The 121,002-nt window shown below is 34.0% G+C and overlaps 7 protein-coding genes and 1 pseudogene across 15 annotated transcripts; 4 read left to right on the plus strand and 4 right to left on the minus strand.

Moving 5' to 3' along the window:
* Window positions 1-53,638: 53,638 nt before the first annotated feature.
* Window positions 53,639-56,475, plus strand: PEX13 (peroxin 13). Its single transcript, XM_018114320.2, has 5 exons — window positions 53,639-53,813; window positions 54,357-54,593; window positions 54,672-54,973; window positions 55,658-55,750; window positions 55,913-56,475. The coding sequence occupies exons 1-5, from the start codon at window positions 53,789-53,791 to the stop codon at window positions 56,126-56,128; spliced, it is 873 nt and encodes a 290-aa protein (XP_017969809.2). The 5' UTR covers window positions 53,639-53,788; the 3' UTR covers window positions 56,129-56,475.
* A 691-nt stretch (window positions 56,476-57,166) lies between these two features.
* LOC18612576 (RNI-like superfamily protein) lies at window positions 57,167-58,638 on the minus strand. Its single transcript, XM_018117271.2, has one exon. The coding sequence runs from the start codon at window positions 58,636-58,638 to the stop codon at window positions 57,457-57,459; it is 1,182 nt and encodes a 393-aa protein (XP_017972760.2). The 3' UTR covers window positions 57,167-57,456.
* Window positions 58,639-58,648: 10 nt separating this feature from the next.
* On the minus strand, window positions 58,649-59,681 carry LOC108661347 (uncharacterized protein At4g08330, chloroplastic pseudogene; annotated as a pseudogene).
* A 21,458-nt stretch (window positions 59,682-81,139) lies between these two features.
* On the plus strand, window positions 81,140-85,028 carry LOC18612577 (large ribosomal subunit protein uL18-like). 2 transcript variants are annotated; one of them, XM_018114299.2, is made up of 9 exons: window positions 81,140-81,269; window positions 81,882-81,951; window positions 82,035-82,126; window positions 82,388-82,514; window positions 82,599-82,678; window positions 83,329-83,445; window positions 84,039-84,173; window positions 84,386-84,555; window positions 84,704-85,028. In XM_018114299.2, the coding sequence occupies exons 1-9, from the start codon at window positions 81,267-81,269 to the stop codon at window positions 84,810-84,812; spliced, it is 903 nt and encodes a 300-aa protein (XP_017969788.2). In that variant the 5' UTR covers window positions 81,140-81,266; the 3' UTR covers window positions 84,813-85,028. The 2 variants fall into 2 exon arrangements, with proteins under 2 accessions (XP_017969788.2, XP_088665138.1); XM_088809012.1 differs by lacking the exon at window positions 81,140-81,269 and having other exon boundaries at window positions 81,841-81,951.
* A 990-nt stretch (window positions 85,029-86,018) lies between these two features.
* Window positions 86,019-90,757, minus strand: LOC18612578 (P-loop containing nucleoside triphosphate hydrolases superfamily protein). 3 transcript variants are annotated; one of them, XM_018125552.2, is made up of 10 exons: window positions 90,617-90,757; window positions 89,218-89,293; window positions 88,927-89,035; window positions 88,764-88,845; window positions 88,343-88,428; window positions 88,034-88,137; window positions 87,791-87,921; window positions 87,608-87,701; window positions 86,925-86,980; window positions 86,019-86,378 (listed from the first exon to the last, which is right to left on the minus strand). In XM_018125552.2, exons 2-10 carry the CDS (start codon window positions 89,260-89,262, stop codon window positions 86,282-86,284), a joined length of 804 nt encoding a protein of 267 aa, XP_017981041.2. In that variant the 5' UTR covers window positions 89,263-89,293; window positions 90,617-90,757; the 3' UTR covers window positions 86,019-86,281. The 3 variants fall into 3 exon arrangements, with proteins under 3 accessions (XP_017981041.2, XP_007049516.3, XP_007049515.3); XM_007049454.3 differs by having other exon boundaries at window positions 89,218-89,285; window positions 90,617-90,756; XM_007049453.3 differs by having other exon boundaries at window positions 89,218-89,455; window positions 90,617-90,752.
* Window positions 90,758-90,788: 31 nt separating this feature from the next.
* LOC18612579 (uncharacterized) lies at window positions 90,789-95,208 on the plus strand. Of its 2 annotated transcripts, XR_016027895.1 has the most exons (8): window positions 90,789-91,025; window positions 91,285-91,661; window positions 92,184-93,310; window positions 93,982-94,070; window positions 94,268-94,355; window positions 94,468-94,533; window positions 94,690-94,803; window positions 94,895-95,208. XR_016027895.1 is itself a non-coding variant. In XM_088809008.1 (4 exons), the coding sequence occupies exons 2-4, from the start codon at window positions 91,316-91,318 to the stop codon at window positions 94,072-94,074; spliced, it is 1,566 nt and encodes a 521-aa protein (XP_088665134.1). In that variant the 5' UTR covers window positions 90,789-91,025; window positions 91,285-91,315. The 2 variants fall into 2 exon arrangements, 1 of the variants encoding a protein (XP_088665134.1); XM_088809008.1 differs by lacking the exons at window positions 94,268-94,355; window positions 94,468-94,533; window positions 94,690-94,803; window positions 94,895-95,208 and having other exon boundaries at window positions 93,982-94,074.
* Window positions 95,209-95,306: 98 nt separating this feature from the next.
* Window positions 95,307-101,693, minus strand: LOC18612580 (ribonuclease 2-like). Its single transcript, XM_018125541.2, has 9 exons — window positions 101,315-101,693; window positions 101,213-101,241; window positions 100,593-100,666; window positions 99,906-100,007; window positions 99,782-99,785; window positions 98,725-98,816; window positions 97,398-97,559; window positions 96,892-96,961; window positions 95,307-95,657 (listed from the first exon to the last, which is right to left on the minus strand). The coding sequence occupies exons 1-9, from the start codon at window positions 101,602-101,604 to the stop codon at window positions 95,602-95,604; spliced, it is 879 nt and encodes a 292-aa protein (XP_017981030.1). The 5' UTR covers window positions 101,605-101,693; the 3' UTR covers window positions 95,307-95,601.
* An 804-nt stretch (window positions 101,694-102,497) lies between these two features.
* Window positions 102,498-114,690, plus strand: MED19A (mediator of RNA polymerase II transcription subunit 19a-like protein). 5 transcript variants are annotated; one of them, XR_016023129.1, is made up of 8 exons: window positions 102,498-102,735; window positions 102,824-102,952; window positions 104,617-104,682; window positions 111,993-112,282; window positions 112,444-112,677; window positions 113,057-113,111; window positions 113,275-113,428; window positions 114,309-114,690. XR_016023129.1 is itself a non-coding variant. In XM_018113934.2 (5 exons), the coding sequence occupies exons 1-5, from the start codon at window positions 104,652-104,654 to the stop codon at window positions 113,339-113,341; spliced, it is 666 nt and encodes a 221-aa protein (XP_017969423.1). In that variant the 5' UTR covers window positions 104,637-104,651; the 3' UTR covers window positions 113,342-113,423. The 5 variants fall into 5 exon arrangements, 1 of the variants encoding a protein (XP_017969423.1); XR_016023130.1 differs by having other exon boundaries at window positions 114,314-114,690; XR_016023136.1 differs by having other exon boundaries at window positions 113,291-113,428; window positions 114,314-114,690.
* The last annotated feature ends 6,312 nt before the right edge of the window (window positions 114,691-121,002 follow it).

A 121,002-nucleotide genomic window follows, 5' to 3' on the forward strand; every position in this document is an offset into this window, starting at 1 on the left:
AATTTTAAAAATGGGCCAATGGGAAAGTGACATGTGGCATTTTTTAATGATATAATATTATTTTAATGAGAAGTCAGCCCATTTAAACCCAAATTTTAAGTGCTGGCCGGCCATAAGGAAGAACAAGAGAGGAAATAGAGAGGAAATGAAGAAAAAAAAAAACCAAAGAGAAACAAGAAAATTCAAAGGGAAATTCACGGTTTTCGACCGTTTACGCGTCTAACGGTAAGATTTTTCGATTTTAACTTGATTTCTACCTTTCCTATGCCTTTATTTCCATTTAGCATGCTTGAGGAGAGAGATCAAAAAGTGATATCAAGGGCTGGACGAAATTCTAGGGGAGAGAAATTGAAATTTTTAGGTTTTGATTTTTAGATAAATTGGTAGTTTTAGTTAGTTAAATGTGTTTAGAAATTAAATTGGGCAAGAAATCATTAAATTTTCACAATACCCACTCTTGGCTGGATGCTCAATGCTGTACAATGATGATGAATTGATTTTATTCTAAGGGAAATGAAGAGAAAATGATGAAAAACGATTAAACGTGATAGAAAAACAAAGTAGAAAATTAACCGAGTTAATGTCCTATTTTTGGCCGAATTTTTCAAGGAAGGGAGTGAGCTGATTTTGTTGTTTTTAGAAGGTTATTGGCTGATATTTAATGGTTAGAAATGTTGGAGAGAGAATGGGATGATTTAGAGCTAAAATGGAGCGCGTTAGCAATTTATCGGGCAAAGTGTCAAAAATAGGTTAATATCGCGTTTAAGCCGTTTTAGGCTATTGCATTTCATACCATGCATTAGTATAGGATTTAAGTTAATTATATAGTGATTTAGCATCAATGTGATGAATTGTGTAAATTTTTGTAATGTGTCTAGGAGGAGAGCCTTCCGAAAAAGGCAAAGAAGTCGTACCCGACGAGTAGTGATCGGGGCACTTAGAAAGCTTTTAGTTTGTACAAACGGTGAGTAAACTTATTATTATTGTAAATTATCTAGAGTTTATTTTTAATTCCCTTTTATGTATTTTATGAAATGAAAACGAGATTAAAACGGGATTTTTTGATGTTTTAGGAATAAATGTGATAAATAAAAATATATTGTATTGATTATGAAATTGAGTAATTGGAGGCTGCAAATTGACTTGAAAAATATATATTTTCCTAGGAATGGCTTATGAGAAATGAGTATATGTGGCTATATTTTGTGAGTGCATTTGGGAAATTTATGTAAGTTGATTTTACTATGCAGGCTGGATAAATAAATAAAAGCCACGTTATACTGTCGAAATTTTATTAAAATTGGTGGGTTAGTCACTACAGTGACGGGTTTCCGTGGACTGTCTATTAGAGGGGCACGGTAAACCCAGTTATATAGTTACTCCGGTTGTAGAGGCGAGGAGGGTAACTCCCGGGGTAGTATTAGAGCTCACTTCACGTCGAACCCCCACGTGAATGTGTAACTCGGCCAACGCCAAGGAACGGCTGGTTTTAAAAATAAAAATGTGTTTCACGTGTGAATATTTTAACACCCTTGGCGGACTCGGTTAGATGCCTCGGCCAAGGTATCCCTGAGGATTAGTTTTGGCTTGAGCCTTGTTTTAATAAAAGACATAAGCCTTAACAACTGTTTTGGTAAATTGCAAATATTTTATGGTTTAAGAAACAAATTGAAAACATTATGAAATGGGTTGAAATTTGTTGTTTAAACTTGCCTCCATTTTACTCGCCTTTAGATAGTTATGATAATGTCTGTTTACTCATTGGGATTTTATAATCTCACCACCCTCATTTCCACCCATTTCAGGTTCAGTATAGACTGTAGATAACTGATCTCATCGAGGACTACCATTGGATCTGCATTTTCCAAACCGTAGGTTCACAGTCCTCTTTACTTTTGTTTATTCGGGGGCCCTCTTGTTATTGTAAATTAAATTAAATATTTTAGCTTACTGTATTTCAGTATGTATAAATTTATTTAACTTTTACGCTATAAAAATTATTCACGTATAACTTTATAAATATTGTTTTATAAGAAAATAGAATATTTCCCTTAATATTTCTTTTATTTTCTTATTATATTCAAATAATCGTAATTTCATTTTAAATGAAGATTTTAGACTTTTAAACTCATTTTGAATATGAATTATGTGTTTTGTACTTATATATTACGTTTTAGCCAGTTTCAAAATTTTTGAAAAAAAAAATGACCAAAATACCCCTGTGTGGCTAAAATTTTATTTTGATTGTTTTTGATCTAAAATAGTATATATTCTCTAAAAACTCGATATTTAACAATGATTGCTCACAGGAAAGGAAAGAAACTGATATGTAAGCCTTGCGGGGTTTCGGTTGGCATTCCGGATAATGAGTGTCAATCGGGACGTCGCGGCGATTGTCATGGGCCTGAGTGAGGTTCCGGGTCGTGACACTAAATGTCAATAAATAAATATAAATATTTAATATTTATAATTTATTAACATTTAATTTATTTCTAAATGAAATTTACTATGGATGAATCATTATTAATAAATATATAAAAAATTTATATATGTATGCATACATGTTGTAGTGTAGTCTGTCACGACCCGGAACTCCCCATCGAGCCCGTGACAATCGCCGCGAAGCCTCGACAAACATTCTTCACCCCGAATGTCGATCGAAACCTCGCAAGGCTCTCGTATCAGCTTTCGCACTTCCCCGGTGAGCAATAGTTATCAAATAATCAAAATACGAAGGATTACAAATCATTTCCAAATCATAACATAACATTTTTTTTTTGCTCACAGGGGCATTTTTGTCATTTTTGTCGAAAACCTCGAAACTTGCTAAAAATGTAGTAGGTAAGCCGAAAATATATATTTAATGATTAAAAAAAAATTTAGTATCTAAAACGTTCATTTGAAAGCAAATTGTTGACAACTAGTACTATTCAAAAATAATAAATAAAATATTCTATTTTCTAATAAAATAAATTTTTATAGAAATATTCGTAAATAATTTTTCGCACATGAAAGTAAAGTAAAAATTGTATGAATAGAAATACAGATAACCAAAATATAAGTTTTGATCTGCAATGACACGTGGGCTCCAATTGACCAAGAGGATGTAAGACTGTGAACTCTTACTTTCTATAATGCAGTTCCGAGCTTAGTTCTCGTCTTACTCGACTATCTACAACTGTCCTGAGCCTGAAAAATGTATAGGAAGAAGGGGTGAGATTTTATAATCCCAGTGAGTAAACAGATACCATCTAAAGTATCTAAAACAGAGTAAACGGAGACAATTAAATAAGTCATCATACTGTAATTTCATTACCTTTCAGTTCATTTCAACCAAATAAAATCAATCCATATAAATCGAGTAATCAACTTGGCTTATGAATTTCTTAAAACTTTGGCTCGTGCCAAAACTCATACTCAATGATACCTTGCGCAGGGCATCCAACCGAGTCCGCCAAGGCTGTTAAAATTTCGTATACACTTAAAATATATTTTTAGTTTGAGAAAATACAGCCGTTCCTTGGCGTTGGCTGAGTTCCCCTTCACGTGGTGGTTTGGCGTGAAGTGAACCCTAAGCTTTACCCCAGGAGATACCCTACGCGCCTCTCTGTTCGAGGTAATAATATAATGGAGTTTACCGTGCCCCTCTAATAGGCTGGTCCACGAAACCCCCTCTGCAGTAAATAATTAATATATAATCCACCAATCAATAAAATTCATTCTGGCATGACATGGCAATTTATTGCAACCTAGCCTCTCAAGGCTGAATACACAGTATAAATAATTCTAACACCAAAATCAGTTTAGCCATTCATGCTCATTTAATATCATAAACCATTCAATTTAAACCATAATTTACAACACAAGCAGGCAGTCTCCAATTACTCTATTTTCAAAACCAGTATTCGATTTTTCAAAAAATTTATAAAATCATTTTATAAAATCACAATTTTTCCTAAAACATAGCAATTTACCATTTAAACCCATTTTCCATAAAATCACACAATTGTATAAACCTACTCTAGATAATTAAGACGATAATAAATTTACTCACCGTATTAGGAGTAGAAATACTCCTATCTTCCGCCTTTGGGTGCAGTCCCTTACCCGAAACAATTGACTCACCACCTATCCATAATCCATGACACAAAATTCAATAAATTGTGTCAATTTATCATAAATTATTTCAGGCTCTTATCCATGCGTATGCACTAGATAGGATTTGAAATGTCTAGACAATCGCTTAATTGCGGTGTCCGACCTAACTCTCCTATACACGGTGTAAATTCCTAAAATCCCCAATTCGACTCCAATTCCATCCATTTCAATTTCAATTATCCAATTATATCCACAATACCTCAATGACTGTGAATTTGGTCCAATTTATCAGTCTGGACTATAAATTACGCTTTTACCCCTAGTGGGTAAAAATTTCAATTTATTGCACTGAAAATTCTCATTTAATTTCCAACCTCATAATTCATCATTTTTCCACCCAATTCTCTTAAAATAAAGTCAACCTCATCCTCACATACCATTGGCTAGATTTGGCTTAGAGAAATTCATGGAGAATATAAATATTTTTCTTATTGTTTTACTCATAAACATGCTAAACAAACACTAAACACTAACATAGCTTAAAATCAAATTTATCTAACAACTTTCTCTCTCTAAACCCATATGACCAGAATTAAAATCATCCTCAAATCACATGATTCAACCATGAAAAATGATGGAAAATGCATGGGAAAGGTAAAGCACAAGACAAATTTAAGAAATGTTACCTTTTTTCACTTGATTTTTGAATTTTCACTTATTTTCCCTTTAAATTTCTTGGCTAGGGTTTTATTTTCTCCTTTCTCTCTCTTGTTTCTTTCTTGGCCGAATGTTGAAGAAGAAGAATGGGTGGGCTGATTTTTTTTATGCCTTTTTATTGTTTAATGAAATAATATTATTTTATTCATATTTTAAATATGTTATTATTATTTTTTCTAGCCATCCACATGTCCTACTTTTTCCACCATGCATTCCCTTTGACTTATCCAAGTCTTAAGTGAAATTTCCAGATTTTTCCAAAGTTTTGGTGGAGCAAATTTTTCAAAATTACACTTTTGCCCCTGAACTTTTCAAAAATTACATTTTTGCCCCAAATATTGAAAATTTGCCATAATGCATAATTTTCACTCCTCATACTCATTTCACACTCCAAATAATTAAATTTGATCAAAATCCTTTCGAAAATTAAATTTTTGATTCTGCGTGGTAAAATTACCATTTTACCCTTTTACTCCAAATTATACCGAAATTAAAATTTTTCACTTCTAAACCTCAAATCTTACTCCAATAAGTCAAATGGGGCCAAAAATATTTTCTAAATTTCCCATTTTGTCCCCAGGTGGCAAATGACCATTTTGCCCTTAGATAGCAAAAATTTCGGTTTGACTCCAAATTGATCCTCGAACTCCGAATCACCATATTAAACCATTATGGGACTTTTAAATTCTTAATTTCATCGTAAATTCTCTATTTGATCTAGTTCGAGGTTTAAATGAACTTTGTTGTACCTCTAGGTACAATACCGACTTTTGTAAATTTTTTTTTTTTCGGGACTCTCTTAGCATTCAAACATGTTATCCATCACATGTATGTCATGACAAATATTTTTATAGAGTCCGGCTTGTCATCTTCTCCCCCACTTGAATCAACCATATGATATTTCTTCTTGACTGATTTCGATATCCGACTAAATATTAATATTTTAAAAATTTTATCTTGTCTCCTTGGTACCTGAAATACCTTATTATGCCTCACTTGACTTCCGAATAGCCTTTTATCTCACAAATTCTCCTCCGATAAAATTATTATTATTTTATTGTTATTTTCTCACTTTCGGAATATTTTATCCTAAACTACTCTTTTCGTCTTTTATCACTTTTAAACATTTTAATTGACCTCAATTTGCATTCGATCAACTTTGTTTATCACCATATCAAAGTATGGGGTATTTCAATCTCCCCCACTTAAATAGAATTCGTCCTCGAATTCCCGTCGATGTTGCGTTATCAATCTCCTTCTATGATCCTACTCATTGTTCCTTCTGTAGGGACATTCAATTTATTCACCTCGTTCACCTTCAGTTCAATTAAATGCTTTATTTATGGCAATTATCATCCTTTGGAATTAAATCAGTAATACTTTTCATAGCCATGATCTCTTATATTGAGACACTAAGCATGCCTTTATCACCATTATTAAATTTGAACCATAACTTCACCTCAATTATACTGATTTCGATCACATATCATACTTACTTATGTATACTTAATCATCATTTTATTAATTCGCTCCGTACCAAATTTCTCAACCTTGATTCATCCATCTTATACTGGTCTATTCACTTCCTTTGATAGAGTTCCATTAAGAACTTAAACAATTCAAGGTTTACTTTCAAAGTCACTCATAACTTTAATCGTTCATTACATGTCCGTTAACACTTTAGCTCACTGACCTCTTCTAGAATTATTTCAAAATCTCCCAATTACTGAGAATAGTTCTTCACTTTAGTTAGTAAAATTATCAATTTCATATATACATATATACATGCATTTTCAAATGTCAACATCTCTATTTATATATAGGAATCCATGTGTTCACATGCCTTGGACTACATTCCCCCTTTATTCATCTGTATCCCAATCCTAGTTTCAATATAATAATTCTTATAGTGCATGTCAACCTTCTTATTATACTTGTGTATAACTTTATATCATTCATATCGTTTCCAACCATATGTTTGAGTTTCCTTATACTATATATCATTCATCACAATGTCATCTCCATTGAATTATAATCTATTATGCGTGTATGCTTTATAATTTTATTGATGCCTCAAAGATTTATCTCAACTTGATCATTGCATCTCATGCAATACCACAATTCCTAAGAGTCATCCTTTTGTCCTTAATCATCTTTAATGCCTCTATATTACCTTGTATCTTTCTTGCATTACGATATTGATTTGTCACTTAAGACTCGAACCCATTTGAATCATGTATGCCTCAAGCATTTTCGAATTCCAATTTCCATAATATATTAGGAAAGTTTCATTATCTGACTTCATTTTCAATGTCAACTTCTATCATCCTTTATTCCACTCCTTCATATGAACATAACGTCATTCTTCCTCAACTAATTTATAAATTGTACTTGAAATTGTAAAACTTAAAACTAGATTCTCCTCAAGTATTTTTCAGTATTAATACTAATATCACTCTCAGCTTACAGCTTCCTTTTTATAATCACATAACTTAGTGCTTGCTTTAACGAGATCCAGAGTAAAACTTCTCTTGAGTATTTCCTTGGGAATATCCAGAGTAAAATCAACTTACATAAATTTCTCAAATGCACTCACAAAATATAGCCACATATACTCATTTCTCATAAGCCATTCCTAGGAAAATATATATTTTTCAAGTCAGTTTGCAGCCTCCAATTACTCAATTTCATAATCAATACAATATATTTTTATTTGTCACATTTATTCCTAAAACATCAAAAATCCCGTTTTAATCTCGTTCTCATTTCATAAAATACATAAAGGGCATTTAAAAATAAACTCTAGATAATTTACAATAATAATAAGTTTACTCACTGTTTGTACAAACTAAAAGCTTTCTAAGCGCCCCGATCACTACTCGTCGGGTACGACTTCTTTGCCTTTTTCGGAAGGCTCTCCTCCTAGACACATTACAAAAATTTACACAATTCATCACATTGATGGTAAATCACTATATAATTAACTTAAATCCTATACTAATGCATGGTATGAAATGCAATAGCCTAAAACGGCTTAAACGCGGTATTAACCTATTTTTGGCACTTTGCTCGATAAATTGCTAACGCGCTCCATTTTAGCTCTAAATCATCCCATTCTCTCTCCAACATTTCTAACCATTAAATATCAGCCAATAACCTTCTAAAAACAAAAAAATCAGCTCACTCCCTTCCTTGGAAAATTCGGCCAAAAATGGGACATTAACTCGGTTAATTTTCTATTTTGTTTTTCTATCACGTTTAATCGTTTTTCATCATTTTCTCTTAATTTCCCTTAGAATAAAATCAATTCATCATCATTGTACAGCATTGAGCATCCAGCCAAGAGTGGGCATTGTGAAAATTTAATGATTTCTTACCCAATTTAATTTCTAAACACATTTAACTAACTAAAACTATCAATTTAACTAAAAATCAAAACCTAAAAATTTCAATTTCTCTCCCCTAGAATTTCGTCCAGCCCTTGATATCACTTTTTGATCTCTCTCCTCAAGCATGCTAAATGGAAATAAAGGCATAGGAAAGGTAGAAATCAAGCTAAAATCGAAAAATCTTACCGTTAGACGCGTAAACGGTCGAAAACCGCGAATTTCCCTTTGAATTTTCTTGTTTCTCTTTGGTTTTTCTTTTTTTCTTCCTTTCCTCTCTATTTCCTCTCTTGTTCTTCCTTATGGCCGGCCAGCACTCAAAATTTGGGTTTAAATGGGCTGACTTTTCATTAAAATAATATTATTTCATTAAAAAAATGTCACGTGTCACTTTCCCATTGGCCCATTTTTAAAATTTCATCCATTTGTTTCCAAATTTTCACCATACACTTGTCCCACATATCCATAGCTTAGATAAAATTCTCAGACTTATCCAAAGTCTCGGTGGAGTAATTTTTGAAATTTACACTTTTACCCCCGTAAAAGTCAAAAATTACATTTTTGCCCCAAAAATTGAAAAATTGCCCATAGACATATTTTTCATCCCTTATACTCATAGCATTCTCCAATTTGTCAAATTTGATCTAAATTCTCTCAAAATCTCAAATTTTATCCGTGGGTGGTAAAATTACGATTTTGCCCCTACACTCCAAAAATCACCAGAATTAAACTTTTTCACTTCCTATCATTAAATTATACTCCAAATAGTTAATCTTGGTCAAAAATTTCACTCCATGATCAAATTATTATCTTAGGTGGCAAAATGACAATTTTGCCATTGAATATCAAAATTTCTAATTTTACCCCAAATGAACCCTCGAACTCCGAACAATCATTTTTTAGTCATTCCTGGACTATAAAATATTAAATTTCATCCTACAATTCCTATTTGAACTAGTTCGAGGTTAAATCAATTTAAGTGTACCGTTAGGTACAATATCAGGTTTCGTCTATTCTTAGGTGCTTTTCTAGCGTAATAACATGCTACTCAATGCATGTATGTCATGACATGTATTTATGGGGTCAGGTTTTACATTTGATAACTCTTAAGGAGTTCCAATAATGTTCAAGTCATCAACATAAACAACAATTATAATAAATTCATATCTAAACCCCTTTTATAAAATACATGGGCATATAGGATTATTATTATTATAGCCTTCTTTCAACAAATTTGCACTAAAGGGATTATACCACATGTGTCTGGATTGCTTTAATCCATATAAAGATTTATTTAATTTAATTGAATAAATTTCTCAAGAATTCAAATTTTGTGCTTCAAGCAACTTAAATCCTTCAAGGATTTTCATATAGATATCGATATCAAATGAGCCATATGAACAGGCTACAACTACACTCATTAGACGCATTTTCATTTTCTCATTTTTTACCAGACTAGTTAATATAGAATTGTAATTGTGTCCACCATAAAGAATATCTCTTTTCATATTTAATACCAGATCTTTGGGTAAAACATTATGCGATAAGCCATGCTTTATATCTCATAATCTCATTTTTCTCATTTCGTATTCGCACAAATACCCATTTATATCTCATTAGTTTTACATCATTTGATGTATGGACTACAAGTCCAAAAACTTCATGTTTTGCAATTGAATTCAATTCCACTTTGATTACGTCTTTCCACATTGGCCAATCATTTATATAAGTTCAAGATCCTTGTTTTTCTTTCATAATAGTGAGCTCTATATTATATACAAAATATCATCGACGTTTATTTACCGATTCCATCTTTTCCCATCATGACATAATTGATTGATATCTCTTCATTTTCAATGATTTCAGGTACCTAAATTTCTTCTGGGATTTTTCTTAAATATTTCAAGGGTCTCTTCCAGAGTTTCTACTTCTTTTTTCTGACTATCTTAAATAATTTGTTCCTTTTCTTTTTCAAAAATTTTATCTTTGGAACCAATTGGTTTCCACGCTTCTGGCGTGCCTTGTCCTACAGGGACACTAATGCTAATAAGAGCATTTGCAGCTGGTATATAAGATTTAGTTATTCCCTTTAGGTCAGTAAATACATCTGGTAACTGATTTACTATATTTTACAAAATAATTATCTTTTGAACTTCAAGTTCATATTACTTTGTGCGATGATCAAAACTAGATAATGATAATTTACTTTAAGAAATTTCCTTTTTCAGCTGCTTATTTTCTCCCCCTAATGTTGGAAAAATTGTTTCATCAAAATAACAATTGACAAACTTTGTCATGAATAAATCTCCTATCGATAATTCTAAATATTTAATTACAAATGAAGATTTGTGTCCAACATATATTCCTAACCTCCTTTGAGGACCCATCTTCGTGCGTTGTGGTGGAGCAATTGAAACATATACCTCACATCCGAAAAATTCTTAGATGGGAAATATTTGGTTCTTGACCATAAACCAATTGTATAGGGAGAATTTATAATAACTCATTTAGCCTGATGCATACAAATGCTGCTATATCCAAAATGGCATGCCCCCAAGTCAACATTGGAAGTTTGAATTTCATAAGCTTGCAATCAGTTGAAAGTGTTTAAATAATTCTACTAAACCATTTGTGTATAAACATAAGCAATAGGTTGTTCAATAGTTATTCCAACTAATATGCAATATTAAAGGCTTGAGATGTATATCCACCAACATTATCAAGACAAATAATCTTAATTACATAACCAGGAAAATGTGCTTGCAAATGAATGGTTGCAAATGGCAAATTGCAAGCTATAATAAGCACACAAGTGACCATTTAGTTGATGCATCGATTAAAACCATAAAATATCTAAATGGTTCACAAGATGGATAAATGAATCCACATATAACCTTGAATATTATTTAAAAACGTGGGAAATTCAGTCCCAACTTTAGTTGGTGGTAACCTTATAATTTATTTGCCTTCAAAGCAAGCAGCATATAAAATTCATTAGATTGAAAAATCTTCTATTTTTTCAATGAATGATCATATAAATTTTCAATCATTTTTGCATCATTGTTGATCCGAGATGGTCCAACCGGTCATGCCAAACATTAAAATCATTAGTAAACTTCTGGTTTACTATGAGTTTCAATTATTCTAATATTTGTATAGTTTAATTCTAAGAGCAAAACGAGTAATTTTTTTTCAACATAAATTTTCTACTTGAGATAATTGCAATATAGAGGTATTAAGTGTTTCTTTCATTCGTTGTCTCAATATGATATATGTTCGGACGAATATCTTTAAAACTTAATAAACGTCTTTAACACTTAATAGAAAATAATATGTCACGACCCAGAACTCCCATTGAGCCTGTGACAACTGCCGCGACGTCCCGATAGACATTCATTACCCGAAATGTCAATCGAAACCTCGCAAGGCTAAACATCAGTTTTTCTCGCTTTCCCCATGAGTATTAGTTACTAAAATCATGTTTTGAGAGACTATAAACTATTTTCAATACAAAACAATAGAAAAATAAATTTTTCCTCACAAGGGCATTTTGGTCATTTTTTTTCAAAAATCTTGAAATTCGTTAAAAATGTAGTAAGCGAGTACAAAACATATAATTCATAATCAAAAATGAGTTTTAAAGTCTAAAATCTTCGTTTAAAATGAAATTACGATTATTTGGATATAATAAGAAAATAAAAAAAATATTAAGTAAAATATTATATTTTCTTATAAAACAATATTTATAGAGTTATACGTAAATAATTTTTGTAGTGTAAAAGCTAAATAAATTCATACATACTGTAATACAGTAAGTCAGAGCATTTAATTTAATTTACAATAACAAGTGGACCCCTCGAATAAACAAAAGTAAAGAGGACTGTGAACCTACAGTTTGGAAAATGCAATTCCAACGGTAGTCCTCGATGAGATCCGCTATCTACAGCCTATTCTGAACCTGAAATGGATGGAAAGGAGAGTGGTGAGATTTTATAATCCTAGTGAGTAAACAAACATCATTCAAAAGATCTAAAGTCGAGTAAAAGGAGACTATTAAAACATTTCATTTAAATATGTTTTTCATAACATAAATACTCATGTCATTTAAATAATCAACATGGCTTATGAGTATTTTAAAAGCTTGGCTCCTACCAAAATCATTCTTGGGGATACCTTGGTCTAGGTATCTAACCGAGTCCGCCAAGGTTGTTAAAAATTTTGTATACACGTAAATAAATTATTAGTTTGAAAAACACAACCGTTCCTTGGCGTTAGCGGAGTTCATCATCACGAGGTGGTTCGGCGTGACGTGAACTCTTACCATACCTCAGGAGATACCCTACGCGCCTCTCCGACCGAGGTACATATATATATATCCGGATTCTGTGCCCTCCTAATAGGCTAGTCCACAAAATCTGCCTACTGCAACAAGCTAAACCCACCATACAATAAAATTTTGACGGCATGACAAGGCTAATATTTTACTACCCAGCCTGCAAGGGTAAAATAAAACAATTCATACAATTCATAAAACATAGCCCAGCCAGTCATGCCAACACAATAACAATATAACATAAGCCATCAATTTCCAATCATAAATTTACAACATACCGGTGGTCTCCAATTACTCTATTTTCAAAATTGTTATTTCGTTTCAAGACAATTTATAAAATATTTTCATTTAAACACATTTTTGTTTATAAAACCTAAAATTAGCCATTTAACTCATTTTTCATAAAATTTTACCAAAACCGAGTTAAAACATACTTTAGATAATTAAAATGATGATAAAGTTACTCACAATGTCTAGAATGGGGATTTTTGAAGTACTCAGATTACTGGTCCTCAGGTGCAATTCTGTAAAGCCTGACCTTATAAAATACTTGTCATGACATGCATGTGATGGATAGCATATTTGCATGCTAGGAAAGCCCCGAAAATCGTTAAAAGTCGGTAGTGTACTTAATAGTATAACTAAGTTGAACTAAGCTTCGAACTAGATCAAATGGAGAATTTAAGGTGAAATTGAGAATTTTAAAGTCCCAGAATGACTTAAAATGGTGATTCAGAGTTCGAGGATCAAATTGGAGTCAAATTGGAAATTTCTCTATCTAGGGGTAAAATGGTAATTTTGCCACTCGAGGACAAAATGGGAATTTTTTTGAAAGATTTTGATCATATTTGACTTATTGGAGTATAATTTGAGGTTGAGAAGTGAAAAATTATAATGTCGGTATTTTTTGGAGCATAGGTGTAAAATGGTAATTTCGCCATCCCAAGGGCAAAATCGTAATTTTCCACCACCAGGACACTTGTCCAGCACATGGTCTTCCCTTATCCTCATTTTGACCTTTGACTAATCATGTGGTGGAGAATGGAAGCATTATTAAAGTATAAAAAAAATGGACTAATAAGCATGTGACATGTGTCAAGTAAGGATATTTTATTATTTTCCATAAAAATCAGCCCATATTTATCCCATTTTCTCTTCATGTGGCCGGCCATAGTAAGAGCAAAGAGAGGGAAGGAAAAACACAAAACCTAGGTGGAAAAATTGAAGAAAAAGTGTGGGATTTCAAGGAATCAAGCAATCAAAGGTAAAATTTCTTGATTTTGACTTGTGATCTACCTTTCCCATGCATTTCTCCTTATTTTTCATGATTAAATTTCATGTTTTCATGGTGAATTCATGGCTGACCAAATGGGTATGGAGAGAGAATGAAGTTGGATTGATTTGATTCTAAGTTATGTTAGTGTTTTTAGTTAGTTTAGCATATTTAGAAACAAAACAACAAGAAAAAAATTCATTTTCTCCCATTACCCATTAGAGGCTGAATTTTCTAGGGAGAATATTGAGGTTGAAATTGATTATATTTCATGATATTTTGGTGATATTTGATGTTTGGTGAGGCTAGAAATTAAATGGGAAATTTTGGTGTGACAATTTGAATTTTTGCTCAATGTATAGACATGTGTGATTATTGACCCAGGACTGATAAATTGAATCTCATTCACAGTCACTGAGGTAATTTAGGTATAATTTGAGTGTAGAAAGTGAAAAGAATTGATTTGGAGTTAAATTGGAGATTTTAGCCGATTAGATCGAGTATAGTATGACTTAGGTCGAATATTACATTTAAGCGATTAATAAGACATTTTGCATTCCATATCATGCATTAGTAGTCTAAATTAGTTTAATTTCAATTTAGTACCAATGTGATGAATTTCTCGATTTTGTACTATGTCAAGGTGGTGAGTCCTCCGATAAAGGCAAGGGAATTATACCCGAGGACCGATAGTCTGAGTATTTCGAAAATCCCCACTCTAGACATTGTGAGTAACCTTACCATCATTTTAATTATCTAAAGTATATTTTTATTCAGTTTTGGTGAATTTTATGAAAATGAGTTCAAATGGTAAATTTTTATGTTTTGTAAACAAAATGTGTTTAAATGAAAAGACTTTATAAATTGTCTTGAAACGAAATAACGATTTTAAAAATAGAGTAATTAGAGACCACTGGTATGTTGTAAATTTATGATTAGAAATTGATGGCTTATGTTATATTGTTATTGTGTTGGCATGACTGGTTGGGCTGTGTTTTATGAATTGTATGAATTGTTTTATTTTACCCTTGCAGGTTGGGTAGTATTATATTAGCCCTGTCACGCTGTTAAAATTTTATTATATAGTGGGTTTAGCTTACTGCAGTGGGCGGATTCTGTGGACTAGCCTATTAGAGGGGCACGGAATCCAGATATAAATATGTACCTTGGTCGGAGAGGCTCGTAAGGTATCCCAGAGGTATGGTTAGAGTCCACGTCATGCTGAACCACCTTATGACGATGAACTCTGCTAACGCTAAGGAACGGCTGTGTTTTTCAAACTAAAAATATGTTTTCGTGTATACGAAATTTTTATAGGCTTGGCAGACTCGGTAAGATGCCTCAGCCAAGGTATCCCCGAGAATGATTTTGGCAGGAGCCAAGTTTTTTTTAAAATACTCATAAGCCATGTTGATTATTTAAATGAAATGAATACTTATGTTATGAAAAACTTATTTAGATGAAATGTTTTAATAGTCTCATTTTACTCGAACTTTAGATCTTTTGAATGATGTTTGTTTACCCACTGTGATTGTATAATCTCAGCACCCTCCTTTCCCTCCATTTTAGGCTTAGATTAAACAGTATATAGCTGATCTCATCGAGGATTACCGTTAGGTTTGCGTTATTCAAACTGTAGGTTTATAGTCCTTTTTACTTTTGTTTATTCGGGGGCCCACTTATTATTGTAAATTAAATTAAATACTTTGGCTTACTGTATTACAGTATGTATGAATTTATTTAACTTTTACGCTACAAAAATTATTTACGTATAACTCTAAAAATATTATTTTATAAGAAAATAGAATATTTTACTTAACATTTCTTTTATTTTCTTATTATATCCAAATAATCGAAATTTCATTTTAAATGAAGATTTTAGACTTTAAAACTCACTTTTGATTATGAATTATATGTTCTGTACTCGTATATTACATTTTAGAAGGTTTCGAAATTTTTAGAGAAAAATGACTAAAATACCCCTATGAGATGAAAATTATTATTTTATTTGTTTTGAGTTGGAAACAGCTTAAAATCTTTTAGAACATGATTTTCGACAACGGTTACTCATGAGGGAAATGAGATACTGATATTAAGCCTTGCGGGGTCCCGGTTGGCATTCTGAAAAATGAGTGTCTATCGGGGTACCACGGTGGTTGTCACGGGCTCGAGGGGAGTACCGGGTCGTGACAATTCGATTGGTATTAGAGCTTTTGGTTTTAAAGATAAGAGTTTTTGGTTTTAAAGTGGTTTTAAAAAAAAATTTACAGTATCAAAGTGGCCTCAGATTAAGTTAGGTTAAGTTGAAGAATGCATGCATCTGCTTATAGAGCCTAAGGTTCCCTAAACTTGCTTGTTTTCTCTTATAGATTATTATGCCTCCTCGACACGGACGCCCACCTCTCACTAGATCGGTTGGGAGGGGAAGAGGTCATTCCCAACTTCGTCAACTGGATGCAGTAGAGGAAAAATCGACTGCGTCTACCATTCGAGTAGCACCTGCTACTGAGCAGGCCGAGACTCCTCCACATCCTCCAAATCCTCCACCACCTACTGGTATTCTCGCCAAGCCTACTGAGGCAGCACATGCATTGGCAGCTTTCTTTACCGCAATGGCTAGTCAAGCTCAAACTGGTCAGGCTCCACCTATAGTGCCTACAGTTACTCTTTCAGTTCTGCCAATACAGGATGTATCCATTTCCAGGAAGCTGAAGGAGGCTAGACAATTGGGTTGTGTTTCTTTCACGGGTGAGTTGGATGCCACTGTGGCAAAAGACTGGATTAATCAAGTTTCAGAGACACTTTCTGCTATGAGATTGGATGATGATATGAAGCTAATGGTGGCTACGAGATTGCTAGAGAATACTTGGTGGAATTCAGTGAAGTCTCGTTCCACTACTTCTTAGACATGGTCTAACTTTCTCAAAGAATTTGACGATCAGTATTTCACTTATTTCCATCAGAAAGAAAAAAGAGAGAATTTTTTAGCTTAAAATAAGGAAATCTAACGGTAGAGGAGTACGAGACTCGTTTTAACGAGCTGATATTATATGTGCCAGATCTGGTGAAATTTGAGCAGGATCAGGTTAGTTATTTCGAGGAAGGGCTCCGTAATGAGATTAGAGAGCGAATGACAGTGACAGGTAGAGAGCCACATAAGGAGGTGGTATAGATGGATTTACGAGCTGAGAAGCTCGCGATTGAGAATAGGAGGATTCGGATCGAGTTTGCAAAAAAGATGAATCCTGGTATATCTTCTAATCAGCTAGTAAAAAAAGGCAAAGACTCATCTGCTTCAGGGAGTACTACCTCTGTTTCGGTGACATCTCCTCGACCTCCATTTTCATAGATACAGCATAGGCCTCCAAGATTTAATAGATTTAAGATGACTACTTCTAGGAAGCGTTCTGGAGGTTTTGTGTCACGACCCGGAACCTCCCTCAGGCCCATGACAATCGCCGCAACATCCCTGATTGACACTCATTATTCGGAATGCCAACCGGAACCCCACAAGTCTTACATATCAATTTCTTTCCTTTCCTGTGAGCAATCGTTGTTAAATATCGAGTTTTTAGAGAATATACACTATTTTAGATCAAAAACAATCAAAATAAAATTTTCGCCACACAAGGGTATTTTGGTTATTTTTTTCTCAAAAATTTCGAAACTGGCTAAAACGTAATATACAAGTACAAAACACATAATTCATATTCAAAATGAGTTTAAAAGTCTAAAATCTTCATCTAAAACGAAATTACGGTTATTTGAATATAATAAGAAAATAAAAGAAATATTAAGAAAAATATTCTATTTTCTTATAAAACAATATTTATAGAGTTATACGTGAATAATTTTTATAGCGTGAAAGCTAAATAAATTTATACATATTGAAATACAGTAAGCCAAAATATTTAATTTAATTTACAATAACAAGAGGGCCCCCGAATAAACAAAAGTAAAGAGGACTGTGAACCTACGGTTTGGAAAATGCAGATCCAATGGTAGTCCTCGATGAGATCAGCTATCTACAGTCTATACTAAACCTGAAATGGGTGGAAAAGAGGGTGGTGAGATTATAAAACCCCAATGAGTAAACAGACATTATCATAAATATCTAAAGGCGAGTAAAATGGAGGCAAGTTTAAACAACAAATTTCAACCCATTTCATAATATTTTCAATTTATTTCTTAAACCATAAAATATTTGTAATTTACCAAAACAGTTGTTAAGGCTTATGTCTTTTATTAAAACAAGGCTCAAGCCAAAACTAATCCTCGGGGATACCTTGGCCGAGGTATCTAACCGAGTCCGCCAAGGGTGTTAAAATATTCACACGTGAAACACATTTTTATTTTTAAAACAAGCCGTCCCTTGGCGTTGGCTGAGTTACACATTCATGTGGGGGTTCGACGTGAAGTGAGCTCTAATACTACCCCGGGAGTTACCCTCCTCGCCTCTACAACCGGAGTAACAATATAACTGGGTTTACCATGCCCCTCTAATAGGCTGTCCACGGAAACCCGTCACTGCAGTGACTAACCCACCAATTTTAATAAAATTTAGACAGTATAACGTGGCTTTTATTTATTTATCCAGCCTGCATAGTAAAATCAACTTACATAAATTTTTCAAATGCACTCACAAAATATAGCCACATATACTCATTTCTCATAAGCCATTCCTAGGAAAATATATATTTTTCAAGTCAATTTGCAGCCTCCAATTACTCAATTTCATAATCAATACAATATATTTTTATTTGTCACATTTATTCCTAAAACATCAAAAATCTCGTTTTAATCTCGTTTTCATTTCATAAAATACATAAAGGGCATTTAAAAATAAACTCTAGATAATTTACAATAATAATAAGTTTACTCACCGTTTGTACAAACTAAAAGCTTTCTAAGCGCCCCCGATCACTACTCGTCGGGTACGACTTCTTTGCCTTTTCCGGAAGGCTCTCCTCCTAGACACATTACAAAAATTTACACAATTCATCACATTGATCTGATTAAGTTACGAAGGTCGCACAATGAAGTTTGCCAATAAGGATCCATCCTCACCATTTCTCAACTGGACCCCAAGAGATTTCATCTCTATTAATGCTGGAAAATAACAACTCTGAAGTGCTGCTAAAGATGATGAAGACTTACGACTTAAGGCATCAGCTACAACGTTCGCCTTTCCCGGATGATAGTCTATCACCAAGTCATAATCTTTTATCAACTCCAACCATCGCCTTTGCCTCAAATTAAGCTCTTTTTGGGTGAGCAAATATTTTAAACTCTTGTGATCCGTAAATATCAGACAATGCTCACCATACAAGTAATGCCTCCAGATTTTTAAAGCAAACACCACTGCTGCTAACTCTAAATCATGGGTAGGGTAATTTGCTTCATACCTCTTTAGCTGTCTAGAAGCATAAGCCACAACTTTTTCATCCTGCATCAATACGCACCCCAACCCCAACTTTGAGGCATCACTATATACTACAAATCCCTTACCATTAACAGGAAGTGTTAAAACGGGAGCGGAGGTTAACCGATTCTTTAGCTCCTGAAATCGATTCTCACAAACATCATCCCACACAAACTTAACTCCCTTACGAGTTAGACGGGTCAAAGGAGCTGCTATTAAGGAAAACCCCTGAACAAACCTCCGATAATAACCGGCTAATTCGAGGAAACTACGAATCTCCGTCACTGTCTTAGGTTGCTCCCATTGTAAAATTGCCTCTACTTTCTTAAGATTAACATATATTCCAATTCTCGATACTACGTGTCCCAAGAATACCACTTCCTGTAACCAAAACTCACACTTCGAAAACTTTGCATACAACTGTCTTTCCCTCAAAGTTTGTAATACTATATGCAAGTGGGCAGCGTGCTCATCATTATCTCTCGAGTAAACCAGTATGTCATCAATGAACACAATAACAAACTTGTCCAAGTAAGGGTGGAACACCCTATTCATGAGATCCATAAAAGCTGCCGGTGCGTTAGTTAACCCGAAAGGCATGACCAAGAACTCATAATGACCGTACCGAGTCCTGAACGCTGTCTTGGGTACATCCTGTTCTTTAATCCTCAACTGATGATACCCAGACCTTAGATCAACCTTGGAAAACACTGTAGCTCCCTGTAATTGATCGAAAAGATCATCAATCCTCTGTAACGGATACTTGTTCTTAATGGTCATTCTGTTAAGTTGTCGGTAATCGATACATAACCGAAGTGTATCATCTTTCTTTTTCACAAATAAAATCGGTGCTCCCCACGGAGATACACTAGGGCGTATAAAACCCTTGTCCACCAACTCTTGCAATTGTACTTTCAACTCCTTCAACTCTGCCGGAGCCATTCTATATGGAGGGATAGAAATAGGTGCGGTACCCGAAAGTAAATCAATAGGGAACTCAAGCTCTCGATCAGGAGGCAGTCCTGGTAAATCATCAGGAAATACATCAGGAAACTCACTTACTATCGGGACATCCTCTAACTTAGGTTCCCCCTTTGAAGTATCAATTACGTATGCCAAATAAGTCGGATACCCTTTCTGCACTAATTTCGAAGCTTTGATGGCCGAGATTACACAGGACGGTAATACTCGGCGTTTCCCTACAAACACAATCTCTGCTCCCTCCGAATTTCGGAGAACAACTTCCTTTCGAAAACAATCCACGTTCGCCCGATGTGCAGTTAACCAGTCCATACCCAATATTAGATCAAAATTCAGGATCTCTAGAGGAATTAAGTCACCCCTAAATTCTTCCTCGCCTACCCTTACCCCACAGTCTCTATAACAACTGTTTCTAACTAGCTTTTCTCCTAAAGGGGTGTGAATTACAATTTCTTCCTCTAATGGTGACAGGTTTCTATCAGCAATTGATGCAAATGTGGTGCTCACATAAGACCTATCTGAGCCAGAATCTATCAAAACATAAGCATCTTTATCAAATAAAGACATAGTACCTGTCACTGCTCCAGGTCGGACCCGTGCCTCATCTTCCGTCACAGCGAAAACTCTTGTTGAGGTACGAGTCTGTGGTCTCGAAGGTGGATGTGTCGAGGTATTACTCCCCACACCGGACCGTATGGCCACTCCTTGTCTCGGTGGCAACCCAGAAGAATCTTTCCTTTGTATATCAGTGCGAGCTGGTGAAGATGATGCAACTACCGTGGCTTGTCCTAACCGTGGGCAATTACTCCTAATATGACCCGTCTGTCCACATTGGAAACATCTTGTTGGCCCTCTACATAGCCCACTATGATAATTCTCACAATTTTTCCATCTGTCAGAACCTTCGAAACTCTTCCCAGAACCAGCCATAGCAGATCTGCTAAACCTCGAAGGTCTCTGTTGTGATGGTGGAAATGGAGGTCGAGGAGATGTCACGAAAACAGAAGTAGTACTCCCTGAAATCGCTGAGTCCTTGCCTCTTTTTACTGGCTGACTAGAAGACATACCAGGATTCCTCCTTTTTGCAAACTCAGTCCGAATCCTCCTATTCTCAGTCGCGAGCTTCTCAGCCCGTAAAGCCATCTGTACCACCTCCTTATGTGGCTCCCTACCAGTCACTGTCATCCGCTCTCTAATCTCATTGCGGAGCCCTTCCTCGAAATAACTGGCCTGATCCTGCTCAGATTTCACCAGATCCGGCACATATAACATCAACTCATTAAAACGAGTCTCGTACTCCTCTACAGTTAGATTCCCCTGTTTCAAACTCAAAAATTCTCTATTCTTTTCTTTCTGATGAAAATAATTGAAATACTGACCATCGAATTCCCTGAGAAAATCGGACCACGTTTGAGGAGTAGTGGAACGGGACTTCACTAAATTCCACCAAGTACGAGCCCTCTTCTCTAATAATCTCGTAGCCACTATTAGCTTCATGTCGTCGTCTAATCTCATATCAAAGAGAGTCTCTGAAACCTGATTAATCCAGTCATTTGCCACAGTGGCATCCAACTCACCCGTGAAAGACACACAACCGAGCTGTCTAGCCTCCTTTAGCTTATTGGAAATGGATACATCTTGTACCGGTGGTGGAACTAAAGGAGTAACTTGTGGTACTATAGGTGGAACTTGACCAGTCGGAGCTCCACCAGTCATTACGGTAAAGAAAGCTGCCAATGCCTGTGCTACCTCAGTAGGCATGGTGGGAATACCCGTAGGTGGCGGAGGAGGTGGAGGACTATCGGCCTGCTCAGCATAGGTGCTGCCCGAATGGTAGACGCAGCCGATTCTTCCCCTACTGCATCTAGCTGACAACGTTGAGAACGACCTTTTCCCCTCCCAACCGATCTAGTGAGAGGTGGGCGTCCGCGTCGAGGAGGTATAATAATCTATAAGAGAAAACGAGCAAGCTTAGGGAACTTTAGGCTCTATATGAAAATGCATGCATTCTATTCAACCTAACCTAACTTAATCCGGGGCCGCACTGATACTGTAAATTTTTAAAACCACTTTAAAACCAAAAAATCTTATCTTTAAAACCAAAAGCTCTTATCTTTAAAACCAAAAGCTCTGATACCAATAGAATTGTCACGACCCGGAACCTCCCTCAGGCCCATGACAATCTCCGCAACGTCCCTGATTGACACTCATTATTCGGAATGCCAACCGGAACCCCGCAAGGCTTACATATCAGTTTCTTTCCTTTCCTGTGAGCAATCGTTGTTAAATATCGAGTTTTTAGAGAATATACACTATTTTAGATAAAAAACAATCAAAATAAAATTTTTGCCACACAGGGGCATTTTGGTCATTTTTTTCTCAAAAATTTCGAAACTGGCTAAAACGTAATATACAAGTACAAAACACATAATTCATATTCAAAATGAGTTTAAAAGTCTAAAATCTTCATTTAAAACGAAATTACGGTTATTTGAATATAATAAGAAAATAAAAGAAATATTAAGGAAAATATTCTATTTTCTTATAAAACAATATTTATAGAGTTATACGTGAATAATTTTTATAACGTAAAAGCTAAATAAATTTATACATACTGAAATACAGTAAGCCAAAATATTTAATTTAATTTACAATAACAAGAGGGCCCTCAAATAAACAAAAGTAAAGAGGACTGTGAACCTACGGTTTCGAAAATGCAGATCCAATGGTAGTCCTCGATGAGATCAGCTATCTACAGTCTATACTAAACCTGAAATGGGTGAAAAAGAGGGTGGTGAGATTATAAAATCCCAATGAGTAAACAAAAATTATCATAAATATCTAAAGGCGAGTAAAATGGAGGCAAGTTTAAACAACAAATTTCAACCTATTTCATAATGTTTTCAATTTATTTCTTAAACCATAAAATATTTGTAATTTACCAAAACAGTTGTTAAGGCTTATGTCTTTTATTAAAACAAGGCTCAAGCCAAAACTAATCCTCGGGGATACCTTGGCCGAGGTATCTAACCGAGTCCGCCAAGGGTGTTAAAATATTCACACGTGAAACATATTTTTATTTTTAAAACAAGCCGTCCCTTGGCGTTAGCCGAGTTACACATTCACGTGGGGGTTTGACGTGAAGTGAGCTCTAATACTACCCCAGCAGTTACCCTCCTCGCCTCTACAACCGGAGTAACTATATAACTGGGTTTACCGTACCCCTCTAATAGGCAGTCCACGGAAACCCGTCACTACAGTGACTAACCCACCAATTTTAATAAAATTTCGACAGTATAACGTGACTTTTATTTATTTATCCAGCCTGCATAGTAAAATCAACTTACATAAATTTCTCAAATGCACTCACAAAATATAGCCACATATTCTCATTTCTCATAAGCCATTCCTAGGAAAATATATATTTTTCAAGTCAATTTGCAGCCTCCAATTACTCAATTTCATAATCAATACAATATATTTTTATTTGTCACATTTATTCCTAAAACATCAAAAATCTCGTTTTAATCTCGTTTTCATTTCATAAAATACATAAAGGGCATTTAAAAATAAACTCTAGATAATTTACAATAATAATAAGTTTACTCACCGTTTGTACAAACTAAAAGCTTTCTAAGCGCCCCGATCACTACTCGTCGAGTACGACTTCTTTGCCTTTTCCGGAAGGCTCTCCTCCTAGACACATTACAAAAATTTACACAATTCATCACATTGATGCTAAATCACTATATAATTAACTTAAATCCTATACTAATGCATGGTATGAAATGCAATAGCCTAAAACGGCTTAAACGCGGTATTAACCTATTTTTGACACTTTGCCCGATAAATTGCTAACGCGCTCCATTTTAGCTCTAAATGATCCCATTCTCTCTCCAACATTTCTAACCATTAAATATCAGCCAATAACCTTCTAAAAACAACAAAATCAGCTCACTCCCTTCCTTGGAAAATTCGGCCAAAAATGGGACATTAACTCGGTTAATTTTCTACTTTGTTTTTCTATCACGTTTAATCGTTTTTCATCATTTTCTCTTCATTTCCCTTAGAATAAAATCAATTCATCATCATTGTACAGCATTGAGCATCCAGCCAAGAGTGGGTATTATGAAAATTTAATGATTTCTTGCCCAATTTAATTTCTAAACACATTTAACTAACTAAAACTATCAATTTAACTAAAAATCAAAACCTAAAAATTTCAATTTCTCTCCCCTAGAATTTCGTCCAAACCTTGATATCACTTTTTGATCTCTCTCCTCAAGCATGCTAAATGGAAATAAAGGCATAGGAAAGGTAGAAATCAAGCTAAAATCGAAAAATCTTACCGTTAGACGCGTAAACGATCGAAAACCGTGAATTTCCCTTTGAATTTTCTTGTTTCTCTTTGGTTTTTCTTTTTTTCTTCCTTTCCTCTCTATTTCCTCTCTTGTTCTTCCTTATGGCCAGCCAGCACTTAAAATTTGGGTTTAAATGGGCTGATTTTTCATTAAAATAATATTATATCATTAAAAAATGCCACATGTCACTTTCCCATTGGCCCATTTTTAAAATTTTATCCATTTGTTTCCAAATTTTCACCATACACTTGTCTCATATATTCATAGGTTAGATAAATTCTCAGACTCATCCAAAGTCTCGGTGGAGTAATTTTTTAAATTTACACTTTTACCCCCGTAAAAGTCAAAAATTACATTTTTGCCCCAAAAATTGAAAAATTGCCCATAGACATATTTTTCATCCCTTATACTCATACCATTCTCCAATTTGTCAAATTTGATCTAAATTCTCTCAAAATCTCAAATTTTGTCCGTGGGTGGCAAAATTACGATTTTGCCCCTACACTCCAAAAATCACCAGAATTAAACTTTTTCACTTCCTATCATTAAATTATACTCTAAATAGTTAATCTTGGTAAAAAATTTCACTCCATGATCAAATTATTATCTTAGGTGGCAAAATGACGATTTTGCCCTTGAATATCAAAATTTCTAATTTTACCCCAAATGAACCCTCGAACTCCGAACAATCATTTTTAGTCATTCCTGGACTATAAAATATTAAATTTCATCCTACAATTCCTATTTGAACTAGTTCGAGGTTAAATCAATTTAAGTGTACCGTTAGGTACAATATCAGGTTTCGTCTATTCTTAGGTGCTTTTCTAGCGTAATAACATGCTACTCAATGCATGTATGTCATGACATATATTTATAGGGTCGGGTTTTACATTTTGATAGATGCAAGAGGTGTGGGAAGAATCATGTTGGGCAGTGTAGGGCACTAGTATGATGTTATCATTGTGGTCAGTCAGGTCACTTTAAGAGTGATTGCCCACAGTTGAGATGGGCTACTGCAACTGCTCCATTTCCACCAGCTCGTACGGATATACAGAGGAGAGATCCTTCTAGGCTACCACCGAGGCAGGGAGTGGCTATACAGTTTGGTGTAGAAAGTAACACCCCAACATATCCACCTTTGAGACCATAGACTCGTGCCTCGACAAGAGTTTTCGCTGTGACGAAAAATGAGGCACGGGTCTGACCTGAAGCAATGACAGGTGCTATGTCTTTATTTGATAAAAATGCTTATGTTTTAATAGATTCTGGCTTAGATAAGTCGTATGTGAGCATGGCATTTGCATCAATTTATGAAAAAAAACCTATCACCATTAGAGAAAGAAATTTTAGTTCACACCCCTTTAGGAGAAAAGCTAGTTAGAAACAGTTGTTATAGAGACTGTGGTGTAAGGGTAGGTGAGGAAGAATTTAGGGGAGACTTGATTCCTCTAGAGATCCAAGATTTTGATTTGATATTGGGTATGGACTGGTTTACTGCACAGCGGGCGAATGTGGATTGTTTTAGAAAAGAAGTTGTTCTTCAAAATTCAGAGGGAGCAAAAATTGTATTTGCAGGGAAACGTCGAGTATTACCGTCTTGTGTAATCTCGGCCATCAAAGCTTTGAAACTAGTGCAGAAAGGGTATCCAACTTATTTGGCTCATGTGATCGATACTTCAAATGGGGAACCTAAGTTAAAGGATGTCCCAATAGTAAGTAAGTTTCCTGATGTATTTTCTGATGATTTACCTGGACTACCTCTTGATCAAGAGCTTGAGTTCTCTATTGATTTACTTTCGGGTGCCGCACCTATTTCTATCCCTCCATATCGAATGGCTCTGACAGAGTTGAAGGAACTAAAAGTCTAGTTGCAAGATTTGGTGGATAAGAATTTTATTCACCCTAGCACTTCTCGTTAGGGAGCACCAATCCTATTTATAAAAAAGAAGGATGGCACTCTTCGATTGTGTATCGATTACAGTCAGCTGAACCGAGTGACCATCAAGAATAAATACCCTTTACCCTGGATTGATGATCTTTTTGATCAATTACGAGGTGCTATGGTGTTCTCTAAGATTGATTTGAGGTCTGGGTATTATCAGTTGAAGATTAAGGAGCATGATGTACCCAAGACTGCTTTTAGGACGCGTTATGGGCATTATGAGATTCTAGTGATGTCGTTTGGTTTGACTAATGCCCCGACAGCTTTTATGGATCTTATGAACAGGGTGTTCCATCCATACTTGGATAAGTTTATGATAGTATTCATAGATGACATCCTGGTTTATTCAAAGAATGATGATGAACATGCTGCCTATTTGCGTATTGTGTTGCAAACTTTGCGCGAGAGACAACTTTATGCTAAGTTCTCTAAATGTGAGTTCTAGTTAAAGGAAGTGGTTTTCTTGGGACATGTTGTGTCTGAAGCTGGAATTTATGTTGATCCCAAGAAGATTGAGGCCATTTTACAATGGGAGCAACCGATAACGGTAACTAAGATTCGTAGTTTCCTTGGCTTAGCCAGTTATTATCGGAGATTTGTTTAGGGATTTTCTTTGATAGCAGCTCCTCTGACTCGTTTGACTTGTAAAGGAGTTAAGTTTAAGTGGGATGATATTTGTGAGAATCGATTTCAGGATCTAAAGAACCGGTTAACCTCCGCTCCCGTTTTAACACTTCCTGTTAATGGAAAAGAATTTGTGGTGTACAGTGATGCATCTAAGTTGGGATTAGGGTGTGTGTTGATGCAGGATGAGAAAGTAATAGCTTATGCTTCCCAGTAGTTGAAGAAGCACGAGACGAATTACCCTACTCATGACTTGGAGTTAGCAGCAGTAGTCTTCGCATTGAAGATTTGGAGACATTATTTATATGGTGAGCGTTGTCGGATTATTACTGATCATAAGAGTTTGAAATATTTGCTCACCCAGAAAGAGCTTAACTTGAGACAAAGACAATGGTTGGAGTTGATTAAGGATTACGACTTGGTAATTGATTATCATCTTGGAAAGGCAAATGTTGTAGCGGATGCTTTAAGTCGTAAATCCTCATCTTCATTAGCAGTACTTCAGAGTTTTTATTTTTCGATGTTACTTGAGATGAAATCTCTAGGGATCCAGTTGAATAATGGTGAGGATGGAACCTTACTTGCTAGTTTTGTTGTGAGACCTTCATTGTTGAATCAGATCAGAGAATTGCAGAAATCCGATGATTGGTTGAAGTAGGAAGTTCAAAAGCTGCAAGATGGAGAAACTAGTGAGTTTAGACTCAATGATTATGGTACTTTGATGCTTAGAGACCGAATTTGTGTCCCTAAGGATGATCAGTTGAGACGAGCTATTGTGGAGGAAGCTCATTCTTCCGTCTATGCTTTACATCCCGAAAGCACCAAGATGTATCGGACTATTAAAGAAAGTTATTGGTGGTCAGGTATGAAACGAGACATAGCAGAATTTGTAGTAAAATGTCTCACATGCCAACAGATCAAGGCGGAGCATCAAAAACTGTCAAGTACTCTTCAGCCTTTACCGATTCCTGAATGGAAATGGGAACACGTGACTATGGACTTTGTATTGGGTTTGTCGCGGACACAGGGTCGGAAAGATGCTATTTGGGTGATTGTTGATAGATTGACTAAGTCCGCCCATTTCTTGGCTATCCATAGCACGTATTCTATTGAGAAACTGGCGAAACTTTATATAGATGAGATTGTGAGATTACACGGAGTTCCAGTTTCTATTGTGTCAGATCGAGACCCTCGATTTACTTCTTGATTTTGGCCGAAATTTCAGGAAACTCTCGAAACTAAATTGAGATTTAGTACTGCCTTTTATCCGCAGACAGATGGTCAATCTAAGAAAACTATTCAAACTCTAGAAGATATGCTACGAGCTTGTGTCATTAACTTTATTGGGAGTTGGGACAGACATTTGCCATTGGTAGAGTTCGCGTATAATAACAGTTTTTAGTCTAGTATTGGGATGGCACCATACGAGGCTTTGTATGGAAGGAAGTGTCGAACTCCACTCTGTTGGGATGAAGTGGGAGAGAGGACATTATTTAATGTGGAATCGATTGATCTGACAAATGACAAGGTCAAGATTATTCGAGAGCGATTAAAGACAGCTCAAGATAGGCAAAAGAGTTATTCTGATAAACGAAGGAAAGATTTGGAGTTTGAAGTCAACGATAAAGTTTTTCTTAAGGTTTCACCTTGAAAAGGTAATAATTTGAAAATTTCAAGTATTAAATCTTATTATATTACACTATTGTGATAATTTGTGGTATTTATTGGATAATGAAAGGTGTGATTTGATTCGCGAAGCGGGGAAAGCTTAATCCGAGATATATTGGACCTTTCCGTATCATTGAAAGGATTGGGCCATTGGTTTACAAACTTGAATTACCTCCGGAGTTAGATCAGATTCATAATGTCTTCCACGTCTCGATGTTGAAAATTATGTTCCCGATCTTTCCCATATTCTAGAGACACCTCCAATTGAGTTGCATGAAGATTTGAAGTTCGAGGTGCAGCCGGAACGTATTCTAGATCGAAATGATCGAGTGTTGAGGAGCAAGAGCATTCCAATGGTGAAAGTATTGTGAAAGAATACTCAAATGAAGGAGATGACATGGGAAGTCGAGCACCAGATGGGAAGCCAATACCCACATCTTTTCGTCAAGTCCGATAAGTGAAATTTTGAAGTCAAAATTTTATTTTAAGGGGGGTAGTGCTGTAAAGCCTGACCTCATAAATACTTGTCATGACATGCATGTGATGGATAGCATGTTTGTATGCTAGGAAAGCCCCGAAAATCGTTAAAAGCCGGTAGTGTACTTAATAGTATAATTAAGTTGAACTAAGCTTCGAACTAGATCAAATAGAGAATTTAAGGTGAAATTGAGAATTTTAAAGTCCCAGAATGACTAAAAATGGTGATTCAGAGTTCAAAGATCGAATTGGAGTCAAATTGGAAAATTTGCTATCTAGGGGTAAAATGGTAATTTTGCCACTTGAGGACAAAATGAAAATTTTTTTGAAAGATTTTGATCATATTTGACTTATTGGAATATAATTTGAAGTTGAGAAGCAAAAAATTGTAATCCCGATATTTTTCAGAGCATAGGGGTAAAATGGTAATTTTACCACCCCATGGACAAAATCGTAATTTTCCACCATCAGGACACTTGTCCAGCACATGGTCTTCCCTTATCATCATTTTGACCTTTGACTAATCATGTGGTGGAGAATGGAAGCATAATTATTAAAGTATAAAAAAAAAAGAAAAATGGACTAATAAGCATGTGACATGTGTCAAGTAAGGATATTTTATTATTTTCCATAAAAATCAGCCCATATTTATCCCATTTTCTCTTCATGTGGCTGGCCATAGTAAGAACAAAGAGAGGAAAGGAAAAACACAAAACCTAGGTGCGAAAATTGAAGAAAAAGTGTGGGATTTCAAGGAATCAAGCAATCAAAGGTAAAATTTCTTGATTTTGACTTGTGATCTACCTTTCCCATGCATTTCTCCTTATTTTTCATGATTAAATTTCATGTTTTCATGGTGAATTTATGGCTGATCAAATGGGTATGGAGAGAGAATGAAGTTAGATTGATTTGATTCTAAGTTATGTTAGTGTTTTTAGTTAGTTTAGCATATTTAGAAACAAAACAACAAGAAAAAAATTCATTTTCTCCCATTACCCATAAGAGGCCGAATTTTCTAGGGAGAATATTCAGGCTGAAATTGATTATATTTCATGATATTTTGGCGATATTTGATGTTTGGTGAGGTTAGAAACTAAATGGGAAATTTTAGTGTGAAAATCTGAATTTTTGCTCAATGTATAGACATGTGTGATTATTGACTCGAGACTGATAAATTCAATCTCATTCATAGCCACTGAGGTAATTTAGGTATAATTGGAGTGTAGAAAGTGAAAAGAATTGATTTGGAGTTAAATTGGAGATTTTAGCCGATTAGACCGAGTATAGTGTGACTTAGATCGAATATTACATTTAAGCAATTAATCGGACATTTTGCATTCCATATCATGCATTAGTAGTCTAAATTAGTTTAATTTCAATTTAGTACCAATGTAGTGAATTTCTCGATTTTGTACTGTGTCAAGGTGGTGAGTGCTCCGATAAAGGAAAGGAATTGTACCCGATGACCAATAGTTTGAGTATTTCGAAAATCCCCACTCTAGACATTGTGAGTAACCTTACCATCATTTTAATTATCTAAAGTATATTTTTATTCGGTTTTGGTGAATTTTATGAAAATGAGTTCAAATGGTAAATTTTTATGTTTTGTAAACAAAATGTGTTTAAATGAAAAGACTTTATAAATTGTCTTAAAACGAAATAACGATTGTGAAAATAGAGTAATTTGAGACCACTGATATGTTGTAAATTTATGATTGGAAATTGATGGCTTATGTTATATTGTTATTGTGTTGGCATGACTGGTTGGGCTGTGTTTTATGAATTGTATGAATTGTTTTATTTTACCCTTGCAAGCTGGGTAGTATTATATTAACCTTGTCATGCTATTAAAATTTTATTATATGGTGGGTTTAGCTTACTGTAGTGGGTGGATTTTGTAGACCAGCCTATTAGAGGGGCACGAAATCCAGATATAAATATGTACCTCGATCAGAGATGAGCGTAGGGTATCTCTTTAAGTATGGTTAGAGTCCACGTCACGTCGAACCACCTCGTGACGATGATCTCCGCTAACGCCAAGGAACGGCTATGTTTTTCAAACTAAAAATATGTTTTCGTGTATATGAAAGTTTTACAGCCTTGGCAGACTAGTTAAGATGCCTCAGCCAAGGTATCCCCGAGAATGATTTTGGTAGGAGCCAAGTTTTTTTTAAAATACTCATAAGCCATGTTGACTATTTAAATGAAATGAATACTTATGTTATGAAAAACTTATTTGGATGAAATGTTTTAATAGTCTCCTTTTACTCGGACTTTAAATCTTTTGAATTATGTTTGTTTACTCACTGGGATTTTATAATCTCACCACCCTCCTTTCCCTCCATTTCAGGCTTAGATTAGACTGTAGATAGCTGATCTCATCAAGGACTACAGTTGGGTTTGCATTCTTCAAACTGTAAGTTTATAGTCCTTTTTACTTTTGTTTATTCGGGGGTCCACTTATTATTGTAAATTAAATTAAATTCTTTGGCTTACTATATTACAATATGTATGAATTTATTTAACTTTTATGCTACAAAAATTATTTACGTATAACTCTAAAAATATTGTTTTATAGGAAAATAGAATATTTTACTTAACATTTCTTTTATTTTCTTATTATATCCAAATAATCAAAATTTCGTTTTAAATGAAGATTTTAGACTTTAAAACTCACTTTTGATTATGAATTATATGTTTTGTACTTATATATTACATTTTAGCCGGTTTCGAAATTTTTAAAGAAAAATGATTAAAATACCCCTATGAGACGAAAATTATTATTTTATTTATTTTGAGTTGGAAACAGCTTAAAATCTTCTAGAACATGATTTTCGGCAACGGTTACTCACGGGGGAAATGAGATACTAATATTAAGTCTTGCGGGGTCCCAATTGGCATTTCGAAAAATGAGTGTCTATCGGGGTACCGCGACGGTTGTCACGGGCTCGAGGGGAGTACCGGGTCGTGACAAATTCCCTTGCCTTTGTCGGAGGACTCACCACCTTAACATAGTACAAAATCGAGAAACTTACTTCATTGGTACTAAATTGAATTTAAACTAATTTAGACTACCAATGCATGATATGGAATGCAAAATGCACTAGTAACCATCTAATCCCCGGTATTGGCCTAATTCGACTTATCATCCGATTAATTAGCCAACGCGTCCAATTTAACTCCAAATTGCTCCATTTTTTTTGTAAAATCTTAATTCACTAAACTCAAGTCAAATAACCTAAAATTTGGCAAAACTATCTTCACTTTTCTTCTTAGAATTTTCAGTCGATAATGGTGCATTAACACCGTGATTTTTCCTACTACTTTTTCACGCCATAATTCATCATTTTCTAACCAATTCTCTTAAAATAAAAATCAAATTCATCCTCACTCAACACAAGGTAGGTTCGGCCATTGATGGGTGGTGGGGAAAATAAATTCTTTTCTTATTGTTTTGTTTCTAGACATAGTAAACTAACTAAAAACACTAACATAACCTAGAATCAAACCGATCCAACATCATTCTCTCTCCATACCCATTCCGACCAGCCATGAATTCATCATGAAAATATGTAATTTAACTATGAAAAATGAGGAGAAATGCATGGGAAAGGTAGATCACAAGTCAAAATCAAGAAATTTTACCTTTTGTCACTTGTTTCCTTGAATTTTCCACACTTTTCTCTTGAAATTCTTCACCTAGGGTTTTTTTTTTCTTTTCTCCCTTTGTTCTTCTTGTTCTTGGTTTGGCCGGCCATATGAAGGAAAATAGGCTGATTTTATGCTTATTTTAAAGCTAAATAAATAATAGATATAAACTTGACACATGTCACCACATTATTGGTCTATTTGTAATTTCTTAACTGTTAAGCTTTCTCTCTCCACCACTTAAATTCCTTCAATTATCTATGGTAATATTGGATAAAATCCATGTGCTGGACAAGTGTTGGGTGTGTAAAATTACAATTTTGCCCCTAGGGTGGCAAAATTACCATTTTACCTTTATGCTCCAAAAAATATCAGGATTACAATTTTTCACTTCTCAACCTTAAATCATACTCCAACAAGTCAAATATGATCAAAATATTTCAAAAAAATTTCCATGTTGTCCTCAAGTGGCAAAATTACCATTTTGCCCCTAGATAGTGAAATTTTCTATTTGACTCCAAATTGATCCTCGAACTCCAAATCACCATTTTAAATCATTCCTGAACTATAAAATTTTTAATTTCACCCTAAAATCTCTATTTGATCTAGTTCGAGGCTTAAATCAACTTTGTTGTACCTCTAGGTACAGTACCCACTTTTGTAAATTTTTTGAGACTCTCCTAGCATGCAATCATGCTATCATCACATGTATATCATGACAAGTATTTTATAAGATCAGGCTTTACATAATACATCCTTAAGGTAGTAAAAAATTAGCTTTTCTAGAGCCTTCAATTAATCTTATACTACCAGATATTGAATTGACATTGGCTTTTTTTTCGTTGTCAAGTAAGAAAAATATTTCTTGTCTTTCAATATAGTGTGTGTTATAGCAATGTCTACTAGACATATATTTACATCATAGATCTTCGATCCAACAATATGAATATTCATATTTTCTTTTCAATAAAATAAAATATATACAATAAGAAATTTACAAGTTAAAATGAAAAAACATTAAATATATAATTAAAACACATAATAAGAACATATCCTTTAAATATAATAAGAACATATTAGAGCATCTTCATAACATAGTTATACTAAAACATACCAATTACTATTAAGTTCATTCTCGGATATTTCCATTATTAATTAAATGATCAATTCCTTCTACAGGACAAGAAAATCAACAATGAATATTTCTGTTACCAATCATATAATCAAGTCCTCTTTCAGGATTGATAGATATCTTGATGTGCTATATCAACTTGGCCATGATTGAATCATCACAAGATGTTATAGTTTTTTGTGATGCTTGATTCAATTCAAGATGTACAACAGGTACGTAACCAATGGTCTTTCATGCCACATTAATGATAATATGTTTTCTATATTCCTCCTTTTTTTTTCTTTCTATTTTTGTCTTTCCATTTTTGTCTTTTCATTATTCATCCACTTCTGGTGGGTTAAAAGTATTCATCTACTTTTTTTGATGGGTTATTCACTTCTGGTGAGTCAGTGGGTTACAGCATTCATCCACTTCTGATGGTAACATTATCCATCCACTTCTGGTGGCAAACTTATTCTTAGATTCTTATGTTAAAATTATCCATCCACTTCTGGTGGTAAAATTATTTTAGAATTAAAATAGTGATAGTGTAAATTATTATAACGACCTTTTTCCATATCCATGATCATAATTATTAAATGATGTGGCATTCACTTCAAGGAATAGATAGATTCATGAAGATAGATTCATGACCATGACCATAATTATTAAATGATGTCGCATTCACTTTAGGGAATGGACAAATTTATAATTTTTTTTATTAGTAGCTCATTTGTTACATTCACTTCAGGGAAGAGATATTATGATTTTTCATTAATAGCTATATAATAGCAAATTCACTTTCCAATTAAGAGACAGAATATAATATATACTATATGATAGTAAAATTCATATTCAGGTTGATTTTAAGAGAATAGAAATACTAAAGAGATATCAAGTCATTCACCTGATTTTGTTACAACTAAAAATTAAAGACCAACCATTGAAATTGTCACAACCCGATACTCCCCTCGAGCCCGTGACAACTGTCGCGGTGTCTCAATAGACACTCATTACCCGGAATGTCAACCTGAAACCCCGCAAGGCTTTAATATCAGTTTCTCATTTCCCTTGTGAGCAACCATTGTCAAATATCGTGTTCTAAAAGATTTTAAGCTGTTTCCAACTTAAAACAAATAAAATATTAATTTTCGTCTCACAGGGGTATTTTGGTCATTTTTTCAAAAATTTCGAAACCAGCCAATAATGTAGTATATAAGTGCAGAACACATATTTCAAAATCAAAAATAAATTTAGATGTCTAAAACATTCGTTTAAAACGAAATTATGATTATTTGGATATAATAAGAAAATAAAATAAATATTAAGTAAAATATTCTATTTTCTTATTAAACAATATTTTCAGAGTTATACGTAGATAATTTTTGTAGCGTAAAAGCAAAGTAAATTCATACATACTATAATACAGTAAAGCAGAGTATTTAATTTAATTTACAATGACCAGTGGGCTCTCGAATAACCAAAAGTAAAGAGGACTGTGAACCTATAGTTTGAAAGAATGCAAATCCAAGGGTAGTTCTCGATGAACTCAGCTATCCACAGTCTAATCTGAGCCTGAAATAGGTGGAAATGAGAGTGGTGAGATTTTATAATCCCAGTGAGTAAACAAACATCATCTGAAATATCTAAAGTCGAGTAAAAGGAGACAATTAAAATATTTCATCTCAATATGTATTTCATAACATAAATATTCATTTCATTTAAATATTCAACATGGCTTATGAGTATCTTAAAAGCTTGGCTCTTGTCAAAATCATTCTCGGGGATACCTTGGTTGAGGCATCTAATCGAGTCCGCCAAGGCTGTTAAAAAGTTCGTATACACGTAAACATATTTTTAGTTTGAAAAACACAGCCATTCCTTGGCGTTAGCGGAGTTCATCATCACGAGGTGGTTCGGCGTGATGTGAACTCTGTCCATACCTCAGGAGATACCCTACGCGCCTCTCCGACCGAGGTATATATATATATCAGGATTTCGTGCCCCTCTAATAGGCCGGTCCACAGAATTCGCCTACTACAGTAAGCTAAACCCACCATACAATAAAATTTTGACAGTATGACAGGGCTAATATTTTACTACCCAGCCTACAAGGGTAAAATAAAACAATTCATACAATTCATAAAACACAGCCCAGCCAATCATGCCAACACAATAACAATATAACATAAGCCATCAATTTCCAATCATAAATTTACAACATACCGGTGGTCTCCAATTACTCTATTTTCAAAAGCATTATTTCGTTTCAAGACAATTTATAAAATCTTTTCATTTAAACACATTTTGTTTACAAAACATAAAAATTTACCATTTGAACTCATTTTCATAAAATTCACCAAAACCTTATAAAAACATACTTTAGATAATTAAAATGATGGTAAGGTTACTCACTATTTCGGGAGTCGAATTTCTAGAGTACTCTGATTACCGATCCTCGAGTATAATTTCCTTGCCTTTATCGAAGGATTCACCACCTAGACATAGCACAAAATCGAGAAACTTACTACATTGGTACTAAATCGAAATTAAACTAATTTGGACTACTAATGCATGATATAGAATGCAAAAATGTCCGAATAGCCGTTTAAATACGGTATTCGACCTAATTCGCACTATTTTCGGTGTAATTGGCTAAAACCTCCAATTTAACTCCAAATCGATTTCTTTCACTTTCTACACTCTAATTATACTTAAAATACCTCAATGACTGTGAATATGATTCAATTTATCAGCCCGAATCATAAATTGCACATGTCTATACATTAGGTAAAAATTCAGATTTTCATGCCAAAATTTTCCATTAAATTTTTAGCCTCACCAATCATTAAATACCACCAAAATATCATGAAATATCATCAATTTCAGCCTCAATATCCTCCCTAGAAAATTCGGCCTCTATGGGTAATGGGAGAAAATGAATTTTTTTTCTTGTTGTTTTGTTTCTAAATATGCTAAACTAACTAAAAACACTAACATAACTTAGAATCAAATCAATCCAACTTCATTCTCTCTCCATACCCATTTGGTCAGCCATGAATTCACCATGAAAACTTGAGTTCTAAGCATGGAAAATGAAAAAGAAAGCATGGGTAGTGTAAATCACAAGATAAAATCACAAAATTTTACCTTTATTAGCTTAATCCCTTGAAATCCCACACTTTTTCTTCAATTTTCCCACCTAGGTTTTGTTCTTTCTTTGTTCTTCTTCACTTCATGCTTTGGCCAGCCATAATGAAGAAAATAGGCCAATTTTTGTTGATTTTAAAGCTAAAAAACAATAAATGGATATTAACCTGTCATGTGTCACCATTTCATTGGTCCATTTTTATTTCTTAACTATTAAGCTTTCTCTCTCCACCATATAAATCTCTTCAATTATCCATGATAAAATTAGGTAAAATCCATGTGCTGGACAAGTGTCGGGTGTGTAAAATTACAATTTTGCCCCTAGAATGGTAAAATTATCATTTTACCCTTATGCTCCGAAAAATACGGGAATTATAATTTTTCACTTCTCAACCTCAAATTATACTCCAATAAGTCAAATATGATCAAAATTTTTCAAAAAATTTCCATTTTTTCCTCGAGTGGTAAAATTACCATTTTACCCTTGGGTAGTGAAAATTTCTATTTAACTCCAAATTGATCCTCAAACTCCGAATTACCATTTTGAGTCATCCATGGACTATGAAGCTCTTAATCTCACCTTAAAATTCTTATTTAATCTAGTTCGAGGCTTAAATCAACTTTGTTGTACCTCTAGGTACAATACCTACTTTTATAAATTTTTCGATACTCTCTTAGCATGCAATCATGCTATCATCACATGTATGTCATGACAAGCATTTTATAAGATCAGGCTTTACAGAAATCCTTTTAAAGCTTTGAGATGATGAAAACATAGTAATAGCAACACTTACTTGATTTGCTAAAACTATAAATCAAAACTGAATCATTGAAATCCTTTTGAAGCTTGAAGATGATGAAACAAAATAATTCTAAAACTTGAGAGATCAGAGAGGATTGTGCTGATAACGTGTTATGAAATAAATCTTAAAAGAAAAAATAAAAATAACTTGAAAGAATAATTAAAGAGAAGAAAGAAAGTGTTTAGGGGAGAAAAGAAATCTTGTTGAAGTATATATTTACAAATGAAGTGAAGGGGTCTATTTATAGGCTAACAACCTCTTGAATCATAGTCCTAATCTAATTCTATCTAAAAGTTTAAATCATATTACATTTCTTGTATCTTGCCTTTTAGGTTGTTTGACTTGATTTGCACTTCTTGAGTCATAATATAATGGACATTCACATATTTATTCATAACAAAATGTAATAAATTAAAAAATATGAAAGAATATTTGGCCTTTCAACTATTAAAATCATAATTAATATCGAGATATGACTATTAATTATAGACATAACAAAATGTAATAAATTAAAAAATATGAAAAAATATTTTACCTTTCGATTATTAAAAATCATATTTAATATTGAGATAATATCAAGGTAGATCATTTTTCATCCTTACTTTTAAATATTTCATTTATTTATAAAACAGACTAATATTTATATATATAAATATATTATTGTTTAATTAAAATATATTTCTTTAATATTTTTTCTTTTATTAAATAGAGTTTAGGTTTTGGAGTTTAATATTGCTCATTAAACCTGGATTTTCTTTCCATATAGGACGTCAATGAATTAATAACTTGTTTCTCAAAAACTTTTTTCTACTTTCATTACCTAGTATCAAAAAAAATAATGCTTTGTCGCTTTTAATTAAGTAATTAATATGCTATTCTCAATATTTTTGTTTTCCTTTATGTTATTTTTAATAATATATAATAAGTGGTAAGATGCTCACTCACTTTGGGCAGCATTCTTATTATCCTAAAACCGTTAAATATAGGTCTTTTTGCATCTTCGGTAGTTGAAAAAGGAAGCTTATGAGGTAGAAACAAAAAAAAAAAAAAGAAAAAGTATATATGGTTCTCATGAGTGTTATTTCAATTAAGAATAAACTTTTTTTTCATTACTTTTTAATAGATTATTTATCAAGTATTATTATTTACATAAATAGAACTTATTCACATAAATTATGAAATATATATATATATATATATATATATGAATATTAATTATAAACGTAATAAAATATAATAAATTAAAAAATATGAAAAACTATTCGACTTTTCAATTATATTAAAACCACATTTAATATCAAGATAATATGAGGATGGATTTTTTTTTATCATTACATTTTAGTATTTCATTACAGAACAACAAAATTGGTCCGGGGGCCAAGAACACAACTCAACGCCACCCAATGAAGCCATGCACAGAAACAACAGCCGCCACAAAACAAGAGCAAGGAATTAACAACCGCAAAGGAGCCTATTCAAAACACCCTGCAAAACCTTACGCTATACAAAAGAAGTGCAACAAGAACAGCAAGAGCACAACTGAACCGACCAAATCAAGACACAAGCTCAATTATTATATATAATTGAAAACATATTAAAATTTATGAAATAGAGTCGAATCTTCCATCCACGAAAGCCGCCTTTGGCATTGAGATAATAAGCTTGGTTATGGATTAAAGTTTCAACCACTCCTAAATGTAAAACAACCAAAACCATTTTGACTTTTAAATGTTAAAAGTGAGTTATCCTAATGCCTTTATACAACTTAGCTTTTTATTATTCTATCATGTAGTTTTGGATATTTTAACTCTAAAACAAAAATATCAAACATCCAAAATTTTTAAAAATTTGCATCAGAATGTTTAATTTGATATAAGTGCATGAATTTCATACTCAAAGAATTAGTTCAAATACTGTTTATCCTAAATCAAAAAAATAAAATTATAACTACTTTTTCACAATAATTTTTGAATCTCAATTTTCGGACCACACTTTCACTGAGATCAAATTAAGTTAAATAAAATTTGAGTCGGACAAATTTCAAAATAGCTCATTTTAAAAAATTATGTACAATACTTTAGTCCCCTCTTATCTATTTATGAAAGTATATATATATATATAGAGAGAGAGAGAGAGACACACACACACACATCATATTTTATATATGTATAAAATAATATTTATAGATAATCATAATATATTATATATTAATGTATAAAATAAAATATGTAAAATTATTTTTTTGTTTATATAATATATTGTTTATGACTTATTATTGAGTAAATATATTATTTTGTAAAATATAAATTACTTATATATTAATATCTAAAAGTTCTATGTTAATATTATATAGAATACGAAATTAATATATTTTATAGTTTTATATGTTATAAAGTTTGTATATATAATAACTACCATACTATATATTATATAAACAAAGACAATAACTAATTAAGTTATTAAGTGTGCATTCATATAAAATAAAGTTTATTACAATGATTCGGCTAGTTCAAATTAAACAATATCAGTCAGGCCATTAGCTGTGGACGGTAACCATTTAATATCAACCTAGGAAGAATTCAGATTAATTTATCAAAGTCTGGGTTGAAATTGCAACGAATTCTTCCATGGTGAAGCAGATATATTGAAAGAAGGCATTGCGGTCTGAGGTAAGTGTGATGATTTAGATATAGGCGAATTATTTGCTGCGGTTACTAAGGAATGTGATGGTTGTAAGGAGCATGGAGAGCCTGGTTTTTTTTTTTTTTTTTATGCTTTAAATTCACACAAGACCCACCAACAGGCCCAGCTTGGGGAGCCTGTTGGTAACATTAGTGTTACTGAAAGAGGGGAAGGTAGACCGAAGGGTAGGAAGAACTTTGAGAATCGGAGAAAACCGGTGGACGATGGGAGGTCTTTTGAAGTAATTCTAGAGTGATAGAGGGAGATGTAAAATATCATTTGGAAGACATTAATAAAGCAACATCTGACACAATTAAGGAGGAAGCGAAGGTTGTGTGGTCAGTCAAAGAAAGACTTGGCATTGATTTTACAAATGCTACGGAGGATGTATTAGAAATAATGGCTGCCTTGGGAAAGGAGGAATAGTAAATCATGAATTTATGGTAGTTTGGATGGTGATTATGTGTTTTGTTATTAATGATAATTATTACATGGGATGGTATATGCGTGTGGGGGAAAAGAGAAGAGCAATTAGGAGGTCGATTAAGTCAGAGAATCCTAATGTTGTCTTTTTACAGCAAATAAAATTAAAAAATTCCACTTGGAACTTGTATGGATCTATATGGTGTAAGGGTCAAATTAAAGGAGTCAGTGTGCATTCAGAAGCGTGATTGGGGGGTTTAATGACGATTTGGCGTGATGAATTTTTCGTTGGGGAAGAACAAATTCTGAACAAACATTTTATTCTTGTGATTGGTACTATTTATGGGTCAATCAAAACGTGTGGTTTGTTGAATATTTATGCTCCCAATTATGACAATGAGCGATTGTTACTATATATGGGCTACTTTAAAAAGTAAATTTCACTTTTTAAATTTCACTATATATGGGCCATTGTTTATGCTTGTTACTATTATTCTTTTTCACTTTAACATACCAAATTTACCTGTATGATAATTAACTATTTTTTTTTGCGTATGTCAAATGAAATTGATGAGGATATAAATTTGACAATTAATGACTCAACATTTACGCCTCTTGTTAAGGTAAGTGCTACTAAAAGCGACATAAGAAGTGAAGTGGTAAGCTCTAAACCATAAAAGCAAAAGGAACCACTTAAGACGTCATCACTTGTATGACATCACTTCACAAAATTTATTAATGACAAAGGTAATCATAAGGTTAGATGTGGTCATTGTGATAAGGTTTTATGTGTTTATACAAAAAAAAAATGGAACATTTTCCCTAAATAATCATGTTAAGGTTTGTCCGAAGTTGAAAATGCTCTGTGCTAGTCAGGAGAGTAATCAAATGGGATTAGTTTTTTCATCAAAAGGAGATGGGTTTTTGGGTAGTTGGAAGTTTGATCATAATGCAATTAGGAGGAGTTTAGTTGAGATGATCATTATAGATGAGTTACTTTTTAGATTTGTGGAAGCTAAAAGGTATAGGAAACACACAAAGAAAGCTTGTCCTAGATTTCGTATACCTTCACGATGGATCGTTTCTAGGGATTGTTATAAGGTTTATGTTGATGAAAAAATTTATATGAAAAACATTTTAGGACCATATCTTGGTGGAATATGTCTCACCACAAACACATGGACTTTAGTACAAAGAATTAATTATTTGTGCCTGACTGCTCATTTAATTGATAAAGACTGAAAATTGCAGAAAAAGATTTGAACTTTTGTCCTATTACTAGTTACAAAGGTCAGGCTATTGGGTAGGCAATTAATAAATGTTTGGGTGATTGGGGGATTCAAAAGATTTTTTCTATTACTGTTGATAATACTAGTCCCGATGATGTTGCAATAGGACATTTAAAGAAAAAATTTAATGTTGCCAGAACTAGTATTTTAGAAGGTAAATTTTTTCATATGAGATGAATTGCACATATTGTTAAACTTATTGTGACTAATGGATTAATGGATATCAATGAATCAATTGCTCATGTTAGAGCAGTAGTGACATACATTAAACAATCTCTTTCTAGATTAACCAAGTTTAAGGAATGTGCTACTAGTGCAGGAGTTTATAGTATGTGTTTATTGTGTTTGGATGTGCATACCAGATGCAATTCTACTTTTTTATGTTAGATACAACTGTGAAATTTGATAGGGCTTTTGCGTCATTTGAGTTTTGTGATAGTAGTTACAAAAGTCAGCTAGTGAGGAATGGAGATGGGGTGCCTGATGATAACGATTGGGTAACTATTAAGAGGATTTCTCTTTTCTTGAAAGAGTTTTATGATGTAAATGTGAATGTTTCAGGTACATCTTAAGCCATTGCCAATTCTTTTCTAGATTATATTTCTGATGTGTATGGCACTTTAATTGAATGGCAACAAAGTGATGATATTGATTTGAAGTCTATGGTAATGAGAATGAAAGCTAAATTTGACAAGTATTGGGGGAATATGGAAAAAATGAATTTGGTGTTGTACATTGCCTCGATTCTTGATCCGAGAAAAAAACTTGTTTGTTGAATTTACTTTTGCATATATGTATTCTCCCGAGCAAGCTTTGCTGATATTTTCTTTGGTGAGAAGAACAATGGATGAGTTGTTTCAATGTTATAAAAAAATGTTGCAACCCTAACCTCATGCTCATGTCAGTGAAAGTGGTCAAGAGTCTCAAATATCAATGACAATGAGACAAGTCACCGATGGTGAAAGTGGGCATCACAGTGCTGTTGTTTTGAGTGCAAATATCCAATAACTACTAAGAAAAGATTGGGTCCATTTAAGAGGCATCAATTAAACAATGGCTTAAAGGAGCAGAAATTGGAATTGGATAAATATTTTTTTTGATCTGATAGATGATGATGCTAGTGAGGATACTAACTTTGATATTCTCATGCGGTGGAAACTCAATTAGTATAGGTTTCCTATACTTGCTACTATTGCTCATAATGTATTGGCGGTTCCTGTATCAACAGTTGCTTCAGAATCTGCTTTTTGTATTGATAAACGTGTGCTTGATGCATATAGGAGTTCTTTTACTCTTAAGATAATGCAAGCATTTATCTGTGCTCAAGATTGGCTATATGGAAAAGCACGTGGTGATCCAGAGCAAATTGAGGATGATTTAAATGAGATCAATAAACTTGTTTTCGAAAATTATTTCTTTCTTTCTTTAGTTTTTGTTTAATTTACCATAATATAGTATCATTTTATATAGTATCGTTTTGTTATCTCAATTTATTTCTTTGTATCTTTAGTTCTATGTTTAAAGATTTTACCATATTTGTTATTTTTTTTTTTAGATTTGTCAAAGATTATATTGAAAGCCCAAACGTGAGACTGAGGCTAAGTCTGAGTCTGAGTTTGAGTAATGTGTTATTCCCATCAACTATTTCCACTTTTTAGGTAATATTATCATTAAGTGTTATGCATATTTACATTTATAAGTTATTTAGATTATCTTAACACAATTATTTATACTAATTATTTTATACTTTTACATTTTAGGAACATGTCCTGGAAAATTGCTGAATTGAAGTTGGAGGTCCAAGGTTCATCAAATCTATGTTTTGAAATTTAATAATTTATGTTGTGTAACTCCTAAATTTTATGGTTGTAGTATGTACAATTTATTAATTTATATTATACTTCTTGCATTTAGATTAATTGCATTGCATAACTTACTAAATTGCATTATGTACAATTTATGAAAACCTTTTTCCCTTATCTTTTTCATTTTATTTAATATTTTTGTTAACCAATTTAATATATAGTGTTTATTTCTTCTTTAAAAAAATTTAATTGTTGGTTGTGCATTCTTATAAATAATAATATAGTGCTTATTGTTTTTTTCATCAAAATACCTGGGAAGTCCCTATACTAGGGTATTTTCTTCAATTTAGTCCCTCTACTCAAAATCGTAATGTTTTAGTTTTTAAATTTTGAAAATTGCTTCAATTTAGTCCTTCTAACATTTTTTGTTTAAATTTACCGCTACGGTGCTGACGTCAATGTTAACGTGGCATTGATGTAGCACCTAATGCTGACGTGGCAGTGCCACGTCAACGTGTCAGGGTGACATGGCATTACCACGTCACCCTTTGAGTTCAAATGCTAACGTGGCACTACCACATCAGCATCTAGTCCCGAGGTGCCACATGGCACAATAAAAGGCTACCACGTGGCACATCATGATATTACATGTGGCACATTAAAAGGTTGACACATGGCACTATTATTATTCAAAACAAGACATGCTCTTTCTATGACTCAAAGTCAAGACCTTTAACTAGTATAGTAAAGCCTTTACCACCATACCCAAACCTTTACTTGTAATTATTGTTTGCTTGTTTTTTATTTTTTCTTTTCTTGTCTCTTTTTCTTTCTTATTTTTTTTCTTTCTTTCCTCAAAAATGATCATTTTGGAGTTTTCTATTTTAGAGAAGAAGACTTCAAAGGGTGTTTGTAGCTAGGGTTTTTGAAAGTATAAAAATACTCTAAAATGATGTAGTTTTGAGGAAAGAAAGAAAAAGAGAAAAGAAAAGAAGAAATAAAAAACAAGCAAATACCAATTACAAGTAAAGGTTTGGGTATGGTGGTAAAGGTTTTACTGTACTTGTTAGAGGTTTTGAATTCGAACCACAATAAAAGTGTGCTTTGTTTTGAATAATAATGCCACGTGTCAACCTCTTAGTGTGCCACATGTCAATATCATGATATGTCATGTGTCAACCTCTTAGTGTGCCACATGTCAATATCAACATTTTGAGCTCAAAGTGTAACGTGGCAATGCCATGTAATTTTTTGTGATGACATGGCAACGCCACGTCAACCTAACAAGTTGACATGGCTTTGCCACGTCAGCATTAGGTGCTACATCAGTGCTAATGTCGGCACCATAACAGTAAATTTAAACAAAAAATGTTAGATGGACTAAATTGAAGCAATTCTCAAAATTAAGGGACTAAAATGTTACGATTTTGAGTAGAATGACTAAATTGAAGAAAATACCCTAGTATAGGGACTTCTCCAGTATTTTGACCTGTTTTTTTATTAAAAAAATTGTATAGTGTTTACTTATATAATTAAAAATAAATAATTTGGGTTGGATTAATTATTTAAACATGGTTACATGGGTTTGATTTTAATTAAAAATATGGGCTTCACACAATTTTAAGTCCAAGCGCAACACAAAATTTTCAACTTTTATTAGCTTTGGACCATTTAAGTCCAAGCCCACTTAAAATTTCAACAGATCGAAACCGAGGTCGACTTTGGTTGACTAGTTTTTCATTGTAATCAGTCGACTTTGGTCGGCTGAAATTTTCCATTGGTTTCGTTGATTTTGGTTTCTCCCGAAACCAAAACTGACCGATGCACTCCCCTAGTCTTTTATGAAAGTTTATACATACTATTAACTTTATTTTTGTTTTAACAAGACAAAATTGATTGAACTTAATGAGCTTTAAAAATGAAAAATATTTTTGAGTATGAAGAAAAATCTAAAAGAATTGTTAAAGCTGAACTTAATATAAAAATATATTGAAATGCTTTAATTATTTGAATATATTTTTAATATGGATGACCATGCTATTAATTTTCTCAAAAGTCTTTTGTTTTCAAAATTATATGTGCCAACCTAACGTTTAAGTTTTCAAATGAAATAACTTGATTCTTAAATAAAAAAGAAGAAAAATATATTTCTTTAATTACAGGAAGATTCGATTTTGGAGAGGAAAAAGTCAATTTTCGAGCAAAGATCAACAATGAAAAATTGATTCTGAGATAAGGTGAAGTCAATTCTTGGAAGATAAAAGCTATAGACCTTGTGAAGAACCAACACTTAAGAGATAAAAAATCAATTCTAGAGAAATAAGCAGCAGAAGAAGAAAAGCAACAAAGAAATAATCGATTCTACAAGGAAAGGTTGAAGCACCAAAAGTACAACTCATAAATTTGGTGACCAAGAAAGGCATGGCACAACTGGATAAAAATGGAGGGGCAAAATTCAAACTTGAATTCAAATTTTGGCATTAGTACATAGTGAAGAACTAACACCTTGAAGCAAAAGAATCAATTATCCAAGATTGCAAAGGTGTCTCTTTTATGCCTAATTGTAGAAGAACTGATACCTCAAAATAGAAGAATCGATTCTTCAGAGACAAAAAGCTCTAGACTTTGTGAAAAACTGAAAATTCAACTACAAAGATTGATTCTACAAAAGCAACAAAACTTATGCAAGTTGGCTTGAACGTACAAGAAATTATTCAAAAGTTACTCTAATGGGTAGAAAATCTCAAACACTATAAATATATATCTTGAGGATGTTAAAGCAAGAAGAAAAGTAGATTTTGAAAGATTTTGAATCATCCTTGAAGAGGAAAGGAGCTATATAAATCTTAAACCCTAAACCCTAAAACATAAAGTTATCACTACCCATATTTTTTATGTCCTTTTTTTCAAATGCCAAAGGAATTAGAGATGAGCTTGAAAAAATAGAGCATAGGTTTTTATGGGAGGGAATTAATCACAACAAAGGAATTCACTACATTTCCTAAGAAAAAGTATTCTAGCCTAAAGAGGAAGAGGGCTTGGGATTAGTAGATTTGGAAATTAGGAATAGAGGACTTCTTTCAAAATGGTTATGGATGTATGGGAATGAGAAAGATGGTTGATGGAGATGTTTGGTGGCAGCTAAGAAAGACTACAATCCATGTGCTCTGTTACCCAAAGCTGCTGCGACTTGTAAATGTTCTAAAATTTGGAAAAGTATAGCTTCTCTTTTGTTGCCTACTAATATGTTTTTTTGTTCAATAGGTTCAAGCAAATTTGGAAGTTGTTGTAAGTGACAGAAGATTTGTCTGAAAGATGAATTCCCAAGATAATTTGCATTAGTAGTGAACAAAGACGGAAGATTATGTGAGTATGGTCAATGGACTGGTGAAGGTTGGTAATGGCAAATTGAACTTAAAAGGTAGCTATTTGGATGGGAATTCAAGCAATGGACACGATTATATGGCTACTTGAGGGATTACACATTAGGTGAGGAATTTAAGGATGGAATCATATGAAAAGCTACACCTAGTGGTATATTTTCTTCCAAGTCCTTTTGTAAAATTGCTAGAAATTCTTACTTTAAATCTCATGAACTTTGGAAAGGAATATGGCTCAAGTATGCTCCTTATAGAGTTGAAATTTTTGAGTGGCAATTGATGTGGGAAAATTACTGATTAGGGGGTTAATTGGGTTTAATCTCGTTGTCTAAAAAAATTATTTCTAGAATGGAGAGCTATAGCGATGGATTACGATAGAAGGAAAATTTGGTTGATGGCGTTTTATTCTATAACTTGGTCCATTTGGCTATTTCGAAATGATATTATTTTTAATGGGAAAACTTGGGACATTTGACAAGGTTATGACATGATTAAGCTTCAAATTATGGTTTGAAGGAAAGCTAAATGGCCTTGAGTTGATAATATTAGTGGATGATGTATTCAGAAATCCGACTTCAATTTGTTCTATTTAGAAATTAGAAAAAATCAAAGAGGAAATTAAAGGCTTGAGAACTCAAGTAAGATGGGTTAAATTTAATGTTGATGGAGCTACAACAGGTAATCCAGGTAGGGCAGGAATTAAAGGAGTTTTACAAGATGTTCAGGGCAAAGTTATTATAAATTTTCAAAACAAATTGGTGCTTATGATGCCAACCATGCTGAGGTTTTAGCCATTCATGAGGTCTCCATATTATTTTTCAAGCACTTAAAAAATTCTCAACTTAAATTGTGGATTGAAAGCGATTCCTTCAATGTAGTGACACGAATTTGTAATGTTGTGAAAACACTATGTGTTGGTCCCAAGTAAATGTGCTAGAGGACAATTTGTAATAGCACTTTTCGGCTCTTACTAAAATTGGCTCTAAGTTGAGGACAAATGCAAGATAAAAGAAAGATTTAAAGATGAATGAAAAACTAAAAACAGAGTAGACAATCACACAAGAATTTATAGTGGTTCGGTCCAAGACCTACATCCACTACCTTGATTGTTCAACGAAGGATTTTCTAAACCAATCACTATGAACGGTGAAATTCACAAGCTTTCACCAACTTTTTACAATGGCTTTTATCAGGCTTAGCCAAAACCTTTCACAATGGTTTTTACCGAGATCAACTAAAACCCAACAACTAACTTTTCTAGGCTAAGTTAGAACCTATACACTTAATCAAGCAATCCAAGCTTGAATAAATTCCCTTAGAGTGTCTTGCACACTCTAAGTATACAAGGAAAAGAGAAATAAAGGTGTATCTATGATCACTTGCTTGATCTAAGTGGTACAAAGTGAAGTGCTTGAATCTTTTACAAGGATAAACGTGGAGTGCAGGAAAATGCAGAGAGTATTTGCTGATTTTTGAGCTCTTTCTTGTTCTTGGAAGCCTTAATTACATTTTTAGCCGTTGAAAGCCTCTTAAATATTTGAAAAATTAGCTCTGATAAGTGTTAGGTAGTTTTTGACCGTTGAAAACAGTTTTGTTGCAGTTTTGGCCATTAATTTGTCTTCTAGTGCACAATTCAAATTTTTTGGCAGAATGCTCTTTGTCGACTAACTGATATCTTAGTCGACTAAGTTGTTTCTGTCTTCTGTTCTCTGCTTCTGGCAATGAGCACTTAGTCGACTAACTTCCTTCTTAGTCGATTAAGTTGGTTTTGTCTTGAAGTCCATATTTTGGTAGTCGACTCTTAGTCGACTAACCCATTTCTTGGTCGACTAAGTCTTTTCTGTTTCTCAATACTCTTGAGCCTGCTAACTTCTAATTCGAATTTTAGCTGACTAACCCTTCATTATTCAACTAAGGAGCTTTTATTTTGTTGATTAGTTGTGGCTTTTTATTCATATACTTTTTTATATGTCCCATGGAATTATTTATTTATCATTGACATACAATTCTTGTCCTGCACACTTACGTAGAATTATTAGACACAAATGAATAGGAATGTTTTATTATCATCAAAAACTAATGGAGTCAACACTATGGATTTATAGACAATATAAGCTACAAATTGAGTGGCTGCAAAAGTATATTATCTCTTGGAAGGCTACGCACACATTAAAGGAGTTCAATCATGATGTTGATGAATTGGCCAAACAAGGAGTTATAAAGGGAGAGTAATCTTGTAAAGTTCTACGAAAGTGGGGTCCAAATAGAAAGTTTTTATGAGATGGAATCCGAATAAAGAGGTGTTTTAGGAGAAAGGAAGCGAATTTAGATTTGACTTCTTAGGAATTTGAGTTTTATAATAAGCAGTTGTATTGATGTGAGGGAGTTGGACACGGTTGGGAAGAATTTGAATTTAAATTTGATTCTCATCAAATATGATGGAAAGTAAACACTGGCTAGAAGTATTTAGTAACTACCTTGAGACATTTGGACAACTCCAAGTGTGAAAAAAGCTTTAGGACAGCATAAATTGGGGCTAGCATACAACGTAATTCAATTTAGGACATTCTTCATCTTGGTTTAGACAGTCAACAGTGGGTTCCACATGAAATAATTCAGTTATTTGGCCAATTTATGAATAAATTTAATTGGTTGTAGTTATTGATCTTCATGTACCTGGTTTTATTTAGTCGCTCCGATTTTATGAAGTCAAGTTGGACTTAGGCATCCAATCTCCCCAAATTGGATGTTATTAGGATTGGAGTTGTTTTTTTAACTTCCTTCATTGTTATTTTTATTTTTGTTTTTATGTATTCATAAAGTGCAAGTCAATATGTCCCTTAAACAAACAAGTTAATAATCTTAGAGAGTTAGATGATGAAATACTAAAACAAGAAGTTGATGAAGAGATTCAAAATGCTCATAATCGTGATGAAGAGGATCAACTTATTAATTTAAATGTTGCATTCCTAAAAATATATATGATCCAAGTCAATGGGAAAATATTGATACAAATTTAAGAGATTTATCAGTAGAAAAAGGTCTAATTAAAGTTAATGATCTAGATTTTCTTAAAGATGAATTTTAAGACAATTTTTTGCTACATACTATATTTAAAAGTTGGCAAATGAAGAGACACATGAAAGAAGATGGCTAGTTTATTCAAAAGACTTAGATAGAGTATTTTGTTTTTGTTGTAAATTGTTTAATTAAGCTTCTATTATAAGTAAACTAGCTAATGTTGACACCAGAGCTTGGAGAAACGTTAGTGCTAAGCTTAAGAGTTATGTAATAAGTAATGAGCATATTACTAATATGAGTTCTTAGATTGATTTAGAAATGAGATTATTGAAAAATAAAACAATTGATAAAAGTGTTCAAGAACAAATAAAAAGAGATGAAGATCATTGGAAAAAAGTATTAACAAAAATTCTTGCTATAGTAAAAACTAAGATGGAGGAACTATGGTTTTTTTTAATAATTTTTTTAATTTTAATAAAAAATACCTCATTTGAATATTTCGTTTTAAACTTTTAAACTTATTGAGCCGCTCCTATAGATGACGTTCCTATTTTATTGAATAAAACAGACTAATAATTTCATTTATACAATCTAAGTAGGCATTACCCTAAGAGCACAAACAAACCAGGCATTTTTTTTTTATCTTTCATTTATATATAAAACAGACTAATATATATTATTGTTTAATTAAAATATATTTTTTTAATATTTTTTTCTTTTATTAAATAGGGTCTAGGGTTTGGAGTTTAATATTGCTGATTAAACCTAGATTTTCTTTCCATATAGCACGTCAATGAATTAATATATATATTGGCTACACTTTTCATCTTCCTAAACCTAATTGACTTTGTGTTGTTTTGTTTTTCGATCTTTCTTGTAAAAGTTGAAGCGCTAGGTTAAAAGAATGGGCCAAGTAAAAGTTTTATCCTTCCTCCTCCTTGCTGCCCTCATCCTATTCATTGGTATGTCGCACCCTCTCTTCAAAACACGTTACAAGTTTGTTTCAGTTTATACTTTGTATCTCATTCTGTGGTAAAACCAATTTGGGTTTAAATCATTTTTGCAATGGTTTATGTATCTAGAATTAATAATACAGTTAAATATGAAGATTAACAGTAAACTTGTTGGATTGTTGTTTTTATAGATTTTGGGCAAGTACAAGTAGTGGCTGCTCAAGCAAGATGCTGCAACAATCATCCTGACCTTGGGAGATGTTTGCCTGGGCAGGATGATGATCCCCAAAAGGGTGGCAAATGCTGGAATTATTGCAGCTCAGGTTGTCAGAAAGGAGGTTTTTGCAAGAGAATGAAGGATGGTCATCACGAATGTCATTGTTATTGTTAATTGTATTGTCTAGTACCCAACAAAATAATACTTTGTGGCTTTTACATTAAGTAATTACTATGCTATTCTCAACCCTTTTTGTTTTCCTCTTTTTTATTTTTAATAATATATAATAAGTGGTAAGATGCTCATTGACTTAGAATATCATTCTTATTATCCTGAAATTGGTAAATATTGGACTTCTTGCATTTTCGGACGTGAAAAATGGAAACTTATGAGGTAGAAACAAACAAGAAAAAAATATATCTGGTTCTCATGCGTGTCATTTCAATTAGGAATGAACTATTTTTTTCATTACTTTTTAGTAGATTATTTATCAATTATTATTATTTACACATATAAAACTTATTCACATAAAATATGAAAGACATATACATGAATATTAATTGTAAACATAATAAATTATAAAAATATGAAAAAATATTTGACCTTTCAACTATTAAAATTATATTTAATATCAAGATATGAATATTAATTATAGACATAATAAAATGTAATAAATATAAAGATATGAAAAGATATTTGACCTTTTAATTATTAAAATCATATTTAATATCAAGATAATATCAAAGTGGATATTCTTTATCATTACCTTTAAATATTTTATTGTTGTTTCTCGTTTATCACTATTTATATATACAATATCAACTTATGATAAATTGAAAAATTATATATATATATATATTGAAAAGTAAGAAATTTCATTTATAAAAAAGGAAATAATAATTCACCTAAACAAAATGACGGACACTTACCAGAACAACAAAATCGCTGCGGGGGCCAAGAACACAACTCAAAGCCACCCAATGTAGCCACCCTGTATACAAAAGTCCATGCACAGACACAACAGCCAGCACAAGACAAGAGCAAGGAATCAACAACCGCAAAGGACCCTTGCAAGACCTTAAGCTATACAAAAGAAGTGCAACAGGAACATTAAGAACACAACTGAACCGACCCAATCAAGACACAAGCTCAATTATTATATATTCATATAAATAATAATTGAAAACATATTAAAAAATAATAAAATAATAAAAAATATGAAATAGAGTCGAATCTTCCAGCCACGAAAGCCGCGTTTGGCATTGAGATAATAAGCTTGGTCATGGATTAGAGTTTCAACCACTCCTCAATGTAAAACAACCAAAAACATTTTGACTTTTACTGTTAAAAGGAGAGTTACTCCAATGCCTTTATACAACTTAGCTTTTTATTATTCAATTAAGTAACTTCGGATATTTTAACTCTAACACAACAAAATATCAAACATCCAAAATTTTTTAAATTTAGATTACAATGTTTAATTTGATATAAGTGCATGAATTTCATACTCAAAGAATTAGTTCAAATCCTTTTTATCCTAAATAAAAATATAAAATTATAAATATATTTAAAATTACATCACAATCTCAATTTTCCAACCACGGTTTTATTGAAATCAAATTAAAGTTAAATAAAATTTAAGTTAGACTAATTTCAAAATGGTTCAATTTAAATTTTTTTTATTTAATCAACAGTTCACTCATTTCATAATTCATGGAAAGTTTTAATTTAATACCATTGGCACTGCTCATTTTTTATTTTTTAAATCATTGTTTACATTGATCAATTGAAAAAAAAAAAAGAATGCAAACAAAATTCCAAAAATAGCCTTAACACTTCTATAACTATAAAAAATGCCAAACATGGACAAAGAGAAAAGACGGTGGCCACGTAATAGGAGGAAGCAACAATGCTCAAACGGGAAAGTGCTCAATATTGACCACTCTCTTTTTCTCGTTTTACTTTGTCCGAGGTGAGCCTCAGAGATAACGCGGTCCTCAAAATTGTTGATTGACACAGAAGTCATGGACTCCAATCCCCAACAGCCCGGTTCGTCTCTTTTCTTTTCTTTTCTTTCTTCTTCTAATTCTCCTTTTCATAACAAAAAGGCTATTATTTTTGTTAGGGTTTATCATGTTTTGGCCGATCGATTGATTCAATATCGAATTGTAGGGTTTTTAATTCGTACTGCTTTTTATTGCTTCTGTTTGGTTGATGATTTTGCTAAGGAAATCCAGAATCTATCGATTTAGTTTCCGAAATTTGAGATTTTATCTGATTTCTTTTTGGCCGTTTTTGGGCGATTGTTTATCAAAGAATTAGTACAAGAAATCGAAGTTTAATTAATTAACATGGGTTGGAATTTGGATGTTGAAAATTTTAAATATTTGAGATTTTATCTGATAATTTATTTATTTTTATATTTATTGGCCCTTTTTGGGGGATTCTTTATGAAAGAATTATGACAGGAAATTGAGGAGTGATTAATTAACTTGGATTGGAATCTGGATCTATTAATTTTAAATATTTGAAAATTTCATTTTTTTTTTTTTGGTGTGTAATTTGCCTGCACTTGTTGTTCTGCAACTTTAGCTGCTGGTGGCTCTCCTCCTAAACCATGGGAGCAAGCTAGAAGCTCATCTGGTTCTGGACCCTTTAAGCCACCATCACCGGGCAGCACCAGTGATGTGGTTGAAGCATCTGGAACAGCAAGACCGGGTGAAATTGTTTCGACTACTGATAGAACTACGGCTGTGAATAGAAATGCTGTTGGTAGGCCTTTACCGAGCAGACCTTGGGAGCAACAAAATTACGGGAGCACTTATGGAGGTGGAGGTTTAATTCAACTATTATAATGCAAATGGTTACTTAATTGTGGAGCTTGTCTAAGTTTGATGTTTGATGCAGGTTATGGTTCTGGTTTAAACTACAACTCAGGGTATGGTTCAGGAATGTATGGTTCGTATGGTGGACTGGGGTCTTATGGGGGTGGATTGTATGGTAACGGCATGTATAGAGGAGGTTATGGTGGTCTATATGGGAACTCTGGAATGTACGGTGGTGGAATGTATGGTGGTGGTCTTGGTGGCTTTGGGGGTCCAATGGGTGGTTATGGGGTGGGTATGGGTCCATACGGTGAGCAAGATCCTAATAATCCATATGGTGCTCCATCATCCCCACCAGGCTTTTGGATCTCCTTCCTCCGAGTGGTAATTCCTTTCTCATCTTATCATTCATACTTAACATGTCCAGTCCTTAGATGTAACGGCTGCCAAGACCTCAGTTATCAATGTGGTTATGAGAAACAGGAACCTGATGATTTTTCATTTCTTACAAGTCCAAGAGACTGCTTTTTTCTTGACTGGACATTATAGTTGATAATAAGGAACTTTGAATCTTTTTTTTTTTTTTTTGTGTCCTTTGCACTATTTCTTGAGCTCAAAGTATGCTTACAAGAATATTCCTGTATTTCGTATTTTACTGTCCATCAAAGTATTAAAATAAGAAATTTAGGGGAAGGTAGTGGGTTGGGGATGGTTTGTTGGGTGGTCGCTGAGGAGCTTCCATGGAGATGGGGGACATGTCCATGGGGACTTATCTTTTCGACCGTAAAATGTCAGAAACACTTGATGAGCTGTTATTTAAGTCTAAATATTTCCCCACTTGATCTAGATTTTTGATACAGGGCTAGATTACAGCAAGTTCATTACATCTTATTTGGGTAATAAGGAAGTGTTTGTACTAAAAACGAAGACAATTTATCTTTTAAGATTTGGGGGCCAGTTGTTTCATGACATTGTTTTATGAATCTACCCGTTTGTATAAATTTTGCCTTCTCAAGCTGCATCCTTTCACTGTGTCATATTGATTATTGCTTTCTTGACCGATTGCAGATGCAAGGTGTTGTTAACTTCTTTGGGCGGATATCTATTCTGATAGACCAGAATACACAAGCATTCCACATGTTTATGTCTGCTCTTCTTCAGGTGTTGCTTTCTTTATATTTATCTTTCCCTTTTTTCCAAATTTGATATGGAATCATTAAATTGGAGGTGATTTTTATAAAATAATAATAGTTGAATTAAGGAATAATGTCTTTTGGTGAGTGAAATTTACAACATGATAACTCATGGCATCATTGTTTGCAGCTTTTTGATCGCACAGGATTGTTGTATGGAGAATTAGCTAGATTTGTGTTAAGACTGCTGGGAATCAAAACAAAACCCCGAAAGATCAATCAAGCGGGACCTGATGGACTCCCAGCACCCCATAACCCTCATGGGAATCAAAACTATATTGAGGGGCCAAAGGCAGCTCCAAGTGGTGCATGGGACAATGTATGGGGAGAAAATGGTAGCAGTTAGTTTGGTAGTCAATTTCCATCCAAGGATGCCAGGTAAATTGACCGGAAATTAAGAAAGGCTTCTTGCAGCACAGATTAGACAAATACAACTGCTTGCACCTGTTTGACTCACCGTGGTTGATGAAGGCTAGGTGGTGCTCATCCGAAGAGCGTTCGTGGCCAAAGTTCTTCTGCATGGTTTGAATGTCCCAAGAACTCCCATAGTGTTAAAAGTGGAGACATAATAATAGAACACTAAATGTGCTTATAGGCTTCGCGATATTAAAGAAAGGAAAATAAGATGCGCTTGAATGTGAAGTTACAGTGGTTTATTTTTCAAAATGAATAAGTGTTTACTGTTTTGGATTACCCTGGTAGTTTTAATAACACTCAAAAAGCCATAATAATTTTTTTTTTTCTTTTTGCAACCTGTATAGCTAAAAAGAAGGAGAAATCTCGCCTCCCAAAACCAATGGAAAAACTTGTTGCAATAGTTTCAGATTCTCCGTCATATACGGATACCATGTGCCTCACTGCATTACTATATAAAAGTTCCACAAGAAAGACGTCATCCTTGGTGCATGACTGACACTCCGCACAAGCTTACGTTGGCAACTGGGGTCACCCAACAGTCCACTGGTTTCTCTCAATTTCAATGGCTGAAAAATCTGTCCTAGTCAACAACTTGGTCATCCAAATTCCAAGAAAGGCAACCGGGATACTCTCTATGCTTACATTGATTTTTTGGCAAACCTTTGCAGTATTAATGAAGAACATTTGTTCATTTCTAGCCTCACCAGAGGTTCAATACTTTGGATTGCGATTCCCCATCTAATGGATTAAGGACAGACATTGGTTGAACCATTGCCCAACAACCTGCCCCAACTCTCCCCTCCCTCAAGATCCCTTCGATCAAGATTGGCCCATTGAAAAGATAATAACTAGAATTTGCAAACACAGTCATGCAAAATCCACATAATTTGCGGGGCATACAATGCTAGACTAAAGATCGGACAGTTACAAAAATTAAAGTGTGGCAGTCTCTTTGGCCAAACACAAGTGAGGTATCATAATGTTCTTAAACAAGGTGTTCTTTTTTCATCTTTACTGAATACAAGATTGCAATTCAAAGAATAATAATAATAATAAAGGTTAAGAAAAATCTCACGCTCTAAGAAAACCTTACATCATTTTAACTTCTTTCTGTTCAAATAATCAAATATATTTATCAATGCAACTAACTAACTTAATGTTAGAGGTGACCTTATCAATCAAGATAGAAATTGCAACAACTTGACTGGTACACATTAGTATCAACAGCTTTCCATGCCATATAAGATAGTCAATCTCTTACTCATCATAGTCTAGTCTGTCCCAATGAGGCCCTATAGACATCACTTCTTCTCCCTTGATCTCAACATCGCCTCTATACAATTTAAACAACTCCACTGCTATATCTGATATCCTACTATTTCGATTCATGTACAAAACAGAAAGCCGTTCGCAGCCATCTCGCAGGGCCTGTAACCCTCGATCACATAAATTTCGGCAGCGGTTCACGTGAAGTTTCTCTAAATTGTGGCAATTTAACCCAATGGAAGCCCAGCCTGAAAACCTAACCTCATGACACAATGCCAGGTTCCACTCTGTAAGTAGTGGACACCCCTTTGCTATTGCAACAATAGAAGCATCACTAACAGTTCTACACATTCGAAGACTAAGGATTTTAAGCCCTGCCGCAAATCCATTCCCAATTGCTGCCAATTCATCTTTGAGGCTCAATGAACTCAAACCAGCAATGTTTAAAAACTTAAGCCCACCTCCACTAACAATCCCCATTATTCCTTCTAGTTCAAGATTACAAAATTCAGCATCTAGATAAACCAGAGTTGATGAACAACCCCTAAAGCCAACACCACTTACAGCCCTGCAATTCGATATCTTAATTGCACTGAGCTGACAGCATCCTTGCGAAAGAGCTCTTAACCCAGAGTCTGAAATGCGCGGGCAATAAGCAAGATTCACGTGCTTCAAAGCCAAACAAGTACTAGCTAAAGCTTCCAGAGCAGCATCAGTAGTGTTGCATCGATAAAGACTAATGACAGTCAAGGAGGGACAGCCAATACCAACCAGGGAAAGCCCATAATCAGTGATTCCAAAACAACAATCCAGACATAGAGTTTGCAATCTTGAACCATAATATTTCAAGTAGGTTAGGCCTGAATCAGGTAGTTCTATGCAACCAGAAAGAGATAAATACTCTAAATGCTGAAAACGGGTGAGAATCTTGTAAAGATGGAAGGAATTGATGTCAATACTGCTCTGAGATAATGAGGAAGGGCCAATAATACTGAAAGAACACGGAAATTGTAAGGATCGACGATTCAAGTTTTGAATATTAAGCCAGCGGTGGCAAGTTAGCCCAAATGATTCACGGTCAGACCTACAGTCAAGATAATTGAAAATAAAAGAGAGGCAATCATCAGGTAGGTGCATGATGGAGGTAGCACCATCCATTAATGGCTCTTCCATGTCAACCTTGTTAGCACTCTTCTGAGGGCTGTAGAGCTCGGATCTTTATAGCAAACTTTTTATAAGCAGCACTAGATGGGTTCGGGGAGTCAAAACCACAAAGAGCAGGTGCATCTCCATAACCATAGCCTATATGAACCCCACATTTACGACAAAGGAGTTTAGTTTTTGAACGGTAACGGCCCCAACTGACCGGAAAGCAATGTACCTGATCGACCTGAGTGAATCGACTAAGATCAACAGATAGAAATGAGATAAAACCTTTCTTTATGGATTTGCGATATTCAGAGCCCATGCCAGAGGTGATTCGGTTAGAAGATGTCAAGTTCAAAGGGTATCCACAAGACCCACAACTGCAAGAAATAATCATAAACCATGAGAAATTTTAGGGAAGACTTTTCCAATAAATCATGAGACAGAGATCAATAAATTCTACTACTGTAAAGCATTGCAAAAAGCTTTAGGGAAGACTTTCCGCGAAAGATTTGTTGGCATGTGAAGATGCCAACTCTCTTTGGATTTTTTTTTTTTCATTTTTGCCTTCTTGTATGAATTGCTGTTTTTAAGAAGAAATTATCACCAGATAATTGCATTTTATGTGCCAAAATGATGGGGAATGGGTCAATTATCTAGATTCGATTTCAAATGATGATTAGCAAGATTAAAAGCCTTTTAATCATGTCATCACAGATACCGTAAATCTACACAAAGCAATATAGATATCTTCATTAAGCCTACTACACAGGTGCAAGTAACATCAACAACTGCCGATTCATGAATAAATTTGAATAAATAAAACTATCACAATTTCGCAAATACTCTCGGCTCCAATTTCTTCGCTTCACAACTAAACGCTACTTAAACATCAAATTAGTAGTTCAAAAGAAGCAGCTCTATAGAATTCCTGAAGATGGTAAAAAATAACATTCACAACAAGAAAGAAAATACTTATGCATGATAAAATGCCATGATTTCTAGCCTATTAGCCGAAAACCCAGATGACCCAGAAACAAAAGAATGCCATTGAGCAATTAAAAAAGCACGGAAAAGGATTTGAAGGACTAGGACCTGTAAGAGACATCAGCTTGGGACATCCTCTTTGAAGATCAGGGAAATAAAAAGGATCCCATTTGCTGAAGGATGATTCTGCAATGGCAGAATCGTTAATATGTGGTGATGTTGGAGAAATAATTGTTCGGGGGCCAATCAGATCGGGAAGATTTTGGTTTGGTAGAGGCTACAGATAAATGGAGAGTTTGGCTTTTGTCTTTTTAGAAGCAGTTTTCTGTTGCGTGGAGTATTGACTGTGGAGATACGTTTCTTATATAGCATGTTTGGTTAAGCATTCCCCTCTATTCCTTTCTTCGGATGTCAGATGCTGCAAGGAAAGGAATACTCATTCCTTATAACGCCTATTCTCCCAAATCAGCTAGAATCAGAAAATAGTTAATATTAATTTTCAGAGTATTATTAGCTATTTCTTGATTGAGGATTAGTCTTAAAAAATGATAAAGTTCAAAATATCTTTTACAAATTTAAAAATTACCTTTTATATATTTTAAATTTAAAAATTAATTAAAATTTTTAATATTTTAATCATAATAATAGTTAAATTATAAATAAAATATTAATATTTTAAAATGTTAATTATTAAATTATGAATAAAATATTAATATTTAACTTATCAATTATTAATATTATTCTAAAATAAAAATAAATAATTCTATTAAATTTTTATTAAAATTTATAAATATTTTTAATAAATTATCTAAATAATTAAATATTTAAATTACATATTATAACAAAAAATATGCTTATCTTTTATCTTTTTATTCCTTATTGTTTTATTGATTTAAAGCTATTTTTGTTAACCAAACATTAAAATGATATTAGAATGACAATTTCATTCCATGAATCAAATTACATAATAACTATTATTACTCTATTTTATTCTCACATAATAATTATTTAATTTTTCCTCTATTTTACTCAACAAACCAAACATGTCATGAGTGTTACAAAAACAATGTTAAACATGTCAAAATGATATTTTGGTCTAAAAATGTCACGGCCCAATTTTCGAGTCATGACCAGCTCATGGGTCCAATGAGCACAGCCCACTAAGCCCAAGCAAGTCTTTCTTATGTAACCTATTCATCGTTCCAACCAATATTTTTAAAGCATATACCATAATTCTTGATCATAAGTACCTTAATAATGTACTATGACAATTAAACACTTGCATTTATATCAACCCAAAAATGTCAATTGTAGCCAAGTCATAATGGCAACATTAATCTAAATAAACATATACAGTTTATGACATATATAACAGTAGTTTACATTACGTATGCGTATACACAAGAAAAATACTTTTGACTTCCAACGGAGTGAATTGGGTGAGGATACGGCTATCGAATGCCATGATACCTACCAAGGGTGAATTGCAAGTGGACGCCTCAATCTAGATTTCGACTATCTACGAATCTGAAAACATACAATTTAAAAGAGTGAGTATAAACCTAGTGAGTGAACATAAGAAGGGAACAAGCAACAATAATGAATGTTTTAGAAAACATGATGCATTTACGATAAAATCATGCAATTTAGTCTCTTTTTTTTTGTCAAAACTCCTCATTTCAAACTTTGAATGTTTAATCCCTTAATGTTACAAGATCCATGATAAACCATGAAGTTGAATAGAATGAAAATTTCAACAATGACCAAGCAAGACAAGCAAACAGAGAGTTTTCTCGCTGCAGCGAAAAGACATTCTTGGTTTGCATATGTTTCAGTTTTTTTAAGCATATCTCCCACTACAGGAGTCCAATTGACATCATTTTTAGATCATTAGAAAGCTAAGAGGTTGGGCTACAACTTTTATGTTTACTACTTTGCCCAGTTCTGATCGAAAGGTGGTCAAAATCTTTGTCAAAGTGAAAGCACTGCACCAGAATTTTGGAATCACCTGAGAGTTTCTCGTTACAGCGAAATTCAGAGCATGGATTAAGGCTGCCAACCCAAGAGTTTCTTGCTACAGCAAAAATGAATCTCGCTGTAGTGAGAAACAGAGCAATTTAGTTAAAGGGGTCTTGTTACGTCCAAAAGCCATTTTCTTGCTGAAATGAAAAGCAATTTGGGAAAAATTAACAATGCCAACATACAACCCAATCACAAATATTTTCATAAACTTTCTATAACATATATATATATATACATACATAAATCATCATGCATATTACCGCCACCACACCCAACTCATGTGCAACCCCCACATCCCGCACATAGTTGGAGTCATCGTGTGCACCCCCACATCGCGCACAACTAATGCCATTGTGTGCAACCCCCACATTGCGCACAACAATGTCATCCTCCACACTTCCACACCCTATCATCATCGGCATGTGCATCCCCCACATCGCGCACACACACAGTTATATTCATTACGCAATATTATCTACCAATGTACAATACATACATATATATATATATATATATATATATATATATATATATATCAACATATAAAGGGATTTCATAAATTCATTGCAATCACATTTCACAACGCAAAAACGTTTCGTCAAAGGCTTGTTCCCGTATGAATTTTGAAGAAAAGACAATTTAAACCATTCAAGTGATTCGTTCAAACGTAAATGCATATACCCAAACCATTTTAGTGCAGGTTCACTCACCGATATTTATTAAATCTTTACCCAACTCCAACTTGCTGTAATGGTCCAAATGGGGCGGTGGGGCTTCGTTGGAACCTATCATCACAATAGTATCACAATTAACTCAATTCACATAACTATAAATTCTAAAAGTTATCTCCCAACTAGCTTCCAATTGCCATTAAGTGGCTATCTATTTTCACTATCCTAATCACTCTAAAATGAATAAACAACCTCAACTACAAAACATTTACAAGTCTAATCACTAGCCACTCTCAACACTTAAAAATCAACTCTACTTCATTACTCACCTTGGTAGCTTTATAATTGAATCCCTTTCTAAGAGTTTTCAAGTTACTGTAAAAGCTCTCTCTTTCTCTCTCTAAAACACCTAGCTAGTGAGAGAAAGTATAAGAGTAAGACTTTTGAGGGTTTTTAAGGCGAAAGAGTAAAAGAGTATGAAAAACCCTATAACAAGGTGTGTAAAAGCATGAAATTTAAGGTTAATTTGGGAAGGTGATGGAAGCTTTGAGAGAAACTTTCATGGAGGATGAAAGAAACGTGAGTTGGGATGAGAAGAAGAAGAAGAAGCTGTTGGAAAAATGATATTTATAGCTAAAGCTTATCCAAACTTTACTTAAATTACGAAAATGCCATTAACAAGTTGGCTTGTCTTCCCTCAATCCTTTGTGCAATCTTTTTACTCTTTTGACATTGGGACAAAGTTCATAATAGTCTAGAAATACTCGAGTTCACGAAAACTTAAATATTTTGACTCGAGATGAAAAATGACCATTTTGCCCTTACCTTGGAAATCATCATTATTTTTATTTCCTTCATCACTTTATCCTTATTTTCATCATTCATTTATGCGTTAGGCCTACTTAGGCCTTAATATTGTTTGAAACCTACTTCTAGGAGCTCACTAAGGAAAATGATGAAATTACCCCTAGTTTGTTTTATCGCGTCTACTTCTAATTACGTGTCTATGGAGGTTGATGTCTCACAAAAAACATCATTTGGAAACAAAAAGATTCAAGACGTCCTTTTAAAGTATTTTAAGGAGACTTTTTAAATTTTACCTTGCTTAATTAAGTCTCCTAACTTTCTTAATTTACAAGACTTAAGACTCCTATCATGTACAGCAGGCATCAATGTCATCTACAACTAGCTTTGGACAAAAAACCAACAAGAAACCCTCATAAAAACCAACTCCAAAAATTAAAGTCTTCAACATCAAAACCAAGCCAAGAATAAACAATATAAGCAAACGAAATCTTGCTAAGTTCACAGCAGCACACATCCCTTAACACTAACTCAAGCACAATCAGCATTACTTAAACCATGAGAAATTTGATCAGTGCACAACTCCTTTGTTGTGTCTTATGTCAAAAACCTAGACCTCATGTTCTTATTAACTCGTTCCTCATATTTAGATGTTACCAATGGACTTTCATATTACATCATGGATAATACATTTTCTATATTGCTTTTATTCTTTCTATTTTTGTCTTTTCATTATTCATCCACTTGAGTTGAAAGTATTCCTCCACTTTTAGTGGGTAATCCACTTATGATGGTTTATCCACTTCTAGTGGATTATCCATTTCTATTGAGTTAGTGGGTTAAGGCATCCATCCACTTCTGGTGGTAAAATTATTCTTAGATTCTGATGGTAAAATTATCCATCCACTCATCCACTTCTAGTGGTAAAATTAAAATTAAAATAGTGATAGTGTAAATTATTATTGTTATCATAATTATTAAATGATGTTACATTCATTTCAAGGAATGAATAGATTCATGATTATGACCATAATTATTAAATGATGTCACATTCGCTTCAAGGAATAGATGAATTTATAATTTTTTATTAGTAGCTCGTTTGTTACATTCACTTCAGGGAATAAACATTAATGATTTTTCATTAATAGTTATATAATAGCAAATTCACTTTTCAATTAAGGGATAAAATATAATATATACAACATGATGACAAAATTCATAATAAGGTTGATTTTTAAGGAATGAAAATACTAAAAAGATATTAAGTCACTTATCTGATTTGTTACAACTAGAAATTAATGACCAACCATTAAAATCCTTTTAAAGAATAAAATAATACCAACACTTATCTGATTTGCTAATACTAGAGATCAAAACCCAATCATTGAAATCCTTTTTAAGCTTGAAGATGATGAAAACAAAATAATTCCAAAACTTGATAGATCAAAGAGGATCATGCTGATAATGTGTTATGAAATAAATCTTAAAAAATCAACTATAAGAGAAAGTATTTAGAGAGAAAAAAAAGTATTTAGAGGAAGTAAGAAGATCTTATTCAAGTGTGCATTTACAAATAAAGTGAGGGGCCTATTTATAGGCCAACAACCCTTTGAATTATAATCCTAATATAATTTTATCTAAGAGTTCAAATCATATTATATTTCTTGTATCTTACCTATTGGGTTGTTTGACTTGGTCTGCACTTCTTAGGTCTAATATAATGGACATTCACATATTTATTCATAACAAGATATACTTATTGAATTTTCCTTTGATAACATGTAATATAAATATTTAATTTCAATTTAGATGATCTAAATTTTTTTTTGCCAAACTTAGCATACAGATTAGACAACTTATAGTATACTGTAAAAATCTTTTAAGATTGTTTTTTAATTCTATTTTGTTCTTTTTCACTTCAATTTTTTTATTTACCATATTGACCGTTCTTTATATAATAGGACACCAACCTATCACCAATCCTTATATAACAAGACACTTGCCTAGATATTTTCCCTCCATGTTATGCAATTATAGTCATTAAAAATTGTTCAAAACTTATGTTGTTATACCTATTCAATCTATTATCTTCATTTCTGCACATGTCATTGGAATTCAAACGATTTGACCTCATCAAATAGTATAATTACCCAAATTTCATGAAATGCTATATTTTGAAATTTGTTCATTTTTTCGATGATTTTCTCCTTTGAAGTTGCATTTCTTGAAACTTGACCCACCCTATCATTGTCACACTAAACTAATAAAAAAATGTGATTCTAGATTTTAGATAAAATTCATGTATCATGATGCCATTCCACATTAAAGGAAACTAAAATCCCATGCTATTATAATTTATTCATTGTGAAAATTACATGATATGATTTCCTTTTTATTTCAGATGCTATTATAATTTATTGATTGTGAAAATTACATCATATGATCTCTTTTTTACTTCAACAATCCTATATATAACTTCGGTAATTTATTCACTGTTAAATGCAAATGTCATTGGTCCGGTGATTTCAATGAGCAAAGTTACTACAATATATGTCAACAATAATCCAACCAAAGTTCCTAAACAAAACTTTCAATTACAAACTATTAGGTTCCCTACATTTATTATTACATGATGTAGTTAGTTAGAATATAAAACCTTTTCTCTTGAAACTATTTTTGCATATATGATTAATTTAAGTTCACTATTTTATATTCCTTCTTCGCGGTTTTTCATATACAATCATGTCTCACGTACACACACTTGCTCTCTATTCAGAGACTCAATAATTAGTGCCACTCTTCGGGGAGATCTTGCATATTGTATCGATGATGATATCATAGGGTTAAAAACCAAACCAATCATTATTTTAGCTACCATGATAGATGGAGAATACCAACGTAAGTCAACTTAATCTTTGACTGTTGTAATATCTTCAATATTATAATTTTTGATTAAATAGATTCACAATTTAATCCATTTTACGCATCTATTTATAGGACAACCATCTGTTACTTCGTGTTCTGCATCCAAAGTTTATGTTGACTTAGATATTTCTATTGTGGCAAGGTTGAAAGCCATGTAAGCATATTCTAATGCTTTTGTTCCCTTTCACTGCTCCTTCTTTGACAAGCATGCATTGAACTTAACTTTCATCCTTTCATATTCAATTCATATTTAGATTTGATGAAAAAGATGCATCGGTCTTTTTGCTTGAGGTCCACCAACAATAGCAAATACCACCTGATCAGCAAAAAAATCACAATTGTGTCACAATTAAGCAACTATTCCAAACTGATCACTCCAAATTTCTAGTAACCATATCTTTCAATAATTAATCATAAAAACAGTAAGTATATTCATTCTATTTTTTATCATTCACTTTGCTTAATTTTCAATATTTCATTACAGACAAAGACATACACTTGTGTTGCAAAAATTAGAAAATTCAATTGCACAGAAAGATGGTATTAAATTGACTGCAAAATATGCATGAAAACATTGCAGCAAATAGGTGATACTTTTTAGTGTCCATATGCAAAACATGGAGAACAAATTCCTCATTTATGCTACGTTTATCATAAGTCATAATAGTCATGAATAAAACCTCATTTTTCATCGTTCTTGTCACCATTTAACAAATAATGTTTTCTTTCTTTTTAATTAGCTACAAATTAATAATCATTGTTGAAGATAATACTGCAAAGGAAACATTTGTAGTGTTTGGTGATGATGGCGAAAAAGTGATTGTGCATCAATTCCTAACTTGCATTACTAAACCACCTTGACAAATATGCCTTTCCAAAATCAATCACAAAATAAGCTTGGTGACAAAATCATTGGACACTGGAAACCTTAACTTCAAAATCAACAGTTGCAAGGCTATTGATGAATCTCAAAAAACACCATTGATGCTTGGACAATCATCCACCCATGAACCAACTTTACATTTGGATCAAGAAAAAGGCAACCTTGCACTCTAAGAATGTCTTCCCTCTCCACTAGAAAAGCAGATACAGTAAGATCTCTTTCCCAAAAAATTTTCAAATAGAAAACTTAAGATCATGTAACAAACAAGCAATTTACATTTTCATACTTTCTTCTTCATATTTTCTATTGTTTGCTACCTTCTTTTTTTTCTTTCATATCTAATACTTTTTATAATAATTTTCTGTACTTTTCATGTTCTTATAAAGTTAAAATGGTTATCAATCACTGCATTCTGAATGTTGATAATTATCAACTATTTTGTTTTTGTTTAAAAATACAACATACTTTTTTGATAATGCTATCATCCATCTAATCACTACATTTTCATTATTATTTACTATATTTTCTTATTTCTTTTTCGCTTCAACCAGTTCTGCTGGCTACTTTATGTCACAAAGCATCAATATTAACTTGGATTATTCAAATATTGTTTGCCTACTATGTATATTCCTTAACATTGGAAACAATGTTTTGGAAATTAGATAAATACCTTCTTTGTGTTTAAACCAAAGGATATCTTATCCAAACAAATTTTAATTGACTAAACCTGATGATTTGATAACCATTTCCATGTCAATAGTGAGATAGGAACACAAAAGAAGACATATAAATTCTACATCTACTTTTTCAATCATCCCATTTATTCTCTTTTGTTCACTCTTGCCTTCATACAAATTTTAGTTAACGATAAAGATTTTAAGTAACCTCTTTTCGCTGATCATAAACTTTTGCACCTTTATTTCGATTTTCATTGACTGTAACTCATTGAATTATAGAATTATTTTCTACATACTCTTATGACAATTACTTAATATTTGTTGCAGCATTACATATACAAGAAACAAATGTCGTTGAAGATCTAAAATTACGATTGTCAGATCACTTTTTGTTGTTTGATAAATGCTATCCTGCTTCTATAATATTGTCTAAAAAATTTATACTACATATTTTGAAATGGCTTGTACAAATCAAACTTTGTCCTTTTTTTTGGGGAACATAGTGTCAACTATTCATTGCTAAACTAAAACAACTTTTTATATATTTTGTGATGAATTATCTTTGTACATGCATAAGATGTTAATTGCTGGGATGATATGCAACAGCAAAATTTCTCATTAGTGTCGACAACATTCTACCTAACTACATCATAATCAAAAACTTTTATTTGTAGAAGATAACTTAGTTCCTTTCATTTTTTCACTTTAATTATATTTTATTACTCAATTCATGAATAAAATATACTATTAAATTATTTAATTATTTAAAATAATTTTAAATTATATGTCAATTACTAACTCCTACAGCGTAGCACAGGTCAGTGACTAGTTTTTATTAAAAACACCTATTTAAATAAAACAGTTTTTTTTTAAATGGGCCCCATGCATAAGGTGTTTCTGACAATAGGCCTCCCCATAATTTTAATTGTTTTTAGTGAAGAGAATTAAAATTTGGACAAAATTATCCTTAATGAAACCGACCCATTTGTTTGGCTCCGTGCCTCAACGTGAAACCTATTAACGGGTCAAGTATATTTACAAGGTGTGTAACTCCTTAGTTCTCATTGACAGACCGTACATCTCCTAAGAAGCAACTTTGTCAGAAGCATTCCTCACCAGTTCAACTTTCGAGCATTTTTCGCAGTGGTAGAAAAATTTTGGAATGGTTATTATTTGTATAAAGGTAGTTCACATATTGAGTAGTGAAAAGAAGTTCACATTACGCGGAGAAAGGTATAATATATTTTTATTTTATTTTGAACCATGTGGAGAAATGTTTTAAGGGCTATTGTTATTCTTCATGTTTTTCATTTATGGTTTTTGAGTATAAACGTATGCATATTACTTGTTCATATTGATATCCATGTTGTTTGAAATTATTGAATATAAACATGAAGGTGGTATTGTTGGTGTTGTTGGGGTCGAAAGGTGACTGGGCATGCATGACTGGTTGATATGTATGCGTTACGACCCTTTGATAGGAATTGGTTTTAGGGTTTAGATATTGCGTGACTGAGGGCTTGCTTACGTGGTTGGCACCTTATGCATGATTGGATTTTGGCATGGGGTCACTTAGGGTGTGCATGATTGCATTAGGGTTTAACATTGCGTGACTGGTTGATAGGTCATTGCGTGAATATTATTTAGGCATGGCGTCACTTAGTGTGTGCATGATTCGATTAGTTGTTCTTAGCATTGCGTGACTTGTTTATAGATCACTACGTGGTTTAATGTTAGTAATTGCGTGACTTATTGATAAAGCATTGCATGACTATTTTTTGTATGAAATTGCGCGAGTGTCATAACTACATAAAATTTATTTGTATGGCATTACATGACCAACATTACGTTCATTCTATATTATTTTAGGTCAACTGTAATACTTTAATATGTATATGTTGATTTACTTAATAATCCATGCTCGACACTTGCATTAATTATTTTGTTTCAAGGTTGTCTAAAAACAGTTAAAATTATTATGAGGGTCATTTTTGGAGTGAGCTTCTGATGAGGGCTATTTCTCAGAAATTCTTCTTATTTTTTTTAATCTACAATGATGGTATTAACTAAAATGGGAATATTATCTGTTTTACGTTGCAGATGGCCAGCACAGGAATAGAGCAGGATAATGTGGAATCTTTGCTTTGTGTGCCAAGGCACCAATGGGAGTTCAACACTGGCATTAACATCCACTGTAAGTGGTCACATCTGCATGTGATATGTGAGATGTTGTGCCAAGTAAATGCGTTGAAAACCTTGAAGAGAACATGCTTTGGGCATATGATGGACTCAAATCAGAGAAGAGTTTATTCTACGTCACTCTCGTGCACAACCTAATGCTACGCAGAATCAATGAATTCGATACCATCGAGGGTCAGTTATGGTTTGCCATAGGCAAAACAAAGGCTCATTTTTCGAAGAGGGAGTTTTTCCTGGTGACAGGATTGAAGTTTGGTACCTTACCGGCCCTTATTGTCAATCCCTACAAGGCCATCCCTCGAGGAATTCACCAATGATATTGGGGACTGGGGAACGAGGTGAAGATACAACAAGTTTTAGAGACGTTCAAGGGATGGCAGTTTTAACAGGAGGGAGACGCGACCAAGATGACCCTAGTCTTAATCACGAGTAATGTTTTATTTGGTCAAGACTATAGACGATCAGTGATTCCATGATTGTTGTCGCTGGTCGAGAACATGGAAAACTGGAATGTGTTCCCATATGGCACATACGTTTGGAGTCTGACTGTGGATTACATGATGAGGGGTTTCGAATCTCCAGCAGTAGGAGTAGTAGAGAAGAAACATTACCACCTCTACGGATTTATATGGACGTTTCAGGTAGTGTGCCATACCCTAATGTTTATCATTATTCTTTTTGCATAAGATTTTATAAGGTAAGTAAAAAATGTTTCACAATTGATGTGCAGTTTTGGGCGTTGGAAGCAATTCCTAAAATTCACAGCTTGTTTGGAAAGTAGTGCCAGTCTGGATAGGTTTGCCCAAGAATGCTAAAATGGCAGTATGATGAAAGGCTAATAGACTTTTACGTCAATATTGTAGGTTTAGAAAGAGAAGGCAAGGTGAACAAAGAAACCATATTTTTTATTTTATTAAATTTTATTTTTTTTGTCATAGGGTAGCGGGGGTTAAACTTAATGATAATGTATGTTTTGGTGCAGTTGTGTGTAGTCAAGACGTTGGAGCCAACTACAAAAGAGATGTTGACCGCATATTGAGTCGACATTGAAGTCAATATCTCCGATGGGTGACAATACATTCCATTACGGAAGTTATAGGGTCGATTAGAATTTGGTCCCCATCAAAGAAAGAAGATAATGGATCGCAAACAGAAAAGTATAGCAAGACAAGGCATTAAACGGAGACACACCACGGATAAGGAGGTCTATTCCTAGTTCGCTACTGCTGAGGCGCTTGATTCTTCTCTTGCGTCTCTTCAAGTTATTTCTCTTACTGGTCTTCATGCTACTACTCCTGCTGCAATTGCCATGACTCCTTGCATTGCTCTTCCTCCTACTTCTGCTGCTACCTCTCATGCTTAGGCACGCAACCCGTCGCTGCGTCCTTAAATGACCACGAGCTTTAAGCAAGAGATGCAACAAATGTAGACATAATGGAAGAAAGACCTACAATTAATGCGAACGGAGATGCAAATGGACAAGCAAATGTAAATGCAGCCATTACGGACAAAGGTTGATCGAGACATGTAGATGCATATACATGCAATACAGTTAGAGATTCAGCGAGCAATGCAGTTGGAGATTCAGCGAGTGATGCAATTGCAAATGCAGTCACTGTATCTGCATCTCCAGCAATCATTGTAAGCGTTGAAGGATCGAATTGTAGGTCTGCTGATTGACTGTTATAAGGTATGAGCTTTTATCTTTTTTCATTACGTGAGTTATAACATGTACGATGTATACATGTTCTAATGTGTTTGATTTTTTCAACCGTTTAGAGTCGATCGATAGGTAAAGAGGATGGCACGCTCAACAAAGAGGGCAGCGGTATTGGGGTTGATCTTGACGATGCAAGTGGCATAAATCAGTCAATTACATCACCTCCAAACTTACCTCCTATTGCCCCAATAAAAGATCATCCTGCTAGTAGTCCAACTACAACTTCCTCACATCCTACTCCTATCCCATCTCCACTAGAAACCTCTCAACATTGTCAGTGCACACCTTCTCCTGAGGCTCCACCTCCATCTCAGGTCGAAGAGGCACCTCATCTTACGGGTAGTCCAATTACAATTTCCTTCGGTTCTGTTCGTGTCCCAACTCCACTAGAGGCCCCCTTGCATGGTGAGATCAAACCTTCTTTTGAGGCTCCACCTCCACCTCAGGTCAAAAATGCACGTGTGAGCTTAGCCAGCAAATACCTTCGAAGCCCATATGTTAACTTGCTATTAATCCAACGTAGAGTGAAATATGATTTGAAGGACAAATATGAGTCCTTCATGAAAAATGAGCAAGTTAGGTAAAATGATAACAGTACACGATATTAGGGTTAACAGTTCTAAGGTATTTATTCTATAAACCTTTTAATGTAGGTATTATATATATACAGGGTTAACATTCTGGGCATTGAAGGGCAATAGTGCCCTAATTTTTTTCAGCGATTATAGATGCCGACTGAGTTGTTGGACAGCCAACACATTGACGCATACATTAGCGTCATGTGTAAGCTGGCACTCGGGCACGAGAACACCATCCATAACTCTACAAGCAAAGACTATGCATCGTTGATAGCTCTTCTATGTAAGTATATTTTAATGAGTTATAATTATTCAAATGTATGGGGTACGTATTGGTTAATGGCATCTAACTATTATGCATAACGTAATTGACAGCTTATTTTGCTAGATTTGAGCCAAGAAATGAAGCCTTTCCCTGCCGATAAGACATTCAAGGCAACTAAGGACGTATTGCCAGACCATGTGCTTGAGTAAGTGAGTTGTGGGAGTCCTCCATGGGGTTTGCCATGGCACGAGGTTAACTCAATTCTCGTACCGTGCTTTTTTTACGACCACTAGGTGGTACTGCACATCAACTTGATGAATTAGAGTATGACGTTAGTCGACTCATCGTATAATTGGATAGATGCAATAAAGTCCGGCTTGCGTGATACGCAAATGAGTCTACTAACAACATTGTTTCCCATTATATGCCACAAGGCCAAGTACTTTGTCAGCTCGCGTCGTCAAAAGCAATCCTTGATGTGGATGAGGTATAAGTTAAGTGTAAAAACCTCGATACAGCAAGATTCGCACAGTTGCAGGGATTGGGTTATCACCTCGTTGCAGTGGTTGATCGATTCGGAGGATCATACCTTGAAGGCAAACTCCATAGACAGCTTTCGAAAAAGTTTTACCCTTGAGATTTTTTTAATTTGTTTAATCTTTTTCAATATGTAAAATAACATTGTTTTGTATCATTTCCAAATTATTTTTTGTTGTATCATTTACAAATTTTTCTTTTTTGTATCATTTAACAAAGAGAATGGCAATAAAAATAGTTCGATATTCACTGATGTGATAAGCATACGGGTTCAATAACAACATTGGTTTTTTCTTATTTATATCTTAAATTTTGTTAGTATTTTACATAATTTACATGCTAAAGTTCATGAGTTTTCATATGCCAACCCTGTGACTTTATAACTTATATTTCATGTTGAATTGCATTGCGTGACATAGGCATGTAACCAGTTAATATTGAATTGCGTGAATGGTGGATATGGAATGGCGTGACCAGTTGATATTGAATCGCGCAAGTATTTGACATGGAATCGCGCAACTACTAAATTTGGAATCACATGACTAGTTAATATGGAATCGCATGACTAATCGATTTGGAATCGCATGACATATCGATTTGGAATCACGTAACTAGTTGATATGGAATCACGTGACTAGTAAATATGGAATCGTCCGAACAGTTAAGATTTAAAATTGCGTGACTAGTTGATATTGAATTGCATGAGTCATAAATATAGACTGACATTACTAGTTATTATAAAATCAAGTGAGTAGTAAATATGGAGTTATGCTACTAGTTATTATGGAATCGCATGACTAGTTGATATTGAATCACGTGAGTAGTAAATATGGAGTGACATTACTAGTTATTTTGGAATCGTGTGACTAGTTATTATAGAATTGCATGAATAGTAAATATGGAGTCGCGTTACTAATTATTATGGAATCGCATGAGTAATTATTATGAAATCACATGACTAGTTATTATAGAATCATGTGAGTAATAAATATAGAGTTGTGTTACTAGTTATTATGGAATCACGTGACTAGTTGATATGGAATCGTGTGAGTAGTAAATATGGAGTTGAGTTACTAGTTATTATCGAATCGCATGACTAGTTGATACGGAATCGCTTGAGTAGTAAATATAGAGTTACATTACTAGTTAGTATGGAATCGCAGTTATTATGAAATCGGGTGACTCGTTATTATGGAATCGCATTACTAGTTGATATGGGATCGCGTGACTTTTTGATATGGGATTGTGTGACTCACTTATTGTGTGTCATGTTCTTTGAAGCAGGGTAGGCCAATTATGATGAACAATATCAAACCATAACCCAACCCTAAGCACCATCATAACATAATATCCAATTGAATACTCTAAACCCTTAACCAGAAATATGAGTAAACACATGAAAGTTAAACCACATGTTCAGCAAATTAAAAAAAAAAATATACCACAAATTGTTTAACAAACAAATTACAACATCCTTAATCCAGTTAACTCACAACTCATAAAATATGAATCTTCATCTGCTATGCTTGACTCAGCCAGAACCAATAACACCCACAACGTTTATGCATATTAAATATTTTATGCTTTTATTTAATTATTTACAAAGATAAACAAATTATGAAGTAGTATAACGCATTTAATGATCCCACAATATTATCTTAAGAGGCATATATCTTGATGTTGGCTGTTGTCAAACATCAAAGTATCATCTCCAGACTCTGTCAAATAGTATTATTCAATGCAAATGTTAATGGCCAGTTGGAAACAATTCCTAACAACTGACGTTTGAAGGGCCACTATCTTTAGGTACGACACCCATAACATTTTTAGAGTTTCTAGTATGCATTAGATAGCCGTTTCGTGTGTGCCCGAGTTGTCTGCAAAAATTGAACATGCCTTGGGTCATCGTCGTCGTTGAGCCGTCAACCGAGTAGATGATGTTTCGCTGTTTGTCGATGGACCTGCAAACAGAGTCGGACAATATTGTCTATTATGACTATAGCTCTTGCATTATGAACATCTACATCGTTGACTGCCTTCCCCAGCTAATGGAATCTTTTTCCTCCTAGGTTTTCCCACTTGACCTCACCAAGTTGGTGGCAAAACGACAATTTGTTGAACGTCATGGGGGATGTCCATTCACTGAGATGCCTAACCAGGCAAATAGGAACCACATACCTCTACCCAAGACCAAGTCTTGTAATAGTCCGAGCATAATTCAATGGCTGCACGTGTGCACTTACTGCCAAGGCAATGAAATCACAGTTGGTGAACAATGTAAAAAGTCAATTCATCATGCACAAAATAAGAAAACATGATTATTCATGCCTTATTGCTGCCATGGCACGCGTGCAGGGGAGTAAATCAATCTGGAACTCACTACATGAACACTTCTTAGTGGACAGGTTGACGATTGTGTCCTTAATCCTACCTATAACTTGAAACTCCACCAGATTGATTGGTTGTGTGGAAAATTAACATGCTTCATTGAACCATGTGTTCAACAAATCAGTAGCTCAAGGGTTGAAAGGCATAGTCAAATTCAATGCCTCATTGTGCCGGTCATGGAACCAACGTTGAAACATGCCTTTGATGTACTTGATCAAGACGGTTATTGACATTTTTCTGGCATGCCTCAGGTAGGAGTTAATACACTCCACAATGTTGGATGTCATTAGCTTGTATCGCCTTACTGGTGATCGTGCACTTGCCCATCACTTAAGGCCTAATATCATAAAGTGGTCATAAGCAAGTTTGTAAAGCTATTTCAGCTTATTCATATGTCTGTTAAAATCAGTGAGCCTATAGCAGTTGGAGGCCAAGGTGAAAATCGTCGCAACATCTTCGCCCTTGAACATGTTTTTAACCTTTTTCCCTAAGTGGTAATTGCATAGACCGTGATGCACATCCTTGTACACTTTCTCAACTACATTCTTAATGGCAAGATGCTGATCATAAATGAACATTGCATTTTCAGGATAACCAATCGCACAACGCGATTGGTTAAAAAACCACGACCAAGACTCTTTGTCCTCCACGTGGCCAATGCCAAATGCAACTGGATATATCTACTCATTCACATCTTTGCATACCACAACAAAACAGAATACCTTTGAATCTGCCTTTCAGATGTGTGGCATCGATAGCAACTACAGGTCGCATTACAGCACTAAACCCCTGAATACATGACCCCGAACACCCAAAAACAATATTTGAATCGTTGTTCCCCATCTATAGTGATTGTCATAACATTACCAAGATTTTCAAGTTCCAACATATGGAAATACGAGGGGAAGAGTTGGAATGACTCTTTCGGGGGACCTAACGCAAGACTTTTCGCATACTCCTTCGCTTGCCAAGCCTTACCATATAGGCATTGTAATCCCCACTTGCGAGTCATCTCTTTCATTATTTCCTTAGGTCTCAATGGGGTTACATAATTTCCTTGCAACTTGATGGAGATAAGCTCACCAATTAACCTTGCGCTCGTAGTTTGGTACCGACATTACAAACCATCAACAGTACACATGTGTACCTTCTGCAACTTTCAAACTTTCCAATATTCTCCCTCAGGCAACTTTGTTGCACACAAAGCAAACTTGCATGCCTTCTCCTTATAACCAACCTCAAAACGAGTGTGACATGACTTTTTAACTCTAATCTCAAAATGCTCTTTGAGTGCCAACATGCTCAAAGCTCATTTCAATTCAACCTTCGATGGAAACACTTTTCCATGATATAAGTGGTCGTCCATTGATATGGATTCCTCAATCGTAATTGTTTAGAAAGATATCGTATCTATCACGGGAATAATTCATTAACGAGATACCCGTGTATTTACCTTCTCTTGATCACTGTCATTAGGCGAACGAAAACAGTTTTCAAGTGCAATAGGGTTGCCGTAAATAGGGTCGGCACCGTCAACATCTTCTAATTCAACAATTGTGGCATGGTCATCGCACTGAACCTCTTCTAACACAACAGTTGTGGCATGTCCTATACTACCATCTGCATGATTGCAATTCGGAATGTCGTTGTGCTCACCCCTATCATTCTCTGAACAGTCATCATGTCCTCCAACATAATCATCTTCACAGTCATCATGCAACTCATCGTTCCAATATGCCATGTCATTCTCTTCAACATCATCTTCAATCTGATCAGATGCATCATTATAACTCACAATCATCACAATGTCGTTTGCGAATGACAATAGACCCACTGCATTTCCAAGCCACGATTACGTTTGTTACAAAGTACCAAGTATTTCGTTCGATGCATATTTCAATTAGAATTGTGCAGACATCATTTACAAACACCTCATGTATGTGCCGAGCTGCTCAAACTCATGAGGATACGTCAAACATGATTGCCATGGTTGTTTGTTAGGAAATGTATGGTGTGGTATCAAAATAGTTAACATTCTGTTGTAGGTGATTACTATGTTGGATACCATGTTCATGTGGAATATCATTTGCATTTCTAGCATGTTTGGTTGGGGGAATGTCTAAGTCATTCCTTCTTTATTCTCAAGGAATTTTGGTTCCTTTGTTTGGTTAAAAAATAGTCCAAGTAATAGCCATTCCATAGGAATGATTATTCTCCAAAATCCTCCAAAACTAAGGAATAGTTAATACCATCCTTCCCCATGGTATTAGCTATTCCATGATTAAGGAATAAATTCAAAAAATAATAAAGATGAAAATATCCCTTACAAATTTAAAAAATTACAACTTCATTTGTATAAAATATTATTTTTCTCTCTCTTCCTTCTCTCTTTTGATTTCAACTTTTAATAAAATATTAATATTTTAAAGTATTAATATTAAATTATAAATAAAATATTAATTTTTAAATTATCAATTATTAATAAAATAAATTATAAATTATTCCTATTTAAAAACAAAATAAATTAAAAATAAATAAACATAATATCATTTAAATTATATAAACAATATTAATAATTAAATCATCAATTATTAATATTTTAAATAAATTTCCAATTATTAATATTTTAAAAAATAAAATAAAATAAAATAAAATAAAAATTAATCATAATATTATTAATATTTTAAATAAATAATCAATTATTAATTTTTAAAATAAAATAAAATAAATAATCATAATAATATTTAAATTAAATAAAAAATAATATTTAAATTATCTACTATTAATATTTTAAATAAATAATCAATTATTAATTTTTAAAAATAAAATAAAATAATTGATCATAATAATATTTAAATTAAATAAAATATTAATATTTTAAAATATAAATAATTAAATTATAAATAAAATATTAATATTTAAATTATTAATTATTAATATTTAAATAAATTATCAATTATTAATATTTTAAAAAATAAAATAAAATAAAAATTAATCATAAAAATATTTAAATAAAATAAAATATTAATATTTAAATTATTAATTATCAATATTTTAATTAAATTCTAGATTATTAATATTTAAAAAATCTAATAAAAATAAATAGTTATATAAATAATAAAGGGTATTTTTGTCTTTTTATTTTCTATTCCTTTCTTATTCCAAAATTATTGTTACCAACCAAACACTACAATAAATCATAAGAATTATTCTTGTCCTATTCCCTTTGTCGTATCAAACAAAGTAATAACTATTATATTTTATTCTCATCTCATTTTATTCCCACATAATAACTATTTTATTACATTCCTATCTATTCTGCCAACTAAACATAACCTTCATACCTTAACTGTCACAAACATAACAACTGCCTTTCATCTCGCAAAACACTTGATACATCTTCATCATCCCTAATAACGCGTGCGAAACCCTTGCGGCATGACTGAGCGATGCATGTAACTTGATTTCGTTATTATGTGAGTTGACCCCAACAATGTCTTCAACTAGCTTCACTAGACCTAAAAATGACAAATTACTCCCAACACCCCTCACTCGTGTCTCACCACCCTTATAAGTGTCATCGACCTAACGACTACCGTATGTAATCATAAGCTTCATATTTAGTAGGTCGCTAAAATTTAATAGAAAATAAGTGTCACAATCAGTCAATCTATCAAAAATTGCCCCTTAATGCATAAAAACTATTTACGCAATACCTAAGTCACGGAATAACATAAAGTCAGTCTAGCAATGTCTAATACACATTCATGCAATGCCCAAAAACTAGTGAACAAAAGCCTCACAACAAGAGATGAATTGCCCAAGTCACACACCACCAGTCTCGTAATACCAAATAATAAGCCACTCAATGCCTAATATCTACTTACACTATGCCAACATAACCAGTCACGTATTAGCCCAATGTCACACAATACATAACAACAAGTCACGCAATACATAAAATTCAGTCAAGCAATGCATAAACAATAGTCAAGAAATGTCTCAACATAAGATATGCATTGCACAATTTACTTAGCGCCATAACTCAGTCTCGCAATACCTAATAATAAGTCACTCGATGCCTAATATCCACTCATGTTATGCCAATATAACTAGTCACGTACTGGCCTAACGTCACGCAATACATAACAACAAGTTACGATATACATACAAACTAGTCATGTAATATCTCAACAGAAGATATGCATTGCACAATTCATGTAGCTTATAACTCAGTCTCGCAATACCTAATAATAGGTCACACAATGCCTAACATCCACTCACGTTTGCTTATCTTATATAAATCGAAAATTAAGAAATTAGGGTAGGTAACCAAGTTATTCAGCATAATATAAATTAAACTAAGAAAATATGTGATCAATCAATATTTTCATTTTATTCATTAGCCGAAAAAAAGCAGATGATACAAAATATGAACTATAGTTCATTTCTTCCTAATCTCATCTACTATTTCATAAATTTCAGTTAGAATCTTGTTATTGCCCAGAATTTCTGTCTCCAGGACTTTTATCCTAACTAGCAACTTATCCATCAACTCACACATGTCTTTCTCTAGGTTCTTAATTTAGTCCATCAACTTGACCAAATATGCTGCAACATTGTCGGGGATATCCTCTTCAACAGCAACCCCCTTCCCACTTTCGACTCTTGAACGTTTGGATGCCATTAGAATTTTGAGATTTTCCTTCAGATTATTTTGATTAAAATGGATAATGGTTCTCTTTATTTATAAGTATGAATGCCGACTCTTGGCAGCGTGTTCAATGGTTTTAGGCTTGTTTTTGATGAATATAGTTAGTTCGTAAATCAATGCATTAAATGCTTTAAAGAAAAATTCAGAGTTTTGTGTCAGTCGAATTTGGATGGTTTTTTGCACCGATATAAGTGGAATTAAGGGGGCTGAATTGGTTATTAAGCATTCATATTTCTCTTCTAATTTTACAAAATTTGTTATTAAGGGGCTGAATCAGTAGATAATCAGCTTCAACATTAGGTAGATAAAGCAACGCAATGCCTACAAACAAGTCACGTAATGCCTACAAACAAGTCACGAAATGCACAACTCATGCAATTCCTATAATCTACTCTCGCATTGCCTCCTATCTAGTCCCACATTGTCTAATATTCAGTCACGTAATGCCAAATAAACAAGTTATGATTCCTAATATCTAGTCACATGCCTTAATATCAAGTGACGCCATGCCTAACAAATATTCACGTATCGCCTATAAACTGATTGATTTTGCTACTCCCAGCTAAATTTAAGTTTCTAAACTCATATAATTTATCCATCAACTTTTGCATTCTATGAATATAAAAAAATAAACCTAAAAACCTATAACAAATACCTTGGTGTCATCTCTACATTTTGAAATGGTGAGAAAGTTGGATGGCCATATAGACCTTGATGGTATTAGAAAGTTAGACGGTGAGATATATACCCCGATAGCGTTGGAGAACTAGACGGAGAGATAGTTAAATCGAGATTTAATTTTGAAATTTTTATCTAAATAACGAAAGAAGAAAAAAAAATCGAAATCACTTAATTTGGATTCAATGATTTAAAAAAGAATTCTTTTTTTGAATGGATCCCATATAATTTTTTCATTTAAAGGGTATTTTTTTAAGTTATATCAAAATTTATCTAAAAATAATTAAAATTATAATAAAAATTATTTTTAAAGTAATTTTATTACGAAAGTTATTACTCACAACTTGTTTAGAAAGAAAAAAATGTTAACTTTATCCGTACAGTCCGGAGCTAGTAAAGAGAAATGCAAACTTGTGAACCTTTTACACCGGGTGCACAAATACAGCGTACAATGGGAGGTAAATCAATTTTCCATTAATAAAAAAAACCTGACAATCAATCGTGGCCGTTGGTTTATTCCTATAAAATTTTCTAGGGTTTTAGTATCAGAGCTCCTTTCTCTTTGCACAGCCTCGAAGCTCGGCTGCAAACCCCTGAGGTCAAAGCCATGGTAAAACTCACTCTCTTTGCAATCATTTTTACTCATTATGTCGCTCTACTTACTCAATTTTATTATAATTTAGCTTCGCTGGTTTCGATTTTAGATGCCATTTTTTTAATAATATTTAGCATTCAGTTTATGCTATCAGGTGTCTGTTTTGTTTGCTTAAAATTTTTGAAAACATGAAAAAACTGAACCTTTTGGGTTCATTCTTTTAATGTTGTTTATTGTTGTCTTTGAAGAAAGAATCAATTGAATGAGTACTCTTTTTATTTTCCTTTAATATAGGGAAGTATATTGTAAGCAGTGTCTGATTTTTTGTGGATACTCGAAGATTATATCTAGTTTAACTATCTTCAAGTTTAATTTGGTTTACATCACCCCCCACCACCATTTTTAGTTCGTTTACCGTTTTGCTGAATTGATAGGAAAAAAGTAAAATGACCTGAGAATTGAAACCAGCAGCAATAAATTAAAATTGTGGAGGGTTTTTTAGTTAAAAAAATTGACGAATTGTTTGGCATAATGTAAAATGATGACAATTTTATAGGTTCGTTTGCATTTGTTATGTTTATCATAGATGCTGCCTGGGTTTCTGAGTTGGTTAGTTTTATGGTACAGGCTTATGTTAAAGCACAGAAGACAAAGGCTTACTCTAAGAGATATCAAGTTAAGTTCAAGAGAAGACGAGGTACGGTATTGATGCCCACGTCCTGTATGGTGACGTGTATTGTTTGCTTTGTTTAGGTTGTAATAATCATTTAACTTTTGTAGAGGGCAAGACAGACTATCGGGCCAGGACCCGTCTTATCAATCAGGACAAGAACAAGTACAACACCCCAAAATATCGTTTGGTTGCACGATTTGTATCCTAATATCTGACTTTCTTTTCCCTCATTGTCTTTTGTTTATGTGGCTCTAGCTAGCCACAATTGTCTATGTTATTTCCCTCATTGTTTGGTTTGTTGATGGTACTTGGTTAAAACATATTATGAAGTTTTGTTTGGGCAAATAGGTGGACTCACATACCTTGATCCTTCTTTTATAGATGATGTTTATTTTCGTATGGGGTATTAATATGTCTTAATTTTTGACTGCTAGCAGTATTACCTTAACCAATTTATTAGACCAACAAGGATCTAATTGCACAAATTGTACATGCTAGCATTGCTGGTGATATAGTTCTTGCATCAGCTTACGCGCATGAGCTTCCTCGCTATGGACTTGAAGTTGGCCTTACAAATTATGCTGCTGGTATGTTATTTACTTCTGTAAAAGTTAGAATGGATTTCCCCCCTGATTGAGGATGAATCTTACTGAATGATGCTTTGAGAGCAGCTTATTGTGTTGGACTCCTTTTGGCCCGTCGAGTATTGAAACAGCTGGAGATGGATGCTGAGTATGAGGGAAATGTTGAGGTATGTGGCATGCTTTTTAAGGTTTGGAGAAAGATGTTTAATTCAGATCAAAGTTTGAATTTGGTCATTCTACTGTCTCAATTTGGCATTTTTAGTCCCTCTATTCCAATTTTTATGAATTTAGTTCCCGCACTTTTATTAAAAGTTGATGTAAAGACGATTGATAATTGTGTTAAGATTTTGACTTTAACTTGGATGATGTGGAATTTTGTGATGACTTGATGATATATTGAGGTGGATTAGTGTTTTGGCTACATGACACATATTAGCCTAAAAAAACATCATATTTAATTTACTTAAATAATAATTAATATCTTTTAAATTCCAAAAAAAAATTTGTATTTTTATTAAAAATATAGTTTTATTTTGTTCTAATGTGTGTCACATGGTCAAAAATTTCAGGTTAGCATGTCATGTTATGAACAAAAATGACACGTGGTCAAATTTGATTGTAGAAGTTTAATACAATTATCAATTGTTTTAAAATTATTTTTAATAAAAGTATAGAGACTGAATTCATTAAAATTGCTGTAGAGGGGCTAAAATCATAAATTGGAATAGTGGAGGAACCAAATTCAGAATTTAACCTTTAGTTTAAATCTTTTATTGAGATGGATAATAAATATATGGAAAACATCATTTGCTCACAGGCAACTGGGGAGGACTTCACTGTTGAACCTGCAGAGACCAGGAGGCCTTTCCGTGCTCTTCTTGATGTTGGTCTTATTAGAACAACCACTGGTAACCGTGTATTTGGTGTTCTCAAGGTATAGTGGAACCCTGTTCTATTTATTTCTCGTTTGGTTTAACTTTATTCATTGATTTTTTTCGTTCTAAATCTTTTATATAAGTTGTCAATTTCTTTTATCATGCCTGCTGTTCAAGTTTGCAATGTGTTGGATATTTCTCATTAGCTTTCACAGAAAACTTACATGTACATGTACATAGCATGATCTTTTTTTCTGAGGTTAAGCTATTAATTTCTGCAAGTGAAAGAAATAGTTTTGTGCATATTGTGGCAAATTATATGTATGATAAAACGTACTTGTTTTGTGAAAGAAATAGTTTTGTGCATATTGTGGCAAATTATATGTATGATAAAACGTACTTGTTTTGTGAAAGAAATAGTTTTGTGCATATTGTGGCAAATTATATGTATGATAAAACGTACTTGTTTTGTACCACAAGAATTATTTTATTTTTTCTTTCTTTTTTTATTAAACAGCTGGGCTGAGCTTGGGTTGCCCATTTGTAGCTGAAGAAAACCATTCTTAAAGATCTTCGAGCTTATCATTTTTCAAATGTATACAATTTTCTCCTTGAGCTTTAACGTATGTGTATTCTTTCCTTTACCTTTTAGGGAGCTTTGGATGGTGGACTTGATATTCCTCACAGTGACAAGAGGTTTGCTGGATTTAACAAGGATAGCAAGCAACTTGATCCTGACATTCACCGCAAATACATTTATGGTGGCCATGTTGCTGCATACATGAGGGTAAGGTTTTGAGTTTATGAAGTGGTGGCTAGTGGAGGGTAAGGATGTTGATGCTCTCTTTTTCTCTCTCTTTTTGGGGTTGGGGTGAGGTTGAGGGGGGGGGCGCGGGGTGGTTTGCTGAGAAATTTGAAGTTTGTTACTAGATGTTATTTTGGGACAATGTTCCATTAGTTATCTCTCGCTCTGTAAGTCTCACTTTGTCAAGTTGACAGACTTTGATGGAAGATGAGCCAGAGAAGTACCAGTCTCACTTCAGTGAGTACATAAAGAGAAACATCGAGCCTGACAACATGGAGGGACTCTACAAGAAGGTTCATGCTGCTATTCGTGCAGATTCAGAAGCAAAGAAGTCTGAGAGGGAACCTCCTATGGAGCACAAGAGGTAGAGCTTCTTTCTCTCTCTCTCTCAAGACAATTTAATTGTAAACTAGTTAGCTTGAACTAAAATTTGTTATTACTTCCTGCATGTTCATATAAATGGGGGTTGTAAGAAATTCAATTCTAATGTAATGTCGTTTTCTGCACAATAGGTACAACCTGAAGAAGCTGTCTTATGACGAAAGGAAGGCTAGGTTGATTGATAGGTTGAAAGTTCTCAATTCAGCTGCTGGAGTTGATGATGATGAAGATGATGATTGAGCTTCTGGAGTTGAGGAATATGCGGAGTGAGCTCAGCATTAGAATTTTGGGCATATTATGGCCTCCTATCTTATGTTGTGCTGTTAGAATTTACGGCAAAAACCAGAATCTTTGCTTGTTTATTAGTGATATGAGAAACTAGCTTTTTTGTCTGCGGATCTTGTGGTTGTACTGGATTGCTTTTTCCATTTATTTACTACGTTATATAAGCACTAATCGCCATGTCAAAATCTTCACTCATTACCTTTTAGTATATGTAGACAATAAAAAATGTTGGCTAGTTTATTAACTGAGTGTGTGAAATAAATTTGTGGAAGATTGGCGCCCTTGAAACTCTTAAACTTAATTCTAGTACTTGGCAATTAGTGTTTATAATCATGATTCTGTAACCTGGCCATGGAGGATTGTACAACTTCAGTGGAAATATGTGAAAATACCAGTAAGTGAAACCTAGTAAACTAGTCACCGATCATCAAGTGTCACTGCAGGCTGCAGCTGTTGGGAGACAAAGTTGCTCTCCTCCTGTCCTGGAGCCTGGAGGAGAGCATTGCATAAGTACCTACTCGATGTCAAAAGAGGACCGAGCTTCATCTGCTTTCTGAATTACCTCATACGTGGAACTGGTCCAAAATGCCTAATAAGCTGAAGACTATATGCGAATTTAAAAACCCAGCAACATAGCTAGTAATTCATCTCCACGGTGAAAAACTCGTTAGAATTAGACAACTGGGGATCCAAAGGAAGCCAAAGATCCTTTTGAGTTTCGACGGTCACGCAAAGCATGGTTTACAATTTCCCCTGCCTAATTCAGCCAAAGGTCCAAAGCCATTGTTTTCCTGACACTGCCAGGCCCTGTTTAGCAATCATCCAAGGAGATGCTTGACTTTGCCATGCTAGTTTCCATCATCCACTTGCAAAGCATAAGGGGTTCTTATTTTTTAATTAGAGCCTGTAAATTCGGAGTCCAAGAGGACACAGAGAATAGGGCAATGTGAATAAATACTACAGCAAAGAAATATATTGTGCACACCCTTCTTTGCAGAAAGTTGTAATATTGCCCAGTTGTTAGAGCAAACCGTAGGATGCATTTCTATCTTACACAAGTCCATGGCCATTTTTCACAAAGTGGTTTTAATTGAGATCCTTTGCCACATCTCTACCACCATTATCATCTTCAAGACAAGCCAAGAAATGAGGTTACGTACATTCACAAAGAAAAGAGATACCACAAGATCAAGCTTGCACAAGATATCTCAATTATGGTCCATTCAGAACCTTGGGTAAAATCAGTTCAATAGTTTATCATCCAAATTGCTTTTTAATCCAATTGTACATTCAAAACTACCACAGTCAAAACGGTTCTCAGCTCAGTTTGGTATAACATTCTCTGCCATCTTTTTCGTAAGTTATCTACAGAGTGAAATTTGGAGCATGTTTGACGTTTCACAGCAACCGAAGCATCAACAGGCCTACTCATCATCTTCTGGATCAAAATCTCTGATCTTCACATCAGCATCTTCACCATACTGAATGCAGTTGTCAATTTGAGCCAGCACATATTGTATGCTGTAAAAGACAACAGGCCACCATTATCAATGATAAAACAACCATACATAAGAACATAAATTGTTAAACAAAATAACCACTCAATCCAGTGACATTAGTGGCTTCTCCAAAGGACTCGTCTCACTTTCTCACTATCAACCCTTTCTTTCTGTTATGTAAGTGTTTTCTTACTATTAGTTTGAAGTAAACAAAATACGGGAAAATCTTTGACTACTAGGAGCTTAATTTAAACCTAAAAAGAGCAAGTCACACAACAAGTGGTTCCTCAACTATCAGCACTCCCAAGAAATTACTCTTCCTTACAAAATCATTAAGAAATTACTCTTGCTAAGACGTCAAACACAAAAAAATATAAGATTCAAAAGCAAGGCCACCATCTTAGCCTTTTAATTTAAAACTTAAATTAAGAACTAAGTTGGCCTATTTACCACTCTAATTAGTTCAGTTTAAATCAGGAAAGCACAAGATTAAAGTGTAGCATCTACAGTGAGCGCAATCAGATCAAATCTCATGTGGAGGAGTGTAATCCACCCACACAACCTTTACCTGCTTTCCTTCCTCAAGTCAAGTGGGATAAAGCTCACCATGCTATATTCATCCACCTAACATGCAAAAGAAACAATAATTTGATAAAATATAGCATGATATAACAAATCCAAGTAATATAAATGGTATATTAAACAGCAGCTATATAAATAGAGAGATTTGTATTGTGTGATGAAAATACAACTACATGAGCCAAAAATCAATGGTGATACAAAAGTTGCAACAATTGATTTGAGAATACATGTTTAAAAATTTCTTAACACTTCATAAAAGTCTCACTTAAATGTAAAGAATACCCTGAAAGTACATATAGCTTCAGATCAAACAACCAAAACATGAAAATACCCCCTTAGCTGCGACAATGAAAATCTTGCTATGAAGAACAAAATATCGAACATACTCATTCAACTGGAAACTAAATAGTGCAACTTCAAGGGCAATTACCATAGGCACATCTAGAATATGATCCCAGAAATAATTAAAAAAAAAAGAACCATCTAAGCATTCCGAGAGACTATAAGATATTGTTGAAAATAACCAAAAGAAAAATTATTATAAAATAATATCAAACCCTCCTTTCTTCTGAATTACATGGCCGGTATGAACAACCAATCCATGCCAAACAAATCCCAAAATAACCAATGCAATGTAGATATTGGATCCTGAATGACTTAGTATCTCACCAATTCAATCAAAGATTTATTTAGCTTTTTAAACCGAGGAGCCATCCGTTCATTTAACTCTGACAGAAGAAGCCGAGGCTCTGGATCCAAGTAGCTAAGAACAACAAAGATGTTGGTTAAAAAGAAAAGAAAATAAATAAAATGCAGGTTGGAGGAGAGTGGGTTAAAGATGAAAATGCTCACTTTTCAACATCCCTCTTGTTTGTTACAAGATCCATTTTGGAGAGGATATTAACATGTGGTAATTCAAGCTGGACCATTGCAGAAAGGGATGCCATGCATCCACTAATGAACTTGGTAACATCCGTAATGAACTGATACACAATAAAAATATAGATATAGTAAATGTGCACAACCAATGACAAAGACAGACCAACTAAATTTGAAAAAGAGAGACATATGTGAAGATGCAGAGCTTAGACAAACCTGTGAATCAAGCAAGTATACAGCACATACATTAAAATTCTTGCGCTTCAAGTGCTCCACAAAGTTACGGAGAACTGGTACATGTGAAAAGAGTTCTATCTGGCCTATAATATAATTTAAAGTTAGCAAAATTTATCCACATGTGTAGTATGGTTCAACAAATAGTACATCAGAGCAGAAAGCCTAATTCAGGGACATAATACCCAACAAGTATACCCCTGCCAAGGTAAAAGGCAAGACACTCAAATATAACTTTCAAGCTTTTACTTACAAAATACTAACATACCATATCCAAACTAAAATAGATACCTGGGCAGTCAAATACTAGATAGTCATCATCCAAGTAATTGTCCAATTCTTCAGTCAGCCAATCATCCAGATTTTCTTCAAGATGTCTAGTTGGATATTAAGGTTAACAATTTTGCTCTCAAAATCTAATTAAGAAAGGAATAATAAAAATTGATGTCTCTGTAGCCGTTGAAGGATCATATAAGTGCTGAGAACACAGGGACGTGGAATAAAATAGCCAGAAAAATCCCCACAAACATTCACAGAGCTTAAACACTTGAGCACAAGCAATAGTCCAAACAGATATAATGACATAACAGCAATCAGATAACCCTAAAAATAGCAAGAAACTAAACCTTTTCCACTAACAAGAATCACGATAATGGGAAAACGCTGAAAAATGAAAATTCCCTTCACAGGGCAAGACGAGCAAAAAGGATACTCCATGCAGTACATAAGGCCACCATTGGGACCCAAACCAAGTTCCTCCATAACATCATCCAAACTAATGAGCTCCCTTATATCTGCAAAGAAACAAAGCTTAATCGCAACAAATCCAGAGAAAAAGATAACAAGTAGAAAAATTCAAGCAGAAGGTTGATTACCCATGGCTACTGGATAGTCGAAATTTTCTGCAGCAGGATCTAGGTTCACAATATTTATTGACCGTCCAAGGGTTTCACAGTGATGGTATAGGCTAGAGCAGTAGGTTGACTGATCCACAAGGACAAAGTCACTTTAGTTTACATTGTGATGCAAATAAGAATTCATTGCCCAAATGGACCAAAGACAGTAATATACGTTTTACATTTTCCTGTCACAACAGAAACCAGAAAACCCACGAACATCGACCTCATTTCATATCCCTGAAGAGAATTGTTGATAGACTAACTCACCTTTCCACTGCCGGCAGGACCGATAACTAGTTGTGCATAGCCCATGATAGCTTCTCAAACTTTTCAAACTGCTTCACTAACTCAGAATGAGCAGATGGAATTGAAGATCCGCAATGATGCAAGAATTGCAACAGTGATATATGCAGTACACCACACACCAATAGCGAACAACAAATTCAAGAAATCAGAGTGACCCATAAACAGTGGTGAGAGAGAGACACACACAACATTAGCTAACCTGATTTATCAATATCAAAGAGAAAACTTGAATTACATTTTAATTACATTAAGCATTAAAACAAGATAAACTCAAAAACAATCCCACCAAGAAACAGAATAATATCATCCTCAGCTCAAACTAACTACCAAAGATTTAAATAGTGGCTTGCAGCTGCTGTTTTATAGGCAGGCGAGCTCCCACAACTGCTATTTCCAACTATTGAAATGAAATATAAAATCACATCACAACAATAAGCAGCCGCAAAATAACATGGTAGTGGCTCATCACCACTGTAACAGACCAGAATAATCACACTCTACTATCTACCTGCAACATAATAAATTCTTTTTCAACTTGCAATAAAAGATTTTCAACATCAAACACCCAAAAACCACAAACACACCTAGAGAAGCAAATCATTTAACACAAATTACTTTCATTTCTTTTTTTGAAAAAAAAAGATTCAATTTTACAATGAAAGTTCCTCATTGTTTTCTTGAAAAGTTTTCAAACAAGTCTCAGCAGTAGGTAAGACACAGACAGAGATAAACAGCAAAGGTAGCATCTTGTCTTACATGGCCATGCTTGGATTTGGAAGGGGGCTATGCCAGCTATTTGAAAAAGAAAGATGACCAGGCAATCTACTTTAAAATGGAGCACAAATTGTTGTGCAACAGTAATGATGGGGGAGGACATTAAGGAGAGCATGAGGATGATTTGGCAACAGAAACAGAAAAGGCCAGCTGTGGGCGTGAGCATGTGGGTTAGGAAATCCAATTAGAAATTAGGGAGGTGCTTTTATACATTGGTGGTATGTTGAGAGGGAACTATTGATAAGACGTTATTGAAATATTTTCAATACGAATTGCAGGAATTAACATATTCTTCTTATTTTACCTCAAATACTCCGCAACGCTCCAACTTCATCCAGTTTATTATAGGTAGGAATTTTGTGTATTAACTCTTAAGCCCAAAATTTTAAAGAAAAAAGCCATGAGATGTAGTGTAGAATAAAACTCATTCCAAAATCCATTAAGACCAAAATACAGAACATAAGAATGTTGATCATTTAAGAAGAGCAACATAACCGAAATTTGTAAAATCAAAGTAAGCAAAGACGCAAATAGATTCTGAACAACGGAAAGAAAAATATTATTAGGGTTAAAATCAGTTGATTACCTGAAACCCTGAATGCTGGTTTCCGCTACGAAAATGGGGATTCGAAAGGTTGCCCTTTTTTTTTTTTTGGGTTTTCGCAAGGGAGAAGACTCTAACCCTCTGAAGACCAGGCCTGAACTGCACTCAAGGCATTTAAAAACTATTTAGGGCCTTGCCGCCCCTTTACGCGGTTATACGCTTGTACTAGTGTACTAGTAGTTTGCTTTGAAACGCACCGTTTACTCCGCCCAAGACTCGACTTCCCTTCTCCTCTTCAACCTTTTCTTTCTTTCATTCTTGGCTTCCAAATAATATAAGCCAGTTTTTCTTTCTCCGTTTTTTCCCCGAGTTCTGTCTACAGGAAACGAAACAAGAAGCAAAAGCCAAATTTCTAGCTCCGGTGATTGAAAACTCTGATTAACTTAGAAAGGTTGTTCCTTGATTTTTCCTCTTTCAACTTTTTCTTCTTTACAGCTCTAAGTTATTGGAATAATGATAAAAATATCCTTTCAATTTGTGGGTTCTGTTCCTGTTTCTTCTCATAATAATTTTGAAGATATTTCTTATTTTGTTTCTTAAGAATCCCGTCGTAATTTTTTTTAAGAAATGGTATCTTTATCCAACTTTCCTTCAAAATCAAGGTTTTCCAGTTTCGTTTGGCTGATTTTGGATGATTATTTCGGATACAGGGAGGAAGAAGCTTACTGTAAAGAGAAAAAAATGGTTCCTTTATTTTTATCTGAGCCAAACTGGGATGATGAAGCTGGAGATAATGAAGCTACCCATCTGATAATTTCGCTTTTAAATCAATTGGATTCAGTTATTTGGTCGCTGATGATCTCTGGAGGTCGTTCTGAGGCTCGGCTATGGCTTTGCAATGCCGTTTCGAGCATAAGCTCCATCTCTCCTCACCAACAGAGAGAGGTTTTTATGAAGTTGTTAACATCCACGCCGACAAGGAGGGGTTTAGCATCTCAACTCTTGCAAATGGTTTTTGAGAAGAGGCCTAGAAAAGCTGGTTCTATCTTGGCCAACAAAAGTTACTTGCTTGAAAAGTTTTTCCAAGGCAAGTTGGTTTTCCATTTGTTTTTCTTTGGGTTTTGTTTTGTGTGATTTTTGTTGCACTGCTATGTTCCTTAAAGGTGAATTTCATTCTGTGGAATGTTAAGTAATCAGTAGCTACAACCTTCTTCCTTTAGATGTAGATTTTAGTTTATTGTTTGGACATTCTTTTCATGAACAAATGAGCTTTCGTTTCTTTGAATTGCAGTATTAATTCTTACAAAGCATTTGACTGAAATTTAGAGGTTGAGATTAGTGTGAATTTTATGGTGTTCCAAGTTGGTTTTGTTTCACTGTTTGACTAGTATGTTTTGTGTGATTTGGTGCACTCCATGTCCTTCGTAAAGTTGAATTTCATTTAGTAGAATGCAAACTAATTGGTAGCTGAAACCTAGTTCTCTAAGCTCCATGTATATTTTAGCTTCTTCAAGAACCTTAAAGTTACTATGATTACACATGTTAGTGGTTGAGATTAGTGTGAATTTTATTGTCTTTTGATTATGCTAATATTGAATGAATCATGCAGGGAACCCAAAGCGAATAATACAATGGTTCTCTAATTTTGGAGATGGTAGTGGATTGGAGCATAGAAAAGGTGCAAAGGCATTGTCTCAATTTGCTTTTGTAAATAGGGATATATGTTGGGAGGAGCTTGAGTGGAAGGGAAAGCATGGGCAATCACCTGCAATGGTTGCCACAAAGCCTCATTACTTTCTTGACTTAGATGTCCAACGAACAGTGGAAAATTTCCTTGAAAATGTGCCTGAATTTTGGTCGTCCAGTGAGTTTGCTGAATCACTAAAGGATGGTGAAATTCTATTCATGGATACAAAGTTCTTTGTTGAACTTTTTATTGATTTGATGTATAAGGAGGATTTAAGAGATCTATGGGACACCATAAGTGTGTTTCTTAAGGAGGAATCATTCTCATCATTGTGTCACCACCTTCTTATCTCTCTTGAGGAGGGTGAATTCTGCATCGTTCTGGAATTGCTTCGTAGATATATCAATCCAAGGATGGAACCTAAGGATTTTGGTAATCCATCTTGTGTCCTGGAGTTTATACTTTACAAGTATGGTGATTTGGAATCTTTTGATAAGCTACTTCTGTTAAATGCTATTATCAATCAAAGGAGACAGCTTCTTCAGCTCGTACATGATGAAGAGTATCAGGATAAACATGAGCAAGTCAAAAATATTGTATCTCAGATGTGCAAAACCTCAACTAATGCTTATAGTTTGGCTTCAATTCTTAAAGAGTGTGTCAAAACAAAAACCGGAGAAGCAATAAAATTGTTGGGGCTTTATTCGTGGGTTATCTACTACAGATTGTCTGAGGAATGCCAGACACTGGGAACCTGGGAATCTTTATTTCTGAGTAATGGGATAAGGTTCCGCAAATCTGATAAATATTCTTTGCTTCATCATGAAGTCTCCTTAGAAGAAAATGAGTCTGAAGCAGTTGATAGAGCATCAATTAGGCGTAGGAAGAAAAAGAAAAGCAGAAAGAAGAGAAGAAGGGATTTTGGTGATGATGATAGCTATGACAATGGATTTCTGGATTTTGATACTTCAGATAGCAGGTTGGGTTTGCAATCTGGTGGTGGAAGTTGGTTGCTATCTATTGATGAATTTTGTACACCATGGACTAATGTGAGTTCGTTGCCTTCATCCTCTATCCATGTTAAACTTTTTGCTGCTGTAGAAAATGGTTAGAACTTTGCTTTTGAAATTGTTCATTGTTCTACTGCTTCCATGTGGTGAGAAATGTTCATGACATGCAATGATATTATCATAAATCTTGTAAACAAGGCATTTTTGGTAGGATATATCAAGTTTAGACCGCAAGTGCTACTGAAAGAAGCATTTATCATTCCTACTGTAGGAGCCCAAAATGAATAAAAAGGAAGAAACAAGGAAAATAGGTCCATTTATCCTTTGTTTTCCTTAATATCTATATGATATGTCAAGTTATTTCCTATATTAACTGATTCCATAGAATAGTCAGTTTAGTGATGAATTTCTCAGTCATTCCATGTTGGTATTCCACTTTCTTTTATACTGTTTGAGATGTGATAGATAAATTAGCATTTCCAACCTCTTCCCCAAAATGCCCTTGCACATTAAATAAAAGTTCTAGAAAATTTATATAAGAAATGATAATCTACGAAAAGATTTCTATTACTTTGTCAGTATTTTTTAAAAAATGAAGTAGAACATTCAATATAGAAGGGTGGCAGTACTTCCCATTCATGCCATATTTTTTTATTAACCTTGTTGTCCCCTCCTGTGGTTTTCTGATCATATCTTTATGATGATTGTAGGTAGATTTACCTGAGCACCTTTCAAATCACTGCTTGTCTACATGGATGAAGTGGCTTCTTTCCAAATGGAGTAACATGGCTTATGCTTGGTAGGAGAGCACATCCCTTCATTGCTTTGTAATGTTTTGATTTGTGAAGCTTATAGAATGTTCCTTTAAAATCAGACAGATATCCCTTTTCCCTGTCTAAAACAATGATCTGTTATGTATGTACAAAAGCGGGATGGGCAGGTTTTGCTGTTAGTATTGATGGCTATTCTAACATTTATCTATGCAATTCTTGCCAGATGGTTAACAAGTTTGTTTATTTGGAGGTGAAACTTCAGCCAACGGCCATATTTCTGTGCTTTCAACTGATAAAGGATGTGTACAATGGTGCGTTGCATTGTATTGAGCTTGATAATTGTCTTGGGCTCAGCTTTCAAATATGACTGCTTTTTTGGCTGATAGGAAACTTTTGTTGACTAATTTTGATTTTGATTGGCAGGCTGGTTTGATTTCATGTGATACAAACTCACTGTAGGGTTTAGTTTTTGCCAATTTGTCTTGAAAGGTATCTTTGAAGCATTATTTCTTCCTTCATCATTATACATGTTAGGCTTTTGATGATTGCAAATACCTAGAATTTTACCAGGTTGCATGACCTTTGACAAGCTAGCAAGGCAATCAAAACTTATTCATTCTAAAGTCAGTATTGTTCTTGTTACAGGATAACAAATTAACGGAAATAAGATTGGAGAAGCTGAAATTTGAAGAACTGATGATCTCTTACGGGAGCTTTTTGAAGTACTTGGCTTGAGCTGTGAAGATCTTGGATCTTTAGGTAATTGATTTCCTTTTGATGTTTTCCCTCAGCTAGGGCTCAAAAGCTTTTGCAGATGCTAACATTTTGTATGATTTTCATCATGCTGCAGTGAATTTTAATGTCCACCGCTGCCCTTAAACCCTTATCATGACAAGACAGAAAGGTCAATTGAACTTTCAAGTTTCAAAGCCAAGAAATAAAGGCAATCTGGACAAATTTGTGTTTTCTCAGCTTGATCTGGAGAGCTCATCTTGTCAGCGTCATTGCATGCCTACTGTCATTCTTCTAAAGCATACAATGCTGGATGAAAATGAAGCACCCAGAAAAAGGGGAATCTCCCTTTCTGATCTGTAACTTTGCATTGGATATCTATGCTTTGATTAATGCTCTCTTATATTATATTTATCACTTTGTTTATTGTTATACGCCGGAAGCTGATTAACTAAATCTTGCAAAAATAGTTTGCAGAATAAATCCAATTAAGTTATGAAGTCCTGAGGATTTATAGCCTACACAGAAAATGGGGAGAAAGGTTGCTGCAATTCCTTACGACACAATATATAATATCCATCATCCGGCTAGGGGACTCAAGTTTACAACTTGTTTTCTATTTCACATAGCCTGCACGTTTATTTCTCTTACAATAAGGTAATCGGTAAATGTGATTAAGAAAAAAGGATCATAGAAGGACATTTCTTCTGATGATCAAATTAAACAAGTTGAAGAGTTTAATTGAGGAACCCAAATACAGCCATGTACAACGCAGTATCCAATTGAAATTTGTTACATTTTGATACAGAAACATCAGCCCAGATCTCAGAGAGCTTCATCCTCAGATGTCCATGCAGCATCAGTTTCAGATTCATCACGCCCTGCAAGGAAAAAGAAAAAGCAATGACCTTAAGGCCCAAGAAGAGGGAAGAATTAAATTTTGAGTATGACTTTGCAATAACACGCCCAAGAATGAGCAGACTGCAAATGTAACCCAAAATCTCTGAAGGACATAAAATCTCCTGTTAAGGTAGGTTGTCTGTTAGTACTAATGGGCCTTACCAACAAGCTGCAACATGCAACTCATCTAGCTTTTTCAGATTCTGACATCGTTCCACAGATTATATTATAAGGCCCCAGAATTATACTCATGGTAATGGATTGGCAAGCTTCCTAACTCATGTTGGCCAAACATCATAATATGAAACTAGATGAATGCCCAAACCTACATCCTTTTATAATGTCACCCAACTTCCCGCTTTAAAGAAGGTAATATTTTGTTGATCACAAAAACTACTTAAAATTCGCTCCTCAGTCTATGCCAAAAATATGTCAGTCATTTTATTTCCCTGAAGTGATTCCAGTTCAGTAAAATACTAGGGATCTGACTAAAGCCTCAAAACCAATAACATTAGTTTTTTGTACTCATTCCTTCCCCTGACCAAATCTGACCACCTTCCTCTCAACATCTCTAATTTCTATGTTTGCCTTGTTAATTAGCAGAGACTTGTTACCAACTTTCAAGTTCTGAAAGGGGGCTTACTGACAACTTCAACTTGATTATGAGCAGAAATGAATGATTTCCAACTTTTGGGTAAAGAATAATTCAAACACAGTTACAGAGCCAGCACATGTAACATTACTGATATGAAAACAAGTGAGAAACTATCTGAAAGTTCCTGAAATCTCATAGAAGGTATGATTATGAATTTAGGGCTGCACTTAAAAGAACGTAAATGGCATAAAAAGGATGAAACTATGTCAGCTTAGAACTAAAACACATAATCAAAGACCTTGGTCTATTGTGATTCATTTACAGATCATGACCTCAAGACTTTAACAGGCCAAAACCTAATAAAAATCCATATTTCCCATATGCATAAACAGTGCCAAACATTTTGTTTCACCATACTAAAACTAGCTAAAATATGGAGAAAGGCTGCAATAATCATAAAAACTTTTCTTGAATGCAAGCACAATGTTGATGCGCACACATTTAAAAAATTAGACCCACTTCAGACAGATATCTTTTCTTAATAAATATGAGGTGATCTAGTCTGCTGTACATTTTTATGGCAAAGTGATATCACTGGCCTACAGTTCAAGAAAACTTACCAAATGACACGTATGCTGGAAAGCTTACATACTTTGGACATGAGGTCTTTGAAGCCAAACAGTTACGAGGCTGTACCAAGAATAAATAATTTCAAAACATGCATCATTTATACAATAAAAAGATGACTTTAATATAGATATCTCATCAGAAAATAAAGATGGTACGGCATACTCAAGAATCATGCTAGATAAAGGCTTTCTGCTAATCCATATCAAAGGTCCTGATGATCCGATCAGTTGCTCTCTTTCAGTAAAACAAAAAGCACGGTTTTTTAGCAGGAACTCAGAGATTAGCACTGCTAACACTAGGTTTCTTTAGCAACCACTACATTTGTTGGTGGGTTACTCTGTCTTACAGAATGGATGATGGACTCTTCCCAGCTAAGTCCAATCAATGTATGGACATAATAATGTATTGTTGAGTACATCAATTGTGAAGTACATGGGGGTACAAAGCTCATAACAGAGTGATGCAAATTGTGAAGAGTGACTGGTCAGAATCTAACCTTGAAATCCTTATAGAAGCATAAACGAATTTCCTCCACAGCATCTTTTGAACAAACAACCTCAGGTGTTGCCTGGAAAGAATTCTCAATGGCAGAGACAATGCCTCCAAGAGGATACCTTTCGCTATTAGAAGGAACATATCCAGCTTCATTCAGTATTTTCTGCAATCAAATGATTGTACAAGAGACTTATTAGTCAATTTGATAAACAGATAGCACAACATATTATTTCCAATATGAGCTAATCTGAAATATAATTCCTAAATAAAATTAACTACTAACAGACTAACAAAAAAGATGACACAATCAACTTTACTCAGCAATAGTCATAGATTTCAAAAGAAGAGATCAGTAACCTATCCATCAGACTTTTAGATACAACAAAAAATGTAAACCAAGATGGCTAGGCAACAGAGCACCTAATGAAGGGTATAGGCAGCGATCAAAATAATGGAGTTAAAAATTTTTGTAATTTGTTAAAATAGATGTGCAAATGTACTGTTCATGCAAGTTAAAAAAAATATTAACAAGTGACCAATTGGACTTGAAAATTCAACAATTTATATATTACATCCGGCTCAGAAAGATTCCTTTTTCTCGTTTTTCAATCCAGATCTAGTTGTGGCTTGGATGGAGTCACCTGATACAGGCTAGCAAACCTTTCAAAAGCCAATCAATAAACCACACCTTGTTTATACTAGTCTTGATCTTTCAAAAATAATCTATGCTCCTTTTACAAATCTGATTAAACAATATCCTTGCTACAGTCAGCTTGATATTCCAGGCAAATACCTGGTCACTCTAACAATAAAGTATGTTCCATTAGTATAAGGTTATATTTTGAAGTATAAAAATAAGCAACTTATTTTAAAAATACCGAGCCATATAAGATAGCAGTTTCATGCCTGAGTTAAAGTGCTAATAATTTGCTCACATTGACAGAGACACGGCTTACTCTTTCACTAACAAAACTATCCCAACGATACCGAAGACATATGACATAGAATATTGGCAGGAAACAGAAAGAAAATTGTTTTTCTCAGTAAGCATTCAATTATCAAGAATTCAGAAAAAATTGACAAATGTCACCAAAATCCCATACTTCTGGCTACTTAATAGTAATATGTGTCAACTCCAATAAAAATACAAGAACAAGTAATTGATAACACACTTTTGGCTTCCTGGATAAAATTTTCCCCCCCTAAAAAGGGAGTTAAATGCACATCCCAACTCATGGTGATGAGTATTTAGGACACAAACTGAACAACTAATAAACATAGAATTGTTTCTGCACGTATAAGACTAAACCAGCTTTTCTAAAACTTACTGTGACATTATATTTGAAGTAAACATTGAGGGTTGTTAAAAAGTAGCTGTATTCATCCCGAAATACTGGAAAGGAGCAAGTTCCATGCTTCTCTGCAAGTGAAAATGCAAAACTTATAAGCAGCAAATATAAATAGAGAAAAGACGAGCAAATGCATACAACTTTCTCTCAAATTTTAAGCCTGCAAGTGCTTGTTCATCAAAATTTAACCAAATTATTTGTCAAAATACTCTTTAGGAAAGCAGCACACGTGCAAGGTTGCCACTGAATCCTCGATACTGAATAAAGGATCATTATTACTTCCTTAGGGACTATCACATTCTACTCTTGTTTCAAGGATAACATATATTGCAGTGATTCATTTTAGTAATACTGAAAACAACCCTTTTAACATGTTACACCACAGTAGCTATCTAAAGGAGTATATATCCAGACATGATACCAGTAAATTACTGTGATATGAAGGTATCATAAATATCACTTGTCATCATCCACAAAATCCCAAACCCAATCCGAAGATCATAAATCACATAGAAAATCCATCATGTCTTGTTATAAAACATGTTAATCATCTTTCACTCTTTGTATTAAAGCCTCCCATTCATTCACATATTGATTTATTAGTCTCTACAGGCCAATGAAAGCAAAGGAAGCGAAATAGGCCATTATTAATGTAGTCAACTACTAGGCGCTAGCATTCCTTTTATTTTCTTTCTTTCATTTTTGGTCAAATGGTTGATGACTCAATGATGGCTAATTTATTCCCATCCTTTTCACCCATCTGGTGTGCTTAAGCTTGAACCTATGACTTATAATCTGCCACAGATTTTACGTATGGTAAGAGCTGTCATTAAGCACTAGCATTCACATGGACCATGGCTCTAAAATTGCACCGACAGAAGCTATTTAAAGAGGGTTCAAATGTACAGCATGCCCATGATCTCAGCATCCTAATTAATACCTCATACTTCTGTTCCAATTTAAATAGAGAAAAATATATAAAATGAACATGATATGTAAATCATATCATATGAAAACAGAAGCTGAAGATACTTACCCCACTGTCAATGCACATGCCCCATTTCGGCCATCATAGAAACAAGAATGAAGCAATTATTAGTTTTATGTCACGGTGTGAGTAATGATTTAGCAACATATAGAGATATACAACTAATATCCACCTCATGAGCCCAAAATAACCCTCTTCCACTGTAGCAAGTCGATGATTGACCACAATATAAGGATGGCCAGTACTTCTCAAGTGCATCAAGCAATGTTGAGATCTACATGCATTTAGTAACAAAGATCAGGCAGGAGAGCATATTGACATGACACGTGTGCCAAACCAAATACACCAAACAAAGAGTAGTAAGAGAAAAAAAAAAATTTATGGAAAAAGAGAACTAATCTAAGGATATATTCTGGGAACTGGTAGAATACAAGTCAGGACATAGAGGAAAACATGTGCCAATATAACAGCTTTTAAAGTTTTAACTCTTAACTTTTTCCAGAAATCAAGCCAACTTTTGAAGTTGCAAAGAAACTGAGATAGGTTCTTGTGCTATAACCTTTTAAGACATCTCTATGCTATAGATGCCTAAAGATAAAAAGAAGAAACTATAGAACATAATAATTAGAACAATGACATAGTATCACAAGGTGTCAATTATATCATCAGCACATGCTCACTCTACATAGGTAAAAAAGTTAATAAAGAAAAAGTTGTCGGGCAGGCTTTAAAGCATCTCTATACATAAGCTGATTTTGTAAAATATAAAAGCTCTAGGGCATATGCATCACCTCAGATGCACTAATCAAACAAGTCCAGAAAGGATGTGATTCCAAATTATATTACAGAAACAACACACCTCTTTGACATCAAATTGAACTTGGGCACAACAGGAGGGCCATGTTCCATCATTATAATCTGGCCACAATCCATCTATCAAGCAGATAAAAATTTTTTAAAAAAGGAAAAAAGATTAGTACATTTCTTTTGATTTCGCCTTGTCTATAATGGATAACATCCAAAAAAAAAAAAAAAAGGAAAGCACAGTTGGCTCTAGGAACAGTGGAAGGGCGGAAAACTTAAAAGCTATTTGAAAATCTCTCTTCCTTTAATATTATTACTTTGAAAATGAAAAATAGAAAAAAAAATTGTGACAATTGCAAATTTTAAAGCTTCCCTGCCCTTCATTTCTTACTAGAACTGAAAAACAGAGCACAGCATTTTGACACATAATTTGATTTTTACAGACAGGGAATTATCTGTAATATTCCACTGAATTTCAATCCAAGTCTCTACAATTTAAAAAAAAAAAAAGAGATGAAAATTTTCTAAACTTCAAAAATTGCTAGCAAAACAATCTAAAGCAGCCTTTTGAGCTCCTAGGTCATAGTTAACGTATAATCATACAGTCAATTATTTCAATATATCAAATAATAATAATAATAATAAATAATAGTGTATCCATGGGCAAACACTTACGAATGGTAAACTCAGTTGGAGAATTGGCGCTGCAAGGAAAAAAGAAGTTTAAAAACTTAATGAAATTGGAGTAACAAGAAATTGAGAGAATGACTAATTTACCCTCGGCAGCAGGCGTTGGAGGAGCAGCAATGGCGAGTTCCGTGGCAGATGGTGCCAGGCCATTGAAGAGACAAAGCGAAGTAATCGAACTCCCTCTGTCCTCCTTCTAGGCTTCCATCCACGCCTCCTATCAAACAGATAACCACCGTTAAGGCGATGCAGAGGAGGGATTGGGCAGAGAGAGACGCCATTGCCTGTGACTTTTTTTCCGTGTAAGAAACTCGTTCTGAATTTATAGGAGGGAGGTAGCTGGAGGGAAGGACAGAGTTGTCATTTCGGGTCGTTGCCATAACGGACGAAGCAGGTGCAAAGCAATAATTGAAAGTAGAAAGGGGGGTGGTTGGGGAACCTCGTTTCAGCTTGGTTTCGGTCTGGGACAGTTGCCGTTTTTTAATTTTATTTGGCTAAAACGCTAGGCCCGAATATCTGCCAATTTTAACCAATGGGGAATTTCACAACTTTGTTGGATTTCTTTCTCTTTCCAAACTGACGGTACGAGATTAGATTATTATAAAAATTAAAATCACAATCCAAATATTATTTTCAAACCTAATTTAATTTTAGAAGGGTAATGCTAAAATATCTAAATTTCATCATTTTACCATATTTGTAACAATCTTGTAATGTCATGTCAATATTTATTATAATTTATTAATATATCATATTGATGTTATCTGATTTAAAATAATAAATAATATTTCAATTATTAATACTAAAAATTTATTTAAATATAATAAAATAATAAAAATTTATTTAAAATTTTAATACTATATATGTCTAAAATATTAAAAAAATAAACTAAAATCTTAAATTTCAATCTTTTACAATAATTTATCTTAAAACTAAATTAATATAAATTATTATTTTCTAGAGGTTTTTCTTTCTTGCAGATTTTTTTTTGTTTTGCTGTTGACTTTGATAATTCTGATTAGGAAGACGACATTAACTTCTTCTTTTTTTGTTTTTTTATTAAGTAATATTATTCTGTTTTTAATAAGATATATATGAATCATTATTGTTTATGGAATTAATGAAAAAGAAATTTTTTTGGCCTTCCCACTTTATGGGTTGTGGGTCCCGCGCCCGTACGAGTGCGTTCAAACAAGCATCGGCAGGGGCGTCAAATAACCTGACGGTATTCGCCCCCACCCCAAATAAAAATAAAAAATATAAATATAAAGTAAATAAACAGCCCGAGACCCAGAGAAGTTACGGACCCGAAGCCTGAGAGGAGTCGAAAAAGGAAAAAGAAATTGGTTAGTCTCCGTCGTTCCCTTCCAAACCCTAAAAAGTACAACTTTCCTGGCCTGCTCCGGAACTCTCTCGAACTTTCTCTGATCTACCGATTATACCCTTCCACACTCTATACTCCTCCCTAATTCCCTTCAATTCCAACCTTTTTCGCTCTCTTCATTTCACTGGTCAATTTCTCAACCTTTCCCTTTCTTTTTTTCGTTTTAAATTTTTATCTAGCTTTGCTTTTTATTTGAATTTGTTAATTTTTCGTAGGTTCCTTGTACTGGTAGTGAAGCGCGAGGTTTGAGTTGAAAAGAAGAAGAGGAGGGAGCTTCGAGTTTGCGCTTGCGTTTCTCTTGATCTGAAAAAGTAGCTCAGCGACTTTTCGATTCCACGTTCGAGGTATTCTTGATTTCTTTTTATGTGTCTTGTGTTTCTTAGTTGAAGTTTTTTTAATGATAAATTATGAAGTCTTTCCCTAATTCTTCTTTGTTTATAGAATTAGTGATTGTTCCGGCAGTGTTCTTTATGTTTATGTTATTTCTTGGAAATTGATATAAATATGGAGTTTCCGTTGAGAAATTTAGTGGAAATGAGAATTTGGGAAGAAATTACAAAAGGAGCAAATTTAATTTAAGTTTGTAATTTTGGTGTTTGTTACATGTGGAATATTAGCTGGTACTGCGAAATGAAGAAGCATAAATGGAGGTTCTTGTTTTTAGTTGTTAAGCAGAATTTTGTAGCAAAGTTAGAGGTGACTAGCTAAACCTTTTATGACTTAAAATAAGCTGAAACCATGTTTACATAAAGTATTTGGTATTCCAATTCCATAAAAGTTCAATTTCAATTTCTCAGGGCAATGAAAAAGCAGTCGCTTGAAAAATTAGTAAACAAGGAATTTAGAATATATTCGTAAAGTAAAATATGCTATTAATTGGCTTATTTGGGAAATTAGTACCATGTTCTTCGTATGAAATTTAACTGGGGCAGCATAGATATTATCAAAACGTCCTGAAATTTTGATTAGATTTATTGGGTCAGATGCCCCCTAATAAATCCACCCATGAACCTGTGTTTAGCTGGTGTTGATTTGCTATGTTTAACCTAAACATTAATCTAAGTTCTAACAACCATTTTGCTTTTTGTTCTGAAATGAAAGTGTTATCTGGTTACCAAGCCTGTATCAGTTTTACTTGAAAATGTCCTTTGCCCAACTGTGCGTTATATCAACCATTAAATTACTTGAAATATAAGGAGGAGGGTTTCAGAGGGGCAGTGGGTCTTCTTCCTTGTTATTCATAACTAAATCGCTAAAAGGTTTCCTAGTTTTATTCAAACTGTGTCTTTCTCAATGGGCCTCCCGGAGGCTGCCTTAGCCCCACTTCTCCTTGACCAGTTTCAAGCTTCCTTTTCCTTAACAGCTCTATCCTACTCAGCTATTAAAAAAATGGGGAATATATTTCCATATTGATTTTGGATGGAGTTGATGATGCTCTGCATTAATCAATCTTGATCTTGCTAGCTTTACATGAATCTAGAGCACTTTAATCTACATGCTAAACTTTGGCTGCATATTTGCTCTCTTTCTTGGAGTTCCTTCCCGATTAGGTCTGTGACAGTTGAAAAAAATAATGATTGGGAACAACATATATGCTGTAAGAAAATCATTTTATCTTTTAAAAAAATGATGCAATTGTTTTGCATATAAAAAAAATTGTAAGACAGATGAAGGCAGAGAGATTTTGTCACATTGAAGTAGTCATATATTTGATGTTGAAAGTTAGCTATAGAACTTCAAAATTCTGAGGTGCTAGTTTTGCACGCATGCAATAAAAGGGGAACAAATTGAGAAAAAAATGTATTACTATAGGTATGTACACATTTCCTGATTTCAATTTCTAAATGTTAGAATTGGCCTTTTTACAATATATGACAGGCCTGTGATGTTTATGTTCAACTTACCGAAGATACCTATTGAAGATCTAACTGAATCATTGTTTGACTTTATAGATGTTTTTACTTGATTTTCATGGATTTTTTCCCTGACTTTGGCTACAACATTGCAGTTGATGATGGTACATGTTTCATGAATCATTAACTCATGGATCCTGAAGGCAAGAAATTTGGAAAAGGTACTATATATTTAGAATGTTGGTTTATTATTGTATTTTGTTGTTCTCATTCCATTTGTTTGGTTGAGATAGGGCTTTGGATATGCTATTAGGTTTTTATCTATTGTAATATTCTTCATTGATGGATCATTTTTATCTTGGTGGTTGTATTTATTTTTCTTCTGAAGTTTAGCCTATCATATTGCCATACTGCAACAGATGTTTAAAGTTTGATACTGACAGTCATCCAGTCTTCTACCTGAATGAGCAAACTACAAATTGAAGGAAAGGAATTAAGAATCTCGAATCTTGTAGTTGATCAGTATCCGATCATGTTGAATTCTAATTATTGTAGATGAAAACTACCCTCTATGGTGCTAACAACTAATTGTGCGTGTCTTAGCCATAGTGGTGTGGAAAAAGAAAACAATAAATAGAAAACTAAAAGGGTAAAAGAAAACCAGAATAGGGACTGAAATAGATGTAAAAGTGAAGTTGGAGCAATGAAACAGGGGTTGAGGGTTGTAGACCTCTAACAATAATATCCAAGTGTTATATGGCTGCCTAATGTGTCTAAAAGACTATTTGTACTAAGGTTACAGCAGCTTTTAATCCTAGCCCTTGGATACACCTGAAGCCAATCGGATCCTAGCTATTCGAATTAATTAACAGATCACGTGGTAGTCACATGACCACTAACTAAATAAAACAGTAAACATAAAAAAGATCATATCAAGATACCCAATTGAAATAAATTCTAGAATACTCCTGTACCATGTTGGCTCTTTCTCTTTGATGTAGCCGAAAGGTTTAGGACAATTAGTACTCAACAATTAGGGCTAGAATAGGGTTGATTGTGTTGGAACAATAAAAAGATAATTGGGTTTACAAAGAAACCTCTTGAATAAATATTCAAAATAACAAAAGATGATAATAATAATTTTCTATCTAAGATCACTTATTTATAATAGCTAAGATAAATCCTAATCAAATAGTAATCCTAATCCTAAATAAAGACTTAAAGTACTAAAATTCTAATAAAGATAGGAAAAAAGAATCTCAAACTAAATAAATAAAATAAAATCCTAAACTAACTAAAATACTAAATAAATTTTCAATGTGCCTGCATCAGTCCCCTCAGGTCAGAAAAGATTCGACTCCAACGAGTAGGCCTTGACATACTCCTCATAGATGTCGGGATCCACTCGTTTCAATTCTTCTTTTGCAGTCCAAGTGCCTTCATTAGTAGGTTTACCAAGCCATTTCACTAAAAATCGTCTATACGGGTTCCCTCGTCTAGATCGAACCTCTTTTACATCTAGCACATCCTCAATAACTTCAACCTTAGCAATTGGAAGGTGCTGAATTTGAGCGTCTATGGTAGATGCAGTTCCATCACATCCATCAAATGGATTCAAGTCCAAAACATTGAAAATATGACTGATTTGTAACTCAGGTGGTAACTCAATTAAATAGGCATTTGAACTGATTTTCTTTAGCACCTTGCAAGGTCCAAACTTTCTAGACTTGAGTTTGTGATAAGTACCCTTAGGAAATCTTTCTTGCCTCAAGTGCACAAGTACTTGATCACCTTCCTCAAATTCCTGCTTGCGACGATGTTGATTTGCTGTAAAAGAATATTCTGCATTGCTGGCCTTTAAAGCAGCCTTTACCTCTTCATGAATTTTTCGAATATGATCAGCAAATAACTCTCCTTCATTACTCACTCTAGCTTCTTGTGGTAGGGGTACTAAATCGAGCACATGTTGAGGTTTTAACCCATATGCAGCCTCAAATGGTGTCTTCTTTATGCTTCGATTGACAGAATTGTTGTAAGCAAATTCAGCTTGGGGTATGACTAAATCCCAAGTCTTTGGGTTATTTTGAATAAGACATCTTAACATGTTACCCAAACTTCGATTCACAACTTTTGTTTGACCATCTGTTTGCGGATGGCAAGTACTAGAATACTTCAACTCTGTCCCAAATTTCCTCCACAAAGTTCTCCAAAAATGTCCCATAAATTTCACATCTCTATCAGAAACAATGGAAGTTGGAATTCCATGTAATCTTACAACCTCACGAAAGAATAATTCAGCAATATGAGTTGCATCAGAAGTCTTAAAACACGGAATAAAATGTGCCATTTTTTAAAACCGATCCACCACCACAAAGATAGAATCAAATCCTTTTGCTGTCTTTAGAAGTCCCAAAACAAAATCAATACTCAAATGAATCCAAGGTGCATCTGGCTCAGGTAAAGGAACATATAAATCAGTGTTTTGAGCACTGCCTTTACCAAATAAACAAGCTGGACATCTTTTCACCAACCTCTCCACATCTCGGCGCATTTTTGGCGAATAATAACGATCAGCCACCATTGCCAAAGTCTTGTCTCTGTCAAAATGTCCTCCTAAACCATTCCCATGAAGTTCTCTAATGATTTGCTCCCTTAAAGATCCTTCTGGAATGCACAACTGGTTACCTTTGAATAAATAATCTTCGTGTAACCGAGAAGGTAAATTTTCAGCTTGTAATGAACCCTGCAAATCAGCTATTACCTTGCCGAAATAAGAATCATAACTATACTGATTTTTAAGTTCTTCAAATCCTATGACTTGAGTGCTCATAACTGATAACATTTTACATCGCCTACTCAAAGCATCGGCCACAGTATTAGACTGCCCAGATTTATATTTTAAAGAAATATTAAATTCATTGAGAAAAGAACTCCACTTAGCATGTTGATTACTAAGCTTTTTCTGCGAATGCATATACCTTAAAGCTTGATGGACAGAATAAACAGCAAACTCACGATAAGCCAAGTAGTGCTGTCAATGACGAATGGCCCTTACCAAAGCATAAAACTCTAAGTCATAAGTTGAATAACGTCGTCTAGAGTCTGTCAACTTTTCACTAAAAAACTCTATAGGCCTTCCATCTTGACTAAGAACTGCTCCAATTTCTACATGTGAAGCATCACACTCAACAACAAATAACTTCTCAAAATCTGGTAGTGCGAGAACTGGGGCTTTAGTCATCAAAGCTTTTACTCTTTCAAAGGCTTTTTGTGCAGAATGTGACCATTCAAATCCATCTTTCTTCAAAGATTCAGTTATAGGATTCATAATAGAACTAAAATTTCGAATGAATCTCCTATAAAAAGATGTCAAACCATGAAAACTCCTTACTTCTTTGATAGATGTAGGTGCTGGCCACTCTGAAATTGCATGAATCTTCTCTGGATCTGGTTTCAAACCCTCTGCAGACATAATGAAATCAAGAAATACCACTTCTGGTTGCATAAAACTGCACTTTTTCAAGTTTATATAAAGCTGCTCCTTTTGAAGTACTTCTAAACTTGTCATAAATGTTTTAAGTGCTTTTTCTTAGTGTGGCTATAGATCAAAATATCATCAAAGTAAACCACCACAAATGAATTCAAGAAGGGCTTGAGTACCTCTGCCATGACTCTCATGAATGTGCTTGGTGCATTTGAAAGGCCAAATGGCATCACCAACCATTCAAATAATCTAGCTGGAGTTTTGAAAGCTGTTTTCCATTCATCTCCATCCCTCATTCTAATTTGATGGTATCCGCTCTTCAAATCGATCTTTGAAAACACTCTTGAACCAACTAATTGATCAAGCATCTCATCTAATCGAGGAATGAGAAAACGATACTTGATTGTAATTTTATTTATGGCACGGCTGTCCACACACATCCTCCATGAACCATCTTTCTTAGGAGTTAACAAAGCTGGGCAAGCACAAGGACTTTTACTTTCACGCACTAGACCTTTCTCCAACAACTCCACAACCTGTCTTTGTACCTTAGCTCACTGCATAGGTGGCATTTTATATGCTGGCAGATTTGGTAATGCTGCTCCTAGTACCAAATCAATTGCATGTTGGATGCTTCGTAAAGGTGGTAGACTTGTCAGCAAATTCTCATTGAACAATTCTCCAAACTCCTTCAATAACTGCTGAATTTTTGTTGGATATTGAGGAGATTTACCCATCTGATCCCTTTTTAAATGCTTAGTTACCAAAGCATACATAATACCCATCTCATTACCTTCAGCTTCAAAATTTTCAGCAGATAAATACCCAGTGATCTTGCTATCTCGCTGTTTGTAGGGCTTGAAGTTGCTGATTTCTTAGTCTCTTCTTTAAGAGGATATAAAGTGTACCTCTTGTTATCCTTGTAGAAAGAATAGGTATTTGGCTTCGTCTTATGAACCATATCGTGATCATACAATCAAGGTCTATCCACAAGAATATGACCAACATCCATTGGCACATCACATAGGGTCTCATCATCCAAGTTATCTCCTATAGTAAATTTCACCAAACATTGAGCAGTTACTGGTACTTTGTGTCTATTCTTTAGCCACCCAATCTTGTAAGGATAAGGATGTTTGTTTGTAGGAAGCTTTAATTTGTTCACTGCCTCTTTTGAAATAATTTTTTTCATGCTTCCTTCATCAATGACAAGATCACACACTTTACCTTCACAAACAACTCGTGTGCGAAAAATATTTCGCCTCTTCCAATCTTCTGCTTCCTCATTTACTGTTGTTGTCATTACTCTTCGTACCACTAATGACTCACCTTGTGCAGGATAAACATTGATTTCCTCTACCTCCTCATACTCATCATAAACAAGTTTTAACTTTTTCCCTAATTCTGCTAAGTTCACCCTTCGTTGTGGGCAAGCAAAAGAAGTGTGTCCTTTTTTTTCACAAGTAAAACATCGAATATGGGAATTGCTGCCTCGTTTATTTGTAGAAGAACCAAAACTGTTTTGTCCTCCATAAGGGATTATACCCTTGCCTTTATCATTCTTTTCAACATTAGTTGCACCTCTATTTGTTTTATTGATTGCGGCAGCCCCTCGATAATTTTGTTGGAATGTTGGATAATCTCTTCTTGCTTCAGAATTATTTTGCCAATGGGTGCTATACAAGGGCTTTCTAACACCATAGCATAAAATCCGTTTGTCTGCTGATAGAGCATATTAACGAGCATCTTCAATGTTGTATAAACGAACTACTCTCATCTCGTCTCTAATAGAATGATTTAAACCAGCAAGATAACGAGAAGTAATTTGTTCGTTACTCTCAGCTAACCCAACCCGAATTGATAAGTTATTGAATTCCGATGTATACTCCTCAACAGTCATGTTATTTTGCTTCAAACAATGAAACTTTTCATATAATTCCATAATATAATCAGCAGGTAAAAATTGCTTTCGTAATTTGCTTTTCATGTGCTCCCAAGTGCTGATTTTAAGCTTACCTTGTCGTGCACGTTGCTCTTCAACTCTCTTCCACCATTGAAGTGCAGTACCCTTTAATTTCAACTTTACAAGTAACACTTTTCGATTTTCTGCCATGGTTTTCATTCAAAGTAATTTTTCAAACTAGCTTCCCAATCCAAATATTCTTCCGCATGAAATTTTTCATGAAAATCAGTTTCTTCAATTCTGATTTCTCTACCATTTAAATCAAGAGCATGTAATAACCGACCCTCCAATCCAACTCTTGCCGCTTGATTTGCGGGTCCATTTTCATGAAAGGGGTTCTCGTTCTCAAAATCATCATCATCCTCAATATCTTGAACCTCAAGGGGATTGTGGTCACCGTCCGGATTCTCCATTCGGGCTTCCACAGGTTCCTGACGCTGCAATGCTTGTACGGCCCGGGTCAAGTCATCAATCATTCTCCGCATCTCTGCCAACTCAACTTGTTGGGGCTGATTGTCTCTACCTCGACCTCTGGCTCGACCAATCATAATCTCCTAACTCAAATCTTTATAGGATAGTAAGATCGTTTGCTCTGATATCACTTGATGTAGCCGAAAGGTTTAGGGCAATTAGTACTCAACAATTAGGGCTAGAATAGGGTTGATTGTGTTGGAATAATAAAAAGATAATTGGGTTTACAAAGAAACCTCTTGAATAAATATTCAAAATAACAAAAGATAATAATAATTTTCTATCTAAGATCACCTATTTATAATAGTTAAGATAAATCCTAATCAACTAGTAATCTTAATCCTAAATAAAGACTTAAAGTATTAAAATTCTAATAAAGATAGGAAAAAAGAATCTCAAACTAAATAAATAAAATAAAATCCTAAACTAACTAAAATACTAAATAAATTTTCATATGTGCCTGCATCACTCTTCCTCTCTTTTAAGCCCTAATGAATTAGTTACAAGATCTGTCATAAAATGAGCATTTCCTCCAAACCTTAAATTGCCCAAATGGTTTGTTTTCTCTTATTTGAGATATGCATATCTCTTTCATATTGAGAATTCCTAATTGAAAAAGAAAGTCTTTCCACCAACTTTAAGTTAAACTAAAATTACTTTTGTAAGGACAGTAACTTTATTCTATTTATAAACCTAATTGAAAATAAACAATTTTTAATTTTTATCTATTTATCATTCAATGTTATAAATTCCAATAATGCTTTCAAACATGCATAAAGGGTCAAAATCCTCATGAAGCCACGTTGTAAAGAAATTTGGAAAGAGTTTATCACCTCTATGAGGCATAAAAGCATTTTGGTAAACATAGGTGCATTTGTATTATTTAGCTTAGGCCTTAAGTCTGTTTTCTGTGATTTTCCTTTATAATCCTTTCCCTTTCCATTTTTCCATTTTCATCTGTTGCTTAGAATATGTCAATTATTCTGATAAAGTATCCTTACCGATCAAGTTTGCAGACTGTATGTTTTCTTCATGAGGAAAATAATTTAAGGATGTTGCTTTGATATCAGTCAGTATCATTATGATATGGCACTCTCATACTGTATTGTATATTGTGTCAGTCTAAAATATCTGAAATTCATGCATGATGGTTGATTAGCTTGGTTATATCATTACATAACTGTCGTATATTTATACATAAAACCATCTGTCTTATATATTTTTTAGCTTGAAACCTTTCCTTAGAAAAGAGTACTGACGTATTATTAAATTAAAAATGTTGAAAGATTATAAAGTCATTTTATTTATTCAACTTACCTCATCAAATAATTACCGAACATCAGCATAAGACCATCCCCTATCTATTACTTGCTAACTAAGTTGCTCAAATGATGCAAAAGTCACACTCGATGCATGTTGCATAACAGTAATACTCATATGACACTAGTTAGATGATTTTGGTTCAGTTTAACATTTGAAATTTTTGGATGGAAAATTTCAGTCTGTAAGTCAGTCAGTGACTGTAATTTCATGTAAAGTTATTTGGCACTGGATTTATTATTATTGTTCATTTTAACTGATGAGAAATTGTTTATATGAATAAATTTATTTAGGACCAAGAGAACTTAGTGGTGCTGTTGATCTTATAAGTCACTATAAGTTGTTGCCTCACCATGACTTCTTCTGCAAGAGACCTCTTCCTTTGTCAATTTCAGACACACATTATCTTCATAATGTGGTGGGAGACACTGAAATCAGAAAAGGAGAAGGGATGCAGTTGGACCAGCTTATTCAGAATACATCCCACAACAGAGACACTAATGCCCGCATACAGCCTTTTGACCTTGATATTCTTAAGGAGGCTTTCCAGCTGAGAGAATCCACTCCTGTTGAATTGCCATCAGTAAGAAAACTGCTTAGCATTATTTAAGTTTCTTAAGCTAAAGGGCAGTCCTAGGCATTGTGCCATTGTTTAGTAAATCAGTATTTACTCTTATTGACATTTTTATTTCTTCTTTAGTCGTCACCTCGATTGGAGTTCTTAACCATTTGTGTATTTCATAGAGTGAGAAAGGGATTCCTACAATAGCTGGGAAATCAAAGAGTGAAGCCAAAGATAAAGAGAGGAAGCATAAAAAGCACAAAGACAGAGATAAGGAGAAGGATAAAGAGCATAAGAGGCACAAGCACCGTCATAAAGATAAAGATCGAACTAAAGATAAAGACAAGGAAAAAAAGAAGGATAGGAGTGGGCATCATGATTCTGGTGCTGATCACTCAAAAAAGCACCATGAAAAGGTTGGAAGTTGTTACATCTTGCAGCTATTGCTTGATTATTTTGGCCCTGAGTATAGTGTAAAGATTGTTATAGTCCTCTCTAGCATGGCTCTGATGCTTTGCGTAAGGACTCAAAAATTTAATCAGCTAATTTGTCCGTTCTTTGTTTAAGAACGACATTATTTCCATTATGCTATGCATGAGGCATTCTCTTTTGACCATAAAAAACAAGCAATTCTGCCAATGCCAGGAATCAAACTACTGTTGTCTGTCTCCCTTCACACGTTTGCCTTTTGATTTGTGATCAGAAAGTTTATCAAAAAAAAAGTCCCCTTGTTTGAAATTCAGTTACTTTTTAATGGAATTCATATAAAATTCTTTATAATTCACGTAATTTCAGAAAAGGAAGCATGATGGAGATGAAGATCTTAATGATGTTCACAGACACAAAAAAAGTAAGGTAATGCATATCATTCTGGGTTTTGCATTGTTTTGTTGTATTATATGGATTATGTTTTATATTTGTTATATGTTTAGCATTAACTCGCAGTTCTTTCAGGAGTACTGCCCATATACCTTGTATTCTAACCACTTTTGCTCTCTCTAATCACGCTATAGAATTATTTTGTTACAGCAAAAAAGCTCAAAAATTGATGAAGTTGGTGCAATTAAAGTAGCAGGCTGAAATGGTGGCATTCTATAGTTCATTTGTTGTTTCAGATGGTTGTCAGAGTTTGGAAGGGTTTGCTTAATGTTTTCTACGTTACTTGAGGTGAATGTCCATATTGTGCTGTTTTAGTTGATTCTCATTGTATTTTTCTTGTTCCTCTAAATAATGTACACTGCTAAATGATTATTGAAGTGCAAGAATTTACAGAAACTTATATATGAATATGCCCCCTAGATCTACAATAATGTTCTTCACCTCCCTCTATGATGAAACACTATGTACTTCATTCTTATCTCACTCAGGTAATCAGGGTACAATGAATAAATAATTGTGAACACTAAATATTTCATTTTATTAACAGTGGATTAGAGCTGGACTGTTTGCTGCATAATGTTTTGTACAGTTTCTAAAAAATGTTTAAAAATAGTATTTCCATAGCAACTTTGTACATGTAGCTGAGCAACTGGCTTTTATAGAATGTTGTTCCCAACTTTTTCAGTCAAGCCTATGTAGCAAGGGTGGTAAGCAGTGGGTCTGCTAAATTAGTTTTTTTTTTTTTTTTTTTTTTATGTTGCCAGACAACTCTGTCGCTGAATAGGTTGTGGAATAGCATTGTTTTGCTTCTGTTTGGAAGAAATTACATCGTTAATTAGTTACATATTTCAAATATTCACAATTGTAGTTTTCGGATAAAGATTCTGATGAGCATGAGAAGGATAGTTATTTTTAAAATAAATTATTTCTCGTTCATTTTACTCTTGAATTGATGTAAACATGGCCTATTCTCTTGATAGGATTGAATTTCGATCCTCTTCCCACTATTCATTATGTGACTTGTTATTTATTTATAAGACAGGCTTTATTTGTTATTAGTATTATCCTTTTATCTTGGGCTTTGGGAGTGGGGTTGGGGAAGGGGTGTTTGAATGCCGGTTAGGTTTTAAATGTTGTCTCACTGAGTCTCTTTCTTGTTTTTGTGCAGAGTAGCTTGTAAACTGACTAAAGAATGTGTAGAAGGTGAATTCACCCATTGATGGATATTTCATGCAAGGTATAAGATGCTGAAAAATGGACTTTTTGTATCATAACATTGGGCTAATATAATTGCTGGTAGCTTGCAAAACTTTGATCTTTCTTGTTGTAGCACGTGGATGACTCTGCATGTACACATTGGTGTAGTCTTCTGTGATTTTAGAGGGTTAAAAGCCTAGTTCCGAAATCCTTTTGATTTAGGGATTACAGCTTTTGATTGTAGAAGGAATAGGTATATGGGACTGTTGTATTAATTACCGCAGTCCTTTTTTGTCATAACCATGTCTAACATCAAATGAGTTCCTAAAAGGTTGTAAGGCACGTCTTTATCACATGGATCCCTAGTTTCTTTCTGTTTCTTCTGGAAGGGGAAGGGGGTGGTAAAAGACAATTGAAAGCCCCTTATAATTGGATCGTCAAGCTTGCATCACAGAAACATGAGGGGCCGCCCTGATACCTGCTGGAATATTATTATTATTATTCGCCCTTAACAGATTTTTCATCTGTTATCGTGCGAAGCATATTTTGGGGTGACTTTACGGGTCACTCCCTTGTCTGCTCAGGCCAATGGCATGGTTAGTTTGTAATATTATAGATGTACGAGTTTAGTGAAGAAGGGTGTGGTCATCGGCATTCGTTAGTAATCTGAAGTGGAATTAGCTTCTGACTGAAATTTTCCAGCTGTGAACAGAATCAAAGGAGCGCCACCTCTATTTTTCAGATTATAGATAGATGACTAATGATTTTGATACTAATAAATTCAACCTTTTTCTAATCATTTGGTATTTGAGTATACTGCTCTGTATGTGAAAAACCAAACAAGTGATTGGACTTTGGAATTAAAATAGACATCAGAAGCCCTAAAAACAATGTCAGTCAACACGACAAAGATTCTAAATCGATAGTCAGCCAATGAATTCTTTTATTTATGCAAGTAGTAGCTATTTGATCGAATGCCGCCATCACCATGTTCAAAGTTGAGTTGGCTCATTTTCTTTGACGGTGGAGGGCCAGCGCCTCAAAGATTACCAATTTTCGTTACTTTTGAGAATGTGGTTAATAAGCATGAAAAGAATAACAGACAGAAATGACGAGCCCCCGACAATCATAATCAAAACACAAAAAGGGTAAAATGTGGTGTTATCAAACCATACTATTATTTTTGGCTTTTGGCTATCAAATAAACAGAAAGGCATTAGGGTATGCCTCTTTGGAAACTAGTCTTAGAGCCAGTGACATCGTAATCTAGGCTTTGAGAGGTCCACAAGTAAAAATACGTTCGACAATGGAAAGTTCTTGATAGCCTAAAAATAATGCTATTATATATTTATTTGGGATGTGCCTCTTCTAAAAGAAGCAATCCATCTGCTCAAAACAACAAAGGAAGCCATGTAGCGACAAAAAGAATTATGGAATCCAAAACAATTGTTAGTGCATTATTATTATTATGGAGGAAAGAAGTCTAGTTGTTTCCCATGTGAAATGAATTTAGGCCATCAAGGGCTTCTCCTTCTCCCCATCATCATATAAATCAATTGTGGGAATATATAAAACCGTCAAGAAATTCATCATTGGAGCCAGTTAAAGATGAAAGGCTTACACATATTCATGTAGGATAATATCTTATAACAAGTAACCAACGGTAGTTCGAGATACAATGATTAACTTCGCACCCTTTATTCCTTAACGGTCCTAGGCACTAATAATGCTTCCCAAGGCCCTATGAAATTGGAGTTATTATTGATTTTGGTTGCAATAATGACCCTAAATTTATGGTCATAACAAAGACATTAAAGAAAATCTTTCTAGTTTACCCCTGAAAGTATTTTATCTGCTGGAAAAATTTAGCCTGAAAATGTGTTAAGTTGCCAATAAGAGTACTAGTGTTGTTACCATATATTAAGCAAAAAGCAATAGCAACTTGATCTTGAATATTCTTTTGCTTTATAATTGCTCTCCCATGCTCTAAAAATCACCATCAACTTTCCCTTTATTCCCCTTTGTTCTTTCATTTGCTTTTTCCAGACAAATAAAGGTCCCTTTGTTTTTTGACAGCAAGTGAGACTGCTCCTTACCTTATCCCTCACATTTCTTGCTTTCTTATTTGCATACATGGTGAACAATTATGCTATGGTACAAGAACTTCGGTCCACTTTCATTTTCCCCTGCTTTTCTCTCCCCTTTTCCTTTTTCGGTCTATCTTGTTTAGCAAGTATCCTATAAAGTTTGCGCCTGCAAAAATCTAAGATGCTGCACTTACCCTAAACCCGTTACTCAACAGAAAGAAATAGATTCCAAACGTCCAAGCTTGAGGATGTTGCCAGGAGTATATAGCTCATCTCAAGTACCTCATGCAGCCTTTTTCCTATGTCGTTGTTATTATTTTAAAGACGACAAACTCTTTATTCATATTATGTCTTAAAATCTATATAATACACACATATTTAAAATAGAATATCAAACAATAAATATGTCATGTTTTAAATAATTATTATTTACGTTAATTTTCAAATATCAAATGTTATTTCCGCATGTATGTAAAGTGTCGAAAAAGTTTCGAATATAAACACATTAAGCTAAATAGATGAGTCCATGCATGTAACATTTTGTTTCTTACTTTTGCTATATAAAGTGAAGGGGCATGAAATCACAATTTAGAACCAACAAGTTGGTCTCTCTATACCGTGCACTGTGACTTTTGTGTATATCACCTTAGATCAAATCTTGATAAATTGCTACAGAAATGACAAAATGTGTTAGGTAGCGGCCACGTTCAAATATATAGATATATGCATAATGCGTGCAGCAAGACATAGACCCGCCACCCAGAGTTTCTGAACCTTTTCTCATGCCACCGGCTAGAGTACAAATACAACAACTACAACTATATGTAAATTTTAGTCTTCCCTAGCTCTTGTTGGACAATAACATTATCATCCGCCCTGCTTTAGGTGAGTATTTACTCTTGTTTAAGGTGACTAGTCGATTCATTTTTGTCCAATTCTTGACAGGTTTTCATTTATTAATCACCCCAAAGAAAAAGGATCATCATTTTTATGTGGAAATGTTCGAAGAGAAAAAAGGGGCGTGGCTGATATGATGCCCTACAGATGAGGAAAGGAAAAAGGAAGAAAACAAAATCTTGGGCCTGACCTTTTAAAATCGTTCAACTTTTGGTTGGGGAGAGCGGACTCACTTTCGAAGCTTTCGGTATTTCCTATAAATTTTAAAGTCCAAAAGAATGAAGAGAAAGTCACTAGGATTTGAAAACCCAATCAAATGTGGGATCAAAAGGGTTTTGAGGACAAAAATTAGGCAGTGACAGAATCCTCGAGATATACCCTACTGGATGCCTAGCCTAAACATATAATAATGATTTGTGGTTAAGGCAACAGCAGACATGATTGCACTCTGGGTTTAGGGAATTTTGCACAATTTATCACCCTTTTGAGCTTAAACAAATAAAGTAATCTGCAATATTAGCATAAAAAAATTGGGATAAAGCTAAACCTGAAATTTTGTATTTTTATATTTATTTGAGTATTTAATCCAATACTAAAATGTATAAGGCTCGAATTTAATCTCTCCTAATAATTATATTTTATTTAAAAAAAGAGCTTCACAAATTAATCAAACATTTGTCTCCATAACAAAGAAAAAATAGTCTAAAATGTTTAAATTTCAAACTTAAGCCTTACTATATAAAAGATTTTTGGCCCAAAAAGGGAAGCAAAAGTCAAAAAGGAAATATCATGCCAACTATATATGTTGTTGTAAAATTTGGCTTGACCCGACTTCCTTATCTATTTTGTAAGATTAATGGCAAGGAATGGATACTAATTATCATAGTCACTTTCAAAGAAATTGACGTTGCTGGCCTCCCTTCCTGTATTTGCATCTTTCCCTTCAACTCGCGTAACATCGCCCGGAGGTTTCCAGGTTGGTTAATGTCAACACATTTTCTCATATCCTGGTTTCTATAAAATATTTAATAATTCAACTTAGAGAATAAGGGATAATTTGAAAGTACGTGTTGCTCTTAATTGTACTTTAACACTGTAATTAGTCTCTTACTTCATCTCTAATTATAACCCTAATACATATGGTTTCTTCGGTATATCACCATGCACTAATTAAGTATTCTATTTGTAACATAAGATAGATAATTTGTTAGGTGACGAAGCATGATGGGATGAAATGACTGCTTGGTACCACTTTTGTCTGAAAACTTTTGAAAATCCTGACTACCTCTAACGCAAAGCTAGAAAAAAAGTATGTTGCATGATGCTCCCGAAAAGAAATTAAAGTACCATTCACGTAATTATATATATATATATCTACTGAATATTGAGTATATTTGACAAAATAATGAGGAATACATTTCCCCTTTTGCACATGCTTGTGTGTCGGAGTCATGCAATGCAGCCCATTTTTTGTAAGGAAAAGAGTACAAATACTGTGCAATTATTTCGCTTCATCATGGAATTGTTTCTTCAATCATAATATACACCATTGGGTATGTTACATATAAATCAAAAATATAAAGAACAATCTACACCCCCTTGCTTGTTAGCATACGGTATTTTAAGCAATCTCGTATGTTACAAGAAATTGTTTAAGAAATTGTTATAAGTTAAATGGATACAACTTATAACATGTTTTTGCAATTCATTTTCAATAGGAGGATGTATATAATAAATAAGAACAGAGTCAAAGAGGTAGTAGATAATGACAGCCGTCACTCTTTAATTTGTAACTTTTTTAATTATTTGTGTAAAAACTTGATCTATATATATATATATATATATATAGTATAATTATTCTTATTATTACCTTTTAATTATTTTTCATATAAAATTTTGAATAAACACATTCGCACTCATTCCTTTGTAAAATCCAAACACTCTGATCAGTGATTGACTGAATAGTTTAACAGAAGAAGAAGCCTAATCAGTGAGGCAATCACAGGCAGAAGTTCTGAAAATTATATTGATTGATGTCGGCTCGATGGTGGTGCTAATGCCATACATAGAGGGAAAACAAACCTCAATTAATCATCTTCCAATCATTTATACTAATAAGTCATTACAATAATAACAATATAACATACAAGTTATGGGCATAAACAGACGGCAGAGGATGGTTAGGTGAGATCCACGAATATTACAATTTAGTTCAAAACAAAAAATAAAAACAGGAAAATAGGGCTTAAAGAGTTAAGAGTCGCCAAGTCCCCAGTGACAGGAATCAAAAGGGGGTGGGGTGGCACAACTACAGCTACGAGTCATGGGTTTTGTTTATTTAGGCTTTGATTTGGGTTGTTGTTGGGTCACTGCGTCAGCGTCAAATGAAGGTGAAAGTGTCGGTGCTATAAAGAGGGAGTCCGTTCCCGCATGTGCTCACTGTTTCCAAATGCTTGCAGGTTTCTAATTTGTTTTTGTTTACGTCTCTGTAATTCCCCATAAATGCTTTTTGCGGAATCCAAGTTTTGTACTGCTGCTGCTTTCACTGCTATATTCTGCATTCGTACAAAGCCATATCGGATTTTCTAGGTTTCTTTCTTTCGCCATATAATCAAAACCGTTGTGCAAGACCAAGAAAAAAATTCAAGGGCAAATAAATTGTTAAGCGGTTTCAATCAGATTAGGAGGCAAATAATGTTAAGAATCAACCTTAACCTATTATTAATGAAGAATGAACCCATTATTATATTGTTAGTTTGTACATCTTATCATCCATGCCGTCTCATATAAAAAGGTGGTTAATGTTCAAAGGCCAGTGAGAAAAAAAAAAGAGAGTGAGGGTGAGTGACGGGGGCGTGAAACTATCGAAGCCCTGGAGGCCAATCACTCGAACGCAAGTACATTTGAGTGAGGCCGTTTTAATTGACCAAAAATCGCGGCCCGTAAATGTCGGTAAACTGTGAAGAGTGTAAAGCCACGCCTTTCTACAAAATTTTGTCAACCACATTCCGCTCCACTGTGTTTCTCACTGCATTTTTGGACAGTTGCTTAAGACTGTGTTTGGAGAAAATAAAATTCGGAGAGTTACTGTTGGGGATAAATCATCTTTTCTGCCTTATTTGAATGGGACCAAAAATTACAACCTATTTTTCTCGCTCATGCTCGTCCTTTGATTCCACGTTTTTGGTATGTTATTTCCTTCTCTTTGTTTTTTTTTTCTTCTTTCTCATCAGGCCTCAAATAATTTGACCTTGTTAATACTAAAACTTGGTCACAGTGCCGTTGGAGTTTCTTTTCTTTCTTTCTTGGCTACTCTCCATACAAATTAGATATTATTATTATATCAGAAAAGGATCGTCATTGTTGTGTACCATGGCCTTGTAATATTCATTGTCTTCCCAATAAACATGTTTATAAAGTAGAAGATCATTTTTAAAAATAATTTGAAGAGTCACAGGCTCACATTTCATTTCTCATTGATTGATGTGTAATTTGTGGCACAAGACTTGACTTACTATTTTTAATGATACGAGATTCATCACTTTTATATAAAAAAAAATTATAAAAACTGTTGTGAGATCATATCGGTAAATTACATTCCTCTACTTTATAAGACAATAAAAAAAAAATTTATTTAACGCTTATAACTTTTCTTAAAAAGAATTAAGGATCCTCCTACTT

The sequence above is a fragment of the Theobroma cacao genome, chromosome 1 (genome assembly GCF_053813885.1).
Source record: "Theobroma cacao isolate CCN51 chromosome 1, ASM5381388v1, whole genome shotgun sequence".
NCBI lineage: Eukaryota > Viridiplantae > Streptophyta > Magnoliopsida > Malvales > Malvaceae > Theobroma > Theobroma cacao.

Bases quoted from the DNA above. Each gene is read 5' to 3' on its own strand.
- PEX13 (XM_018114320.2), top strand. From the start codon at position 53,789: ATGGACTCCAATCCCCAACAGCCCG. The intron at 53,814-54,356 runs GTTCGTCTCTTT...CTGCAACTTTAG, and splicing joins CTCCAATCCCCAACAGCCCG to CTGCTGGTGGCTCTCCTCCT. The intron at 55,751-55,912 runs GTGTTGCTTTCT...CATTGTTTGCAG, and splicing joins TTATGTCTGCTCTTCTTCAG to CTTTTTGATCGCACAGGATT.
- LOC18612576 (XM_018117271.2), bottom strand. From the start codon at position 58,638: ATGGAAGAGCCATTAATGGATGGTGCTACCTCCATCATGCACCTACCT.
- LOC18612577 (XM_088809012.1), top strand. From the start codon at position 81,873: ATGGTACAGGCTTATGTTAAAGCACAGAAGACAAAGGCTTACTCTAAG. The intron at 82,679-83,328 runs GTATGTGGCATG...ATTTGCTCACAG, and splicing joins AGTATGAGGGAAATGTTGAG to GCAACTGGGGAGGACTTCAC. The intron at 83,446-84,038 runs GTATAGTGGAAC...TTTACCTTTTAG, and splicing joins GTGTATTTGGTGTTCTCAAG to GGAGCTTTGGATGGTGGACT.
- LOC18612578 (XM_018125552.2), bottom strand. From the start codon at position 89,262: ATGGGCTATGCACAACTAGTTATCGGTCCTGCCGGCAGTGGAAAG. The intron at 88,429-88,763 runs GTATCCTTTTTG...ATATCCAACTAG, and splicing joins GGCCTTATGTACTGCATGGA to ACATCTTGAAGAAAATCTGG. The intron at 88,138-88,342 runs GTATCTATTTTA...ATTATATTATAG, and splicing joins TCTAGTATTTGACTGCCCAG to GCCAGATAGAACTCTTTTCA.
- LOC18612579 (XM_088809008.1), top strand. From the start codon at position 91,316: ATGGTTCCTTTATTTTTATCTGAGCCAAACTGGGATGATGAAGCTGGA. The intron at 91,662-92,183 runs GCAAGTTGGTTT...TGAATCATGCAG, and splicing joins GCTTGAAAAGTTTTTCCAAG to GGAACCCAAAGCGAATAATA. The intron at 93,311-93,981 runs GTGAGTTCGTTG...TGATGATTGTAG, and splicing joins TTTGTACACCATGGACTAAT to GTAGATTTACCTGAGCACCT.
- LOC18612580 (XM_018125541.2), bottom strand. From the start codon at position 101,604: ATGGCAACGACCCGAAATGACAACTCTGTCCTTCCCTCCAGCTACCTC. The intron at 101,242-101,314 runs GTAAATTAGTCA...TTTTCCTTGCAG, and splicing joins TCCAACGCCTGCTGCCGAGG to CGCCAATTCTCCAACTGAGT. The intron at 100,008-100,592 runs GTGTGTTGTTTC...AAATGCATGTAG, and splicing joins TTCAATTTGATGTCAAAGAG to ATCTCAACATTGCTTGATGC.
- MED19A (XM_018113934.2), top strand. From the start codon at position 104,652: ATGGATCCTGAAGGCAAGAAATTTGGAAAAG. The intron at 112,283-112,443 runs GTAAGAAAACTG...TGTATTTCATAG, and splicing joins CTCCTGTTGAATTGCCATCA to AGTGAGAAAGGGATTCCTAC. The intron at 113,117-113,290 runs GTAATGCATATC...ATTTTGTTACAG, and splicing joins ACAGACACAAAAAAAGTAAG to CAAAAAAGCTCAAAAATTGA.